Source organism: Apis mellifera, linkage group LG10 (genome assembly GCF_003254395.2).
Source record: "Apis mellifera strain DH4 linkage group LG10, Amel_HAv3.1, whole genome shotgun sequence".
Taxonomy (NCBI): domain Eukaryota; kingdom Metazoa; phylum Arthropoda; class Insecta; order Hymenoptera; family Apidae; genus Apis; species Apis mellifera.
The window spans coordinates 5948069-6075770 of record NC_037647.1 but is presented as its reverse complement, the minus strand read 5'-3'; the positions used below and the strand labels follow the sequence as shown (position 1 = coordinate 6075770).

The following is a 127702-nucleotide window of genomic DNA, read 5'->3' as shown; positions in this document are numbered from 1 at the left end:
TCTCGATTCTAAATATAATCTCACCTCGATTTAGGGGAAACGTGGAATCGAATCGAATCGTTGAGAATCTTCGATATTTTTTTTTTTTTTAATATTTTATTCGATATTATAATATTTCTTTAATTAGAGAACCTTGGAAATTTATAAATCGATTGAAAAAATGGGAGGAAAAGGAAGGAGGAGGAATAAATGATTCAGGAAATTACTTGAAAATCGATTTTTTGGAAATAAAATAAAGATATAATAATTCATAATCCGTATATAGATATTGGTTTTAAATACGAACAAGATATCGCGTTTTAACATTTCTCCAGTGGAAATTGACACGGTTACGGCGTTAACAATCGTGTTACAAGTTGGAAATTGCGTTTAAGTAGAATTCAAAGCCTCATAATTTTGTTGGAAACAGTGAACAGCGCGGTTAATACTTGCTCCCCTAATGAGAGGACGTGCCGCTTTTATTTCCACGTATTTCAACCTTATAGAAATGCACTCCTATGTAACAAGAATTATTTTATATTATATATACAACCTTAGGAATAGGAATTAAAAACTCGACCTCCTAAATTTTCTTTTCAAGTTTCAACAACGCATATTTTCACATTATCTCTTTAACCTCTTCAATCTTCCTCCTCCACCATCCCTTATACTTTCTATTATATTTAGAATTAAAGAAATCTTACATACATTTTTATCGTTAATAATTCTTCGATAAATGTTTCTTTCCTTTCACAGAATCATGCATAAAAATTCGAAAAACCTAGACCCATTTATTCGACCACTACTTTTAACCTCCCTTAATCAGACATACGCTTTTTCAACTATCCAAATTGTCTTCAAAACTCAAATATCGATAAATTCAATATTCCTCTCCTTATTACACTCTCAAATCGAAAGAATCTAAAGACAGAAGACGCGCGTAATTTTTATTCATGGAAGAAAAAAAAAGACAAATCTAAGCAAGAGATCGTGAAACAATCGAAAATACAATGTATATACAATATATATTCGTTGGATCGCGAAATAATATAACGAGATAGGGAACAGACTGATCCGACAACGCGAAAACAGCCGCACCGATAACCGCAATCGATCCTATTGCATTTATAATTGTTCCAACGATAGGCAGACATAATAGGGCGGGGAGGGATCGAGAACGTATCGATGGAAAATCTCGGCCTCAGGATGACGTCGTTTCAAATCAAACTAATTGTGGTGGCCGATACCGCCGATAGAGAGGCAGAGGATTGTAATTGCGAGCAAAATTAAATATGCAACGTGAACGATGCCAAATGGCCCGGATACGCACCGAACATTTATTGACTCGCCGATATTAATAGCTGATGAGGGGGATACACTGGCCTAAGTGAGATCGAACGAGATATCGTTCGTGACAAAGGATCTTCGTCTGTATTCACGAAAGAGGGGAAATTGATTCGAGGAAGAAATTTCTCAAAAATTCGAGGAAATTTGACGATTAGAAGACGAGGATATTTATAGAATAAAATGGCCGAGAGAAATTGTACTTGAACGAGGCGATAGTATTCAGTTAGCTTCGGATATTTAATCGCAAATCTAACGTAACAAATAATTCAATTCGAAAAATTGGAGGGAAAAATCAACCTCCGTTTATAAAAGCCCCTCTTTCAATTTTATTTTTAAAAATTCCCACTATCCAAATCCCAAAGATTCCAAGATCCCTCTCTCCTTCGAAATTCGACTTAACAAAGAGTCGACTTATAATATCGGTTACACGCCCATCGTTTCGTATCACGAGCGGATGGATGGGCGAAAGAAACATCTGGACGAATATCACACACTGCCCTCGTAAATCCCACGGCTTAACCGTCCACTTCTAAGACCATAAAACACCAGCTATGCAGAGTAAAAAGCGGAGAGAGTGGCTGGTACGATAAACCGTCGAGACGTTTTCACCGCCTTCGTGCCACGCGCCTTCCATTCCATACTTTTGATAAATCTCTATTTTTTCCCCTCTCCTTCCTTTCTCTCCTTCTCCTTCTTCTTTTTTTTTTTTTTAATAAAAACGACACTTCCCCGAGAACCCTTTAGGGTCACGAAACATCCCCTTCCCCGCGATATTTATGCCCCTACGTCACGAGAGAAATATCGTACGACGAGAATCTTTGCCAGTCCGCTCGAGTGCACACCTAACCAGAGTCCATGGTCCCTCAGACTTTGTGCGCGACGCGCTTATACATGTATATGTATACGCATGTACGTGTAAGGAAGGGAGCGAGACAAAGAGGCGTAGAGGTGTACAAGAATATACACAGGTTGCACAGAATGTTTTTGTCCGCGCGTTAATTAAACTCTAACTCGAGCGACCGACTGCACGGGGCTCAGATGTAATTTTCCACCGTGTGCCCATTCCTCTTTGACTCCCCTCCTCTCCCCCGTCAAGTGTATTTCGGTCAGTGTATTTTCGAAAATTCCGAAAATGATTTCAAAATTTGAGAAACTCAGAAGGGGAAAAAGATCGTCGACTCGTGTCAGATATCTTTGATAATTTCTTCGTAATATTGGATTGTTGGAAAAATTTTTTTCATTCGCAAAGCTCGTAGAGATTCTTTTTTTTTTTGATGATTAATGGAAAATTTGGGAAAGAAGATAGTTGAAAGAAGGTTGACTCGTATCAGATATATCTTTGGAAATTTTTTCGTAATATTGAATTGTTGGAAAAATTTTTTTCATTTGCAACGCTCGTAGCGATTTTTTTTTTTTTTTTTTTACGATTAATGGAAAATTTGGGAAAGAAAATGGTTGAAAGAAGGTTGACTCGTATCAGATATATCTTTGGAAATTTTTTCGTAATATTGGATTGTTGGAAAAATTTTTTTCATTCGCAAAGCTCGTAGAGATTCTTTTTTTTTTTGACGATTAATGGAAAATTTGGAAAAGAAGATGGTTGAAAGAAGGTTGACTCGTATCAGATATATCTTTGGAAATTTTTTTGTAATATTGGATTGCTGGAAAAATTTTTTTCATTCGCAACGCTCGTAGCAATTCTTTTTTTTTTTTGACGATTAATGGAAAATTTGGGAAAGAAGATGGTTGAAAGAAGGTTGACTCGTATCAGATATATATTTGGAAATTTCTTTGTAATATTGAATTGTTGGAAAAATTTTTTTCATTCGCAACGCTCGTAGAGATTCTTTCTTTTTGATGATTAACGTTTTCTAAAATGTACTATATCCGTATTATATGATCGTATTGATAAAAGTTGGGCAAATTACAGATTGAATATCCTTTGCAAACGGATCAAAATCGTTTTGGAAAAATTTGGAACCAAGATCGGACAAAATCGATTCTATTATACCGAAAAATGGAGCGATAAAAAATTGTCGAAAGATCTACGCGAGAGGGGGTGGGGGGAGGAAATGAAAAGAATTTTTGGAAAACGATCTGACACGTATCCGACACGGCAGCACAGTGGAACAATGTCACGAGCGGAATCAAATAGGAACAAAAACCGAGATCGCTGAATGGGTGGAACGAAACGAATCGTGGAGGAAGCGAAATTGATGTCGGTTTTCTCGGAAACGCGGGACGTTTTGTAGAAAATGGCGGCCCGTTTCGCGCGGAAAACGGTTTAAAACAACAACGGTGTTGATGATGACGAAACGGTGCACTTTGTTCGAGGCAAACGAGCGGGTCGCGGCTTTATTGCGGCGAATAAAGGGAGGCCATAATCGATCAGTCGGATGTTGAAAAGCGGCCCCGAACAATTTCGTCCCTCCTCTTCTCTCCCCCCCTCCCTCTCTCTCTCTTTGAGTGGAGTGAACGGAGAGGGCAAGTCGCAGAAGGGGTCAAATGCAAAGAAGCGATTGCAACACCGCCGCTTGCATCTCGGCCAACTTTCCAATTTCTCGATGCGACTGCCTTCCAAAAAAATATCGTCGATCCTTTTATTAACCTCAGAGAAATATCTCTTAAAAAATTGGGATTAAAATTTTATTTCGCTACTGTCCAACGATTTCTTGTTACCTTAAGACGGTTCTAGTCTGATCGCGCAAATACCTAACCCAAATACCGAAGCATTACCGAAGCAATTCCAGGAATTGGCGGGGATCACCGATACCAACCTCGTTAAGAGAATTCCCAACGAAATAAAATTTTACTTTCCGTGTTAATTAATCTGAAATAATTCGAAACAAGAATTATTACACTCTGCCATCTCCCATAATACCGATTTCAAAATCCAAGATAACATCCCTGGCAAATAAATCCAACTTTCCTTGTATCGATCACGAAAAGAACAAATTCGTGGAGAGCATCGATAAAGAGGAAGAAGAAGAAGAAAAAGAAGAAGAAGAACCTTCGAAATCAGCACGACACGTGAGCAGAGTTAACGGACAACGTTTCCCACAATCAATCCGTTGAAAAGAGTTATCTCGATCCCCATCTCGCAAATGTCCAAGCTTTTATACACCGATTTCCGCGAAGAAGGGATCGTGATTCGCCTCGTTCGTGGACACGTAAAATTAAAAAAAAAGAAAAAAAAAACACGATCGCGCATTTTTATTACACGGCGGGCTGTCGAACGTTTATTACAACGGCGTATCCCGTATATTTTTACGATACGATACGATAAAAATAGTCCGGTTCGTATTTATCCACAGAGATTGTACAAATAGATCGATCATCCGCGATTTCTATCGCATGTTTGTACACACTGCGTCTGCGTTGCAACGGATGCAAATACAAAGATGGATATTCGATATTCACGGTCACTTCACGGAATATACGAAGAATGATCGATCCAGCAAATCCTGGTGAGAGCGAAACAGAAGAAAGAAGATAAAAGAATTATTCTATTACCGAAAAAAGTTGATCAAATCAAATCGATTCGAGAGAAGAAAAAAAAAGGAAAAGAGACACTGCACGCGCGTACAAAGGCGAGGAGATGAGAAGGCGAGAAGCCATAATCGATCCGGCGCGCGTTAAAAGAAAGGAGGCGCGAGGTATCTCGCGAGCGGGGAGCGGAGTCCAAGGGATGGTGGCCTGTCTCGCAGCGGGAAGTCCGCAGAGATTCGTGCGCTGCAAGGACTGTACGTTCGGCGTCGTTTTCTCGGTTAACTAGATGCCAGCCGAGATTCCACGGGCTGAAGGGTTGGACGGACGGAGTTGGTGGAGTTGGTAATCATAAAGCTACGAGAGAAGAGGAGGAGGAGGATGTGGAAGAGTGCGAGAAAGACATGGAGGAGGGGGGAAGGGGTCGAGAAAATGGCTGCAGGGCTGGCGATGCGGCCTGGAAGCGTGTCAGTAAATTTAACCTAACCGAATGCCAGGGTATAAAGCGCTTCCTTTTTTTCTCTCTCTCTCCTCCTTCTTTCGTACATTGCTCCTTTCTCGTTTCGTCGAACGTCACGTCGAACGTCACTGGATTTTGAGAAATTTTCCCGTAAACACGAAGATATTCGAACGATGCTCCGTGAAAAACTTGCGGATCGAATAATTTTGCACAATCGTTTCGAATGAAATATTCCATCAATATTTCCCAAGAAACGAACTTGGATAGCTTTATATAGTCTCACGACTATATTATATATATGGGAGAATGTGTCTGTGATGGAGAATCGCGATTCAAGAAAACAGGAAGAAAATGATACGAGTGACGTTCCACGCTCGAAGAAGATTTATAGATTAAACAAATTTAACAAAGGTCCATTGTTGATTCATTCCCCTCGCTGTCTCTCTCCACGATTCTCCTTCCCTCCCTGGTCGAAGGATAATTTATTCGGGTAATCGGAATTCAAACGAAACAGAAGAAGAATCTACGCACACTGTGTAGTAGCGGAGGCTACATACCACCTTCGTCTCCTTTTAACCGCTTCCCTTCCCTATAACTTTTAGTAGCCATCCTTCGACCGTCTCTCTCCCCCCCTGATGTTCGGCATCTCGAGATACCTCGTATATAGCAGCGCGAACGACAACGACGACGACGACGACGAGGCTCCAAGCGACCCGAATTACACGGCAGGAGAGACGATTCGCTCCCTCGATCTCGCTTCGTGGAGATCGTTATCGGTCGAGCCTGGATACTTCATCGACGACGAAGGAGGAGCGCGTCGAGGGTCGGAGGTTGAACGTTGCTCGATCGACAGCTGCCACCAAGTCACTGCCTCCTCCTCCTCTGCGTGGGTGAGATTCCTTCGTTGCGAGCAACGTTCGTTTCGATTTCGCCGGCCGAGCAGTAGAAAAACATATCCACCACGTATATACTCCTCGACGAGGTATGCGAGGTATATCGAGATTCCCTCCTCCTTGGCTTGGAAAATTTTCTCACGCGAGAGAAACAACGCTTTGAATTCTTTCCTCCTTCGTAAATCACAAAATTATAAAAGTCTACGAGTCTTTTTTTTTTTCCCTCCTCTTTTTCTTTTTTTTAGAACAGCATTGATTCGAACGAATAAGGGGATGAAGAGGGTATTTGTACAAAAGATGCGTTTCATGCGTTAAAAAAAAATAATAAAACGAAAGTCCAGATGAATTTGGAATCAAGTTTCGCAGCGATCGAAACGAAGATGAAGAAGCGCGACGACGTAACAAACGAGTCCACGAGTTTTAATGAAGAGGGAGGCGCAAGGATTGGTCTTGCTTCTTCGACGACAGACCGGAAATAATTATATCGAACGGCCCGACCCGTAGTCACGGATAATCCGTGTATCATCCAGAAGAGGATGTCTAGTGGACGCGTATTAAAAAGAAAGAGAGGGGGAAAAAAGATTTCAATCGGTATCGATAAATATCAACAATGAGAAGATGGACGGGGATGGGAGGAAGAGTGAAAAGAAACGTGGCCACAAATTTCGCGCGTTTTTAATTACTTCCCGTCACAGCTCGAAAGCCCTATCGATTTCCGTCCTGACCGGTAATTGAGCCTCCCTCCATCTTTCTCACCTCTCCCCCTCCTCCTCCTTTCTTTCTTTCTTTCTTTCCTCCTAACCTTCGTTGCCCGTCCCTCCCTCCCTCTCCTCCCTCGCCGCCCGCCCGTTTTTTAATCCCTTTAAACCGGGCGAAGAAATAGGGTTTGCGGTTTGCCGTGTTTGCCAAATAAACGGGACGCTCCCGCCTCTTTTGATGGTCCCCGCGGGGAGGCAGCGTACGTTCCTGGCCCGTACATCGCGGTCCATTAAGCGGCTAATAAGTGGACAGAGCCGAGGAGTTCACCGGTTACACGCGCTCGACCTTCCCTTTTGTCCCTTTCTCCCCCTCCCTCTTTCTCTCACTCTCTCCCTTTTACCGAGAGTGCGTATCCTTTCTTTCTTTCTTTCTTTTTTTTTTTTACACAATTTCTTCCATTCTACCCTTCCACCTCGTGTATGTTTCCAAGACGATATATACCCTTCCTTTTTTCTTTCTTTCTTTCTTCCTTTTTTTGCTACACGCGTGCACGTATCCCCTCGACTCTCTCTCTTCTCTTTCGGGTCAACCCCTCTTCGAACCCTCTCCTCTCTTCGTCGAGTTACACTCCAGCGAGCTCTCTCTTTCTCTTTCCTTACACCCATACCCCTTCAACTTCTTCTTCCTCTTCGAGTAAATCCGAGGAGGTCCGACTCTCTCCTCTCTTTCTTTTCTCGTTTAACCCTTCTCGTCGATTATTACCACCCTTCCTTCCTCGTCGGGCCGATTGTTTACCAATGCTCTCCGTCTTCTTCCCCCACGATCCAAGTCGATCCTCTTCGAACGAGCAAACACAACGCGCCTTCCTTCCCCTCTTCTCTCTCTCTCTCGCGCGCCCATGCAAACCCGCGTTATTTGTACACGATACCTCCGTCGCCACGGAGGATTAGGGTGAACGTAAAAGGGGAGAGAGAGAGAGAGAGAGAGAAAGGGAGAAACAGGTCGAACGAAAGCGAGACTGTAAACAGAGGGGGAAGGGAGGAATGAGAGACGGGGGGGATTTTCATGAGATCGTGTTTTGTTCGAGGACCCCCTTTCGGATCCCCTTCCAGAACTTTGTAACTCCTTTTGCATCCAATTAAGTCTCGCGCAATAACTTAGCCTACACCAGCCGATACGGACACCAGCTTCGGGGGCTCGGTGTATATATATTCCGATTTCGAATTTTCGCCCGTGCAATTGGAACCTTTATAATTCGAGAGGCGAGAAATTCCGATGAGGCCGTGTTGATACTTCGCGGAGTAATCGTGACGGATTCACGGTGCGGAGATCGTTTTTTTTTCTTTTTTTGGAAGGGAAGGGGATGGGGAATGAATTTTTAAATTTAAAATAATAATTACGTATTCGTCGGTCGCGGGTGATTTTAATCGAAACTTTGTTCATTTCGTAAACGTTTCCCCGAGGTCGAGTTATTATTTTCCGGGATGGGAACCGAAGTCAAAAGGGACAACGGCCAATATCAGGGGAGCCCGCATTTCGTACACCCGGATAACAGATTTCAGTTGCAAAAGCCGATACGGAATATTCGCAAGGAAGTTAGTAGGGCAGTTATCGACACTGCCCATTATTATCGCCGACCGATCGAAAATTCATGAATTTTCGATGCGCTCGGATCCAAGGTCCCGTGAAATTTCCCTCCAACTTTCCGACAAGCTTCCAAGATCCGCTTATCCACGATATCTCTTTTTTTTTCTATTCTTTTTTTTTTTTTCCTCCCCGATATTTCTATGACGTTTCAATCGTCCACGCGACGAAATTATTCCAGCCTGGATTGAATACGTTTTGATCTCGATGTCGATCAATATTTCGAATAATCCGCACGATCTCCACACCAAACTGTTCGTCTAGATATTTTTTTATATTCGATTCCAAAGATTCCCGCGAAATTTAAATTTTTGATAGATTTTTAACAAAATCCGCTTCTTTTTTTCGCTAGATTTCAATTAATCCACGCGTGAAAAAAATTGGCGTCAAAGCTTCTTCAAAATTCACAAATACGAATACATTCGTCTAAATGATAAATCGCAAACTTTCACTCAAAATTCGATTCTAAAGATTCCTATGAAGTCTAATTTTTCGATAGATTTTTTCCAAAATCCTTCTTCTTTTTTTCGTAACTACGCTAGATTTCAATTAATCCACGCGCGAAAAAAATTGGCATGAAATCTTCGTTTCTTCAAAATTCACAAATATGTCGAACATACATTCGTCTAAATTTGGTGTATAGATTTCACTTAAAATTCATGAATATACTCCAAAAATTCTTAGTTTAAATTTTCGATAGATTTTTCCAAAATTTCCTTCTTTTTTTCGCAACTATACTAAATTTCAATCAATCCATGCACGACGAAAATTGGCGTCAAACCTTCATCTCTTCAAAATTCACATACGAATTTGATGTCTAAATTTAATGTATGCAAGCTTTCACTCAAAATTCGATTCCAAAGATTCACATGAAATTTAATTTTTCGACAGATTTTTCCAAAATCCGCTTCTTTTTTTCGCTAGATTTAATTTACGCGCGAGGAAAATTGGCGTGAAACTTTCATCTCTTCAAAATTCACAAATATATTCGTCTAAATGGTGTATCGCAAGCTTTCATTCGATTCCTAAAATTCGATTCCTACGAAGTTTAAATTTTCGATAGATTTTTCCAAAATCCGCTTCTTTTTTTCGCAACTACACTAGATTTCAATCAATCCATGCACGACGAAAATTGGCATCAAACCTTCGTCTCTTCAAAATTCATAAATACATTCGTCTAAATTTGCAAGCTTTCACTCAAAATTCGATTCCAAAGATTCCTACGAAGTTTAAATTTTCGATAGATTTTTCCAAAATCCTTCTTCTTTTTTTCGCAACTACGCTGGATCCACGCGGGAGGGAAATTGGCGTGAAACTTGATGCTCGTCTCTTCAAAATCCACCGAATACATTCGATCTCAAAGTTGAGGGGGAGAGAAGGGCAAGGCTTCAAAGCCCGTTTCATCAATCTCGGATGAAAATTCGCTTTTCGACGTCTCCTTCGGTATTTCAATAATCCACGCAACGGAGGCGGGGCCCCAACTATTCGGCCGGGCCCCGGCCGCATCCTCTCAAGATCGAGGCATTTCTAAGTTGATCGCGTCGGATCGGAAGTGGAGGATAGTAGGTCAATTATCGGCACCTCTGGACCGCTGTTACTACAAGCTACGGGCATAGTTGCGAGAACCTGCCGTGCTCCAGTCAAGTCTCGTGCAATAATTTAGGATACGCCGGATACCGATACTAAGGAGGGACTAACTCATTCCCTCTCCCTTCCCTTCTCTCTTCTCCTAAGGCTCCAAGAACAATATACGCTAACCGCCTCGAATCTTATCCTTAATACCGCGGCTTAAATGTACGCCGGTGTACATATATCGATCTTGCGGATCGGCCAGTACTGGTTGGTATGCGCCAGCAATCTCGTAAATTCGTGAGAAAGTTAATTAAACGACCCTCTGGCCACCGGGGCTACCGTAAACGGTACGGAGTCATTCGGTTGTGTGAAAGATTAATGACGTGTAAAGCATTTCTCTAAACCAATCCGTGGAGGGGAGGAGGTTGCTTGGAATCGAACCGTTTTAGAATAAAAATGAACTTCTAATGAGCAGGGAATTATAAATTCTCTCTTTATATATTCTTTTTATATTTGTGGATGTATAGGCGAGATTTGTGACGTGGTTTTTGATAATATCGGAATACTCCAAAATTCTTTTGATTATGCAGTATTTATAGATTTGGTTACAGATCGTTTCAACGCATTCTGAGCGGCGTAATATTTCGTTAATCGATCCTTCAACGAGAGATATTCGATGAAGTTCAATATAATTTAACTTTTGGCTATTACAAGATTAAATATATTGCTCCGGCAAGAACCCAAAAGAGTTAAATTCTCAAACGAATTAATAATAGAAAAACGAGCTATCTATTCAAATGTTTAACACACGCTCGTTCTAATTTTTAAATAATTTTTGTTGAACTATAAGATTCTTCATAAGATATGAAACTTATCCTTCCCAAAAATAGAAAATTTTACGACGTAACAATTTTGAAATAAAAAAAAAAATCCACTTTGTAGGATCCAAAAATATTAGAACGCAAAAATCGTATTATTTACATTGATAAAACAACGCGACAAACAAATTCCTCGACCAACGAAAGAAATCGAAAAGAATTAAACGTTGGACGCGAGAAACATTCGTTCCAATTACTCCACCCCCATATATATATATATGCACGTATACGTTTTAATCCCAGCTCCTCCGCGCCCAGATTGGCGCATAATCGCCGCGCTTTTAATTATCGTCGCACACGGGCTAAATATAGCGCGAGTGGTGGAGGCGCAACAATGGTGGCCGCGTCGCGAGCCGAGGGTATGAATTCGTACGGGCAATAGGAATACTCTATTAAAGCTGATGAACGGACAACGGCTTAGCCCCGATTCTTTTTTGCTGTCAATAAAGTTGGCCGGCTGACAATGAGAGGCAACGAACCCATATAGCTGCTAACTGACCGCGAAATTAACCTCACTTTAGAAGAAGTATGCGTGCCCTGCCCGCCACCGCCGCTCCGTGTTATTTATTAACTGCAACAGCGTCCATGAAACTTGTTTAAATTGGGACAGATTAGCGTGACGTTCCTTGGAAATAACAAATAAACGATTCGTGATAACGTCCTGATCCATGCGACACGCCTTCTCTCTCTCTCTCTCGTTTTTCTTCTTTTAAAGATCGCCACGAATCACACGATCATTGAATCAGAGATTGTGATCAAGATATATTACGACGAGATTCAATTTTGTTCAAACATCGTTACTTGGATAAATTTGTTCGAAATTTTCCGAATTCTAGTTTTAATAGATAGAAATAATAATAGTAAAGAATTTTGTAGGAAGTAATTTCAAAAAGAGAATATTATTGAAATGACATTACTTCGGAACGATTGAAAAAATTAACGGATATTGAAAAGAAATACAAATTACTTTTCATCTCGCGAAAAATTCTAAAGATTCAACGTACAGCGTATCTGCTCTTCCTTTGAAAATTAAAGGGGAAGAGAAGAAACGCAGAAGAATTAAATTGAAACGGGTCCTTTTTCACGGAAATTAAACCTCTCGTTTGGTCGCGACGAAAATCGGGACGCGTATAACTCATTACGTTACGTCGAACAGTATATAAATTGACAAGGAAAATTAATGCAGTCAGGCCCAATTTATTTGCCACTTACTCGTGGCAAAGCTCCTGCTGACATTGGCCGGTTCCATTTCGTTATTTAGAGGTGAGCAATACGATAATGATTAATGCGAAAACCGGTTCCACGGGGCTCACCTTCGGCCTAGGAAAAAGCGGCCGAATATGGCCACTTTAATACACACCGGCAAAGTAATTCGAATTATACACCGCGCCCCATGGGAGGCGCCCGCCTTCCGTATCATCTTCTTTTAAGGATGAATTTTGCAGCTCGGTTAATTACTTACTACAGAGACGGATCAGAACCGGGTTGCACGTAACCGGATTTACGATCAAATTCTCTGCCCGCGAGTCGCGGTTTGCCCGGTTATTTTAATACCACAGAGGGAACGATTTAAATCAACGCATTCCTCTCCACGACGCTACGAATTGCCTACGTAGCATGTTAAAAATTTCCAGAAATTACGGGATAATCGAGTGAATAACGCGATACGAAGTGAAATTCGAACAACATTTTCGACGATTCGTTTAAAAAAATCAGAAATAGATTCGTCCGTCCGTGAATATTTTTGAAGATAATCCTTTCGTTTCAACGTTTCGTAAATTGATTGTAATTTCGAATTTTCGTAATTATATTTATGTAACCTCAAAGAAAAAAAAGAAAAGAAGGAGGAGGAGAAGAATTGAAGTGATTCATCGCAACGCCACGTCATCCTCCCACATTAGGACAAGAGCATAATCCTGTATAATTTAATAATCGCGTCTAAGACGAAGAACAGACGATTTCTGCGTTAATTAGAAAGGCCATTTCTCCGCGAGTTTCCATCTCGACGATCGTAACGTATGGGTAGATCAGAGATGGAAACGTCAGATGGTGGACGACGTCCAATCTATCAACCGGCCATTTACCGCAACAATCCGCACGATTGGTCGTGAATCGTGAAAATTCGCGGGGAAAAAAGATAGAAGGGATCGGTTCTCTCCGTTCTCTCTGCTTGTTGTAATTGAAGAGGGTGTTACGAGAGAGAGAGAGAGAGGGAGCTATTTTCCCGGTTCATATGCATAACGAGGTCATTTGGTTAAATACAGACAAAACAACCCGAATGGCCGCTTTTCCTTACGAACCGCTTAACAAGAAACCACCCACTGCTTTGCATCGAAATTGTCTCCACCGTCCGTGCTTTTGCTTCCTATTGGCCCGAGGAAATCGCGCAAAATAATTCCCTCCCTTTTTTCCCTATATTTTCCTCCCCTTTTCCTTTCTTTCCCTTTCTTTCTTTTCGTTAATCCTAAACGTTAACCATCGAGGCGCGATAAGATGGTTAATGCCTAATTATTTATAATTCAAAATTGGAATAGAACGCGTTTCAATCAGATCCTAATTATTCTAGCTCGATAATCGATCGAATCTCGTTTCGACAAGAAAATAAAATCGAGTAATTATTAATTTCAAAATCGAGAGAAGAAAGATTCCAGCATTCTCAACGCGAGAATTCGGTTTTTCGTACGTCTCGACTCCATCCCGTGGCAAAGTGCGCCATAAACGGATTAAGAAGAAGAAGAAGTTTTGCCGCGTAAACAAGGAGATTTCATTTCACCTAACCACTCCGCGACACTCGTACATACGCACATATAATATATATATAAGAACTCGATCTCCACCCCTACGATCGAGAACTCGTGGCTGTTCACAAATTTCCTTGTCAGCCCTCGTCGTCGGCCGATGGTCGGGTAAAGGTCGGGTTTCCTTTCGCCAAACAGCAATGCATTTTGATAGGCCATTGTTAAAGGAACGGCGGGGGAGAGGGAGAGAGGAGCAGCATCGAAAAGTTTCGTGAGAGGGCGTTTCGAAATGGAGACATAACGGCGGAGTTTGCCTTATTCATGAGGCTCGAACCATGGGGTATCCAAGCATCGTGGTTATAACTGATGGAAGACACGGGGTTGTAAGGCCACGGGATGGCCGTGTACCAAAGTTGTATCAACTGAACGGCCTCAGTCCTCACCGCGTAACGATGATAATATGCTACGTGCCTCGTGTCTGAAACGACGACTACCCGAACTGAATACACCGCGCTCTCCTGTAATCATATAGCCCTCCCCTCTCCCCCTCCTCTCTCCTCGTCCGGCCACGCAGCCACCCAGTAGATATCTCGACACCCACTTCACCGTACGAATCTTCTTCCGTGGCCCACGACCTTTCACGAGGTCTTCCACCATCCTCCCTCCTCCCTCTTTTTCCATCGCATCCTGGCCACAACCAGGCCAAGATGACCAAGAAAGATGTGTGTGTGTGTGTGTGTATGTGCATGTACTCGAAGGGCGATGGAACCAAGAAACTCGTTCGGTGATCCGTTCGTTCGTTAGCAGGTCGAGAGGGAACGGTATATTACCACGGTGCAGTTGGGCCGATCGATCGACGCCGATTAGACCGAGAAATTGCTCTCGTCGTTATGCGATTCTTCTCACTCCCCGATTCGTCCACGATCCACGTCCGCCTCTCTCGCCTCTGTATCGATGCAATTACACGCGCGTGATTTTTAATGAATTGAATCCCTTGCCAACGTAACGACCAAGCTTTCGAATCGAACGTTTCGATCGATCGTCGTGCCGATCTTCAGAGGCGTGTGTATATACGTATGTGTGTAAGTATTCGTGGTCTGAAATTAACGTAGAATTCAATGAATTTTTTTTCATATATGGATTCGGCGATTTAGCTCGTTTAAGGGGATAGAGTTACGCTTAAACTATGCGCAGACTAAGCGCGGGTTAGATTAGATTGGATCCGAATTAGGACTGGGTTACTCCTTCAGCGAGATTGCACGTGTCTTAGACGTGGGGAGGAGGGCTTTTGACTTACAAATTAGATTAGACTCGATTTAAATCAAGCGTGAGATAGTGTCTTTTATCTGCATTCTCTTTCCTTCTTTCTTTTTTTTTTAAATTGTTTCGTGACTATTCTCTATACGATACATATATTTCTTCTACTATCCTTCCATTTTTCCAATACCAGTGATGAGCAAAATTTAATAGTTTTGAAATTACTTCGACTAATTTATCGTTCGTTTTCGAAAGACAAAACGATAGCAAATAACTGTAAGTGTTGTACGAAAAGCGGATCAATTGAGTTACTTTTCCAATCTTGCACACCATCGATATACAATCATATATTTTCATCTCATTAAAATCCATCCTCTTCCTTTTCCCGAAAAATTTGTAAATTTGCCCGAAACAGAAACGGCGAGCGATAAACGCGATAAAACTGGATTTGTCGGACGCGGATGCGCGTTGCCCTCGTTCGAATATTCCCAACGTACCGTATCGGCTTCCTTTGATCGCATAAAATTTTCCTCGACCTCCACCCGAGAAAAATCGTCCCGGCCACCTCTCTCTCACGACGAGAGGCGAAGGGCCAACTCACAGGGAATAACAGCGTTTAGTGATTCGTATTCCAGGGCCATCTCTAAGGATTTTTAGGACGGCTCTCGGAGGTGGCTCGTTCTTAGTCACACGTCGGTAAGGGAATCGGTACGTGACATTAAGCAGTAATGCCACACGTGGCAGGACGGCCGTCCACAGACGGAACACGGAAACTTGAAATAGTATTACGGTGGTTGGTGGCCCCCTCCCCTTCTCTCCCGCCCGCGTCACGCCACTACCGCTTTTCCTCCTCCTCCTCTTCTCTTATCCTGTCCACCTTCGAATACACGGCGGCCTCATCCCGAATGTACAGTGTAATATGTCACGGGCCGCGTGACAAAGAGCCGAGGGGAGGGGAAGGGTTGCAGAACAGAAGAAAGGGAATATAAAAGAAAAGAAAGAATGAATTTTTCCTTCGAATTTTAATCATTCGATTTGGAGAGAATGAGTTTAGATGTGTATGTGAGATGATGGAAAAATAAATGAAATAATAGAAGGAAAAGAAAGAAAAAAAAAAATGTATGGCGACAAACTGTCGATACCGAGCGCGATATCCCCCGCAATATTTTTTATCTCCCTCTTTTTTTTCCCCTCTCCCTCCTTTTTTTTACGTTTGTTTTCATTTCACAGTTTAATTTATAGAGTGGATAACTGGTGCCTCTCGGACATACAATGACAAGTCCGAAACGTTGCAGAGGAGAGAGAGAGGAAAGAGAGGAGAGAGAGACAGACGGAGCGGAAGTTGTTTACTATGAAACGGGTTGACCAACCTGTGTTTACTTTCGACTACCAAGGGAGGAGGGAGAGGAGGAGGAGTGGGTGGAGGAAAAAGAGTGAAAAATGGTTTTTCCAATATCGTTGAATGATCGCGTGTACAGGGAGCATCGCGTGAAATTTATCTCGTCCGCGGTGCGTCCGCAGCCTCGATAAATAGATCTCTCGATATTTCGCTCGATTTTATACGTAAATAGACCAAAAATCACGAACGCTTCTCCCTTTGGCCGAGGAAACGCACACACGCACACACACATATATATATATATATATATATATACACACGTGGGTGGAAAATAGACGCGTAGCAGCTCGCGACCTAAATAGAGGTGTACACACTCTACCGGCCTCGTGTACCTTGCCTAATTCCCTAGCGACAGACAAATATGTACTTCTAATTACCATCGATATTAATTACGTGTTTGCGAACGTGAATCATTTTATTAGCGTTTCGGCAACTCAAGTTTGAATTTTCGAAAACAAGGGTGGATCAGGCGTAAAAGAAAAGGGGATTTCAAACGATCGCCTCTTTCAATCGCGCTCGGATAGATATATGTATCGATAAACGTTGCGAATAAATATTAGATCGTGCGTTTAAGTATCGCGACTCTTTAATTCGTCGATCGAAATTCTGAATTTCAAAGGGGCACAACATGGAGAAATAAACTTGAATGGATGTGTATGAATTGTATCGCGAAATTTATTAAAAAAAATGTTTCACGAATGTCGAAGGAAATACCTAATAAATATGCCAACCGAATCTGGTTTTTTTTTTCCTTTCCTCCGAAAATGAAAAATGGAGAGGAGGGAGGGGAAATGAAAAAAAAAAAAAAAAAAAAATGAAAATCCGCGGTCGGCTGACGTTTTTGCAATTTGTCAGGAATTCATTCCAATTTTCGTTCTCAAAGAGACACACGGAGAAAAGATTAAAGTTTTTTAGAGAAAGAGAAAGAGAGAGAGATTGTGAATACATATATGGATCGTGAATATTGCGTGTGCATTGATAGGGGAGCAAAAAGGAAACGGCCGAATGTTGCCATCCTTTGTGAAGACAAATTCAAAAGATGCGGTTTCGAGGTTTCGCACACTTCATGAACCACGTGAGCAACGTGAAATCTCTGCCTTTTTTACGCATTCGCATTGTAAATGATAATCTTCTTTTCCAATGGATAATACGAATCGCGATAAATTTGCGTTAAGAACGTTTTATTTGAAAATTGTTGTGTTTAACGTGGATTGAAATTGCCTCCATTCTGCCGAATAATTTTAAATTTCATTCGATTATTATTAACATTATTAGAATTATTAGCTCGTATAACTTTGTATCTAAATATTATTGCACGTGATCGATTTCACAAATATGGAAAATTATTCGGAATTTAGTAATTAAATGTATCGTTAAATAATATTTGTCGCGCATCATATTCGAGTTTCGCCCTTGATTAAATATATACACGATAAAAGAGTTCGATTTCATTTGCGTTTAATGATACACGACACTATATGTACCAAATATATAAAAATAATTTTCAATTAAAAACAAATTTTCGCGTTTCTTCGATCTTCCAAACATTTGTCTTAAAATATTATCCTTCTCTCTTTCTCTCTCGTCCATCGATATTCGAACGTTCTCCGCGCAATTATTATCCGTTGAATTGAATTTGTCGCGCATCATATTCGAGTTTCGCCCTTGATTAAATATATACACGATAAAAGAGTTCGATTTCATTTGCGTTTGATAATTATACGCGATACTAAATATATAAAAATAATTTTCAATTAATCAAAAACAAATCTTTCTTCGATCTTCCAAACATTTGTCTTAAAATATTATCCCTCTCTCTTTCTCTCGTCCATCGATATTCGAACGTTCTCCGCGCAATTATTATCCGTTGAATTGAATTTTCGTTCAACAGGCAGTCAAACTGCACGAGAGAAATTGTGTACAAGCGACAACAGGTTTCCTCTGAATCTGATTCGAGATCACCGGTTTAAGACCGATTCCATTGTGTTTTCTCGTGGTTTTGACCAAAGGTTTATTGCATGTGCCAACTTTGACAGAGGTCTTTATCCAACGAGCACGCGGGGCATTTATCGCGCTCGCCCTCCGACAGTGAACAGTCTCTCCTTTTTAACAATGTCCCGGCCGACTTACGGCCCGGCCAGCTTTAACTTACAATCAGTATTCGCTTTGAAGTAGCCCGCATACTTATCGCTTTGATTGACGTCCCCCTTTTCGTGGTGCTACTAAGCGAGAAGCATATTTACATGAAAATAAATGCACCTTGCCTGGCCGGGCCTCGGCGTTAGGCCGAGGTAACGACGGGGGTAAGAAAGGGGGAGGGAATCGAATCCGTCTCGAAAATTAAAGACAAACAACGAGAACGAAATATCGTTTCTTGGATCGACCATCTGGCGAGAATTTTCTCTCGAGATGCGATCATTTTTTTATTATTATTAAATTGTTATCTCAGATGAAAATACAAAGAATTTCTAAAAAAAAAAAATTTATTCGAAAAAGGTAACGTTTCACGAATTTTTATATATTATCGTTATATATCACGATGTTGCATTGTAACGATGAATAATGTTTTCATCACCGTGTATTATTATATGAATATCTTGTATTACATTATTCTGGCACGCGAATAAAATAATGTTAAGCCGTTTTTCCAAAATTTCGTTCGTTTTATTTGCGGAGTGTGATTTATTTTTCACTGTTGTTAAGATATATAGAACTCAACGAAATCTCGAAGACACGATACGAACGTCTGAAATAGATCATCGCGATGACTAATCAACTTTTCACCAAGAATCGATTTTCGATTCGAGTCCCGAATGAATAATACGATCTTATCTTTCCATCCGATCCCGTTGGCCCGACAAATTATGGATCGAAAGAAATGGATTTTCGAATTCTCTATTCTATCCACGATTACCGATTCGAGCATGCATCTGTTGATTTGAATTGTTAATTCCAATTCCGTGTTTAATTTAATCCACATCGGGTTTTAGATCACCGATGAACTACATTGCGGTTATATAGGTGACTACACGGCTCGACGAACGAAGACGTTCCAGAACCCGTTATGCGGTCAGCACTTTTATCTGGCGTGCAGAATCACGCGACGAATCGATTAAACGCGTTTATAAAGTGAAATCTACGTTTCGAAAGAAAAAATAAAAAAGACGTCGACACGCTTTAAAAAAAAAAAAATGACACAACGTGTTATCCGTTGAATTACATGGAATATAAGAGAAATAATAAATACAGATAAGGTAAATTACGAATTCTTTTTAACGAATGATAATTTTGAACATCGTCGTAGAACGTAGACTTAAAATATTTTGTTTCGAATATAAAAAAAAAAAGAATTTTAAATTTATTACATTAAAAAAAATATATATAAAGATTATTTTGACTTATAAAAATAAACTTGCGTAATAAAAAAAAAAAACAAAAAGAATTTTTTAGAAAACGATATAAAATTAATCCATTACCCTCCTGTTACCTAACCATTACCAACAAATCCTCCAATCGTTCCATCTTCCTCCAAGAAAAAGAAACCATCGTCCGATCTAAAAACCCTGGAACCTGGAAAAGAAGAGATGTTAACCGTTGAATAAACGTGTTGTCCTATCGCGAAATGAAGAACAAACATCACGGTTATTACGATAGCCGCGGTGGTTCGATCCGAGTAAATAACCGGCAAACAAACTTATCGTGAAATCGTGATTCGCGATCGCGTTTTGCACATAATAGCGAGTCATACGGTACGACACTGAAAATAACGCGGAAAACCGCATCGTAACACCGTAGCGACCGGCTGTATTGTCCTACAAATATAGCCGGCCACGGTGCAACTTATACATATATATATATATATACATATACATATATTTACATATCATTCTTCGTCGATCGCATCGGCCGATACGCGAGCCACGTGGTGTTCGATCGTTAATTTACGAGCGTTGATTTTACGATCGGCGCGCGGCAGAAAGAACATCTAATCCAAGCAACGATGCGTGCCGCGACGGATATTTATTTCGATTGAAACGTTGGCCCGGATAACGGGACACAGGATTTACTCGAAACGGCGCCCTCCATATATCGCGGAGGGTTGTACAACTATTATAGCCGAGCGCCGTCGTTCGTTACGCGAATCGAGTTCCGCGAAATTTTAATTATCGCGGAGCATCGATCGAGCTGGCGTGAACAAAAAAAGAAAAAATTAGAGATACGTGCTTTACGCGTAAAACGTAAAATGACACGTAGAATTTTCGTTGTCCGGATATTCGATTAATCGAAATTTTCTCGATTGTGTATACATAAATATATTTCGCAACGATGCGAATAGACGTTATGTATTAGTGTACGTATAGGATGCGTTAATTATCGAAAATGAGATTGGAAATGTTTAAGAAAGTGTTAAGAAGGGTGTTAAAATGGAAATTTTAATTACAACGGAGTATCGATCGATGTTAAAAAATTAAAAGATACGTGCTTTGCGCGTAAAACGTAAAATGACACGTAGAATTTTCGTTATCCGGATATTCGATTAACCGAACTTCCCCGTTATCTCGAATTGTACACTATCTGTGGAATAGATACCTTTACTTGCCGCGGTGGAAATAAAATTTAATTTGAAATTGATATTGGATATGTCAATGTAGTATATATGCAGATATATAACTATTGGAATGAAATTGGAAATATTTATATTAAAAAAATAAAAAAAAAGAAAGAAAGAAAGGAGATTGGGTAAACGTATGATGTTCGATGGAATTAAAGGGGGCTCGATACACACTGGTGACACGCGTATAGCGGCGTTTATCAATCGAAAAATCAAATGGATGCATCGAATTAAAAAAAACGCGGATCGAAAGCTCGTGAAATCCGATGACACAGCCATTAGTCACGGCCCTTCCGAGAGGCATTAGCCACGGGCCTTGCACCACCACGAGATGCGAATTTCGGAAAGGTTCGACCGGTTTCGAGAGAGCGAAACATAAGCTCATACGTCGTGACAGAAACGCATAAGTATACCGCGTATGTGGGTGTGACTAGCGATGGGATCAAGTATATCACAAGTAGATAAGATTCGAATATTTCGTAAATATCGTCGGAAAAAGAAGCTTTAAAAAAGATTCGAATCAATTCGAAACTCGAGGATCGAACTAAAAAATTTATTTATCTAATTTATTTCAATAAATTAATTAATGCTGCAACATAGAATCTAATCATATAATAAAAATATTATTTTCCAACAATTATATAAATAGAAAAAGATGGAAGAAGGAAATTAAAATTGTATAATATTCGTTGTAATCTACGAATATTTCGCAAATAAACATCTTCTCTATCTAAAGATAATATTCAATCCTTAAAAAAAACGAGTGTTTCGATTTCACTTGGATAATATAAATACATATTGTACTTGATCCCATCGCTAGATATAACACGTGCTGACACATGCGTGCACACGAATTGCGCGCACACACACACACACATACACACACACATACACTAAAAGATAGAACACGAACGCGAAGCTATCTAGGCTGAACCTTTCGAGGTTGACTTCTTGAGACACTGGAGCGGAAACACGAGACGTATAGCATGGGTTCCACGAGGCGAGTTAATCCCTTGAGACAACTGGGAGCTACGGTATGGAATGGGAATGCCGAGGGAAACCTGGTGGTGTATTCTCACTCGCTACTCGACAATGTTATTATTACGCTTCCCCGTCCGCATTACGCGGATAATTTATGTCGGTCTTTACGTATAGCGTAACGCGCCCAACTTGTCCTTTTCACGTGTATATGCGCATCCGTGCGCGCGTAATAAATGCATATAATACTCACCCATCGTTGTAATCATTCACTCGACGTGATAAACACTCGGATGTTTGAGCAACGCTCTTTCCCCTCCCCCTCACTCTCTCTTTCTCTCTCTGTCTCTCCTTACGTGCTATGTTTTCGTCCGTTTCCATCGGTAGCGCCACGAGGCCTCTTTCTTCCATGAGCATCGTGGAATAATTCGCATTAGAACCATATTTCTCTCGCTAATTCGATGCAGAGGTTTACACGTGTTGTTTGCATCCACTGGATTTTGAACGAACTCACCACGCTGTGCAACGCTGGTGTCTGAAATTTAATAAGAGAAGAAAAGAAAGAGGTTAATAATTTTATAGAATATGCGTAGTAATAATATCTTACGATCGGTGATGTAAACACGTCTGCCTCGCCCGACGGTCCGCGTCGAAAGAAAGAGAATTTCGAATTACGACGCCTAGCGGTCACGGCACGGATAATAATAACGGATAATAACAATAGGTGTCGTAGTAAGTTTCGTGCGTACTTTAAATTTTGGAATATATTTCACGCATGGATAAACACGCCTCTATTGTTCGATAGTTAGCATATAAGAAGAAGGAAGAATACATTACACTGTCCAATGGTCACAGTATAATAAATATTAAATTTTTTTCATAGGTCTTCTTTTTAAAAAAGTATAATTTCCATGGAAAAATAATAATACTTATTTATATACATATATATTTTTATATCGATTAATTCATTCTTATTTGCGAGAATAATTTTTTTATAATTCGAATTTTTAATTCTTTTTCAAAGAAATTTCTTTTTTTAATGGAAAAGACAAGAATGTTTATTTTTTGACTTGTATTCACACAAAAATTTTCTATATTTAAATATTTAAATATTTAAAAATATCGATTAATTATTATTATTTGAATAATTTTATAATTCGAACAAATTTTTAATTCCTTTCCAAAGAAATTTCTTTTTTCAATCGAAAAGGCAAGAATATTTGTTTTTTGATCTGTATTCACACAAAAATTTTCTATATTTAAATATTTGAAAAATTTTATAGCAAAATAAATAAATGATGGCTTTTTGATACTGGATTAAAAAAAATATACTAATATCAATTATATTAATACTAATTACATTGTTTGATTTTTGCTATGTATTTCTTTGCAATTTTTCATATATATTTATTTCATTCTCTTCAATTTTATCTTAAAAACTTCCATAATAAATAACTCTTTGTAATTACAAACTTTTTTTCTCAAAACACTCCCTCATTTCAAATATCAAGTGCATTATTTAAAATTTCCATAAATGCACGAAATAAAAAAAAAAAAAAAAAAGAAAAAGACAATAGATGTCGCGATTAAACACACTCGACCAACGGAAGAAACGAAAAACGGTCAAATTTCTGAGAAAAAGAGAGATATTCAGCGGAAAGGGGGCAGCGTGGAAGAAATTCATTGTTATTCGAGGCCGTATTCCTAGTTTACCTATCATTACCCCGAATCATGCACGTACCACGACCACGAGGCACGGATAATTAAAATTCCTCCACCGTGGCAGACTCGTGGAACTCGCATTTTCTCCATCTTTCCGTTTATTTCCTTCCTCCCTTTGATCCACCCCGCGCTGGCGAATTCATTCTACCATTCCACCACCACGTATAATAAGTACACTCATACATACGGGTCTATTTGCGGCCGCCATAATAATTCTTATCCGAGGAGCAGCCGCCGGCTGGCACCACGCGATATTATTTCATGTGCTCAGGCGTCAACAGGATCGTAAATAGCAACGTCAGACGTACGACAACCCGCCCTCGTCGTTTTCATCGACGATGTGCCACTCGCACAAGCGAAGCCGGGGAATCAACCCGATGGCGAATCGACTGTTTCCCCATTTCCATTCACAACTCTATGAAAAATTCGTTTTATTTCAATCTCGCGTTACACGCGGCTACAAAATTTAAGAGAGATTAATCTTCTTTATGTCACGCGAACGAGGAATTTCGTGACAATAGGGTGAGAATTTTTTTTTTTCTTTTTTTTTGCAATTTAATCTTCCAGTTGATATACCAACTTATAATATATACGTAATTCAGAAGCAAAGTAGATGTTTAATTTTTTAAGATACTTTGAGGATAATTTATATTCTCTAATTTATGTACTACGTTTCATTTGACCAAGATTGCGTTAGTAGATCGTTAATTGAATATTCCAAGTCGAGGGAGATCGAGCTTAATCGTGTGTTTTAACGAGGAAAAATTTACAAGATTTGAAATTATTCGAGTTAGGAAACAACATCGTTCGATATTTAATATATCGTTATTATCTTTGCAAATATCTCCACTCTGAAATAACAATCATCCGTTTAACAATTTAATCATCCAAATCAAAGAAGAAGAGGAGGAGGAGGAAGAAGAGGAAGAAGCGACAGCGGATGACAGCGTATCAAACGATTTATCCCCTGCTGAAGAAGAATCGTTAAGAAAGTTAAACCGGCCTCTTTTCTTTGGCCGGTATAATTCGCCCGTGTTGAATGCAAATTTATCCACCCCCAGGGGTTACGGTGTCTACGGCACTGCGCTCGCGTGACTATGGCCACGGCCACGAGCGAATTTATACCGAAACCACCAAAACGTGACAACGAGCGGGAAACGTTGCTGACGACCGGCCGAACGAGAAGGAACGAGTCTTAAATTCACATTAAACATTCATCGGGATAGAGCTCGCTGACAGGAGGCCGATGGAACGGAGATAGGGGCATTCCTGATCGAGCTAATGCGATACTGAAAACTGGTCGAGGTCTTTTCGAGCCTGCCTATCTTTTTCTATTCTTTTGTCCGGCTTCCCTGACGGCGTTTTCACGTGGCTCGATTAAAAAATTCGTATATTCGTGGAACATCTTTGAAGCGACATCGAAAGATTGAGTGTAAAGGATATACACTTTCAGAAGTGTAAGAAAATTATAATCAAATATTTATGAAATGTTCAGAATGGGGAATTTGACGATTGAATAAAAAAAAGTATTGCTTCAGGGAAAGAGAATTACTCTTTCGCGAATTTATATCCATATACTACATGCGGGATGAATTTCGCGGTCTGTAATTAATGCTCATTGTGGTTTCATCGAAAATGGCATATTGCTGGCAAATCTCTTTGGATACTCGCATATTCGAAGCCATTGAACGTTGATTCGATACTGCTTTCCACCTCTAAAATCACTCGAAACGCGATTCGCATCGATATTCGAGGCTACAAATATTTCCTCGAAATCAACCAAACGTTACTGTATCATGTGCACACTCAATGATTCCTCATTGTCTATAATAAAATTTAACTGCACATCTACTAACAGCAAAAAGAAAGATTGAAAATAATATTTCTACAAATTTCGAAAATTTTTCCAGCCAAATTCGCACTCGAAAGCTTCTTGATTTTCATCATTCTTTTACAGGTCAAATTGAAAGAAATCGATAGATCAAAAAACGACACATAAACCATTAATTCTACGCATACAAAATTCGATTGCATCGAGCCAAGAACGACTCGAGAATCGTAAATGGATGCTCTCTCTTTTCCTCGCCGTGAAAAAAAAAAAATCTCGTTCGTCGAATCGTTTCATTCACACGTTTCATTCGCGAAAACGATACACGCGGGTAAGTCGCGATAAAAACGTTCTCATGGCAACCATCTCGAAATTAAAACCCGCGAGATAGCTTCAAAGCGATTACGCTTGGTCGCAATAAAGGAGTGAGGCGGATCTTGAGAGAAAGTAATTCTTTCGAATGTAACCGAACAGGATTTGAAGGAACGCGATTCACATGCACTCTTTGTATGTGTGTATATATATATATAAATGTATACGCGAGTATTGTAAACTCGGAAACGATGTTTGCAACGGCTCGCGACGATCGAGACGTGTAATGACGAGAAGGAATCGCAAGAGCGGTATATACAGAGGCGACAAATATCAGAGAGGAGAGAGAGAGAGAGAGAGCGAAAAAAAGAGGGGCGAAACGGGCCGGTTTTCAAGCGGATAAACTCGTTGCACAGATCGTTTAGCCATCGCCCGCGGCTTTTTCTGATTGCTTCTCTCTGCCTTCTTCACCCGTGATATTATACCGAGCAATTGAATTTCTTACACCCCACTAAGTACTCCACGCTTCCATTCTTCTCTGTCCTCTCTCCTCCTCCCTTCGATATATCTCTCTTATATCCTTGTAATTTCTCTCTCCTCTCTCTCTCCAGTTTCTTTTCCTTTTCGTTGAATGAATTCGAGAAATCGAAAATTTCCTCGATCGAGCCGCATATCGAGCGCAAACGAGAATTGGATGTAATTTGGGAAAAAGGAGAAAGGGAATAAAAATCACGCTTTTGCTCTTCGATCTTATTACTCCCTCTCTCTTAAGCATTGATCCACTTGTGCAACTCGGTTACGAAAGTAGTTTGTTCCTTTTGTTTTTTGAATCGTTTATTACGAGCCTGCTTTTTAAGAGAATCTCGTAATAAACGAGAAATATTTCCTATTCGGTACGTTTAAGTAAAAGATTGGAAAGAATCTTTTTCCATTACATTTGAAAAAAAAAAAAAAAAGGATTGAAAATATACTCGTTAAATTCTTCGTTCAAGCGAACGAATGAATTTTCCTTTTTTCCTTGTAAGAAAAATTAAAACTACTTTCCACTTGTGTAAATCCTCGCGTATAAACGCGTACAAATTACTCGAGTGTATATAACGAAGATTCTAATAATCTCTCCATCTATTTTCCACTCATTAAATCCTTGCTCATTCCCGTCGATGCAACGACTTGTAACCTTTCCTTTAGCTTTAACCTATAAGGAGAGGGGGGGAAAAAAAAAAAAAAAGAAAAAGGCTGTTGAAATAAGTGTCCGTGCAACCAAATTTCCAATTACACAATTAAAACCGCACCAAATCGTTTGCCGTTCAAACCGAGGTAAAGGAACAACTGTGCGCGCTTGACACGTACAGCATAATACCTCCGTTGTAAAATTCATCCCTCGAAGCGTACATGAGCGAGCCGGTGTGGCCTTCCCTTCCTCTGGAAGCGTTAATCGCGGCGAGAGGATCGTATCCCACGGAAGAACGCACAAAAATAGTAACGGCCGTTCTCTTCGGGGGACCATGGCGATGTTTCTTCGCGCTGGAACGCCGACAAATCGCTCGCAACGTGTTGTTAATCGCGCGAGCAGAGGAGCTTCTCGTACGAGATTTAGGGCCGATCCGAAAATATTCCCAAGATTTCTCTGCTTTCGTCTTTTCGTTACGTAGCAATTTGATTGATCGATATGTATATATAAAGAAAATCGAATTGATTTTACACGTGTGAGGGATATGAGAGCTTGTAAAAAGAAAAAACAATTTCGAAGAGTTGAAAAAGTTATGTTAAAATAAATTCATAATGAAGACAATTAAATGTTAAGAGAAAAATTTGTTCTAAAGTATACATTCAATGGTATAATTCAATTCTTTGCGGATAGAAGGAAGGAAGGAAGGAAGATTTAAATTTGGAAAAATAAAATATTAGAGACATTAAAAGTACAAAAGTAAGAAATAAGAGTTTAAGATTAATATGATTTCTATAATTTGCATTTAATGTTTCGAGAAGGAAGAAAAGGAACGCGAATTAGCGCTAGAAAAATCCGAAAAAAATATTAACCTCGCCAATAAATTTTCATCCACGCCGTTCCGAGAATCCGATGCCAAGGATCGTTTTCGAAAAGGGATTCGAAAGAAGGATCAGCACGTGTGTCACATCCTTTACGGCTTTTTAATTAGCTTTTTCCTCGAAGCTAACGACCGTACCTATAAGCCCATCAGGTCCCTGGATACACGTCCAAAGTGTGTCCGTGGAATCGTCCTGTGACTATTTTTAAATACGTTCCCTTGCACAACATGGCGCCTATTTATTTTCCCGCTAAAAGTAGTCGCCTTTCTCCCGGCCCCGAGCACGTCCGTCATTTCGATCCTCTTTCCCCCTCCTCCTCCGTCCTCCCCTTAAGTTCAAGGTAATCGAGCCTAAACTCGTACTCCACGCCTCGCCTTATAATTTATCCGTATTTTGCCAGTATTCGATCAAACGGGTGAATCCCTCTCGAATCGAACCAACCCATGGTTCGAGAGAAACCGCGAGACTTATTTCTTTCTTTCTATTTCAATACTCGCTTTGATGTCGCGCATCAAGCAGGGAGACAAGTCGCACGGGTTTATGCGGGCATTGCTATTTTACTAACCGCGACGTTGTGATAACAAACTGTGACGGGCGAATGGTTTACCGCTCCCTTCGTTATTTGGCGCCATTCCCCTTGCCAGGGATATTTGGAGATGTTTCAAAGGAAACAATATCGCGGAAAAATAGCCGTTTGGAATTGTAATGATGCACGAGGCGATCTGCAGATGAAATGTGAAGTAGTTTTTTCTCGTGGCACTTCTATATTCATAGTTTAAATTTTATGTATCTTATAACGCGTTCGATGACGGTTTTAATCGACGAGATTGAGAATAATAATAAAACTATTATGAAAACGTTAATAAATTTTCCCTTCAGAGATTCACTTGTACAAATAATTTTCTAATATTTATCTCGACTAAATTAGATTAAATTCGTGTTATCATTCAACCCAGAAACAATCAGACCACCGTCAATTTCTAACTATTGTTCCAATCATCCAGTTAATTTTCTCTTCTTAATATATATATATATATATATATTCAATGCCACTCACTGTCTCCAAAATAATTAAATTCAATCGTATTCATGAGTCATTTTTAACATCGCCTCTTCATCTAATGATGTTGCTATTAAAGTTTCAACGCCGTCGAAGAAGAAGCCCCCGCGTGCTCCCGTTTCTGATCGGCTTACCTCGTCACAAGGTCGCCTCTCGTCGCAATAATCGAAGGAGAGAAAGTTTTACGTGCAATATGGCTTTCATCAGAGCGAAGGGGAGGAGGGGGAAGAGGTTAGGCAACCGCCGGCTGACAAATGAGAAACGTGGAGAGCGACGTAGCCGCGCATTTCGAGCCACCTGCTAATTGGACGCGGTATTATCAACAAGATGCCAAACGAAAACGAGACGGACACGCCACCCCCTAATTACACCCCCTACCTCCCTTCACCTTCACCTACACCTACGTAGAGGAGAGACCGCCTGTTAAACCGAATCCATTCGCGATAAATCACGCCACTTCACCGCCGCTCGATAACAATCGGAGACGAACGTTTCACGATGTTGCACGAATTTATTGTGATCGCGATAGGGGACGACACACACCTGTACAACTTTTGGGACCGAGGGGGAGAGGAGGAGTGGGTTTTTAAAATCCTATAAAGAATTCTAACGAGCGTGTAAATAAAACCGTACGAACTAATTTCTTTCTGGGAAAGGAAGAGGCAAAATCGATAATAAAAGGGAAATTAATATTGGCAAGATCGATGGACAGATTTGTTTTCGGAAAATTTTGTGTGCTCCGACAAATCGTCTTCGAGAGACAAGATTTGCTTCTTATCCTCCCTTATTAGATCTTTTTCACAAATATGCGAAGAGAATTTTTAGAAGAGGATCGTAGAAGCAAAAGGAAAATCCTTTTGGTCATCCGTGCTTATAATAAACGTTCGACTATCGTGTATTCCTGACATTTCTTCCCTCGACGAGATCGTGGAAAAAGTTAGATGGAGAGACGACACGAGAAGAGAGAAAAATCAATTTTTTCGTGTGACGATATCACGAATGTTTATGTATATTTTCAACCATTTCGATTAAAACATCCTTTAACGAATAATTTCAACTTTTACAAAAATATATGTACTTAAATAAACGAAGGTTGTTGAAATTCGTGAGAAAGATCGGTATATAATATTCATCGAGTGGAACAGGAAGATGAAGGGGAGATTTCTTAAAGCGCGCCGACCGGGGATCGTCTCGAGAGGAGGCTGATTCGTGTCGGTCATTCAGGGTGTGAAAGTAAAGATAAGGCCCTGGCTTCGGACCTGGACCGTAAATTTTTACGACGGCCGCTCCATGTGTCAATGTTTCACGAAATTCCTGAACCCGCCGGGCAAAAAGAAAAGAAAAAAAAAAAAAAAGAATCAAACGAGCCATCTTGAGAGATTTCCAAAAAACCTCTCCTCGAGACCCCTTTACCCTCGATGCTTATCGCGAGGGTATTCCGCGATTATCTCGTTTATTAAGCAAACCGTACGTTTAATTTCGTTTAAACTCGAATCGACGGACGAAGGGGAACTCGAGGCGAGGGGAGATCGAGCCAGTGGATCCTCAGTGGACGACCGATTAAAAACTCGTGGCCGATCGATAAACCGATAATGTGTGTATACAATTTTACGTATATTGGATGGTAATTACCAGAGATGAGATCGACATTCAATATGTACAAATTTCCAGTCAATTTCAATATCCATAATATCCAATAATATTCCAACTAATATTTCAACGATTACATATTTACGAAGTATATATAAACTACATATCGAATCTTGAAAAACTTAAATATTAAAGATTGGTATTTTAATTGTCAAACATTCCCAGAGTAAAAGTTCAAATTCTACTCGCGAGACACTCGATCCCATCCCTAACCCTGACGTAATTAAACGTATTCAAAAATAAAATTAGTACGATTCGAGGAAAATTCGAGTAATATATTAGATGGATAGATACGAAAACGAAGTATATACAAACTACATATCGAATCTTGAAAAACTTAAATATTAAAGATTGGTATTTTAATTGTCAAACATTCCCAGGGTAAAAGTTCAAATTCTACTCGCGAGACACTCGATCCCATCCCTAACTCTGACGTAATTAAACGTATTCAAAAATAAAATTGGTACGATTCGAGGAAAATTCGAGCAATATACCAAGTAGATTGATATGAAAACGAAGTATATACAAACTACATATCGAATCTTGAAAAACTTAAATATTAAAGATTGGTATTTTAATTGTCAAACATTCCCAGAGTAAAAGTTCAAATTCTACTCGCGAGACACTCGATCCCATCCCTAACCCTGACGTAATTAAACGTATTCAGAAATAAAATTGGTACGATTCGAGGAAAATTCGAGCAATATACCAGGTGGATAGATATGAAAACGAAGTATATATAAATTACATATCGAATCTTGAAAAACTAAAATATTAAAGATTGGTATTTTAATTGTCAAACATTCTCAGGCTAAAAGTTCAAATTCTACTCGCGAGACACTCGATCCCATCCCTAACCTTGACGTAATTAAACGTATTCAGAAATAAAATTGGTACGATTCGAGGAAAATTCGAGCAATATACCAGGTGGATAGATATGAAAACGAAGTATATACAAACTACATATCGAATCTTGAAAAACTTAAATATTAAAGATTGGTATTTTAATTGTCAAACATTCCCAGACTAAAAGTTCAAATTCTACTCGCGAGACACTCGATCCCATCCCTAACCTTGACGTAATTAAACGTATTCAGAAATAAAATTGGTACGATTCGAGCAATATACCAGGTGGATAGATATGAAAACGAAGTATATACAAACTACATATCGAATCTTGAAAAACTTAAATATTAAAGATTGGTATTTTAATTGTCAAACATTCCCAGGCTAAAAGTTCAAATTCTACTCGCGAGACACTCGATCCCATCCCTAACCCTGACGTAATTAAACGAGTTATTCAGAAATAAAATTGGTACGATTCGAGGAAAATTCGAGCAATATACCAGGTGGATAGATATGAAAACGAAGTATATATAAATTACATATCGAATCTTGAAAAACTAAAATATTAAAGATTGGTATTTTAATTGTCAAACATTCTCAGGCTAAAAGTTCAAATTCTACTCGCGAGACACTCGATCCCATCCCTAACCTTGACGTAATTAAACGTATTCAGAAATAAAATTGGTACGATTCGAGGAAAATTCGAGCAATATACCAGGTGGATAGATATGAAAACGAAGTATATACAAACTACATATCGAATCTTGAAAAACTTAAATATTAAAGATTGGTATTTTAATTGTCAAACATTCCCAGAGTAAAAGTTCAAATTCTACTCGCGAGACACTCGATCCCATCCCTAACCTTGACGTAATTAAACGTATTCAGAAATAAAATTGGTACGATTCGAGCAATATACCAGGTGGATAGATATGAAAACGAAGTATATACAAACTACATATCGAATCTTGAAAAACTTAAATATTAAAGATTGGTATTTTAATTGTCAAACATTCCCAGGCTAAAAGTTCAAATTCTACTCGCGAGACACTCGATCCCATCCCTAACCCTGACGTAATTAAACGAATTATTCAGAAATAAAATTGGTACGATTCGAGGAAAATTCGAGCAATATACCAGGTGGATAGATATGAAAACGGAAGCGTCGATTATCCTTAATATTCGAACCCGATGAAAATCTCATTTTCGATCTTGTGTACCTTTTTCTAGCGGTCCCCGGTAGATTTTCGGTCGGAGGGATTGCGCCATCTCGATGCTGGAAATATCAGGAGCGGCCAGTATTATTGGGCAAGATGAAGTTATTTGGGTTAGGTCGGGTTGGGTTGCGTTATTGTCTGTCCGGCTCGAACTAGCTCACGTAATCATAGAGCAAAGCTTCTGATCCTCCTACTATATATATATATATATATACACACGTAAGACGCAAAATGGTACGTTTCCTTGCTCGAGGTGGCTTTTCCTTCCACGAGGCCGGATGAAATTGAAAAATGAAATTGATTCCGGCAGAGCCTTTGCAATGCCCCGTACACCGTCTTATTAGATCTATTTTCCAGACTGTATATAGTCGTAAAGTTAAAGCGATTAAGGGGCGCGCGGTGATAGGACGCGTTTAACTTCTAATTTCAACAATTTTTCGACGAACAGAGAGAGAGATCGATGTAGGAACGAAAATGTACCGGTACATTGTCATTGAAATTCTTGCATATAAAATTATTATCTGAAACTTGAAATTGCAATAAGAATAATTTTTAGAATCTTAATCCTAACTTAATGCCAATTTGATATTATAAATAAGGTAAAAGATTAATCGAAAGATTGCTTAAAAATCGAGCATTAGATTACAAGTGTGAAATTAAAATAAAGATAACTCTTAAATAGATACATTTTATGTATTTTGATCGACATTTTTGTGCAGAAACTTTTCCATTTATTTGCGTTCGATCTCGAAAAGATAATCCACGAATATATCAACACCCTGTATAGTACGCGCACACAAACATTTAACGATTATTCAATATTCGAGGCCATATAAATACCTTCCTTCGTAACTGAAAGCTTAAACGGTTTAACTCGCGGTAAGTGGATACTTACCGCTAACTTACGATCGACTGAGAGAGAGAGAGAGAGAGAAAAAAAAGAATTCAAGGCACTCGAGAAACACCGTTGATACTCGATCAATCCATCCGAAAAGTCGAAGTTAATAAGGGTCGATCAAGAGCGAGGGAGACGAGGAGGACTCGTGGTCAGGTGTAAAAAATAAAGGGAAAGGGGGACATCGTCGTGGGGACCCCGCGTAAAAAAAGCGAGAACACCGACGCGGACGTACAAAACAATACCCACCAAAAGTCGAAACGTCGCGACCACCGTCGTTCAAAAAAAAAAAAAAAAGAAAAAGAAAAGAAGGAGGAAAGGAAAAAATAAGAAAAGAAAGGAAGGAAGACGCTGGCTGGCGAACATGGCAACAATTTATTAAGGTATCCTTTTCCACCGGAGCTGACATGTCTTGGACAAATTGACCGTGCGTTAACTCGATGGATGAATACATCCCTGTTGATGCGCCCCGAAGAAGAACTTCAGTGACTCTCAGCCCTGCATTAATATGCCGGCTATCTACTCGAAACGTGACTATCGAAACGATGGGATAATGATGAATTAGCGAAACGTAACACGATCGTGCTCTCGCGTTAGACACCTGTAATTGATGAGAGAGTTTCGAAACGATGAAACGACCCAAATTATGTCGGATCACCGTGTTATAATTGTCGAGGAATGAAGATGGAGAGAGTTAATTACGCGCGAATCCATACTTTGCCAATTTCGATAATCAAAACATAATCTATTATCAGAGGAGAAAACCTCTGGAATTGAATTTCGCGTATAACGAATACATTATTACGATACGCGTGTAAAATTTTAAAACAATTATTCCAATAATTTTGAATACGTGTTACACCACGTTCAAACTATCTCTTCTTCCAAATATATAACATTACATTTATGCTGGAAATAAACGTTGAATAAATAAATCGTCTTTCCATCTTCGTTCGAGATAATCGGACGCGATCGAATCGAGTCATTTAATCCTCCTTAACACCGGCGAGCGACTTTCTCGATTGGAGAAACTTAGAACACGGCTACGTCGTAAATCTCGCATCGTTTAGAGACAAGGGGAGACGGTCGGTGATGGAAAAATGGTACGATACAAGGCGGCAGAGAAGTCGATCCTTCGAACGACATGTGCACCGTTCAACGGACCGACCAATTCGAGCACCGATTCCCGGTGCCGTGCAACAACCATCTGTCCTCCCCCCGCCCGGAGAGAAATCCAAAGATCGCGAACACCCGATATTTATTTCGGCGATTCCCTTTCGACGGGAAGCCCCTTCAAAATTGAATGCCTTTATAAATCATCCCCGATAAGGGAACGAGTTCTTAATGCGAGGACATCACCGGCTACCAAGACGCAACCCGAGCATCCACCGTACCCCCCCCTCCTCTTTCCAACAACCCCTTTCCCGGCCCTTTATTTCACCTTTTCCCTCCCTTCACCCCCGTTTAACCGACTCTATCGGTACGCAGGATCTCTACCACCTCTCCTTATGCCAGAGCCGTCCGACTCGCCGGCCTCGCGCGTTTCTTCTGTGTATCCTTCGCCGCGAGATCAGATAAAAAAAAGGGGTGGAAAGGGTGGGAAACGGGAGGAGGGGGTTTAGTTTGTCACCATCGTTTAAAGGGGAAGGGAAGGAGGGAGGGAAGGATTTATTGGACTTGTCTGGGAGAAGAATCAAGACTCGTTGCGCTTGCCACGAGACGCGGTCCTCCGCCAAGAAAGCCAATTAAATCGGTCGACAGTCCCCAAAAGATTCTGAGCTCCCTCGAGCTCTTTCCACGGCCTCCGCCGTTTTACCACCACCTCTTCCTTCTTTCCTCCTCCTCCTCTTCTTCTTCCTCTTCTTCTTCTTCTTCTTCTTCTTCTGACCTTTAATCCTCCTCGCGCGCTTCCTTTCTCGCGAACTTAAATCGGACGTCTTATCTCCCGACCCGATACGACATGCCTCGCGACTAATGTCCAGCCAGCCGGCACCGAAGAGGATTTCGTACAGGCGAAAGACGTCGAGAAAGGCTGGATAACTGTCCGTATTTTCGAGAGATTGATCGGTACCACGGCAAAAAAGACGAGATCCCCCGTTTCTTTTCTCTCTTTCCGTCGTTTCTCTTCTCTCTCTCTCTCTCTCTCTCTCTCTCTCTCTCTCTCTCTCTCTCTCTCCCTCGAACTTTCTGGTTCCCGTTTGGGCAAGAAGGCGGAGTTCCCATGGAACGAGTGCATTTCGAATGCTCGCCGCTCGAAAGAAAATGATGGGGTTCGCTCCTAATATCTCGAGAAATATATCTTTATTTTTTAGCGACCCGTCGATGGGGGGTAAATTACTCGAGGAAACGGTTGTTTCTCCTCTGAAAGAGGAGGAGGAGGAGGAGGAGAAGGAACGCCGAGACTTCGATCGACGATACCGTTTCGCGTTATAAGTGCGCTAGGAAGCGGGATACGTGATAATGATTATTCGTTGCTATAAATCGCTCCTCATGGATTAAATTTACATTAAACGAAATTTAGTACTTTTTACAATTTTTACAACATCATTATCCATAACCACAAAATATTGTTGCCTAACGATTTTCAGAAAATATACCATTTAAAAAATTATTATTTGCATGTAACGTAAAATCAGAATTGATAAAACCCTTTCATCCATCGATCCAGCTATATCTTCTCCACTACGTGTAACAATAATAATAATAATAATAATAACCAATCCTGCGTATATATGAGGAGAAGAATTTTCAGAAAATTTTCCAAAACGATAAATTCTCGTTTCCCGAAATCCGAGTAAAACGGAGGAGTTTTTCTCCTCCGGCGCTGCTATCCTCCTCCAGTATCCTACGCCATTAGTACGATGGGGAGGGGGAGGGTTACCTTTCGAAATCCGTTCCAGGGACAAGTTTCTCAATTTTTCATCATCGTGGAACGGTGGCTCAAAGAGGAAGCCTCTTTTCACGGAACGGTAGACACTTTGCAGAAAAGGTGCGTAGATTTTTTTTCGCGAGGTCGTTTTGGCGCATTCCTTTGCGTAGGCGAGAGAGAGAGAGAGGGGAGGGGGAGGGCGTAGGGAGGAGGGCAGCAGAGAGGAGGTCTTTGAATGCGAGACCGCGGAATAATTTATATGGAAAGTGAGAGAGAGACGCTTCTTGAGGAAGCATTGTGCTTGGACTTGAATTAAACATCACCCTCCCCTACCCCCTTGACTGGTGAGGTTCTGGCTGTGCCTCTTGGCGATGTCGTGACTAGCGAGCACCGGGATAAAGGGGGATCAATAGGGGCGGCAGGAAGTAGGGCTCTGCTACTATACAAACCAGCCAAGGTATTCCTATACCTACCAACTACGTATCCCGTGGGACGTACCTGCGTAACGAGACAGAAACTACGACTTGGTTCGCTATCAGAGACCGATTTATTGATATTAGCCTCGTGGCCGTTTCCAGCCACCCTCTGGAAACATGTGAAGAAATGTATATATATATGTATATCGTGGGGAGAGCCTCGTGTGTCGCTCCTGCGTTATCCATAGAAAAAGATTCTCGTGTAAAATTGTGCAAGATGGAAAAGGTATAAGAGAAAATACGAATCGTTTCTTCTCTCTCTTCAAATTTTTCTAATTTTAGGAATCGAAAATTCGAGAGTTGCTCGAATTTTAAAAAAGGAAAGAGGTTTTTTACATTGAAGCGATAGATCGTCCAAATCAAAATTTTCTAAATTATACATTATCTTGAAATTTTTCTCTCGTTTCGCAAATTTTTCTAACTTTAGGAATCGAAAATTCGAATTGCTCGAATTTTAGAAAAGGAAAGAGGTTTTTTACATCGACTTATGTCGAAGCGATAGATCGTCCACATCGAAATTTTCTAAATTACACATTATCTTGAAATTTTTCTCTCGTTTCGCAAATCCAAGAGTTCAACGTACAACAGGCGTAATTCTTCGAATCCATGTAATATCAGAACAGATTTAAATAATTTCCCTCCACTTATCAAGCGATCCATCAAGCAAACATTATATTCAAAGCGGTAGACCGATTCTCGTTTCCTCAAGAGTCAAAGTCGGTCGTCCATTCCTTGTGAAGCATAATTGCATCGTTGAAAGCGTCGGTTTTATTGAAATAAAATCAACGGCGAATTAAAAATCGTCCCAAAGGGATTTACATTTTTCCTTATTATTATTATTGCTTGGTGAACGTGGAGGACAGGATGTGTGGTAAACGCGATAAAACGCGAGAAAATTTCTCTCAATTCTCTCTCTCTCTTGTAATTCATTGTCGGTGAATAAAATAAATGCGCTTGATGAACCGAGGCTCGCGCGAGAAACGCATTTTTCACGTTAATAAGAGATAACTCGGGAGTAGCGCACGTGTTTGATTTGCATTCCGCGCACTTTCTTCGCTCGAAATGCTCTTATCAAAATGTATAAAACACGAAGCCAGTAACCGGTTGGATACTTATCGTTGACCCGAATAACAATGGATTTACGTCGCACGCTTGGCCGCAATAATGGCGCGCCAGGTTCGGACACGACCTCCCTCGAGCGGAAGTTGAAGTCTCCTCCACGATTCAACAAATTCAAAAGTTCAAGATGTCGCGACATTTTTATTCGTTACGACCCGTATTCTGTATACAACATTTTCTACAAGCACATGTATTCCTTCAAGAAGTTCAATTTATTTATTTTTCTTTTTCTTGATCGAAAACGTTGAAATTATCTTTTTTCAACTTCTTCCACTTTAACGTCTCCCCAAGATGATCTCGCACGCGAGATGCGTTAAGATTAAATTCTTAGGGGAAACGTAATGGAAATAATAAGAAGAATACGGCGAAGAATTTCAATATCGTCAGAAAGAGAGAGAGAGAGAGTGTCGAAGGCACGTGGCAATCTGTAACTGAAGTGTCCTCGTCATATGGCGACCGATAGGCCATAGCAAAATATAATGGCGGCGCGCAACATGCCTCGAAATCGACGAGTGCTCGAAAACATCGTAAATTCCTTGACCGATCGAACAGCCATCTGCCTTCGTACCATGAAAGTCAAACGAAAAAAAAAAAGAAAAAAGGAAAAAAACAAGACACAGATTGCCTCTTAAATTTCATTCTCGTTCCAGTACCGGTGAAAAAAAAAAAAGGGGGGGGAAAATAAATTTAACGTGCTCACTCGTGTCGTTGGATCTGATCTTTTTTCGCGTGCTTCGAAAGCGACACTCCTCGGCCAAAACCTCTCTCCTCCTCTATAATGATGGAAGTACGAGTGCTTCGACGCTTGACCAGACGTTTCATAAAAAAAAAAAAAAGGAAGAAAAAATATGACGCTTGAGACGAAATGAACCGTGTCTCTCCAACAGAAGTTTGGAATCGTGTATCGATGAACGTGTACCGCTTTATAAATCGTTCGATAGGGGTTCCTCCAGATTTACGAGACTCGAAGATTGCATTTTTTATGGAAGAAACAACCAATTCCGTTTTTATTACCATTTTTTCTTCTTTTCCCCCTCCAAACTCAATAACGCTCCTGCTCCCCCATTATATGCGATCTTCAACTTTTTAACGAGCAGACAGTCTCCATTTTATTTTTCCACGGGATCATTTTGACACAGATCTATAATAAGTCTAACGAAATACCAACGTACAGCCTTCCGTTCCGTTTCTCGAACCCTAAAGATTTTTCGTGAGAGCGGTGTGAAAGCGGTGTTCATCCCCCCTTTTCCCTTCCTGTGACCGCGGGCGGGATTCTCTCTCTCCTTTACCGGTTGTTGTCGTCGGCAACCTGTTCAAATATATACTCGGCCGAGGGAAAGTTGACGCGGGGTATGACGTGGTACCACGAGGAGACTAATCCATTATCCCGTGAGAGGCGAAAAAAGGCGCCAAGATTGTTGTGTATCCCCATTGAAACGTGGAACAAGAGCGAGCTTCCGTTGAGAACGAAAGAAACGTCCTGAAATAATATTTGAGACGCGCGCTTCTTTCTTAGGGAATAACTTGGACACCGCGTCTAGGAACAAATGACCGACAAATATGTACACACAATATACTAGGACGCGTTCTGGAAAGAAAGATCGGCAGATGTTTCCGTATCCTCGCGATTTGCATCCAGCCTCGCTATCCGGTTTCGTGTCGTTTCGTTCTCGAAGGAATCGATCGGACCCGATCGAGTGGAAATAATAAAGAGCAGGTGGCCGTTTAATTAAACTTGGCCCGCTCAACACCCACCCAATCTGGAAATTTTTTCCACCGTTCGCGTCTTGGCACGTGATATTTTTTCGTTCAAGGCATTCCGTCACCATTTCACCAACCCATGATGGATCGAAGCAAAAGCTCTTCTTTTAATTCTCATTCAAATGAAATATTATTATTTCTATTCGATATAAATTATAGTTAGAAAATTTTTAGAAATAACGAATTTCCAAGGAATCGTCCCGATTGATATTATTTTTTTTATATATTCGCTCCTCGCGATTGCATTTGGCGAACGACTCGGAAAGAGCAACACGCAGAGCGCACACGAGAGCACCCCACCACCAGTCGAGGGGTTAAATCGTTCGAACAACACGAGGGGATGGAAGAATCGCGAAGTCGGTATCCAGCCACGGAACACGGTGGAATATAAATTTATGGAAGATAAAGTTTGACGAGGGCGATGGGAAGGGCGGGGGAGGGGCGATGGTTTCAATGCGCCTCCAAGGCGTTTTACTTTTCCAAGAACTTTGTTTTCTCACCGAAATTCCGGCTGGCAGCTGCAACAACAGCAACCAGGGCTATGCCTATCCTTTCACTCCAACTTTACCTTTATAAACCTCGGCTGCCGAACTTCGAGGACAAAGTCCGCCGCGGAGGAATAACAGGAGGAGGATGCAGTTTCCCGCTCCTATATGGACGATTCCTTTTTTTCTCCTCGCTCTTTTTCTCCTCTCTTTCCCTTTTCGGATATAAAATCGCACGACCAATCTAGGATCGCGATGAAATTTCGAAAGTTTACTTTCGAATGAACGATATCGAAACGAGAGAATCGTTGGTTAACGTAGGTGGAACGAAGGAGGAGGATAAATGGATCGAGAATTCCCTCCTAAGATGCTCTTTTATTTATTTTTTTATTTCTTTTTCGAAGCGCAACTCGATCGATCGTATAACGATCGTAACGAATAAACGGTTTGCAAAAGCGTGAAATTTCGTTAACGTTTATTATAACGTGGTCCTCCCCCTCCCCGTCTCGTTCGGTCGATACATGGTATTATTATTTGAAAAGCTCTTCTCGTAATGTCGAGAACATTTGCTTTCCCGACTAAATATTTGCCGCGAGCCTCGGGACGATTTTAACATCTCAAAAGCACACACTCGCCGCCGCGCTATGACGAGGAACTGTCTCTTTCCCTCCTTTTTTACAATTTTTCTTCTCCCTTTCTCTCGCTCTTCCTTTTTCCCTCCCCCTTCCTTTTCTTTCTTTCTTTCTTTCTTTCTTTCTTCTTTTTTTTATTCGGGAAACCTTATAGCCATTGTGTGGCCAAGAATGGGTCTCTCCACCACGCACACGACCGGTGCTGTACAATGCACAGGACCAACGAGCATCCATTGTTTCTATTGTTTGTCTATACGCCGCTCCGCGTTGTCTACGGATCTTTAATTTAAAACACGAATTTCCATACGGTTTCGTGGTTCCCGAACTACGCGTTCTATCCTCTCATACGAAGAGAAAACGAAACTGTTTATCTCGATTTTTCCTCACTCCACGGTTCACCTCGTCCCTTCCTCCCTCAATACCATCCCCTACGACGAATCGTCCCATACAACCGTGAACGAATTCCACCATTTACCGTATCGTTAAACACCTATTCTCCCCGCGTCTACGATCGAGTTCGGGGGAATATCCGTCGTCGACGGATACCCACGTGGCGACAAAGCCGTGGCCAGACGAATCGGTGGTGGCGGCGAACAATCGCCACAATCAACCACCGACCGAAACCCCTGCTGGCCACGCCGATCCTCTCCCTTCGACGCGATTCTCGCTCTCGTGGGCGAGAGAGGCGCGAAAACTTCCACCCGGCCGAGAATCCGACAATTATCGCCGCGGGGATCACGCCCGCGATGCGAGGAAGGAAGGAAAATAAAGGAGGGGAGAAGGGAAGGGGTGGCGGATCGTAAATTACGGAGCGGCAACAATGGGAGGAATCCCCCTCTACGCGTGGCCGGCAAGGGGGCCAAATATTTACCCCGGCCCGTGTCGCAAAACTCGAGGGTAATAGATTCGAGATGACTTTTCATTTAACCGGGCACAAAAGGTGGAGGCGCGTTCAGGGCCGGAAAACTCGCAGCCACCCGCTGCGGGGACAATGTGCCCCGACGATTTCCATTCAAAGGAAAAGGGAAACGTGGCTTCGTGGGTAGCCGTTTATCAACCGTTTCGGTTAGCTAATTGTTATTGCCCGCTAATTTCCCTGGATACTGAGAGCATCTGAGAATGCATCCCCTATCTGCAACGTGTGTACGATGTACCATTGTGCCATTTTACACGATTATGGTTTCTTTGAATCCTCGATCCTTCGTGTCGATTCATATAAATTTGTTGCGTTCTTTTTCTCTCTGTATATCTCTTCGATCCGCTATACTTTGATGAAATTCTTGCTTTAAAATAATCCTTGTTGAGAATAATCGTTGGGCAAATTGATAGTTTTTCAATAGTTTTCCAAACGTGGGCCTATTTATATTGTCTCGATAACGTTAATAAAGTTAATCGTCGAGAGGAAGGGGGTTGTTCAAAGTGATAACAAGTGTACACCCGTAAGGCGGTCTCTTCGTCTACAAACACGGGGATCAAAGGGCCCGGAGCAAAGGACGACAGAACGCGTACGATAACCTCTCGTAGCCACGATCCAACGCTACCAAAGACGACGCTTTGTGAACTCCGTGGTCGTTTGTGCGAAAGAGAAACGTTAATTATTATCTCTCGCTAATTTCCCAGATGTCGTGGACATTGAGAGACCAATTATCAAAGGCCACGCCGCAAGAATCGACGGCGAAGAAACGCGTTCAACCCTAGAAATAAATGGTCCGTGGTGTTCTTTTCTCAAAAGGGAGCAACATCTCTTTCTCTTTCCGTCTCGCTTTAATTGCTGGACCAACGCCAACTTCTCGATACGTGTTACCGTGTTTGATGTAGCAAAATCATCCTAGATATTCGATCTACTAATATTTAATGGAAAGAGACGTCGAAACTTCTTCCCCGTTAACAACTTCCTTTTTCAATTATCCAGATATTGGTGATTTCGCGATAAAGGAAAAAAAAAGAAAAAAGAAAAGGCGAAGGATAATGGTGAAACGAAACTTTGTCATTTATCTGTCCCGTTTCGATGAAAAGTTTCGCGATGAAAGTTCCATAGCGAAACGAGTCCAACGGGAGATGACAAGACACCTCGTTTTCTGACCGATTTCGCATCATTTAATTTAATTTTCTTCTCGTTTCGTCAAAATTCTGCCTTTGAAACTTCGTGACATCGTACACGTTTCATTTCGTTCGAGATTATTATTATTTATCGTCGTTAAAGCGAGAAAAGGTGTCAAAGGTTACGTATTTTAATATTTTTGTGGATGGAGAATTTGTTAAGCGATGCTTTTTTTTTATTTCGTACAACAATTTTTACTCTTCAGCATCATTTATCTATTCTGATGTAGATCTAGCATCTAAAAACTTCCATCCAAGCTCAAATTTTCTCTACAAATAATAAGAAAAAAATCGAGATGATAATCTCAACTATAAAACACGCTGTACAGACACACGAGACACAGCAAATGGCACCCGTTAATCGTTCAGAATCGCTCTTTTCCGTTCGAATCCCCCGTTCGAAGGTGCACGCCACTCGTGATACATTACGACTTCCTCGAAAACCGATCGAGACCCTGACACGTGACACACGACGTGCACGAGTACAGTGCACGAAGAACAGAACAGAAGAGAGAGAGAGAGAGAGGGAGAGAAATGAAGGAAATCGGTTTCGTGGTGGAACAGCTGTCCTTGACATTGAACACACTGCGGTATGCGCGTCCACTTCCGGTCGAGATCGAGCGCCACGCGGAGGTGCCGTGGACAGCTGTGAACTTTTAAAGCTCGAAAAAAGCGTGGAAAGCGTCGGTGTCGATACTTTTTGCACGCGCAGCGGGGGGGGAAACATCGTCGACGACAACATCCTGACATTTGCCAGCCCACCGGCTTTATAGATTCTCTCTCTCTCTCTCGTTTCGATTTCTTTTCAGACGCTTGACCGGCTTCCCTATCGTTGTCGCTCGATATCGTTATTGCGATTCCCTCGACGCATCAACGCCGGTCTAAATTCTTAAGCCAATTACGGGAAGCTCTATCCCACTTCGCCAAGTTGTACAAGGAGAGAGAAATTTTTATTAACAGAGATGATCGATGTCCCTTTCTCTCCAAGAACATTTGCGTTTCGAAACAGACAGATTTTCCACAATTCGAATAATAAAAAATTTCCAATTTATGCATCTTCCTTTTATTCCATGAAAAATAAGGCCATTTTCATGGGAGGATATCAGGATAAAAAATATTGGCTGATCCGTCTCACCTTGTGTAACCCTTTCCCCTCTCGTTGCTAATGTGCGCACACCAGATCCAGAACACGCGGTTATGCCCGCCGCACATAGCGAGAGACAGACCCTTAGACCGGTCCCCCACCGGTATTAATGCGATAACTAACAATAACAAGGTGAACCCTAGGTGGAAAAAGCTATGCGCCGAGAGACGACCGACCAGTCTATGTATTTTCGTGATTTCCTCGCGATGCCTCCGGCGCGGTGGATCCCTTTATAGGTAGGGAACAACGACGCAACGAGAACTTTGATCGTCGTGTTACATTGTGGCAAACCGCCGATACGAACGCCGGGCCTGGATAATCCCTTTTCGAGTAGGGGCCGAAGGGTACTTTACCTCCAGCCAGGTTTGCCCTCGTTCAACAATCCCTTCTCGACGTTCTTTCTCGCCTTAGGACAGTTAGGGATACGGTGTTTTACTCGGGGATTTCGGTTCTCGTTACGGTAATAGACCACGGCTCTTCTTGCTCCACGACGACCAGAGCGTGGGTGGATAGGTAACGTTGGGTGAATTCGTGGATTTTTTGTTTGGTTGACTTGATTGGTAACGAATTTTAATTATAAAGTATGTAACAATACTTCGTCTCCTTTATACGTCGATGGAATCGATGCTTCAAAAGTGAGATTAAAGAACGAAGCTTTCGAACTAATTGGCCGATATTCGAATATCTCGTCGTATCCGGAATTTCAATTCTGGCTTCTGTCGTAAACGGACGAAAATAATTTCCGTGATTCCATTCAGAAAATAAAACCTCTGGGCGAGTTTCGAATTCTCGTGAAAAAGAAAACTTATCGTCCGCATTAATCGACGGCGGGAAACTTTCCAATTATGCATAAAAATTCCTCCGCGCGGAAGAATATCGCGTGCCTGTCTCGCACGCACGCGATTTTAATAAACCCAGATGGGGGGAAGAAAAAAATTCGAGGAAGGGGAGAGAAGAAACGTTTGATCATCCTGTTACAGTTTGGCTAACCACGAAAAAGAGAGAACAGAAGAAGAAGGATAATCCTTCTTTCACGACGAGAGATCTCGAGAGAGGGAATAATCTTGACTAAGTCTCACCTCGAGGCAGGCAGGTGCTGCACGGAACGCACCCTTTTTCGGCATTCTTCGATTCACTCAACGGGGAAGATGTTCTCTTCTCCGTGACATTGTTGACCCTCTGCCACATGGCGTATTTCGCATATGGCGCACGTTCGGTTATTTTTATACGCTTCTCGTTACGTTATGAAATTCAGCACGCGGTGGAGGTGGATAACACACGATGACAGATTGAAGGCTGGCCCGTTCAGAGAGAAGATTACAGCTGCGCGTTCAACCCCCGATCGGTTCGTTAAAAATGCGGAAGGAATCGTGGTGAAAAAAAAGGAGACGAGACGCGTGCACGTCTCCTCCTAGAATATCGTGTATCCATTATTATCAAGATGATGAAAAGCGAAGATATTATTTTTTGGGATCGAAGAGGAAAGAAATATACCTCCTTTCAATTAGTCAATTAGAGGATAATTTATCTTGATTGAAGAAGAGAATTAAAACTGCCTCGAACTGTATCCTTGAAGAGATGATAAATAAATTTCCCTCGGTTACTGCTCATCGTCCGAAACTGCATCCATTAAGAGATTAAAACGAATTCGTTGTACACCGAAAATTCCATTACGTATCCCGCGATGCATCCACGCCGTTCCTTGCATTGTTCGGAAACTGCGGGTGGAAAGGATTAATATAGGCGATGAAGAGCGTAAAGTCAATCGTGTGAAGTCTCGCGTAAAGCGCGCTGCTTCGTTCATGGAAATCGAGGTAGTTTAATCAGAAAACTGCAGGGAGCGGGGCCAGTAGTGGTAAGTACCCTCCATCGGTGGAATGTAGGGGCGTTTAAGTAGATGGAGGGTATAGACCCCTGTCTACTCCATTTGCTTCCAGCCCGAGGTACTTCCCCGATATATATCCCAATATTCCTGGTAACAATGATGAATCACTGCAGAGCACCTCTTGCGCAAGAAGTTGCACATCCAATACGCTCTGCAACGTCTCTTCGTCTCTTCCTCTCCCTCTATCTCTGTCTCTTTCCGTCCATCCTTCCCGTCTCTCGCTTTTTCTCGCCGCGATACTTTCAAATAACCCGGTTTAACCGTAATAATACCGTGTATCTCCAGTATCCAGCGGCGGTTATGTAAAAAAGGCTGATGTAACAGCCGGATAAATATATTAAATGCATTAATGCTTACTTTGAAAACTTTTCGAGATGCATTAGCTTTCGAAAGTAAGGAAAAAGAATGATTCCGAATAATATCGAGAGATGATTACGAACGATACGATTTTCAAATATGTATTATTTGAATAACGTTGCCACAGATTTAAAAGATTTGTACATTATTTCAATAATTCTGAATAATTTCAATCTATCGAAATCTGAATATCGTTCTCGTGATGATACTCGAAAGACGCGCGTGTAACATTTGACGAGTTAATTTATAGTTTCGATAACCGTGTGTACAAACGGGATTGGTATTGGCGGGAGAGGCGACGATCATCCGTAATAAGCGAAACAAAATAACATCTTAATCTATTCGACTCGTAAACAGTGTGGATACACCGTATATAACGCATGACAAATCGTCCCTCCCTTGTTCGCTGCACCATGTAATCATGCACACGTATGCAATCGTTAGTGCACCTAATTTCTCCCGTTTATTCCGTTCTTTTTATCAGCATTCCGTTAAATTTTCGTTTAATGGCAGCAAACAGTTGATCCGAGTGGAGGACGCGGGAGGAACAAGGAGAAAAAGCGAAAGAGGAGCGCGGCTATTTATCGGGATGATAAATCAACAGTTGAAACGCGTTCACGGCGACCAATTAGCGTTGGATGTTATAAGATGGTTGGGTCAGAACCCATGTAATAATGACGAATCAGTTCGGAGCCGGTCTGATGGCATGGCTGACTGCCTCTTATTAATAAATTCGCTTCCCATGCGACGTCCTATGAATCATTCGATAGGCAACAGGGGAGATTCTATTAAACTGATTGGTTTATGCCTCTACAGTTCAACTCGTATCTATTCGTCTTCGTTCTTAGGACCGATAAACGCATTTATACCAAATCCAACTATATTCCTGTTATCGATCGAATATCCAAGTAGGCAGCCGGATATTTGTTTAAAATATGAGATATCGATTTATAATTTATTAGGAAAACAATTTATGTATACGCTTGCCTCTCTTTTTTGGTAACGGAAGAAAAAAGATAAACGTAAGAATGTATTTTTTATGGCTCAATAAAAATTGACAATAATATATAAACGCTTTTTGCCTTTTCTTTTTTTCTCCCTTTGGTAAGATTTAATTGAATTATTATTACGATACGTGTTTATAACTGTATGTATATATATATATATATATATATATATATATATAAAACGATCGTTTGGAAATTGATTTAAAAATTATTGAACAAATCTATCGAAAAGATACAAAATTTTACGACACTATTTAATCGGCCTAATTTAAAATTCGAGCAAATTAATTCCGAAAATATTCGCTATCGATAGAACTTTAAGACAAGAAGAGAAAGAAGATAGGGAAAGGGAATTAGGAATTCCACGAGTTTATTTAACGCTTGTAATATAATTAAAAACGTACGTGATGTATGGAAATAAATATTCACGTTTGTGATGTATGGAAATAAATAAGGTGCATTACGTTAAATCAAACATTCTGGATAGGATTAACTCCCCTAATTTATTAACTTCGTTTCTAACTAGGGTGGCTCAAATCCTCATGACTTGGAGTTAACGTTGTTTTGCAGGACAAATCTTATATGGGGGGATACTACGCTAAATCATTTTGTGGTTAAAATACAAGTAATATACATATTTACAATTATTGGTGATAAGATATTTTATGTATATTTTATATGTATTACATGTCACAGGAAGAATAATAAATAATTGCTGTATCGATGAGAGATAATTGAAAATATGTATATCTTACGACATCTTATATCAATGAATAATATAACATCGAATATATATATATATATATATATATATATATATATATACTACGAATATAATACGAATTGAATAGTACGAATAACCTATGATATGTTCAATAAATATATTATAACATAATTACATATATGTGCAACTTACATACAATGCTGTCCTGTACCGAAGATAGGATATCAAGGTTGAAAAGTCAGATCCATTGTGTAGACAACAAACAATTTACGTATGAATCTCTTCCTTTTGATAGTACTTTCTTTATTGAGAATTTTCCATGAAAGTTACCTGTCGAAAATAAATTACATAAATTAATGCTTTAAGAAAGGAAACTGAAATAATTTGATACAACTTAAACTTATCTCTAATAATATCGATTATTACAATTATAGGTTATAATTTAAACTCATAAGACGCGGTGTAATGAAATTGAAATGACGCATTGCAATATATAAATGTTTAAATGCAAATATATATTATAAATATCAATCAGAAAATTATTATTTATATCATATTCGAACACTTACATGAAAAAGCAGTTAATAGGCGATTCTTTTTGAATTAACTATCATTTATTAACAGAAACACAATAAAAATTAAAAACCGAACACTACCAGCAAAATATCCGTGCACAATGGCGACTGATTCGCGCGACCGTACAGTACAACTGTTGCCATCTATTAGATAATTTAGAAAACTTTTCGATTCGCATTCTTTTCAAATTGGCGATACTAATTTTTAAAATTGATAATACGTACAACAAGATAAATATTCCATTAAAATATTATAAAACATTAAAGATCTATTAATTACAAAATATATAAAAAAAGTTAGACCTATTATTTAATGTAAATTTGTAAATTTGTAAATTTTTGAAAATTTTCTTAGTATAATTAGTAGATTCTCAAGTTAATATATAAATTTAATAAAAAATATTATTCATGAGAAATTGAATAAAGTTTTTTTGAATAATGAAATTGAAATGACGCAATGCAATACATAAATGTTTAAATACAAATTTATATTATAAATATCAATCAGAAAATTATTATTTATATCATATTCGAACACTTACATGAAAAAGCAGTTAATAAGCGATTCTTTTTTAATTAACTATCATTTATTAATCACAATTTATTAAAACACAATAAAAAATAAAAAACTGAACACTACCAACAAATATCCGTGCACAATGGCGACTGATTCGTGCGACCGTATAGTACAACTGCTGCCATCTATTAGATAATTTAGAAAACTTTTCGATTCGCATTCTTTTCAAATTGGCGATACTAATTTTTAAAATTGATAATACGTACAACAAGATAAATATTCCATTAAAATATTATAAAACATTAAAGATCTATTAATTACAAAATATATAAAAAAAGTTAGACCTATTATTTAATGTAAATTTGTAAATTTGTAAATTTTTGAAAATTTTCTTAGTATATTTAGTAGATTCTCAAGTTAATATATAAATTTAATAAAAAATATTATTCATGAGAAATTGAATAAAGTTTTTTTGAATAATGAAATTGAAATGACGCAATGCAATACATAAATGTTTAAATACAAATTTATATTATAAATATCAATCAGAAAATTATTATTTATATCATATTCGAACACTTACGTGAAAAAGCAGTTAATAAGCGATTCTTTTTTAATTAACTATCATTTATTAATCACAATTTATTAAAACACAATAAAAATTAAAAACTGAACACTACCAACAAATATCCGTGCACAATGGCGACTGATTCGTGCGACCGTACAGTACAACTGCTGCCATCTATTAGATAATTTAAAAAACTTTTCGATTCGTATTCTTTTCAAATTGGCGGTACTAATTTTTAAAATTAATAATACGTGCAACAAGATAAATATTTCATTAAAATATCATAAAACATTAAAGATCTATTAATTACAAAATATATAAAAAAAGTTAGACCTATTATTTAATGCAAATTTGTAAATTTGTAAATTTTTCAAAATTTTCTTAGTATAATTAGTAGATTCTCAAGTTAATATATAAATTTAATAAAAAATATTATTCATGAGATATTGAATAAAGTTTTTTTGAATAATGAAATTGAAATGACGCAATGCAATACATAAATGTTTAAATACAAATTTATATTATAAATATCAATCAGAAAATTGTTATTTATATCATATTCGAACACTTATATGAAAAAGCAGTTAATAAGCGATTCTTTTTTAATTAACTATCATTTATTAACCACAATTTATTAAAACACAATAAAAATTAAAAAATGAACACTACCAGCAAATATCCGTGCACAATGGCGACTGATTCGCGCGACCGTACAGTACAACTGCTGCCATCTATTAGATAATTTAAAAAACTTTTCGATTCGCATTCTTTTCAAATTGGCGATACTAATTTTTAAAATTAATAATACATGCAACAAGATAAATATTTCATTAAAATATCATAAAACATTAAAGATCTATTAATTACAAAATATATAAAAAAAAGTTAGACCTATTATTTAATACAAATTTGTAAATTTTTGAAAATTTTTTTAGTATATTTAATAGATTCTCAAGTTAATATTCAAATTTAATAAAAAAAAAAATATTCATGAGATATTGAATAAAGTTTTTTTGAATAATGAAATTTGTAATGACGCATTGCAATACATAAATGTTTAAATACAAATTTATATTATAAATATCAATCAGAAAATTGTTATTTATATCATATTCGAACACTTACATGAAAAAGCAGTTAATAAGCGATTCTTTTTTAATTAACTATCATTTATTAACCACAATTTATTAAAACACAATAAAAATTAAAAACTGAACACTACCAACAAATATCCGTGCACAATGGCGACTGATTCGTGCGACCGTACAGTACAACTGCTGCCATCTATTAGATAATTTAAAAAACTTTTCGATTCGCATTCTTTTCAAATTGGCGGTACTAATTTTTAAAATTAATAATACGTGCAACAAGATAAATATTTCATTAAAATATCATAAAACATTAAAGATCTATTAATTACAAAATATATAAAAAAAGTTAGACCTATTATTTAATGCAAATTTGTAAATTTGTAAATTTTTGAAAATTTTCTTAGTATATTTACTAGATTCTCAAGTTAATATATAAATCTAATAAAAAATATTATTCATGAGATATTGAATAAAGTTTTTTTGAACAATGAAATTGAAATGACGCAATGCAATACATAAATGTTTAAATACAAATTTATATTATAAATATCAATCAGAAAATTCTTATTTATATCATATTCGAACACTTACATGAAAAAGCAGTTAATAAGCGATTCTTTTTTAATTAACTATCATTTATTAATCACAATTTATTAAAACACAATAAAAATTAAAAACTGAACACTACCAACAAATATCCGTGCACAATGGCGACTGATTCGTGCGACCGTACCGTACAACTATTGCCATCTATTAGATAATTTAGAAAACTTTTCGATTCGCATTCTTTTCAAATTGGCGGTACTAATTTTTAAAATTGATAATACGTATAACAAGATAAATATTTCATTAAAATATCATAAAACATTAAAGATCTATTAATTACAAAATATATAAAAAAAGTTAGACCTATTATTTAATACAAATTTCTGTCGTTCTGTATTTTTGAAAATTTTTTTATTATATTTAATAGATTCTCAACATTAACAAAAAAAAAGAATTATTAGCATTAAAATTAAATGAGATTAAAAATATAATAGAAAATATAAAATTCTGAATTACATTTAGTTAATATAAAATGAAAAATATTATTGATAAGATATTGAATAAAGTTTTTTTTAAATGTTTTGTTCGTCGAAATTATAATTTTCTTATAATTTTATATTATATAAAATATTGCCAATATTAAAATAATATCTACAAAGATAGCAAAATCTCTATTCATCAATAAATTTATAATCATGAATAATATACATATTATGATAAAAAAGAATAAAGAAATGATAAATGATGAATTGTAAAATTGTATTTTAAAATGTAATTTTATTCGTATGCAAACAAAAATGATCCATATGTCGCTGGTATCATTTAGAGTATAATAACATACACGCACATTTATATAATTTCACATGTTGTCCATTATAAAAATTGTTGTTACATCATTGCAATAAATAGAATTAAGTTTTATTTCTTATTTTTAAGTTTCAAAGCAAGCACGCTCTTATATACAAAATATTTTTCGTAATATTAATACTAGATATATTCGAAGAGATATGAGTATGAAAATTCAAGGAAAATTTGAAAATATGTAATTTGTTCATTTTTGGGAATATTAAATTCCCACAAAAGTTTCGCTATGCGCACTTCTGAGTAAAAATTTCATGACAGTTCTTTAATATGTTGATACCACTAATTATAATTATAATTTTATATCATTATTGATGTGCACAATTCACAAAATAAATACTGAGTTCAATTTTTTACAAAATATATATTAGGATATCGCACTTAAGGTAAAGGTACACGATAAAATGCGTAAAAAATATACAATGAGTTCCTCTATCGAGAGGCACTAACGACAAGGAACACAGAATTGTCGCATATAGATCATACATAATTATTCGTTCATTCGCATATCAAATTTTGCACTCAGAAAATTCTTCTTTATCATTTATCACTTATTAGGCATTTTAATATTAATTTTTGTTAAATAATGAAATCGAGAGCATAAGATATGTTAAGTATAAGGATATTCTCTTTCGTATAAATATAATAATCATATGTCGATTTTTAATATATTTCAACATTTATCTAATTTAACAAAATTTAATTATATAATATCAGAGACATAATTTTTTTAAATATTCGATAAAACATCGAATCATTTATTTCGTTGAATTATTTTTAATACTGATATATTATACTAAAATTGCACACAAATGATACTTTCTAATAATTTCATTTTTAATGTTATTAAGATAAATATAATATGTGACACATTAAAGATTTTATGATTCTTCATAAAAGTTTATGATATTACATAACAAAGTTATGATATTTACATAACATTTGTAGATTTCCTTACATTATCTCAATATAATTCATACAAGCTTACAACACATTTATATACAATACACATATAACCAATTTTTTTAAGCTAATTTAATTATTTCATTCTATAATTATAGAACATGTGATTAAGAAATATAATATAAAGAAATAAAATTCTAAAAAAAGATTCTATAGCTTGATAATTATGATCATAATAATTAAAAAAAAGTATAGATTATAATACAACATATACATATTCTTTTGTTCTTTATTAATACAACCACTAAATGGTTGGCACATCATTAAATGTTTTTATAGAAATAGAAATACGCACTTATATGTTGTATTATATGTTAATTTATGAATAAGAAAAAAAAATGTAAGACAAGATTGTGAAAAATTACAAATACATTAATATATATAGAATATATTCTACATATATTTAACATATATTATAAAATTAATATTAATAATAGATTTTAAAGTATTAATATATGGCATTGATGTCAGAAAAAATAAAATTTGAGTAAAATCAATATTAAATCATAATTTCTAATAAAAAATAATTAAAATTAAATATTTCTTACTATAGTGTCCTATATATTTTAATAATAATGTTATTTTTTTTGTTATTATATTTCAATAATAAAATTTATCAATTATATGAACGTAAATATGCGAACATATTTCTATACATAGAGATAAAAAGCAAATATAAATATTTTCATCTATAATTTCATACATTTCATACATTTATTATATAATTTCATAAGTATTAATTTCATATTATTCTTGAAGAATAATTTATATTTATTTACAATTGTATTTATTAATGTAAATATCTATTAGGAAAAAGGCTAAATTGTTGAGTAATCAATTAATTCGAATAGTGGATGGAATAAGAGTATTGTCAATTAAAAATTAGATTATCACGTTTTTCTAAGAGATTCCGAGTTCGTATATTTAATTCTCCACTATTCTTTATATTGTTTATTAAAATTTTCTTAAAAAAAAAAAAAAAAAAAAAAGAATATCAAATTCAAATATAATTTTATATTTTATATTATTATTAACTATTATATATTTTATATGTATATTTATTTAAATTTATTATGTATATTAGATAAGATAATTAGAGCATATATTAAAGCATTAAGCCATGTTATAAGCAAAATTATTGCAATGTGCTTGTATTTGAAAATATTTTTATGTATAATATTCAACACTGATATTAACTATATAATATTTTGTATATTGTTTTCAAATTATTATTAGTTTATAAAGATTATAACAAATATGAAAATTATTTTTTGAATATTTAATGAAATAAATATTATACAACAAGCACATACAATAAGCTTACAATATCTAAATTGTAAAAAAATATGTTTATAATAAAGCTTAATAATTAGAAAAATTATAATTTCTTAAATTTGAATATATTCCTTTTATGGTTAAAAACCATTCAAAGGACATTTATTTTATATATATTTTTATATAAGAATTTAACAAATAAAACAAATAAAATACACCAATTAATGGCAAAAGAAATTTATGAATATTCATATCATTTGATAATAATCGATATTAATATTGTAATTTTTAAATATTTTTTGTAATTTATCATTCTTAAATATTCTATTTTTTGTGCATATATATAAAATAATCTTTAAAATATTGTTATATTATTAATTTTTACAGATATATAAATAGATAAAATATAATTTGTTATAATGACAAATAATAAAAAAATATTGCAAATAAAATAATATAGTAAATAGATATTATTTATCTTCATAATTAATTTTTGAAATATTATTTATAAGTATTTATAAGTAAATAACATAATAATAAAGCTTTAACATAATTTTATATTATTTAATTCATTAGTAAATTAGATATTTCTAGAGATTTAATATTATTTACTTTTAGAGATTTTTGAATTCATCACATAATTTATATCATAAAAAAATTAAATTTCTTCAAAATCATAATCATTTAAGTAATTATTATTAATTAAATTGAAATTATTTCACATATAATAAAAAATAAATGTTTTATATTGAAAATACATAAATATTGTTAAATGTTTATTAATATAATTATAAATGAAATCATATATTTTTCAAAAAATATTTTAATTATTTTTTTTTTAATGATTCTATTTGCACTAATCATTTTTTAAATCAAAGATGTTGAAATTAACTGTATTTTTTTTGAATATATATGCTATAATGTGGCACATGATATTATTTATTTTATATATTTTATGTCATATTTTCTTTAATGTATTTATTATTAATCTAATAAATATTTGGATATTTTCAAATAAAATTTTACTTATTTATAATAATATGAGAATTTGACTGATAAATATATTTAAGCATATAGAGCATTTTTATTCAGAGTATTTTTTTTTTTTAGATACATTGCAGTTAAGATAGTAAAAAGATATCTCAAAATATGTTAAAATATATTACAACAACAAATTATAATATATTTTCATGAATGTCTATTTGTAAATCACTATTTGTAAAGTATATTCAATAATGAAATTACGACAATATTTTTAGATTGCAATTATTTTAAAAAAATCAAAAATATATAAATTTAATTTTTGAATGAAATAAAAATTTTATAAATATAAAAAAATGAGTTAAATTTAATAATATACATATTAATAATTTTATTCTTTATTAACTTTTATAAAAAGTACTTCAAAAATTACATATCTTAATTTTTAAATATAAAATATAATAAATATATATATTATATTTAAAAATTATATATATATATATATATATATTTGTTTATCAAATTTTATCCAATTATATCTTTCTTTTATTTCTTCATTCTCATTAAAGATAAAATGTAGCAGAATATATGCCTTGTTTGTTACATAAATTATTAAAATATGTCCATAATTTTATGGGAAGCTCTTGCTTTTTTTGTTTTAAATATACAGAACAATACATCTTTCATTTGTCAAATTAACAGCATTATGTAATTTATATAGTAAAATTTAATACAAATTAATTTTTTTTAATATTCTTTTCTATATACAGATGAAAAAATAAAATTATCTCAAAAATTTCAATTATTTATTGAGTTTTTTTTTTAGGCAGATTTTTAATATTCATTTAAAAAAACAAAATGTTTATTTTAAAAAGCAGAATAAGTTGTAAAATTATTATGAATTTATATAAATCTTCAATCTTTAAAATTTATATAAATAATATTTAAATTTTTTTTTTAAATTGTATGAGAAAATATCTTTTATAAATGATAATAACAAAAATAGTACTTGAGATTCGTTCTTTTCTTTTTACTTTTTTGCATTATTTTTCTACATTCTTCATCATAATTCACAAAATTATAATGAAGAAAATTGAACTAACATTTGTTGGAACGTTGTTGTTCCAACAGTTGTAGACATTTGACTAATACTGTTGAATAAAGCTTCTGCTTGTAAAGTTTCTGGCAACCTTGTAAGAAATTGTGCTCCATGCACAAAATCCATTTTTAATAATTCTTCTTGATATAGATGTAATACACCAAGTGCTGTTCTAAAAAGAAACTCATCTCCATCTCTAAGAAAAACATCCCAGATTCTACATGCCACATCCAGAGGCATTGCCTTAGCATATATAGTATACAACCAATCTAATAAATATAAATCTGGACTAAGACCAGCTACTGTAAAATGAGAAAAAATTTTTGGTAATTTATGTGCAAGTGCACTAGAATATACTTTATAATAAATATCCATTTGTTTCTGGTTTAATGTAAAAGCAGCTCTATGACAAGGATGATTCAATAAATTAGCAAAGCAAGTAAAGGCATCTGGAGCTTCCATATTTAATGATAATACTGCTCCCACAAAACTCATACCTTGTACATAACCTACATCAGGTCTATAAACAGCATACGCTGCTAAAATACCTTGAAGACTATTAGATAGTGGTCCACCTTCTTGAAAGACACATAAAGTAGGAAAAGTACGAAATACATCTAATTTAATTGCAGCTAATGTTTCACTTATAGGACTTGATATTGCTCTTTCCAAACATATATTATAAAGATGTGTTGTTATATTTAAATTATTTGGAATTGCTAATTTCCACACTTTACCACGGACACTAGGTGGAAGACCACGCCACCACAATTCACGTACTTTTTTTGTATTTTTAACATTTTCAAATTTAGAAAGAATATGTACATTCCAAGTATGAGAATCTTCTGCTAATCTTTCTTCTTCTTTAAGTTGCAATTCTCTTTGATGCTTACGTTCTTTTTCTTCTCGTAATTCGCGTTTTCTTGCTGCTTCTAAAATAGCACTATATTGTTTACGATGACGTTCCTCTTCAATTGCATTTTTAGCTGGTAGATTAGCAGGTCTTGGTTGTTGAATTAAAGCTAAACTTCCGCCTATTTTATCTATGTTTCTTGATGGACTACTAGTAGGTGTAGATTGTTGAGAATCTTTATTTTTCCATGAAAATACATTTTTTGAAAAAAGAGTATTTAATCCCCAACGCTTAGATTTCTCAGTCCTTTCTATAACTTGTTGATCATCAGAACCTAAAAAACTTCCAGAAGGAGAAACTTCACTAAGGGAAGACACTGTACTACTACAAGAACGTGGCAAACTATTTCTTGGACTACTGTTTGCACTACCACTTTCCAATCTTATGTATTTATCTTCATCAACTTTAAAGTTATCATTTAAAGAATCTTCTTTATAATCACAAGAAGAATCTAAATATTGAGATTTATAATCCAATTGTGATTCATTAGATTCTTCCAAAGAATATATTTGTTTTGTAGTGGGATTATAAGCTAAAGACATACTTTCCAATGCATGATTTAAACTAGTTCCAGCAACACCTACAGATACTACATTGCCAGCATCATACCATTTATTTTCTCGAATATGGACACATAATGCTTTAGTTTTTACAGCAGGTATTGAAGCTACATCACATGCCAAAGCTTCATTGATATTCACACTATTGCAGGATATAGAACTTCCATTCAATGATACTAATTGTTGTTTACCAATTTTTGGAACAATGTTATTTGCAATATAGCAATTAGAATCTCGTCCAGCAACTTTTAATACTTGATAATTATTAGACATATTTCCATAACGAGACACAATACATGGAGATACATTTTGCGATGAAATAGAATGATGATTATTTCCATTTAAATGGTTAGATATAGGATTCTTCATGATTGATATCTGTTTTCTAACCTTATCAATATATTAAATATTTCTTTAATAAGAAACCAACAAATATTCAATTTCTTATGTATATTTATGGATTTGAATTTATACATATTTTCTCATTAATTTTTAATAATATTATATATATACATCATCAATATTCGTAAAATTAACGATTTTATGATGAAACAATATCCATGTACAAAATCTCATTATTTTAGTATAATTTTTTTATAACATAGGAATTTTTGTGGATAGATGTCAATTAATTTGTCGATTAATTCTATCCTGTTATAATATTAATAAACAAATAAATTCCACTCATATATTTTCATCAAATAAATTGATTATAATGAAAAAAATATCTTCAATTTTTACATTCATAACTTTTTTGATTGTCTCACAAAAAATTACAGAAGATCAGATTTGATTTTCACACAATAATATGTATAAGTAACATATATAATTATAAAATGATGTAATTCAATTAATAAGTATTTATAATTAATATCGTGATGTTGTATGAGTAATTTATATACACTGCCTAAAATTAACAATTATGTATATCTACGTTCAATAATATACGTTCATGGAATTTTATGTTTTTATTCTTAGTTATTTATGCAATAAAAATAATTAATATTTTCAATTGATGTTTTAGAACAAAAATATTTTTTTAATAACTTTAATTAATTAATTAATAATTTAATTTTAATAATTTTACAAATTACGAAGAAAATTTATCCCGTACACGATCACTGATCTTTACTACTATAACTAACGAATCACGTGATTACATTACTTCCCATTGTTAAATTAATAGTAATTTTTTATTTTTATTCTTAAACTTATTAATGTATAATATTATATCATTATTGCATTTATAATTTAATTCTATTTATTCTATTATTTAATATAAAATAAATAAAAAAAAATATTACATATATCTAATATATTTAGTACTCAAAATATTTTTTACTAATCAAATATATTACAAACAGTAATATAAAAATAGAGTATAAAATAAAAATATATTTCTTTTAAAAATATGAAATATTTAAAAAGATGCAATTTTAATCAAATTTCGATAATCAAATCATTTTAACTATTATTAAATATTTATTATTTTTAAATAGTGTGTATCTATATTCAATATTTTTCCATTTCACATTTAAACAATCAAAATCAATTTTAGATATTTATAATTAGCTACATTATAAAGTATATAATAAAGATCATATAAAATAAAAACATTATATATGATTTTCGTAATTGAAAATTGTACTTTAATTTGAAATAAAAATCCCTAGAACATTATGTCAAAACAGCTGATTACAGAAACTGATGAAAACGAAAATTCGTATTAATTGAAAAGCGACTGAAAAGTAGGTTAAAAAAGGTCAAATATCAGTCGTGTCATTGTCAAGTTTCAATATAATTATTTCAGTGAACACACAATTGTCAAGCGTGAATTTTTTAACTTAACAGATGTTTATTGTAAGAAATGTCACAAATTGATATTCAGGATTTATTTGATAAAAGCAGGTAAAGTAATCATTTGTAAACAATAAATTTAAATATTGTTTTATGAATAATTATAGCATTTCATAATTTTTTTTAACAATAAATATAATTTAATTTTTAATAATAATATTGAAATTTAAAAATTTTTGAATAATTTATTTTTTATAATTAACATATGGTTCCTCTTTAAAAATTTTAAATATTTTATTTTAAATATTATTTTAAACTTAATATCTTGAAATTGAAAAATACAATTTCCATGTAATATCTTAATTAATATCATAATTAATACAAAAATATAATGTTATCTTATAAACTATATCATAAATTGATTTATACATAACATTATGTTGCATAAGAATATAATTATATATTATTTCATAATAACATAGATATTAAAAGATATTTAAAATTGATATTTATAAATTATATTTATAATAAATTAATGTATTATAATAATAATTATATAATACAAATAATAATTATTATTAATTGAAATATTTTTTATGTATACTTATAAATTTTGTTTTTTTCAAATATAATTAAATATTATCATTAATAATAATATTAATTTAAATATCATTATAATATTAAAATTAAATGTATTATTTAGATTTCCCAGTGGTTGGCGGCTAATATTTATATTTTTATATACTCCAGTGGGTATTTTACTTGTATTACTACGGTTATTAATTGCTTTACAACTTTGGCTTGTTGCAATATTATTACCTGATTGCAATATTCTTCGAACATTCTTAAGTCATGGATTTAGTTTTGCCTTTGGTATCTTGGTGAAGATTCCTGAAGGTGAAGTAAAAGATAAACAATCAAGAATTATAATTAGTAATAATGTTTCTGTCTTGGATCATTTTGCTTTGTATAAAGCTACACAAGCATTAACTCCTACTATGTGGGAGATACCTACTGCCATGAATAATGCACTAGGTTTACAAGTGATGGATATGAGTAGCAAAGAAGCTCTAATTGCCAATATGAAACAATTTCTTTCTATATCAAATTGCAGCATTGCAATTCAACCTGAATTTGGTATAACCAATAGTCGTGTAGCTTTGTTAAAATTTAATTCTTGGCCATTTACTATAAAAGCATCTGTTCAACCAGTTGCAATTAAAGCATGGAGACCAGAATTTACATCCATCCATCTTACTTCATTAACATCTAGATGGTGGATAGATGTATTTTGGTTTATGTTTGTTCCTTATACAGTCTTCACATTTAAGTACCTGAAAATCAAGCAAAATCCAGATTGTGAAGTATTAGTACGAGAAGTAGAAAAAGATATAGCAACTAGTCTTGGACTTCAAACAAGTTCTCATACTGTATCAGATAAAATAGAATTTGAAAAGCGCTATATTCTGGAAAGAACACAAAGTAGAAGATTTGATAGAAATTCTCCAAATTCACAAGTTATACATAGTATTGAAATACAAAGAATGGTTCGACAAGTCAGTGAAGTGCTTCCATTAGTCCCTCATAATGTGATTTTAAAAGATCTTTGTATGTAAATAATTATTCATTCATATATTATATTGATAACATTTAATCTTCAATATTTTAATTTATTAATATTTATTTTAGTGAAAACACGCAATGTTGATATTACAATTGCCAATATATTGGATGGCATAGTTACTTATACTCCAGATTCATCTCAAACTATTATGCGATCAGCACCATTAAATCAATTGCAAAAAAGCACAGTTAAAGATAACAGTAATTTAGGATCTTCTTCCTTTCAGGAAAGAAAAGCTAAAATGATAAGAGAAGCTAGGGAAAGGTATATTCAAAAACATGGACTTAAAAATTGCTGACATTCTCATTACATTTTATTCTGGTTATTATATCTTGATTATAAATATCTAACATTTTGCCGTATGTATATTTACTATTACATACTGTGAATATAATTTTATTTCAAAAATATACTTGTATATCTTTACAATTTCCTATCCTTTGTATGTATTATAAAATCTAAATTTTGGAAGATAATATTTTCAATCAGTAATATATTTCATAAATTATTAATAATATAAAAAATAATTTTTATATAAATTCTTATATAAGTAAAATAAAATTTATTTATATATTAGTTATATATCAGAATGAAAATATATAATATATCATCATAATATATCATTTTATGAATTTAAAAAAACTTTATTTAATCTTTTCTTGATATATGACTTGATATATGAAAAATTAATAAATTAAAAAAAATTTACAAAAAATATGTAGAAAAATATACTATATTTATATATCATTACTTACAATTATTTGTATATAATATAATATTATAACTTACAAACTACTGGAAGACATTCAATTTTATAAAAAAAAAATTACTATGTTTAATTATTCTAAATTATTGTATAACATAAAAAATATTCAAAATTTTTATCTACTTTAATATTCATAAAAATAAATTGAACTAATATTTGGTATGTAATATTCTTTAAGATATTATTATACTAAATAAAACAAATTGTTCTATGAAATATATATTATATAATATATATAAAATTGTATATGTATATCTTCATTAATATTTAAGATTTCCAATACATACATATTTTATCTCAAGAAAATCTTCAATACCATGTTTAGAACCTTCTCTTCCTAAACCTGATTCTTTTATACCTCCAAAAGCAGCTTCTGCAGTAGAAATTAATCCTTCATTTACACCAATCATTCCAACTTCTAATTGTTTTGCTACCCTAAATATTTGTGATAGATCTTGAGAATAGAAATATCCAGCTAAACCAACAGATACATTATTGGATTTTTGTATAACTTCATCTTCAGTATCAAACTTATATATAACAGCTACTGGACCAAAAATTTCTCGATTATATATTTCCATTTCCTTAGTAACTCCTGTTATAAGTGTAGGAGCATAAAATAATGGTCCTAATTCAGGCAATGGTGTACCACCACAATGTAATTTTGCTCCTTTTTTTACAGCATCAGTAACTAATGCATGTATTAGATCTAATTGACTTTTTTTAGTCAGAGGACCATGTGTAGTGTCTTTCTTGCTACCATCACCCATTCTAATTTCAGTTTTAATTTTTGATAGCAACATTTCTACAAATTGATCAAATTTGCTATTCTGTACAAAAAATCTGTTTGCAGATACACATGTCTGACCACAATTACGAAATTTACTTGCCATAGCACCTTTTATAGCTAAATCTATATCTGCAGAATCAAAAACAATAAATGACGCATTACCTCCTAATTCAAGGCAAAGCCGCTTTACATTTGAAGCACATTGTTGATATAAAATTTTTCCAACATTTGTTGAACCAGTAAATGATAAAACTCTTGTATTAGAATTTTCACATAATTCTTTACCAACAATAGGAGAATTTTTTTGACTTGTTGTAATTACATTTATTGTTCCTTGAGGAAAACCTGCTTTTTCTGCAAGCTCAACTAATGCTAAAGCAATAAGAGGTGTATCTTCTGATGGTTTAATTATACAGGTACATCCAACAGCAAGAGCAGCAGCTGCTTTACGTGTAATCATAGCAAATGGAAAATTCCATGGTGTAATTAAAGCAGCAACGCCAATTGGTTCTTTCCACAATAAAAGATTTCTATTAGATATTGGTGCTTGCAATATTTCTCCTTCAATTCTTCTAGCTTCTTCTGAAAACCATTCAATATATGAATTTCCATATCTGATTTCATCTTTAGATTCAGCAATAGACTTCCCATTTTCTTTGGTTAAAATTTTTGCTAAATCTTCTGAATGTTTCACAATTAGATTGTACCAATTTCTAAGTAAATTACTTCGTTCCTTTGCTGTTGTTTTCTTAAATGATTTAAAAGCTTCAAATGCTGAATTAATTGCTAACTTTGTATCTTCAACATCCATATCAGGAACATTTTTAATAATAGATTTATCAATTGGATTATAAACAGGAAATGTTTGTTGTTTTATTGCTGATACCCATTTTCCATTTATATATGCTAAATCTTTTAAAAGATGCATTGATCGATTTAATGAAGGAATATAATGTAAAATATTTCTTTGTAATATATGCATACTTGAAAATTGGAATAATAATCTGTAATTAAATTATTTTTAAAAGTTTAAAAAAAATACATTATCTATTAATAAAAAAACATATGTTATCTTATTAATTAAGATATAACATTATTATAATATATATATTTTTTTTAACTAAATATAACATTATATTATTTATCTAAAAGTAATTAATGATTTATAATTTATATATTAAAATGTTGTAGTATACTATAAATATTCAGAAAATAATTACCTTTGAATAAAATGGATATAAGATATAATTTATATATATAATCTAATATCTTTAATGTAGCGTTCTTTTACAAATAACTAAACTTTTAAATAATGATACCAATTTGTTCTATCAATTTTGTCTCTACTGATTTACTTATATAACTCACCACTACTTTATTCCGATAAAGCTAGTATGTAGTATACATAAGTACTTGCTTATATATTCAGTTTATTCTTTAGCATATAGTAGTATGTGTACCCGGCGCGTCGGCGTCCTTCAGTCAATAAAATTGTTATCGGATTTAATTGTTTATTATAATAAACACATTCAGCAAAGCAAAAAATATATAAGCATTTTATACATTATGAGTACAAATACAAAAAGAACAATTTACGTCGGTAAGTAAAAAACTAATATTGTTAATTTTAATTTTAAATAAGATAACCTAACTTTAACAATATTTTTTTATTATTATTATTTAGGAGGTTTAGCTGAAGAAGTCGATGAAAAAGTATTACATGCAGCATTTATACCTTTTGGAGAAATTGTTGATGTACAAATACCATTAGATTATGAATCAGAAAAACATAGAGGATTTGCTTTTATTGAATTTGAAAGTGCAGAAGATGCAGCAGCAGCAATTGATAACATGGTACATGTATAAAACAACATTATCTGTGTGAGTTATTTAATATAGTTTTATAATAATGAATTGTTATTCATTCTTTTTATTTAAATATATTATTTATATTTCATATATAATATTTTATTTTTATAAAATTTAAAATATTTTCTTTGCAATAACAATTATAAAAAAAATATATATTATATAATTTTTTATTTTTATAAAATAAAAAAATTATTATAAAATATATATGAATATAAATTGAAATAAAGTTAATTTTATTTATCTAATCATTTAAATATTTATTAATTATTTTCATACAATTTTCATACAATCTATTTTTAAATTTATTAAACTTTATCTTGGATAAATAGAATGATTCTGAGTTGTTTGGACGAACAATCAGAGTAAATATTGCAAAACCACAGAAAATAAAAGAAGGTTCATCGAAACCTGTTTGGGCTGATGATGTATGGTTACAAGAACATGCAGGTGAAACACTTAAAAATGATGATAATACAAAATCAAATGATATGGTACAACCTAAAAAAGGAAAACAAAATCCTCAAGTATATTTTGATATTAGTATTGGAAAACAAGAATTAGGTAGGATTATTATGATGCTAAGAGCCGATATTGTACCAAAAACTGCTGAAAATTTTCGTGCTCTTTGTACTCATGAAAAAGGATATGGTTATCAAGGAAGTACTTTTCATAGAATTATCCCAGAATTTGTATCCTTTTTTTAAGAAACATATAAGATTATAATTATTTTATGTACTTTTTGTATGATATTATATAAAATACATATATATTATAATAACAGATAAATAAGTTCCTTATAAAAATATATAGATGTGCCAAGGAGGAGATTTTACAAATCATAATGGCACAGGAGGAAAATCAATTTATGGAAATAAATTTGATGATGAAAATTTTGAATTGAAACATACAGGACCTGGTACATTATCAATGGCAAATTCTGGTCCAAATACAAATGGATCACAATTTTTCATATGTACAGCACGTACAGATTGGTTAGATGGAAAACATGTAGTATTTGGTCATGTTCTTAGTGGTTTAGATGTTTTAAAAAAAATAGAAAAATGTGGAACAAAATCAGGCATCCCTATTCAAAAAGTTATTGTAACAGCTTGTGGAGAATTAACTTAAATAATTTCAAAAAAATTATAAATTTTTAATAAATAAAATTATAAAAAAAATGTATTATATCATTAACATTATCGTATTAAATAAATTTTTTTAAAAAATAAAATAATTTTAATGAAATATTAAGGAAAAAGTTAAAAATAACTAAGATCATAATGAAATGTGAAAAATCTATAATTATTTATTTTATAATAACATATTTTTTTATTTATCAGTTTTAAAAGTAAAAAATTTTCTAAAAAACTAATCATTTCATTATATTTAAAAATTCATTATAATTGATCTATTTTAAATATACAAATATTTTTGTTGTTAACTGTGATAAATATTTTATAAAAAATATTATTTTGTGCATTTCTGGATAATAAGATTAAATAAATTAATAAATAAAATTTTACCGAATCAAATACGAATGATATATTTTTTTATTTTCTGATAATATTTAACGAATAAAATATAAATATAATTTCGATTTTACTAATCTATAGAATCAAAAAATTATATTTCATAGGTTACTTTAATTGCTATAATGAGTCCATTTACGATTCATTCTATTAATCCAAAAAAAGAACTATTACGTTTATGACTCATATTTTCTTTTAAATTGTATTTTGACCATATTTGCATTACCATTATCATCATAAAAAAACATAAAACATAAATAGAATTCTGATTATATACATAATAAATAATTTCAATAATATATATATATATTATATGCATGCGCGCGCGCGTGTGTACACATATATATTATAATAACTTTTATATTATAAATAACATATTATATATAACTTTTAAATAAAATATATTTTTTAATTATATTCAGATTTAAATAAATTATAATTTAAAATCAATATTTTTTATTGCATAATTTCTTTATTATTAAAAAAAAAATAATATTTTCATATTTCAATTGCAAAATTTTCAAAAATATTTGTAATATTTATATATTAAAAAATAATATAATTTTAATAACATGTAAATAATGTGTAAAAGTTTCATAAAATATATTTAAAGTCTACTTCGCATTCCACCAGCAACAACAATAGTTTCACCAGTAATATATGAAGCATCATCACTTGCTAAAAATGCAGCAACACTTCCTATATTATCTGATTTTCCAAATTTATTCATTGGTATTTTTGATAACATCATTTCCCCTGTTTCATTTTCATAAAGCTATGAAATACATATATTATATTAATATTATTAAATAATAAACTATTTAGAAAAAAATTATAAATATACATACTATTTGTGAAAATTTAGTTTTTATAATACCAGGTGCTATGCAATTAACACGAATTCCTTCAGGTGCAAGAATATTAGCAGCTACTTGATTAATTCCTAATATTGTTGTTTTGCTAATAGAATATACACCTAACATCTTTAATATTCATTTTCATATTTAAAAAAAAAAAATAATAAATGAGTAAATTATTTGTGAAATTACATATAGAGATTATTTTACATTATGCAAAATAAGAAAAATTTTTTTAAATATAACTACTTACATCAAATGGTGAATATCCGACTATTGAAGATAAAAGTATTACTGATGCTGATTTGCTCTTTCTTAAAAATGGTAAGGAATCTCTTAATAGAAGAAATGTACTTTTAACATTAATCTCAAAAATTTTATCCCATACTGATTCTGAAGTTTCAAAAAAAGTGGAAGCACTTGGATTTATACCTGCATTCAATACTAGAATATCCAAACCATGAAATTCTTGTATGGTCTACATTATTAAATTATTTACATTATTAAATTGTTTTTATAAAAAAATATATTATAAATTCATTATTTATAAAATAAAATAAATAAAAAATTTACTTTTTCAAGTAGAGATTTTCTATCTTCATTTTTGCCAACATGACATGTCATACCACAGACATTTAAATTTTTAGACTTAAGTTCCTTTAAAGCATTTTGTACATTTTCTTCCTTACGACTACTAATCATTACTTTAGCACCTTCTTCAGCTAAACGTTTTGCTATTGCAAAACCAATGCTATAACAAATTACATTTTATTAAATAATATAATTATTAATATAATTATGGAATAAATTTTATTCTATATAACGAAAAAAATTGAATGTATAATTTCTATAAGAAAATTACCCTTGTGTTGATGCTGTAACAATTGCTACTTTTCCTTCTAGCCGTTTATATTTTATTTCTGATAAATTGCGATTAATTTGTTGCATAGATCGATTTATCGAAGAACGTAACATTATAATAAATTATTTCAAAAATATAAATAAAAATATTATATAAAATCTACTTTGATTTCTTACATTTATTTGACGATATCAATATAGCTATATATTGATATGTATTAATATTATATAATGTAATATATTCATATCATTATCATTATCATTTTCTTGTATGCTTCATGTTCTAAAAACAATAAAATAAAAAGATAGAAAAATAAAAAAAGAATATATTTTTTCAAAGAATTATCTTTAAAAGTATTCGAGAGATGGCGTAGATCTTTAATTCTTATTCTATTTTATTTTACATTCTTTATATGAGAAATGTTCTTTATATTCAAAAAATAATACTAAATCATCTTTTATTTTTTTTCTTTTATTTGCTTTTTTTATTTAATTTCATTTGTAATATTTTAAAGATGATTCTTCAATTTTTATTTTATTTCTTTCTTTAATTATTAGTTTTATCTATATTTATTCTTGGCGCGTAATCAACATAACAAATGAATAGTTTTCATTATTTGTCTTTCAAAATTACAATAAATTTTAATTTTTAATATAACATATAAACATCATTGGTTTTACAGTGTATTTTTAAGAAAATTATTTTGTAAAATATAATATACTGATATATGACGCAAATGGTTTAATGCAAAATCATTCCAAAACAGCGGTAAAATTTAAACAAATAAAAGCAACAAGAGCATAAGAATAAATTTTGAAATATTCTATAGAACTTTCTAGAAAACAATGCTTTCGCTATATTTGTTGAATCTATTTTTTGCTATTTGTAATTTTCAAAATAGTTAACCATTATAAATAAAACTATTACTTATAAAAACTATTACTAATAAAACTATTATTAATAAAAACTGTTATCAAATATGAATATAATTTTAATAAAAAATTATAAACAAAATATTACTTTACAAATTATTTTATAGTTTAAAATTTAACATGTATGCAAAATATACTTATTTTGCAATTTTGTTATTTCGTATATATTTTTTAAACATTTGAAAAAAATTTATTATTTATATAAATATTATTTTAGAAAACATTAAATTCAGATATTTTAAAAAAAAATATGATTTTATTTTTGAAAAATATAATCTTCAATATTTTAATTTTTATCACAAAACTAATTTATGAAATAATATCATTAATCGATAAATTGATGAAATGAGGATTTTTGATTTTTAAAAATAAAATATTTAAAATAAAAACAAAATAATTAGAGTTTGTATTATTTTAAATTTTCTAATATTGCAATCTTATTCTGAGCCAAATTAATATTATTATTGAGAATAATACTAAAATAATAAAAAAATCCTAATCCTCTCCTTTTAGATCTTTTATATTTTCGAGGTTATTTTTGAGAAACAAAAAAAAATACATTGGATATTAATAACATTGTTTAAATAAGGTTTGCTCTAATAACATTTAATTAAATTTATTTAAAATCTATTCTTAAATTTATACGATGCATTTTCATTTTTCTCTTACCATTTAGAGTTTTGAGTCTTAAGCTTCTTTCACATGGCAATATAAATATCAATATTATATGATAATAAAATATGATATAAATACTAATCGTATAAAAATTCAATGAAACGATCGCTAACTAAACAGTTCTATTGAATTTATAATTAAATACAAATTATCAATATCCATAAATGAATACGATAATATTTATATTGTTATGTGAAAGAAGTTTAATTGTAGACTTAATGGAGCAATATTGTAGATTTTTGATGATAGTATAAGTGAAAGGCTATTGGATGACAGAGCAAGTCGATGTAATCAAAGCATACAGTGTATGTAATACTATTTACAATAACGGGTATTATCTTATATTTATTGATAATATCTAAATTTGTGCATACAAGAGTTTCAGCTGCATGTAGAAACGGATACAAACAGCTAAAAGTTAACCTTCATTGTGTAAAAGGAATTAATTTACCATGCAGCAATATAACGTAACTTTTAAATATTAATACGTACGTATGATAACCCCCAAATTGATAATACGATGGCTACAGGAAAACGAAGAGGCATGCATTCATCATCCGGTAGCTCCGCGATGTTCGGATCATCGGCTAGTAATTTAAGGTCGAGTCGTCTAAATTTTCGTCCAAATTCAAGCCAAGAAGACAGAGGCGGAACTCGACCAACAGCTGCTCCAAGCTCCATAGGTCTCATACTTGTAACGATGTTTTTACATGTTTGTAAAAAATCTCTACTCTTTGATACAAGACTCAAAGTTACTATATATTGTGGTGCGATATTTGTAGTATCACTAATAGCAGATTTTATCGCTATGCCAAGAACTTATTTTTCACGTTCAGATAACGCTCTTAATCAATATTTTGTGAAATGGGGATGGGGATGGTTATTGAGTGTAACTGTTCCATGGGTTGCATTAACTGCACATACAATTGGCTGTGGTCGTAGATCAATTCTATTAAAACATCTTGCTAGATTGGGATTAGCTACAATTGCGTGGATATTATGGATAAAATTATTTAATTATATTGAAACCAATTATGGTCGATGTCTTAGTACAAAAGATATACAATTACAGACAAAAGCAAAATGTCTTCAATCTGGTAAATTTTGGAGTGGTTTTGATATATCTGGACATACATTTATTCTTATGTATTCAAGCTTAATTCTAGCAGAAGAAGGTTCTTCATTGGTTGGATGGGAAGGTATAAAGGATTTAATTATGCGCGAAGAACATTCGCGAATTACCCCAAATGAACCTAATACTGGACCGCTTCGAAATCTTTCGAATTCTGATTTGGAATTTTTAAAAAAAGCACATAAAGCACTTACGCCCTATTTAAGAGGTCTTTTTGTTGCAATGACATTGCAACAATTACTTTGGGATACTATGTTAATATCTACAATGCTCTATTATCATATTATGATAGAAAAATTTCTTGGAGGTGTAGCCGCCGTTTTAACATGGTACATTACGTATCAATGGTGGTATAAATCTTCAAAAAGCACATTGCCTGCACCTGGCGATGGTTTATTCAAATATAATGAGGTAAAAACCCATGACAATAATTTAATTAGATCGAGACGTAGTACATTAAATGGTACTAATAGATTTATGGGACTTCCTATTCGTACGAGTCAGGAAAATATCGATAGCGGTATTAATAGGCAATCAGATTCCGAAATAACTGTTCTGAGAACATAACAAAAATTCTAGTTTTCACATTTGATAATAGGATTGATCAATAATTCTAATACTTATGTAATTTTTTTACATGTATATATATTAAATATAAAAATGTAATATCCTGAGATAATTATATTTATTTAAAATTATTTAAATAATTTAAATTAATTAAATTTAAATTATTTAAAATAATTCTATAATTATTCTTTTAATTCATGCAGCAATTTAAAAATCAATAAAAATGAAATGCAGTGCTAATAAAATAATATTTTATATATCATATATGCAACATTTTAATATAAATACTTTGAACTTTAGATAAATTGTATTTATTATTGAATAATTTTATTGAATGAAAGCTATATTTTTTTTCTCTTAATTGAAATCTAAATAAGTATGTATTATTCATTGTATAATTTATTGTTAATTTATATATAAAATATCAAACAAAATAATTGTTCTATCTCTTTATGGACTGTTCAATTAATTAGTATGTATGTGTATATAATTATCATTATGCACATTTTGTAATCTTGTTTTGTAATTTATAACTTAATAAATTATTGTTAACAAAATGTTTGTTCCATTAGTCGATAAAATATTTGTAATAAAAATTTTTTTCTTTATTATTTTTTCCAAATTTTATTTTATTACTGTTATGTATATATATATATATATATATATATATATATATATATATATAGATATATATATATATATATATATACTACTACTACTACTACTACTACTATATAATTTGCAGAAAGTTTTATCCTATTAGAACTTATATGAAATAAAATATTTTTTTAACAAACTTCTCTAAATTTATCCACTAAATTTATTTATGTGTAATAAAATTATTTAACCATATTATATATTTCACTTTTTATAATGAAAAATTTTTGTGATTTTTATAATTACACATGTAACATAAAAATAGTTATATAAAATATACACACTCTTTAATAATATATTTTTTTTCCTTAGATAAAAATATTAAAATTAATGAATTATTTTTCTTAACGATCTGAATAAACTAATAATGCTAATGTTATAATAATGAATTTAATTTGTTCAAGATAAATTGTCCAAGATAAAAAAAAAAAGATAATGTAAAATACTTATATTGGCGCGACATTTTATTGTCGTTGAATATTATCAAACTTGTTTGTATCTATTTAAAAATGTTAAGTTTATTATGATTGTAGATATATTGTATATTTCAACAGAATTTTTTTTCATATATAAATAAATTACACGTTTTATTTACGTGTATTTGGCAGTTTTAAGACGTCGTTTTGTAGTTTATTTTTATCTTATTTCTACAAATTACTATGACCATTTAACTTTTAAAGAAAATGTATGATTCGAAGTTTTTACATTCACATACAGATGTATGTGTACATACGTAACGAAACACGAATAGTTTTCAATCTTCAATAATGAAGAAACTATAGTAATATAATATTATATTTGTTCGATTTATGTTTACATGTTAGCGAAAAAAAGAAGTTCAAAAGTTAAATATTAACATTGTGATTAGAAAAATTTGTGAAATTAGAAATGTTTTTATCCTAATATGAAATATCTCTTTTTTATCTCATGCTACTTTATAGCAGCTAATTATATATAGGAAATATTTGTGTTTGCGTTTGTGTATACATACATATTTCTAAAATAATTAATATATGTTGTATTATTAAACTTTTGATCGCTTACGCGCAATTGCATCTTCTACTGCTTTAAGTTGTTTTAATAATTCTTCTCGTCGTGAACTTGCTTTTTTTGCAGCTTTGGCTGCAGCTGCAGCAACGCTCGCTTTACTGTCAATTAATGGTGGTGATTCTAAGCCTCTTTTTTTTCCAGCCATTAAAGCAGATCGATCAACTTTTTTCACAGTTGTAGTATTGCTTGTTGGTTTTAATGTAAGTTTGATTTGTTGTTTAGTACCACTAAGCTTCAAAGCATCAATACCCTTGGAATCTTTTCGTGTTACCGGTGGAGTGGAACCTTTTCTACGACGTGTTTCACTGGAAGAAGACGAATAACTCGACTCACTAGAATCACTACTGCTACCGCTGCTTTCTGAACCTGAACTACTATGCGATGACCTAAAAACATATTTTTTTTACATATATATATTAAATATGTATATATGTACATATACATTATTACATATATATAAAAATATTGTGTTTTGCCAGTTTTATTTAATTTAATATCTATATATTTAAAATATCTATATATTTTATTTAGTTGATTTTTACATATTTTACCTCGATCTTGATCGACTTTTAATAACTTTTGCTACTGCAGCTGCTGCTATCGCAGCTTTATCTCTTGCTTTTTCGTGATGACGTTGATGAGAAGAAAGTGGACTCGGTGCAGGTGGATTAAGACCAGCACGTCGATGAAGTGTACCAGTTGTAGGAGAAATGGAACCTTTAGGTGGACGAGGAGAAGGAGCAGGTGGATTCATTAACATGGCACCTCGTTGAGGTGCAGTAGCTGCAATCGTTGGAGGATTAGAAGGTGGCGACGTCACTACTGCTTTCCCTTTGCCAGCACCACGGGTTCTAGAGGGAGGGGATGGTGAGCGGGACCTGGATAGGGAGTCGTAAGAACTGTAGCTAGAGCGGCTCGAGCTACGGCTAGAACTAAAAACAGCATACAGTACACTTGTACGTTTTTCACATATAAATATTAAAAAAAAAAATTAAAAAATTCGATTACAATTTAAATAATCTCTCAATTAACGATGTAAAATATTTAGTAATATTATTAATTAAAATTAAAAATAAAAATTACCTTGTTGACGAATATGAAGAGCCTGAAGAGTATGATTGTCTTCGTGATCGTCGAGATGATGTATTTCGACGTACTGTACTTGGAGACTTCCGGCGCATCCAGGGATCTGCCCATTCATCTCCTCTACTCCTTTCTTCTGGTGGTGGTTCTTCTTCTCGCCAAGGTTTTGTTGGCGGAATACGTTCTACAATAACCTCTCTTGATGGACGTTTATGTTTCTTCTCATATTTTTCATAATATTCTCGTTCTCTATCACGTTCGCGCTCTCTTTCTCTTTCTCTTTCTCTGGTATGTGGTGGTGGAGAAACGGAGTGAGGTGTTCCACGAGGTATTGCATGATAATCTATACGTTCTCTATATTCAGTAGTAACTCGAGAATCTGTTTTATAATGTACTCTCCTTAAAAGAAAAAAGATATTTAAATATTTGTTTTAGAATATTATGAAATATTATTATGAATGATAAATATTTAAATGAAAATAGCAAATTTCTATTTGTCTTAAATGTCTCATTCGAAATAATAAATACTTTCAAATTATTTTATGAATTTGATGAATAGTAAATATTGTAATTATTACCTGTAATATTCTGGAGGAGCTGCAGGTGGTGCATAATAAGGATCAGGATCGTCGATATATCTTTCTGGTGTAAGTCTTGGTGGTGGTATTCTTCTAGGTGCCTCTCTAGGTGGCCATCTTTCAACAGGTGGTTCTGGACTAGCTGCTCTTACATAATATCCTGCTTCTCTATCTAATTCATCTTGTCCTAAGCTTAAATTCATTTTCTTTTCCTCAAAGTCCATATCTGATTCTTTACGCTTATTTGCTTTACGCATCATCTATAAAAATAGATAAATATAATTTAAAATAATATAAAAAAAATATTTCTTATAAAAATGTCTTATAAAAATTATGTTATAATTATTTTAAAAAGTGTTTTGCTTAAAAATATTTTTATTAATTATGATAATATGAAAAACATATTAATATTAACATATTAAAAAATATATCCATTGTGAAAAAAGTATTTTCTAATATTTATAATTTTCTTATATTATAATTTTTCTAATATCATTTTCTTTTGAACTTTCAATATTTTTTTTAAAGTCCAAAATTATTTCAAAATTAAATTATTATAATAATAGAAAAAAAATTATAATCAAATAAAATAAAATTATATAAGAAATATATTTGATGAAAACTCAAAAAGAAAAGAAAGAAAATATCTTGTATAAATAATTTTTATTATAATATATTCATTTTTTAAAATTGTTCAAGTTATATATAAAATATTTTTTATACAATTATATGTAATAATTCATATTGAAAAAAAACAATAAATGGTTTCTTTAAAATAAAGCAAATCTCAAGAGAAAATTAAAGATAAGCAAAATGTAAACTTACTTCTTTAGCATGTCGTAATCCACGTTCCCATGCAGATTCTGTAGGAAGATCTTCTATTTTTGGTGTATGTGGTGGTGCTCCATATCCAGGTAATGGTCTTACTATATTTGGTCTATCAATATGTGGTCTAAATTCATGTGGAGCAGCCACTGTATGTGGTGGATATGCCATTGGCCTTACCATATCAAACATGGTATAATTACCCTTATCAGTTACACCTGGATGTAAAAATCTACAACTAACTCCCCATGTACATTGACCTCGGTTATAAAAACGGCAAACAGGTCTTGGTTCTGTTTCTTCTGGTCGAGCATCATCGCCATCGCTAAGTTCCCCTTCTTCTAATTCAGATTCTACTTTTTCCCCATCTTCTTCTCCTTCTTCTTTATCATTTACATCATTATCTTTTAATTTCATTTTATCCTTATCTTTATCTTTTCCATCTTTTTCATCTTTGTCTTTATTTTCTTTAATAATAGGTCCTTCTGCTTCACCTAAACACAAATACAATTTTTTAAATTATATTTTATTTCAATTTAAGTAATTTATAAATTATTTACCTTCATCTCGTTCGTCTTTCCATTGGCCATCAGCTTCAAAATCTAACTGTTCACTTTCTTCTGTTAATCCAACAGGTGCATGTTTATCTTCTTTTTCTATTTTCTCAATAATTAAGTGTTTTTCTTCATTTTGTTGGTTTTCTTTGAGTATTGATTCATGTTCAGTACCATCAACTCCATCTATACTTTCTAAATCAGAAACATCTGATAAATCTTCACCATGTGTAATTGGCGTAGGTTTTGATTTAGTTATTGATTCAGGTTCATCTTCAATATCTCCATCAGAAATTTGTTCTCCATCCAATTCATTAAATGAAGTTTTTGTTGGTGGGGAATGAGGTGGTGAATGTTTTTCTGATTCTTGATCATCCATAGGAGATGCTGGACCTGATTTTGGAGAACTTCTTCCAGATAATATTAATGATTTTGCTGAACTACGTCCAGATCTTGGAGATTTTGGTGAACTTTGTCTTGATTCACTATTTTTATAAGAATATGATTTAAGAGAATTATCTCCAGATCTTTGAGCATCTACTTCTAGTTCAAATTGTTTAGGTTCTGTATCATCAAGATGTAGAGATTTAGAATCAAGAGGAGTAGATGGGCATGATCTTTCATCTTGTATAGGAGAATGAGATAAACTCTGATCACTTCTTGGTGAATCCAAAGAATTATTTCCTGAATGATATGATTTTGGTGAAGTAGGTGGCGATTTTGATAAACTACGAGTTGATCTTGGAGAACCCACTTCACTAGGAGATACTAATCCAGATCTTTGAGATTTTGGAGATATTGGTGTATATCTTGGAGATTTTGAATCTCTTTCTGATAAAACAGATTCAGGTGACTTTTCTCTTGAAGAAATGGAACTTGCTCTAGATTTATGTCCAGATACAGATGAATGATGTGAAAAGTTTGGTGATGCCACATTGTCAGCAGATGTAACACGATCTCTCCTTCCATCATAACCCTCCGAAGAGGAACTTTCTGAACCAGAGTCTGACATGATGACTTATTCTAACCTGTAAATAAGTTATTCTTTTACAATATGTACAATAATGATTTGACAAAGAATGGGACCACTGTTTAAACAAATTGTTAATTTCCCTTACTTGAGAAGTGAATTTTTTAGCCGAACCGACCAAATGTAGCACTGAAAAATCTGCATCTGTAGCATCGCAGGGCTTACCTGTATCAATAAGAGCCTGTGCAGTACTTGCTCTTGAAGGCACAACGCGAGCAATCCATACCGTGTCGAACATACTTTTTATATCACGTTGATAACTTTTTTACTAATAACTTTTGTACTTTATACTCAAACTGAACTTTTTTCACATTTACAAGACATACTGTTAATTTTCAAGATTTCTTGCCCCGAACTTTTTGTTTTACGTTTTAAACTTTCAACTCGAACACAACACAAACTAAGAAATACCGGTAAACCGCAAACTGTTATGTACTGCACTAGAAACTATAACGAACGGACTTTCAACCTGTAAGAATGTCTTTTGGGCATGGAAAAAGAAAGAACAAAAGGAAAAGGAAAAATTTAGGAAAAGAAAAACTAAAGCATTGTACTTATCATCATATATAAATGAAACCATATAAAACAAAAATCATTTAACTTAATATTATAAACAAATTATATAAAAAATAATATAAACCAAATAACAGTAGTCAATAATAAGAAAATTAACGTAATTTTTAAATTTGATATTGTAAATATATATGAAATAATGCAAAAAAAATATTTATTATAAATTAAACAATATTTATTTATAATACAAATTTCTTAACTAGGAAGTAGTTCTCTGGTAATATTATAAAATAAAAATATTTAATATCTATAAATATACTAATTCAATAGCATATATAAATTACTAATTATATACAGTACAGATTGCAATAATAATATTTAAAAGCTAAATTAAAATTTATTTCATGAGAATTATCAATATTTTATTAATATTTTAAAAATTATAATCAAATTAATCTCAATTAGTGTTAATAAATTTATATGTAATATTCATTTCTAAATTTAATAAAAATTAATATTAGTTTCTAAACAATAAGATTTTAAAATTATATTTAAAAAGAATTTTTTAAAGATTTTAATATTAAATTTAATACTTATTAATTATGAATAATATGATACATTGAAAATGTTAATATTTATATGTATTTATAAATCATAAAAAAATATTTGGAATATAGTCCCACGTAAATGAGTGAATGTATACGCGTATAGACGCGCACGCCTGTGTATGTGTGTATCTATGTATGTACTATGTATATGAGTGAGTGAGTGAGTGAGTGAGTGAGTGACTGAGTGAGTGAGTGAGTGAGTGAGTGAGCGAGCGAGCGAGAATGGGGGGGGAGGGGGAGGGAAGGGAAGGAAGGTAGTAATAGTAATAATAATAGTAGTAGCAATAATAATGGTGGTGGTAATTTTATACTATAAATAGTTTTCACATAATATTCATGAATTATATTTCTTATTTCATAGAATATGCAAGCAATTGCTTATAATCCGTAATAAAATTTCAAATCAACACATTCACATAGGACTATATGTATATTATGCACAAATATAATTTTGAACATTACCAAATACAAAAGTAATGAAGAAAATTAAAATTAATATACAATAAAATAAAAATTTTTAATTATTTTAAGAAGCGGTTATAATCCTATAATACGCATTAGTTATTAAACTAACTCCAAGTTCCTTTAAATATTGTAAATATTTTTGAGGTTAACAATGTAATATTATTAAATATTATTGCAAACCAATCTGTAGAATTTTAAACGAGGAATGTCATAGAATTTCATATATAAATTATAAAAAATATATTGCTGAAAATATCTCGTGGAATTCTTACCTTTGTCGCACGTATGTCTGTGGGCCTTTCGAGACTTTAAGACTCCGAGGCTTAAGGTGGCCGGCGTCACTCAAGTATCACGAAATAAAGTTTTCGTTTTTGTTATTCTTTTATTGTTTTTCTGATTAATTTTATTCCAAAATTAAATGTTTTTACGTCTCAAATCAATTATTTATTGTAGGTTTTTAAACAGGACAATGCACAAACGAAAAATCTCAAAGCGCAAAAACCGAAAGACCTTCTGGATTGTAAACCATTGATTATTCTTAAGATAGATAGTAGTCACACCCTGAAACTATATATCTTTTGTTCTTCTGCTTATTTTTGAGATTTTATTAGTTGGCAACAATGATTTAACAATATAAATTCACATAAGATTTATTTATGATTAAAAATTATTGAGATGTATTGAATAAAATTGAATAAAATTTTATTTACATAAAAAAATAACAATATAAATATAACGAAAAATGATATAATAAATATTTACTATTTTCATTATTCATCTTTCATAACATATAAAATAATTTTACATCACGAATTATTTATAATATTAATACAATCATTTGTCAAAACTTAACCAATTATATTCTAATTTTTAAATTGAATTTTCTAAACTAATTAAAAGAAAAAAGAATATTAATATTTATAAATAATACAATATATAAAAGAGTATAATATATATTTAATTAATATTTCTTTTATTGTATAAATTAAATTATACAAATTTTAAAAAAATAATATTAACAACATTAAATTAGACTTTTGAATATCGCATATTTATTAAACTAGAAGATATAACTAGAAATTGTGTACATAATATGATCATATAATAAAAGACTTAATATAGCCAAGTTATTCTTTCTGAATTAGAACGATCCATCATTGACATAAAATCAGTACGTTCATTCATTAATATTTGTGTTAATTTTATAGCAAAGATTGGATTTGTTTTTATTTGTTGAAGTAACCATTCTATGGGAATTCTGAAATTAAGTCATTTTAGATTAATTATATTAAACAATTCGAATTTATTATTTTTAGTTATATTTATATTTTTTTATTGCTATACAAAAATAATTTGATATAGTTAAATTGATAAAATAATTAAATATATACCCCTGTGGAAAATAACGTAGAAGTATCGATAAAATTCGTTCATTTTTATTAATTTTTGGGATATCAATAATATTTTGTCTTTTTCCAAAACCATATGCTGTAGATATATATTCAGGTTTAAAACCTCGAATTACTCGTGGTCCTGCATGTTTTATGAAATGAGAATAATTATAATTTCTTGATGTAGCTATAACAATCCCAGTAGCAAAAGCCAAAATAATAATAACGCTCGTTCGCATATTTCCTGTATTAAAAAAAAATATATATATATATTTTTTTCTATTATTTATATTTGTAAAAATTATATAATTCTTATTTATTGTTCTTAAATATATAATTTATATATTTTTATTTATATAAAAATTATATATAAAATTTAAAATTATATACAAAATTTTTATATAAAAGAAACAAATGGATTTAATAAAAACATATTTAATATAGAATAATTAATGTGAAAATATAAATAATTGTTATATAAATATGATTTTATTAATTGAATAATAATAAATATTATCCATATGTTTCTTTTTTTTTTATTATAAATATATTGTTAAATTATAGGAACGAAATATTAAATTATATATTAAATTATATAGATTATATATAAGCCAATAATTTTAAATTTGAGATTATAAAATGATTATAAAATTATAATAATATCAAAGAAGAATACAAATTTAATATTAATATAATTTCATTCCTATTCTGTATTTGATATTTGAAGCATAAATTATATCATTATAGATATGATGAACTTCTTATGAAATGTATTAAATTGCAAAATTAAATTGAAATTCAAATTTATACATATTACGATTATAGATGAAACATAAAAATTATAATATAAATATAAATCATACTTATATGCATTTATATTTTTTAATTACTTACATCAAGTATATAATATTATTTCAAATATATATTTATATCTTTTAATAAGATTTTTTTTATTATTATACTTACATTGAAATATATATATACACATATTAAAACAGAAATAATATATTATGCAAAATAATATATATAATATATACACATTAAAATAGAAATAATGTATTATACAAAATTATTAAAAAATAGTATAATATGAAAATACATTATTATTCTCAATATTATTAAAAATAATAATAAAGTATGTATTTTTAATATCACAACATTTATTTAAAGTTTAAAAAATAAAATTTTAATTTTTTAATTATAAATATATTTTAATTATAATAAGATATGTAACTGCACGTATAAGCAAGAAAGACTGAGCTCGAAATTTATTGCAGTCTCTTTTGTAGCAAACCACCAACATCGCCGTTACTGCCGCCGCTAACGGCGTCAACAGCGTTCAAGCCGCCCATGTAACTATCAAACATATTATTATATAATTTCTTCGTTAAAGAATTTAATAAAATTTAAAATAATTTATAATATATTAAAAAAATATTTTAATTTTATAAGCTTTCTAATAATTATATAAATATTTTATTAAATATTTAAAATTTTGTTTTCTTTTAATTTATAAAGAAGAAAAGCGTCAACGCTTCTATTTGTAGCAACGGCCGTTTTAGCCGGCAAAAATCGTTCAGATTATAACCGTTTATGTTATTTATCTTATAAATAAGAAATATAATATAACATAGAATATATTATAAAATAATCATAACATTTAGTTTGAATTTAAATATTTTATTAAATTTTAAAATGAAAATAAAATAAAAATCATTTGATACGCGCTGTAACGCCGCCGCTTGGCGTGTTTAGCCGCCAATGCGTATATAAATTCTTATTGCGGATATGAGTAGTTACAATTTCAGATTTGCATTTATTTGAATTTTGAAGAAATCTATATTATAATTAAGATTATATTAATATTAATAACATGTAATAAATAATATTTCTATAATAAAAATTTTTCATAATTTTTCATTTTATTAATATCATTAATAATTTTTTATCTTTATTTTATTTTTAATAAAATATATGACAAACTATAAACAATTTGTTAATTATTATAATCTACTTAAAATATATAAAATAATCATAAATATTTTAATTGAAAATAATATATAATTTAATTTAAAAATTAAAATAAATATTAAAAAAAAAAATAAAAATTTTAAAGAATTTTTTAATTTTATACCTGTCGTCGATTATGAATAAAAGGATTACTGGAAAAATAATATTTGATTATTAATTTATATAAATATTAATTAAATTAATTTATATATATTCATAAATTAAAAAATAATTATAGATTTTTATAATAATAATAAAATTTTATTTTCCATTTTTAACAAAAATTAGTACAATTATCTATATGTAAAATATATTTACATACAAAATATGAACAATGTCAAATTGTTCAATGTACAAAATATCCACATGTGTATAGAAAATATATATAGAAAATAAATAACATTTATTTTTTTATTCTAATGTAATGCAAATTATTTTTTAAAAAATTATATTACACTTGGTAAAATATATATATAAAATGTAAATACATGTACATATAATTGTACATGTATGTACAAAATATAGATCCACATGTGAATATATGTACAAATTAAATGATATTTATTTTTTTATTCTAACGTAATGTAAATTATTTTTAGCTAAAAAATTATATTATATTTAATTTTTATATTTTATTTAGATGTTTTTGCTTGAAAATGATCCATGATAATAATAGGAATTTCTTTAAATATAAGTGATCGTGATATACCAGAATATTTTGTAAACAGTTCTAAAATATGTAAAATATTAGATATCTCGGATTCTCCATCACTTCCTGCTTTTACACTGTAATATGCAATAATATTAATGATAATGAATATTTTTTATATTTCATATTATATGAAATTTATATACCTATCTGAAGTAACACATGAAAGGATATATATACAAAGATATTTAACATAACGCGTCATTGCAGAAAAAGTACATTGACGTAAAATAGTTAGTATTCCAATAACAAAAATTACAGCATCAAGAGGATCTTGAGGTCTTTTACTCAAAAGAGTTCCTGTGATCATTTTATAATTAGCATATGATTAATTTATGTTCTTTACATATTTATATAAATAAAAATTTTATTAATATTTAAATTTTTTACCTGTGTTTTTACAATAGTAAAGTTTAGGTAATTGTAATATAGTAAGTAAAAACATAATGAGAGCAATATTATTTATATTTGGCGATTTAATATAAATATTATTATGCGGATTACTTATACCAGCCCAATCTAATCTGATATTGAGTTCACGTAGTAATTCTTTTTTTTCAATTTCATTTTGTTCATTATTATTTTGCTTATTAATTTCAAATAATATAGCTCTACAAATTATAAAAATATGAAGAATAAAAAGATTAATATAAGAAGAAAGTACTTTTTTAAGTATTTATGCATACATATTTAATGTTTGTAGTGCTGCTTCCATATGTTTTGCTTCAAATTTACAAGCAGTATTCAATTCATATGCTATTTTTTTTTTAAGAAGTTGATAATGCCCAATTCTTAATATCCATTCAAGTAGTTGAGGACAAAATTTATTTGTTTGAGTAATAATAGAACTGTGAAATTTTGATATATTACCTAAATACAAATATTTAATAAATATTATTATTATTAAATGTTTATTATTATAGATAAATAATGTAAATTATATATATTATAAAATAATAATACCCTTAGGACCATCCACAGAATTCAATATTGTATCAAAATGATCAATTGTAGATGACCACATTTTATTACGAATATTTTTTTCTATATAGTGTATCATACTATTTAATTCAGTTATAATGTAAAATGAAATAAGTTTGTCAAGACCTGTTAAACCGGGTGTACCAATTGCTTCTAATGTTTTTGAAAAAATTTTATAATTTAATACTTCTGTTTGCGTTTTAAGATCATACCAGGCAAGAGAATGTTCAATATAGATAGTTGTTCTAAAAATAACGATTATATATGATTATAATGAATACTATTTAATAATTTATTTGAATTATAATTAAATTATAAACTTATATATTTAAAAAAACGAATAATTTAAAAGATAAATAATAGAAAATATGATATTATATTATATTTGTGATATATTATAATAGAAAAATAGTACTGAATAATATTTATATTGAAAAAAGATTATAATTTAAATATCTTTAAAAAAAATATACCTAGGATCTGTAATTCGAAGTAACTCACGAGCAAGTCTACCGATAAAAGTAGTAATATTATTGTCTGAAATAGAAACATGTTTTTCTTCGTGGAAATATTTCCATGATTTTTCTGAAATCCAAGAAGAACCAATACATTCTTCTTCCACTGCATTATTTATAATATATGTTATCTAGAAGTACAAAAAGGATCGTAAAATAAATCATATATTATATACAAATTTATATTAGCATAAATGTATTAAATAAATATATTATTATATTTAAAAATTTACATACTTCTTCATGCCATATTTTTAAACTATTAATGTTTATATAATCTTGAATATACTGAAACGATTTGCGATAACCATCTATTATTGCTGCTAAATTATGAAGTTTTTGTAACAATGATATCTGGAATGACTTACTCTTAATTAATCACAAATTTTAGTAAAATACTTTAATAATAATTAGATTTAAGTAAAAATTTACTTTTGATTTTGGTTCAAAAATAAGACCACTATCTAAAGCCAATGTTACTTTTTTCACAAGTTCTTGTCGTATACCATCTTCTAAAAGACGATGAGAATCAACTCTTAACACACCTAATGGAACACTTCTTAAAGATAATACTCCCTTTGTAAATACTGATACAGCATATGTTAATTTAGCCATCTAAAATAATTCTTTATTGTTATATGTGAAAATAACAAATTTAAATTTATTTTGAATTTTATTTAATTTATATTTTTAAAAAAAAGAAAATTAAAAAAAATATATATACTTTTAATCTATCATCTAATTGTGCATAATCTTTCAATTTATCTTTTGGCAGTTTAGTAGGAATTTCTTTAAAAGCATTAGTTTCAAGATACACTATTTCAGCGAGTAAACCAAATACAGTTTCAGGTATTATTTGAAGAACGCGTCTTGCATATTTTTCTAATTCTCTGCTATAATATTGTGATACTGAGGATAAATCTGCACTCCGTGCTTGATTTACTCTTAATAAAGGAGTTTCTAAAGCTGAAGCCATCTGAAATAAATTAAACATAAATATTTGAACAAAAAAAAAAAATAAAAATATACTATGATAAATAAAATTTAATTAAAAATTTAAGATAAAATTTACTTTTAAAAAAAGTGCTTTTAATTTTATCACAGTAGGAGGATTTTCTTTTATGCTAGCTTGCATAGTATCAATAAATGATTCCATTATATTCCATGCATAACAACAATCTGTCACTATATTCAAACTTATCATAGTATCTTCTGTTATGTTTCCTGTGCGCAACATATTATGCAATATTTCCCGTGTATCAGCTAAATATTGCGATATATGTAAATTATTTTCTAATTGATGAAATTCTGGAATTATTATATTTAAAATTCAATATAATGTCAACATATTATAATGTATTAATATAAGTTAATATAATTCAAAATAAAAAATTGAATCAATTTACAATTTGCTTTTTATTAAACTTACCTTGTACTTCTTCTAATGCTTGTACCAACTGCACTATTTTTCTTGCATCTTCTTGTTGTAATGAATCAATATGTTTACTTATCTCTAAAAACCAAGCATGCAGATTTTGATTTCTTTCAATACCATCAAGTGATTTATTACCTCCAAATATTTGTGCAAGATCTGTTATACGTTCAACACATGTTTTTTTATCTCTGAGCCACTTAGTTTCTTTACCAAATAATAACTAGAAATTAAAAACAAATTTAATAAAATTTTTCCATATAATAACATAATGCAAAAACTATTAATCATACTTGTTTATATAAATGTTTAACACTTTGTTCAATCTGAGCAGTACTTAATAACAATTGAAGACAATGGGATATATTATATTTGCTTTCAGTTACTATCAATTGTTTAAGCATACGTGAACGTTTTGAATCTTCTAATGATATAGTTGACACTGCTGTATGTAAAAGTATCCAATGTAATGTTACGTTGCATTCCCTTACTAATTTTACCAGAGAACCTATTGTACTCTCATCTAATGTGACTGCTAATTGCACTTCTTCTGTTTCAGATATTAATTTCTAAAATAAATTTTTAATATAATTATTAATACATATAATTATATATATATATATATATATTTAATTATTTATTTATTCATATAATCTAATTACCTTCATTTTTTGACCATAGTTTTGTGCAATTACTTTTACATTTGATGATTCTAAAGTATTATTGAGAGCTGTTCTTGCTGCTTTATATGGTAACCACCAATCACATAAATTTATTACTATTCCCATGTAAATACTGATTACCCAATTATCAGGAAAAAATCTATCTACTATTTCCCTCATTATAGCTGTGTGAGTATGTAACATGATTGGCTTAAATGATAAAATTATAACTAACATTGAAGCTTGATTAGAGAGAGCAGTACTACGATGTTCTGGATGTGGAAAAGCAAGACTTTGATTATATATTTCATCAGAACGTAAACGCCCAATAATATGTTCAATTAAAGAATCATTTAATGATACTCTTCTGTAAAATTTTTGAAAGTAATATTAAAATATATCACTATGAAATGAAAAAATTTTAAAAACTTACTTAAAATAGTCTTCAGGATAATTTGCAGGTCGTTTATTAGAAATTTTAGAAAATCCTGTTGATCGCAATAACATACATACATCATCTACTCTTGTAGAGGATGAACGTTGAGCATTGTATCGATAATAGGATACAAGTAATCTCTCTCTTATACATCCTTCGAAATGATAATCAACCAAAAGTAACATAACTCCATATAAATATACCGCTTCACACTATTAACATAACAATAACTTTTATTTTTTAATTTAATTATAATTATATAATTATAATTTAATCATAATTATATAAATAATATATAAACTTATAACTATAACTCAATCCTTTAATAAATTAATAAACTAATAAAATTTAAAAAATTTTCATGTAAATAATATATAATAATTACAAAATAATTATATTATTAAATTTGTAATATTTTATAACATTAATTATTTATCGTTTTTATTAATATTTTTTAATAGTTTTAAATAAAACAAACTATTATCTATTATTATCAAACTATTAAATAAAAAGATTTAATACTTAATATAAGATTAGTAAAAAAAATAATAAAAGTATAAAGAAAATAATAATAAAAATAAAATTGAAAACTTAACTTAATTGAAAACTTTTAATATTGAAAAAGATTATATATTCTATTTTCAATTACTTATTATTTAATTTAAATTTAATAAATAATAAGAAATAATATAATTTTGTTGATACATTTTTAATTGTAAAAAATATTTATAAATTATAATAATACCATTAATTGTCTTCCTTCTTCATTGAGCATAATAGTATCTATAGATTGATGAATATATATTCCATCTCCTAATTCATCTACATAAAGATTCAAATCTGTTATGTATTTGTGCACACTTTCAAAAGCTAAATAAAATCTTGAAATTATATCAGAAAAATTGTTTCGTAATTCTTCATCTGTTTCTTGAAGTATCTACAAAAAATATTTTTTGTAATTAAAATAATTTTAAATAAAAAGTTTTATTATTATTATATAATAAAATAAAATTGAAATAAAAATAAATTGTATAAAAAAAATAATAATATCTACATATATTAAATTTAATTAAATTTCATTCAAAAATAAAAATAAATCTTAAACTACACATTTATAGTCAATTATATATTTTTAATATTTAATCTGTACTTACTGGATCACTTTCTATTTTTTGTTCATAAGTACTAACAGATTTAAAATATATAAAATCAATTATAATAGATCCATATTTTTGTACAATTGGTTTTGAATCCAAACTATAAAATAAAAAAAAAAACTGTAATATATTTGTATAATATATTTATAATTCATATAATGTCTATATAATGTCTATAATACTATATAAATCATATTTTAAAATTATTAAAATAATTATTATTAATACTTTTGTGAATAATAATATTTATTTTATCAGTAAAATATATGTTATACTTTATAAGGATATAAATAACCTAAATACAGGTGGTACATAGTCCTTTAATCTCATTAATTCTGCTATAATAGCATTTCCACGAGATACCAATCGTAATAAATTTTGCGCACAAATATTATTAGATGTCAAAAAATCACTCATTTTGCATTTATTTATTTTAATAAGAGCAATTGATAATTCATAGACATCGTTCTAGCAATAAACGTCAACAATCTTGTTATGAAAGAATTAAGAGGAACTCAATAAATTAATATAAAATATATTTAAATTTAATACAAATTAATTAAATTATAAATTATTAATAAAAAGAATAATTTCATTAAAATATTTTAAAAACTATATTGATGATATATATTTTATGAATTCGAAAAATATCTAATATCGATAACATAACGTAAAAAATAGTTTAAAATGTATAAAGATAAAAAATATTTTGTTAAATATTAAATATTATTTATTAAGCAAATGAATAAATGTTTTTTATATTTAATATTATACTAAAGAATTATTAGCTTTATCAATATAAAAATATTATATTTTCAAAATATTTTCAAAATGTAAAATATAATTTTTTTTTAAATTCTATTATTTAATCTTTTATAACTATTTTATATTATATTTTTTATGATGAAAAGTACTTTATATTATTGTATTCTATTTTCTATATTATTATAGCAAAACTTTTATATTTTATTTATTATATATATTTAAAATGTATTAATTTTTTAATTCAATATATATTCTAATTTATTATTGAAATGACATAATATTTTGTATTTCAAATAATATTATTGTATAAAGAACAAATATCTATTTTTGTAATTATAAATTATGTTATCATATAAATAGAATGCATAGTTTATGATATTAAGATCAATAATAATATAACCTAGTATAAATAATATATAAAGTATAATATTTTACAAATTAAATTAATTTTATTTCATGAAAATATAATTCAAATATTCAAACAAAGTAAAAGAAATATAAATTGTTAAATATAATTAAAAAGAAAATGTATTAAAATTGTTTTAAAAAATTTAACTCGATTACTATATTTGATCATACGATTATAATGTTTTCAAATATATTTTATAGAAGTGTATCAAATTCTTTTTGTAAGTTACGAAAATTTGTTTATCAATCATTGGTACAAAATTATAAATATGAAAGTCCTATTTTTTGTAAATCTTTTCATTCTTCATCCAAATATCTATTTCAAATAAAAAATACAAGGTATAACTTTATATTTATATAAAATTTATATAAAAAGTACTAGTTTTTAAATTATTTTGTTATAAAATGTTTAAATACTACTTCGATATATTGAAATTATGATATTAAATTTTTAATATTTTTTATATTATATCTATAAAATAAAATATAAAATAATATTATTATGTATGTTGTTTTATGTGTAGACAAAACGAAAAACAAAAAAATATAAATATACGATATATAAATACAAATATCCAAAATAATGTAATATTGTATAAGAATAATTCTAAAAATGAATTTATTTTATTAAAAGTGATGTTTTATGGATGGGGTATTTCTAGTATATTATTCTTATTAAATACTTATAACCCAAAATATATATCAACATTATTTGAAAATATATCTTGGAATGAATATTTCAAAAGAAATGGATTACATATGGTATATTTTATAAATTTTATAATTATTGGTAATTAATATTTATAATAATTCAATTTCTTATATTTATTGAAATTTATGTAATACATTAAAAATTTATTTATGTTATTTATGTTATTTATTTTAATGATTAGGACCTGTTGGTACTATATTATTCTATATAATAAATCATAGATTTATAAAATACATCATTTTACATAAAGGTGGTAATAATGTATCGATTATTACCAATCACCCATTAAAAAATAATTATACTATGACACTTCCCATTAATAAGGTATATATTTTTATTTAAATTTATTATTTATAAAAATAATACTATTTTTATTTTAAATTATTTTTATAATTCATATTTTATATTTTTTATTTTCAAGATAAAAATTAAAATTGCAAGAGATAAAATGAAGAATTATTTACCTATGAAAATTCAAGGTAGAAGATTTTATTATATTATTGATAGCAAAGGAACATTTTTAAATGAAAAATTATTTGATTACACAGTTGGAAAAGCAAAAAATTGGTAAAAGATTGGTATAATTTATATATGTAAAAGTTGTATAATTTATATATGTTACAAATAAATTATTATGAATTAAATATATAATAAATTAATTTATACATTTTTTTATTTTTATTATCTCGTATGGAATAAAAAATTGTTAGGATATGATTTTAAAAATATAGGTTTTAAAATAATGATATAAATCATATAAATTTATAATATGTATATAAAATAAATAATAATTACTATTCTATATATATAATTAAATTTTCAATGTGTTAATATAGTAGATATATATATAAAATATACATTCTTTGTTTTGAAATTCATATGAATTATGTATACAGTATTATATAAACACATTTACATTATTATATATATATTGTTTTCAATATCTTTGTTTATCATAATATTTACATGAATATTTGCTTAAACGATCACTATATTCATCATCATGATATTTATCTTCTGCTTTATAATATACTTCAGGTGTGGATCCTACATGTCCTTGCCAATATTTTGTCCAATAAAAATCTTCTGGGTTAATATCATGTGGATGTTTTGCATTTCGAAATACATGTACACAATATATAAGACTTCCTATTAATGTTAAGAATCCAAATACAAGAAATACTATTCCCAAAATCCTAAAAAAACATCCAACATTTTTTTATATCAAAAAATAATATATATTATTAATTATATAATAAATATAATATAAATATATATAATAAATATAATTAAATATATATATAATAAATATAATTATATAATTAAATATAATTAAATATATATATAATTAAATAATATTCAAATTTATAATACTATTTTACAAAATTGGAGAAATAGTAAGAGAAAGAAATTATATAAACTTATAAACTTATAAACTTTTTTTTGAATATATACTTACCAAACTATCAATGGTTGAAAAAATTGAATGACTATAACAAAACCTAATGTAACAAGAATCAAACCAAGATTAAGAAGTAACATGAGACAGCAAATTCCTTTAGTATTTGGACAAAAAGGATTGGGTGTTGACATAGTTTCTATAATAATACCATCTTTTCTGGATGTATGAGATTTTGTAGAACCATAACTACAATGACTAGGTGCACGATGTCCTAATCTTGAACTTGGTGTTAGACTATGATGCGATATATGGCTATTGATTAAATAATAAATTTTATAATAAATATATACATATAAAACATCACACTTTATGAGTCATATTTATGACCTTATATCTGAAGTTGCTCTATATGCAGCACTTGTAACATAGATATCTGAGCCATTGTCATATATGCTACTATGTGAAGTACTTTTTCTAAGAGGATGAAGACTGTGTCTTGAAGATCCTGATAATATTGAACCACGGCTGTTATGTATATTTTGTGAATGTCTTCCTTCTTCTTTTTCATATTTTTCTGGATGATTCTTTTTCATTGATTTTACCTATAAAATTTAATTATATAATTATTATTTATTTAATTATATCTATTTAATATTATAGTATACATAATAAATAATATGAAATTTATACATATACATATTATATATTTAAAAAAATTATATTTTTATATAACAAAATATTTATATTAATATATTATTAAAAATTAATATATTAATAAAATTATAAATCTACAATTAAAATATAAAAAAATAAAATATATAAATTATATATTGCAAATATTACCATTGTAATATGATCAGCAGATACAACATATTCAGATATTGTATGATCTGATGGAGCATGATGACTATCATTTCCATCTGTTAAATATTCTTTATTTATATTATTATGATATCCTAAACATCTTGAACTATTTGTCATTATGATATTTATATTTGCACAATTTATCTAAAAAAAAAAAATCTTAAAAAATAGTTTAACATATTATTTTATTATTAATAAATAAAAATAAATACAAAATTAATTATATTAATTAAAAAAAAATATAAAAAATTAAAGAATATGTATTAGATAAGCAGTTACACAATGCTTAATAAAAAGTATTAAATATTAAAGAAAATAGAATTTGCAAAATTAAAACTTACTGAATAAATAATGAGTAATATAAAATATAAAATAATATAAATTTCAAAAAATCTTGATTTTATATTCAGATATTACGTGTAACATTACCTGTAAAAATTATTATATGATAAAAAATATTTGTTAGAAACATTTTTCAAAATTATTATATTATCATTTTTTTATTAATGTACATAAAATAATATATTAGAATAATTATTTGATGGCATTGAATGTAAACATTGAATTTTTTAAAAATGATATAATATGATGATAATAGAAGTATTTTTCTTTAAATATATAATATCTAAAATCACTTAATTGTGATAGAATTTTTTAATTGTTTGTTTCAACTCATTTGTTACGGTATTGAAATTCTAATTTAGTAACATGATGTCATTTGACAAGATCATATGCATTTTCAATCAATAATATAATGATTTAAAATGCAATTTTTATTTTTTATTTTTATTTACTCTAAATATTTTTTCATTATTTGATTTACAATTTTTGTTGATTAATATATATTTTTAAAACTTTATATCAAAATGTTCAAATTTTTATGATTCAAGAATAATTTTAATTAAGTAGATAAAATTAAAAAATTAAAATCAAATATATTTTTATTATATTAGAGAAATATATATTTTTCAAAATTTTAATATGTATATTATTTATTAAATATAATGCATTACATTGTGCAATTTTTTTTACATTACGAAAATTTTGGATAACATTAAAATTTACCTGCGCAAGCGTCATAAATCGTGTCATCTTAGAATTAAACACATATTGATAATATTCAATAATTTATTTAACATATTATATATGAAAATAAGAATTATATTTAATTAAAAAATATATATAGAAAAGCAATATATAAATTACTATATAAATTATGTACTTTAATAGATCATTTATTTAGTAAAAGTGATCTTTATAAATATCATACCTGAAGTATTCATAACAAACAAGCTTGTTAAAGATTAAAAATTTTATGTATAGAATTAAAATTTAAATTTTATATAATTATTATTTGTATAATTATAAATTTTTAGTTACATGAAAATTCTTTCGTTTCGTTAAAAAATATTGATCAAATATAATATAATATTGGTACATAGTTATATTTTAGAAATAGTATGATATTAATGATATTGTTTAATATATTATAACAAAACACTTTAATAAAAAATTTCAGTATTAAAATATATATACGAAATGATTTTAAATGATCTAATTTAAAAATCACTGATTTATTCACTTTCGATAAGTATAGATAAAATATAACTGTGCACGTTACTGTAGCTTTCACATTAGTGTGAAGATTCTGAGCGAAAGGTGTATTTATTGCAAATGAAAACACTTCGTGACGTCTTTAAAAGGCAAGGTAAAAAGCCGTCTTGTCTTTCTTCAATATTATTTTTTATTATTACAAAACATATTTTATATTTCAATTAATAAATGATTTTTTTAAGTTTTATTTTTTTTGTAAAAATTAATTATTATAAATGATATTATGGTGATAATATTTTATTATTTTATTTATTAAATAATTAGCACATATACACGTATGCATCTGTATATGCATATTTTTATTATAATTTGAATTTTTACATATTCGATTTATTATATTAAATTATTTTATTAATGATTATTTTATTAAATCATTTTTGTAAATTATAATTATTATTAACTAATATGAATTAATATTTATTAATTTATATAATTTTTTTGCATACATAAATATATATGATTATAATGTTATAAAATGATAATCAATTATTTATTTAAAAAAATATTTATATGAAATATTTATATTTTATAGATTATTAGATATCTATAAATAATATATCAAAATTTTTAGATATTTGATAATATTTTATATAACTTTAGATCTTTTGATGTTAAATTTATCATTACTATTTATAAATAAATTTCAATTATGATTTTTAAATTATAATCAGTTACATATTATATTATTTGCGCATGCGTTGAAAGTAATGTCTTATAAACTCCGCGCCAAAACTAAAATCTTTGTTTGGATTTATATATGTTACTAGATGTATGATTTGGAGTAAATTATTGGCGAATTTTTTAAATAGATAAATAATTTCTTATTAATTATAAAAATATTATAACTCTATTATTTGTACATGGAGGGTTTGAAATGTCCCAACACGGTGCTGCTTTACAAGCATATAATCAAGAACTTGTAAAGTGTAAGAAATATTTATATAACCTAAAATTTATTTATTAATAATTGATATCACTATAAAAGATTTTTATTTATTATTAATAATTTTATAACATATTTAAATATATTTAAATATAAAATTAAATTTTTATTAGTATTTATAAATTTATAGGTTATAAATTTATATATTTGAATATTATTTTGTTAACTATTAATTTTATTTAGGTTTAGAAGAAATGAAATTGAGACGTACAGAATTGCAAGCAGAAATTGAATCTCAAGAAGAAGAAAAAAATTATTTGCAAAGAGAAATAGAAAAATTATCTTATAAATTAACACGCTTAAATGATAGTTTAACTAAAAGAATAGCTGTCAGAAATGAATATGACAGAACTATTGCAGATACAGAAACAGCATATATAAAGGTATATTTTTTTACATTTTAAGGAAAAATTAGATTTATAATTTGTTATATAAATATACATATATATACAAAAATTCATTATTATAAAAATTTACATAAATTTATTACAATTGCAGATTTTGGAAAGTTCACAACTTCTATTAAATATGATCAAGAGAGAAGCTACAAATTTAGATCAAACATTACTTAAAACTAATATGGATAAACAACAAAGTCAGTAATAAATGCAAAATAAAAATTAAAATGGGAAATATTGAATTTATAAATTAAAAAAAAAAAATTTTTAATCATATATTTAAGGTCACATATATCTTATTAAGTTTGTAGCTATAATCAAAAGAAGTTATTATAACAATTTTATAATAATAAATATAAAATTGTAAATATTTTAAACATTTGCAATATAGTTTCTAAAATTTTAAAATTTTTTATTTATATAATACTATGTTTTATTTCTTTATAATCTGTAATTTTATAATTATATTTTCATTTTTCACATAAGGATGGTCTTATCAAATAATTTTTTCTTGTTAATGAAATATATGAGATAATAATTTTTATATATTATTACATATTTGTTTATATTTATATTATATATTACATAAATAATTATTGCAATAATTATTGAATTATTCAAATATTAGTGATAAATTTTATGGTGTTTATATAAAAACATAATTATTTATCACATAATAACTTATTGTATACATAAAGACTGATCTATGTATATCTATTTTCAAAGCTATTTCTAAATATATTTTATAATAAATTAATTTTATAGAAGAATATATATATTAGAGTTTATTTAATTAATTTTCCAATATTTTATAATATAATTTATATTAATATATTAATTCATTATTAATTCATTTTAAAATTTATAATATAGTTTATACATATTTAGTAGCATTAAATATTAAGTATTATTTTCACAAACGTATTTTTATTGATGACTACAATAGTAACTAATGCATAATAATAACAATAACAAGAATAATATTTTAAATCATTAATTAAAGATTATACAAATATTAAATAAATATCATAGAAAATAAAAATAAATAAAATAAGATCTTGATTCCATTATTTAATAATATTTTAAATATCACTTTAAATGTCATTTTATCATTTTAAATATCACTTTGTTACTTATTTTTTATGTATTTAAACATTTAACTCATTATTATATCATATTTAAAACATTTAATAAAAATATTTTGAATACAATTGAAAATCTAAGCATTACCAAGAGCTTTTTGTTCATTCCATACATTCAATAATTCAGTTGAATTACCATATCCATGAGAAGTTATTACATATTTATAATTAAATTTTGTATAATCTTTTTTGTAAAAATGAAATTCTTCACAATGAAAAGGTTCTATATTTGCTTTTTTTGCAACTAAGCCTAAAAAAATATCATCAAATTTGAAATGCTTAGTATAAAAACTAGTATAATACATATCTAAAAGAGCTTCTTTAGACAGTATATATGCACCAGCTGTAACATATGGTGGCCATAAATGGTATGGGTATTCACTAAGAGAAACATACCATTTAGAAGATTTATGACGGTGAGGTGAAGATATAAATACAAATCCTGCATATAATCTAATATCTTCTGGAAGTTCAAAATCAAAAATTTGTTTTTTTATTCTATTCAATATAAATTCATTTTTTAAATTATCTTCCTGAATAAATTTTAATTTTGTATTATTTTCTTTATTATAATTAATTTTTAGAGTTTTATTATAACTATCTTTTAATCCATATATAATATGATCCCTGAAAACTGTTTTTTTTAATTTTTCATAAACAAATAAATCCTTTTTATCAAGAATATGTATATTTTTTTGTGTAATTATATTATTTATTTCTCTTTTTTCATCATTACTTTTAATTTCTCTTTTATGAACATCAAATTTTTTAGGTTCTTTTAAATAATCAGGATAATTAGTCGGATTTCTTATAAATCTCAAAACATTTTTTACAGAAACATATATATCATCATCAACAAACATATAAAATTTTGAATTAGAGCAATATTTTACTAACCATTTAAAACTCATCATAGTTTTGTATGTATTATTGTAATATGATTCTATAAAATCTGCTTGTATGATATCTTTATATTTTGCAGCTTCAATTTTTACCTTTGCTTGAAGTTCATCATTATGTGGATATATACCTAACATAAAAATTGTTCTTGAAGGTACATCAAAAAATCTTTTCTCAAAACCCCAGGAATTTCTAATTGCTGATCTCCTTTCAAAATTTTCTATTGCAGATTTTACTATATACACAACGTGAAAAATTTTATGTGCAGCATCTACACATTTTTGTTGATTATTCAATAAAAATTTATATTTATATTCATTTATAGGTTCAATAGTAGGTTTTTCATTATGTCGTAATGCATTTACAAATTCATGTATATCACCTTCATATGGATAAACAAAATTTGAGTCATATGTAATTTCAAATAAATGTGTGAATGCTCCAAAAAAATCAAGCACTGTAATAAGACCAATACAAATGCAAACATACTTTAATTTGATTTTTGACATCAAACGAAGAACTGTTTCAAAACAAGGACATAATAAATAATACATCTTTATAAAATAATTTTACATAATTTTTGTTTTATAAAAATCTGTAAAATAATATTTATATTATCCTTTTATATCCTTTTTATCTTCATCCTTATATGAAAATAAAAATAAGTACTTACATAATTACATCATTATGTATATAAATTGCAAAAAAATTATTAAAATATAATTTATATATATTTAGTGTGACAAATTTATTAATATTTTAATAAAATCAATATTTTTCTCTTCCAAAATATATATAATTTCAAAGATGTATTTATATAAAATGTTTATTATTCTTTGTTTATAATATTATTCTAATAAATAAAATATTGCAAAATGCAATTTCATTTATTGCTCAAATTAGTAACTTATACACATATAAATATATTGCTTTAAATTCATTGATTTAATTTTTTATTAATGTTTATCAAACATTAGTATATAAATTTTTACATAGAAATATAACATTGTTATATTCTCTAATGTGTTTAAAATTAATATTTTATTTTATATTTTTTTCAGTTAACAGTAAATTTTTTTTTCAAATTTTGATTTGTTACCAACTATGACAAATTATTTAAATTTTCAAAATTTTATGTTTGTTTTATATTATATAATGTCGATAAAAAAAAACATAAGAATAAAGTAAGTATATCAGAATATATAATGAACGTATTTATAATAAATACAAACATTTTTTTTTGATATTAATATTAATAATTTTATAATTTATATCTTAAAAATTTGCATAAATATTTATGTATGTAATAAATGATAAGTGATGAAGACTTTATTATTTTTTTGTGCTTTAATAAAGAAATTTTAAATAATATATTAAATAAACATATGATATTATATTATATAAATATACACTGATAATGAAAATTTAATTTTTTTTTTTGTGATTTTATATAACACATTGAAGAAATGAAACATTATTATATTAAAATTTATATTTATAAAAAAATGAATGTATATTTATGTTGGTAATGAAATTTGGCGGGAAAATGAATATAAATATTAAAAATAAAAATAAATACAATATAATGTATATTATGTATGTATTTATAAATACAATGTATATTATATTCATATATTTTAATGACCGATTAATAAAAAAAATTTTAAAATAAAACGAAATATTTTTTTATATTTAATTAATAGTATTAAAATATAATTATTTTCCTGATATAAAAAATTGAATATACATGTTAATATTATAATATTATAATATAATGTATGATTTAATACATTAATATATTTATTTAAATCCAAAAAAAGTATTCTTTTTTTCCTTCCTAGTTACTAAGTAGTATTTTTTATTCATAAATTTCATGAATTTATTTTAATTATATACTATTTTTATAAGATTAATGCATTATTTTGTCATGGATACATAATATTATAATATTATAATGATTCATATTAAAGTTTTTTAAAAAAAAATTTATTTTTTCTTGTTTAAATAAATTTATTTTCGTTTCAATAAAAAACTTGATACTTTTTTTATTGCATAATTCATATTCGTTTAATAAATTATAGATTTTTTTTTATATTTTTAAAATGTATTTTTTCAATTCTTTTTATCGTAATTTTTATGTTAACTCAAAAATGAAATATCTAATAAATTTCGTTTATATTTATTTGTAGATTATTTTATCTTATTTAAATCATTTATTTTTACATTTTCATTTTTTTTTATAACAATTTCTTCAAATTCATAAACTTTGATGAATTAATCTTTTGTATCAAATTTTTTTCATATTGTTGAAAATTCTATCAAATATTTTCTGAGATTCATTTTATGAGATTTTTTTCAACTTAAATTAATAAATAACAAATAATTATTTGTTTATATTTTTCTTGCAATCAAAAAATCGCGGAATTTACATTTGAATATTATTATTTAGTTTATATCTAATTATTTATCATTTAAAAAATTGTGTATTTATAAAATTTAAAAAATTATGTATAATTTAAAAATTAATTTAATTTTTATGTTAATAAAACAAAGTAAAAATATATATTTTTATTTTATTTATTTTCAGTTACAGTTAATATAATAGTTAATATATATTCAGTTATACAGTTAATATAAATAAATATTTCATTTTAGTTTTAAATTTTAGCTTTAAATCTTTTTCATAATTATGAAATTACATTTTTATTCTTAAATATATATATTCATATTCACTTAAAATTTTTATTACCATAAATACAATTTTGTGATTAATTATATATTATTGATATTGTTTATAATTTTAATATTATTTTTGATTTATGATACTATCAGTTTTTTTTATATTAATTAACTAAAATTATTTTACATTATCAAAGAAGATAATAACTCTTGTATGAATATGTCAACTTTTATGCAATTAGCATCTCTCTAATGTTGGTAAACCTTTATTGTGAAGTCAGGTATTCACTTCAAAAGAATCGGAGCAAAGATGGACTCCTAAGAAATTTTTATACATAGCGGTCATTCGACTTTGGATTTTCTTCATTAAATTTCCTTGAAACGTTTGAGATTATTCTTATATGACCGAGTCTGCCGTGTAAACAATGATTGTACAGGAGCCAGTGCAGGTAAAGTTAACAGAGTTTGAGAAAAAGTTGCCACTGACGTGTAATTTTCTGTTCAAATGTATCCACACTTACTGATACTGACATAAGAAATTAAAATCATTTACACATATATTTATTATACAACGGATAATTGATTTTGAATTTTATATATTATTTTATAATATATTATTAATTCTGTGCAGTCATAATATTTATCAGGTTATCACAGTTCCTATTCATTTTGTATTAAATATATTTTTCTCCAAGGATTGTGTCTTTAGGATTGTTTGCTTTTACAAAATGAACATAAATAAGTGGGAATATGATTATAAATAAGTATAAGCCTTCAGAACATTTATGAATTTTTTATATTTTGGATTTAAGTTAATTAATTTTTATGAATATTAATATGTAACTTTGTATATCAATTATTAACAATAACAAATATGAGTTACACACTTTTCTGTTTGTCAAGATATGATTAAATATTTTAATTAAATATGTATATATATTATATCAATATATTGTAACATATATAATTACAGGCGGCCATATGGCATTGTTTAAATCATTATGCTTATCCAGATGCAATATTTTTAGCGGAAAGATTGTGTGCAGAAGGTAAATTTTTTAATTATTTCTTATAATATTTAATTTTTTTTTTATTTAATTTTTATACTTAATCACAATATTATATTATTATTTAAAATATTTTATAGTTGACACAGAAGAAACTTTATTTCTTTTGGCAACATGTTATTATCGATCAGGACGAATTAGACAAGCTTATGCATTACTTTCCAAAAAAGCACCAAATTCTGCACAATGCAGATTTCTTTTAGCTAAATGTTGTTATGACTTAGAGAAGTAAGTATAAAATTGATTCATTTTACCATTTTGATGTAATTATATAATTTTATATTTTAATCTCAGATATGCAGAAGCAGAAGCAGCAATAATTGGAGGATATTATAAGCAGTTAAAAAATTTAGAAGAAATAGCAACTCAGTTTGGAGAACATGCATGTTTCTCACTTCAGATTATAGCGAAGATTTATTATAAGATGATGCGTACAGCAAAAGGAAATGATGCACATAAATTGGCTTTGAAGTTAAATCCATTTCTTTGGCATTCATTTGAAGAATTATGCAATGTTGGTGAAGTAGTAGATCCTACAAAAATTTTTCAGTTAGATAAGCTAGATAATTTTGCAATGTGCCATGGTAGTACACCTCCACCTACTTATACAACTGAATCTGATCTCATTGTACCTACTAATAATTCTAATAGTACACCTACTACAAATGGTACTAATATGTAAGTATATAATTTTTAAAGCATTGTAAAGATATATTTAATATATAATATTTAATATAAATATGTTACATATATTTTATAGCACTCCTGCACAAATGACAGCAGCATCAACTATAATCAATGGTGTGGGACCTGGTATACGATTATATTCTACAGATGAAAGTCCACAAACTTTGTCTACACATTATACTAATTGTTCTTCAATATCACCAAGAGCTAAGCTTCCACGGTATCGTAGTATGTTCAATAATACAATGAGCCCTCTTACTCCAACTTTTGGCATTTTACCATTGGAAAGTAATACACCTGAACCAACAGTTTTACCTTCGCATACTACTCTTACAGAAGCTAATGATCAAAAAAGTTTAGCAAAACGAGTTAGTAGTTTAAGGGCTCATGTAGGGGTAAGATTTAAGAGTAGTAATTGTTAAATTTTTAAAAGCATATCATATAATATATTAAATTATATATAAAATATTTTAATTTATAGCAATTAATGTCAAGAAAAGAAACTCCTTTACAACAAGGAAAACCAGTATTTTCACAATCAGGAAATACGAGTAATAGCGCAAATATAGTAACAGTTACACCTACTACTCCAACACCAGCAGCACCAACATTACAAGGAACCAATGTTAGACGTTCATCAAGACTCTTCAGTCATAGCTATTCAGTCAAGGTAGATTTCTTTATTTTATTTAATTTTTCATTTTTAATTTATATTATATTATAAATGCATTTAAAAGTAATCTTTTTTTTTTTTATTAGGAAAATAATAAATCTCCAAATAGAAATAAATTTGCTACTCCAAAGTCTCCATCTCGTAAAACAAAAGCTAGACTTTCAAAAACTAATTTAAATAAAGCTAATTTTAATGAGTTAAATGAAAGAAATCGAAATGAAAAAGAAAAAACTGAAACAATTACATCAGAAAAAGCTGTATCTAGCGTAAATACATTAAATAATCAAGGTAGTACTAATATCTGTGCAGTAACACTTCAAAAACAATGTGCTGGTATGTTTTTAATATAATTTTGTTTTAGAAAAATTTTTTTTATAAATGTAATTTTTATATATAATGTATATAATATATATGTATTCTTTCAGAGGGTTTAATGTCATTATTACAAGAATTAGGATTGGCATATCAACATTTAAGTCAATTTAATTGTACTCAAGCTGTTGAAATATTAAGCGTTCTTCCAGCACAACATTATAATACAGGATGGGTATTATCTATGTTAGCTCGTGCACATTTTGAAATGATAGATTATAAGAAAGCTGCTAGGTTAGTTTTATTAAAACTATAAAATTAGAAATTAAATTAAATAGAAGATAAGAGATTTTAATTTAATATTTGTTAATAGTTATTTTGCTGAAGTGAGACAATTGGAACCTCAAAGAACTGAGCTTATGGAAATTTATAGCACAGTTTTATGGCATTTGCATGCTGAAGTACAATTGTCTACTCTTGCACAAGAACTTGTCTCTGAAGATCGTAATTCTCCAGCTGCTTGGTGTGCTACTGGAAATTTATTTTCTGCACAAACAGAACATGAAACAGCAATTAAATTCTTTCAAAGAGCAATTCAAGTATGTTTTTTTTTTTTATATTTTAATATAGATATTAATTTTTATCTTATATGTTTCATATAATAATAAATTTATACTTGAAATAAAATTTTGTTTTTCAAATATAGGTAGATCCCAATTTTCCATATGCTTATACACTACTTGGTCATGAATATGTTTTAACAGAAGAACTGGATAAGGCAATTACTGCATTTCGTAATGCTATCAGACTTGATCCTAGGCATTATAATGCATGGTAAATTTTATTAAATTATACATGAATATATATATATATATATATATATATATATATATATATATATATATGATTGTATAAGATTAATTTTAAAAATAATTTTATTGTTTTATTAAAAAAAATTTTCCTTGTTTTACAGGTTCGGTTTAGGAACAATATTTTCTAAACAAGAACAATATAGTCTAGCAGAATTGCATTTTCAACGTGCTTTACAAATTAATCCACAGAATTCGGCAATAATGTGTCACATCGGAGTTGTGCAACATGCATTAAAAAAAACTGACGAAGCTTTAAAAACTCTAAATACTGCAATTTCAAATGATCCCGATAATACATTGTGTAAATTTCACCGTGCAAGTATTAATTTTTCAATTGGTCGCCATATGGAAGCACTTAGAGAATTTGAAGAATTAAAAAATATTGTACCCAAAGAATCTCTAGTCTATTATTCAATAGGAAAAGTAAGCATTATGATTTTTGTATATTATATTATATGTCACATTTTGTATTTTCTTTTTTTATTTTTGTTTTTTTATACAGGTACATAAGAAATTGGGAAATACCGACCTTGCACTAATGTACTTTAGTTGGGCAACAGATTTAGATCCAAAGGGAGTCAACAGTCAAATTAAAGAAGCTATATTAGGTCCAGGTCAAGGAGAAGAAGAATCTCCAGCAACTCAATCAGGTAAATAATCATATTGATAATACATTGTGCAAATAATAAAAAACACAATAAAAAAATTTTTATATAAATGAAATTTTATTATAAAAAAACTTATTAATATTTTTAATATTATTATCATATTATGCCTATATATATATAGACGAGCAACAGATGCAAAATAATTCAATGGAACAAGAGATTGAAAGTAATAGAGAAGCAAATGCCGCAGGACTCGCTGCAAATGTCTCAGTTGAAGCTCATGCCGATGACAGCGACGATAGTTTATGAAGATATCCTATTGTGTGCAAGATTGCTATAAAATGAACATTATTGCGCGTCATTATTTATCTTTTGTGTTGATCGATCCGATCAATTTTTCAACTAATTTAGCTCATTGTGAATTCATATTGCGTGTATTTCGTCTGAACAGTGCTTTATTATTAGACTTTTAATATTTATATTTTTTTCTTAGTTCACTTCTTGATAGTGTTGCATCTTTTTAAGAAGCTAAAAAATAAGGTAAAAACCATTCTTTGGAGCATACTGGTTTATTTTTTCCATCTCTGAAAAAAGGTATTTAAATGATTGATATTCTCTAAGAGAGAAAAATGTACGAATGAGAGAGAAAGAGAATGCATGGAGGAAAGAATAAGTGAGTGAGTGAATGAATGAGTAAAAGAGAGTATATGTGTGTGTGTGTGTGTGTGTATGTGTGTATGTAAGGGAGAGAATCAACAATATCTATTTCATCGATTTTGTACATTACGCGTTCCACTGTATATTTTTTACGATTGCTTGTTTTACTTTTATATATATACATGTGTGTATATATATATATATATATATATATATATATATACACATATATATGTTCGAATGTTTAATCACTTTCGTCAAGGATCTACGGTTGAATATAGACTGTATCGTGTGTATGTGTGTATGCGCGCATATATGGGCGAATGTAAGCATGTCGTAATAGAAAAACGTAAATAGATAGGAAATATAATTAATTAACTGAAGAAGTATAAATGTAAATTATTATAATATTATCAATATTATTATCACCATTAGTGCTACCAATACTACTATTCATATAATTACTATTGCCAATTTAGTGATCACAAAAAAAACAATAAAAAAATATTTTTGGCCATTTTAGTGGCCATTGGACGATTGTGCAATTCTCGTCGTGAAATAATCATCGATGGATCTTCTTGAAACTGATAAAGAAAACTTTGATAAAGAATAGATAGTTTCATACATGTCATCGGGTAATAGATCTAAATTATTTTGATGATCGTAAGCGAGTCAAAATCTATTTGTACTTGCGAGTATTTATTAAAAGTCCTGAAAGTCTATGCCATATCTTTATTGATAAATATTTTATTATTGTTTTGAATAAAGTATACATTCTGATCATAAATTTTTTTCTGTATAGTTGATATATTATGATCACTTTCTGGTATATCTTAAATATACATATAATTTATTTCTCTTTTCTAATAAAACTTTTTGCTATTTTTATTGAATATTTTTATCTTATATTTATACTTTAATATGAAGATTAATATTAGAAACACATAATTAATGTTTTTGTTTATATAAAATTATTTTATTTCAAATTAGATAATTTATTATAAATTTATGTTATAGACTTTCTGGAGGCCTTGTTTAACAACCAGATTATTTAAGCGTATGCGAGAAGAATCTTTTTATCGCGATATGATACGTTCCACGACGGTATCTGGTGTTCATGTTCATAAGAAAATACATGTGCCGTGTATCAAACGCGTTAATGAGGTGTTGTTGTGTTACCAAATTCTATCTAAAAGTATGCAATTTTAATAACGAAAATGATTTATGCATATGTGCTGCATGAATAATTACACGAAAAAATGATAGCATTTTATATTGTATAGATACAAAGAAAAAAAATATTGATAGAGAAGAAAGAGGAAAAGAGAGAAAGAGATAGACAAATAATGAAAAGAATAGATGAATTGCTGACTGAAATCTGTATATATATATATATATATATGTATATATATATATATATATATATATATATATATATATATATATATATATATATATAATATATGTAAGCATACATATATGTGTGATATGACATTTTGTCCCTCTTAATTTTTGAATTTAAGCGTATCCCAATTTTTAAATCTTGCAGATTATTTATGTATATTCAGTAAGCTAGAAAAAAATCTGTATTATGTTTTTATTTTTTTTATATTTATAATTTCTGTATCAATTTAAAAACTTACAACTTTAAAGTATTATAAATTAATATACAAAGAAATAAGATTTGTTACTATTTTTATCTAAATTCTTTCTCTTTGTATTTAAAATATAGTTTTTGTATATAAAATATAAAAATTACATTCAGATAATTAACAAAATTATTTTATTTTTAATTATATATTTTAAAATTATTTTATATTAAATTAACCAAAGAGAAAATCATCTAATTTTTACAATGAAGCTGACAAATTCTATGAAGAAAATTATTTGATTACTTTCTGAACTTTTGAATTGAGATACGCTTTTTGATTTCGATTTTTATTGTGCTAATATTTTTTTTGTTTTCTTCGTATAATTTTATTTATTTATTCGTTTATTATCTTTTCATGTTTTTTTTTCACATTGGATAAAACAAAAATAACACGATTATATGAACAAATAATCGAAATTTCTTTTTTTGATTTATCCGTGACTGTCTAATATGCCATAAGTATAAATCATAATATAGAAGAGAAATTTCGATAATTTTTCGATTTTATTATGATAAAAAAAATTTTTAAAATAGAAATAAAAAATAATTGAAAAAATGGCAATTAAAGTAGTTGAATAAACTTTACTTTTTCAGTACTTTTAATAAAATAAAAAATTTTTTTTTAAATATGCTATAATTGAAAAATTGTATTATGAAATGATCTATAAATAAAATATGTTAATTCAATTCAAATTAGTTATATATAATATAATTAGTATAATTAAATCTTTCCAAATTAATTTTTTTTATATTATTATCTAATATTATTATTTAATAACTTAGTAAAAGATGATAACTTATAAAATTGATAAAAATTATTAACAATTAACGAGTCAACATTTAATAGGAAGAAAACTATATAATTACAATAAAAATAATTGTTAATGAAGTTCTAGAAAAATATATATTAATTAATAAAATATAATTATATAATAATAATTTATTTTCTTATATCAAAGAAAATTCTAAACAAATTAAAAATTTGATAGATGTGATAAATGTTATTGACAATTTATTCACAATTTATTTGTCTTTTACAATAGAAAAGTTATGGCAAAATAAGAAAGATTTTTAATGAAAAATTTTATATTCGTTATCTATGTCAATGCTCTTAGTTTTATTATATAACTTGCATATCAAGCTACAAAACATCAGTATGTAATGAAGCTGGGATTTATATATATGTCTTCGTAATTTTATAACGAAAAATTATATTGTTTGTGTTTTAATGATCATTTAATTTGTTTAGAATTTTATTATTTATTTTTTTATATATTTTTATGTGTTCATTAATTTTTAAAAATTTAACAATTGTTTTTTGACAATTTTTATGAATTTAAAATATTTTTGTACATTCGATTCTGAATTATGGAGCATGCAACTGATTATGTAGAAACTGGTGAGTATATATTTATTTACAAATTGATATTATAAATATTTTTTTTATTAAAATACGTATAAATTTATTATATATAAATTATTATTATTATTATTATATATAAATTAATGTTTGATAAAAATTAAAATTTCCATAAAATTGTAATTCTTTTCAAGTTTTTGGAAAGAAAAATGCAAATCAACTTGGAAGAATTCTTACGCACGAACATTTATCCATGTCCTTCATTGAGTTCTACGTTCAACCTCCATCTCATTTGAAACAATTTTTCGATGATAAGAAGATCGAACTTCAAACTGTTGGAATTCTAAAACAATATCCGTAAGTATAACAAATAAAATTCTGGTTTTTTTTATTTTTCTTATTTATAAATTATGTATAAATTATAAACCTTTTATTAAACTCTTTATTATTAACCCTTTTATTTCCAAATTATTTAAAAACATGAAAAATTCTTAGATAGAAATTATATTGAATAAAACCATTTCAATTTTGTCTTACAGTTATAGTAGTTCTTATAATTTAATATATAACGATCAATATACGGAAGATGCTGTTTTGGAGGATGTAAAATTATATAAAAAATTTGGTGGTGGTACTATTGTGGAAAATAGTAATTATGGCTTAAAACGCAACATTCCATTCATGAAAAAAGTTAGTGAAGCCACTGGAATTAATGTCATTGCTGGGACCGGTAAAAATTTTTGTAATTGTAATGTGAGAATATTATGTCTATTCAGAAAATTACATTTAAATTAGATTTATTTAGAAGATATTTATTTAGAATTTTGCATAAATGTGCAAAATTCCGATGAAAATAACTTCTTTGAAATTACATAATTTTTTTTTAATTATAAATTATTTTTTAAGACCAAATATTTTCTGAATCGACTTTTTTATATTGCACTCTTTTCATTTTTAATTTGTTCTTTTTTTTTTTCATTTGTGAATAAATAAAAGGTTATTATGTTAGTGCGACTCAAACTAATGAAAATTTATCAAAAGAAGAAATGTATGATGTAATTTTAAAAGAAATGACTATTGGTTGTGAAGAATCTCCTGATGTAAAGGCGGGATTTATTGGAGAAGTTGGAAGCACTTGGCCAATCACGGGTATGTAATTTATGTTAAATATATAATTTAATAAATTTTTAATCTATTTTTATAAAATAATTGATTTTATATTATCATTTACAATCTTCTAATATTTTAAGATATTTAATCCAAAGAATGAGAAGAAGTTAACTAATCGTTGCAAAATATATTTTTTCAATTTAATATTTTTATTCATTAATAATCTTGAGCATATTTAAATTAATCATATTTATCAATTATTTAAATAGCTTTCGAAAAACGGGCTATTCAAGCAACTGCGGAAGTTCAACAGCAATTAAAATGTCCCGTCAGTTTCCATCCTGGAAGAGATTCTGCAGCACCTTCTGAGATAATGAGAATCTATCAAGAAGCTGGTGGAAACGCGAGAAAAGCTATTCTCTCTCATCTCGACCGTAAGTCGTTTAATCTACTATTATTAAAAAAAAAAAAAAAATTGATTGTTATTTTCCTGTACTAACAATCGATTTTTAAATGTCTTATCTATTGAACTAGTTTTTTTATTAATTTTATATTTATAACATATTTCATTAAAAATAGAATTGTTAAAGTGTTTTATGTATTTAGTATTTTAATTTTTTACTATAATATTGAAAATATTAAAAATTTTACGAATACTGATTTATGTAAATTCTTTTATCAATTTCGATATTGCTGGTCATTGATAAACTTATAACTTTTTTTTATCAATTTTATATAAAATATCTCTTTTTCATAAAAAAATATTGATAGAATTTATGGAAAGAATTTATAATTTAATTTAATATATTTACTTTTTGATAGCATGTCCTACTTTATTTTTATTTGAGTATCTGATCTTTATCTTATATCTTATATAATATACACATCGCATATATTATTAACTTCATTTTTATTAATTTGTTTGAGCATTTAATTATTTTATTTTCATTTACATATTTGAAATAGGAACTATACTCGGTCTAGAAGAACTTTTGGAGTTTTCTGATGATGTGAAATGTTACTGCCAATTCGATCTGTTTGGAACCGAATGTTCTTTTTATCAATTAAATCCATCAATTGATATGATGTCTGACGCACAACGGATTGAACGTGTTAAATATTTTCGAGATAATAAAAAATTGGATCGCGTGCTTTTAAGTCATGACATTCATACGAAGCACAAATTGGTACGTACTATCTATATACATATTATATTAATTATTAATATGTTATTATAATAACTTAGAAATAAGTAATTATATTGTTTAAATTAATTTTATCAATTTTTTTTTATAAAAAAAAAAGATAAAATTTGGTGGACATGGATTTTCTCATATTTTAAATAATGTTGTACCAAAAATGATGCTGAAAGGTTTTATTCTTGAAGAAATCGACATGTTAACTATTCATAATCCAAAAACTTGGTTGACATCTTAATTATTTTTAATGAAATATATCATAAAATAAAATTAATTTTTATACTAAGTTAAGGGCAAAAAAAAATATATTTGTATTCATAAAAAATTACAAAATACAGCAAATAAATTTTATATCTATAAATGTTTATAATAAATTTATTGATTTTTGCTATAATACACTAACTCTTATACAATACGCAATAATTTTTTAAATTAATACAAATTGAAATTTTCAATTTCCATGCCTTAACTTTTGTTCAAAAAAATGTTTTTTAAATTGTGATATTTTCAGAAATAGTTTTTTTAATTTTTTATTTAATTTTAATAAAAATTAATAGATTTATCTATTTTATTTTACTGATTTTTTTTTGAATTAATTATTATGTATATTGATAAGGATTGTTAAAAATTAATTTTTTATCATTTTATTTAATATAAATTATGAAAAATAAAAAATACTATCATATTTATCTTTCTTATATCTTTTTAAAATATTATATTATTTTCAGAAATTGCAAAAAAAAATTGTAAAGAAATATTTATAAATATATAATAATTTATAAAAGTGTACATATATAAAATGTTTACATAGATAAAAAAACTAATTTATATGTAAAATGTATGTATGATCTCTATATATAGAGATATATAGAGCGCAATAGACAAAGAGAGTAAATAATGGGAGAAGGACAGAGATAGAATAAAAATTCGGAAATCAGCGCCATCTCTAGAGTGCCGCAAATGAAACATATAAAGAAAGGACAGAAAATAATAAGAGAAAGATAGAGATAAATAAGAATTGATCGCTAGCACCATCTCTTGAGAACGTTTAAAACATCTTTCAAAGATAAAATAGAGTAAGAATTAAAGATGAGCGCCATCTTTTGAAAAATTTTAGAAATATAATATGAAAGATCTTGATATTTCACAGATGACGCTGGCAGTATCTTTTTACTTATTTCTATCTTTCTCTCACTATTTTCTGTCCTTTTTTTTGTGTTTCATTTGCGGCACTCTGAAGATGGCGCTGATTGCTGAATTTTTATTCTATCTCTGTCCTTTTCTTACTGTTTACTCTCTTTATCTATACTTTCTATACGCTCAAGGCATATGTCTTCAATATATTTATATTCTAAAGTGTGGATATTCTCAGAAATTTATAAATTTTGTAACAAATTACTGAAATTAACAGATATTTTTATCAATTATATTTTCTATATAGAAAATAAATATATGTATATCGCTATTCATTCATTATTTCATTCAATTTTGCAACAAGATTGCAATTAAAAGTAAAAAAAAAAAATAAAAATAAGAAATGTTTGCGTTTAAAAGAAAAATTTAAATTAATATTATTTTCTGTGATAAAAAATATGTTTTAATTCCAATAATTCCATTTTTTAATAAGGGAATTAGATATTAATTATTCATGACTTTTTATCATATGATAATAATAACACGTGCAATAGATGATTCGTAATCGATATCACGATATCTTTCTCTCTGATATCTTTAGACACACTTGCGTACGAAAAGCAGATTAAACACTGCATTTAACAGTGTAAGATATAAATTACATCGAATCAAGATTGACACGTTCGTATTATTAGATTGTAGTTTAAATATAAATACATAAGCTTACCTGTGACAGAACACTCCTCGATAATATTTCGATGATTATTATGGCGATGAAATGATGCGTAATCTATTCTTATGGTGGCAACAAAATTATTCACTGGTAAAGTATTGCACTATTGTCTTTCACATGCTGAATAATCAAGAATTAATAGAGTTTGTAATAGTTATTTTTATACGATTATTGTATACGTCACTATTTTCATGTTTTATAACTGATTAACTTCGGAATCACGTAATCAAGCAACCCTCTTATTATTAAAATTGTTCTTTTATTTATCATTTTTATATTCTATATATACTTTCATATAAAATATATATCTATCGTTTTCAATATCTTCAAAAAATATTAATTGCTGTAATATTCCTGATTTTTTTATAGAACACATTCATTATATATTTATTACCTATTCAAAACTTTTATATTATTTTTAAAAATTCTAAAATCTTCAGTTCTGTCGAACAACAATTCTTTTCAATTATATTTTTAAACGTTGAATAAGATAAAAGAAAGAAAGTAGTCAATAAAAATGTGAATTTATCGTGTATTACAATGATTCGACATAAAAATATCAATAGACTCTTTTGTTCATCCTGAGATAATTTTTTGTACATATTAACGCACGGATTCACTCTTATTTTTTTTTTCTTTTTTATTTTTTTTTAATCAAATAACGTTGAAACTTTCATTGACTACCATGAACATTTTTTCGTTTTAAAATTCTGATACGTACTTACTTCAGTCTACGGGATATATACGTGGATAGGTGCTGATATACTGATATCGTATCGATATTGATACGCGACATGTACGACAAACTTAAGGTGAATACTCATTGGAAAACATGTTCGCAAAACATTGTTCACTAATAATGTTCAAAAATATTTTATAATCGATTTTACCATAAAAATTGCTCGATAACAAATTCACCAATATTTTTTGAATTTCATATTTGTCTTTTTCAAATTCCTTCAAATAAATATATTTTGTATTATCGAGTATATTTTGATGCTTAAGGCGCAAATTAATGATTAAGGATATTTATAAAAAGTGGATTTTTTAAATGTATAAAAACGATAGGTGAAGAAAAATATAAATAACATTAGAAATTTCTATAAATGGAACAGAATATTTTAATTATAAAGGATATAATATTATATTATTTGAAATAGCCAATGAGGATTTGTTTTATTAAATAAATTCAAGATTGAACTTTCTCATCTAATTTCTTTGATCGTTTCAAATTTGAAAAAAAAAAACTCTCGACATTAAGATCAAAGATATTTCAAAAATCAATATATTTCTCAAATTTTTCACTCACTTCTTTTGAATTCCCTTTTTCTTGGCGCATCCATAAATCCATTATTCATTTCCTTCACTAAATGCTTTCTTTCAATCTTTGAATAAATATTGCATTATGATGAGTCATAAAAAAGGAAAAGCTCTTCTTTTATATATGCGTCACTATGTTCTCAAAACCATGCGAATCTTGTCAAAAAAATATATTGACATACACGATATCAATTCACGAAACAATATTCACAATAAATATATATATATATATATATACACAATATCCAATTTTAATTTATTAATTGCAAATATTTTGACAAGCATACCAAAAAAGAAATTTCAATAAATATACATATTCTCTTATACAGAAATACACTTACAAACAATCCTTAAACAATTGAACATGAATAAATAGAAAAAGACGAATACCAAATTTTCAATAATCATCTTAAAAAATATGAATAAAAAAAAAAAAGAGAGAGGACCAAGCAATACATAACATGGAAGAACCAAGTGTTTACCACAGTACAGTACAGGAGAAGATGATAACGAGTTCGAAGACTCGATAATCCATGGAAAGGGGAGGGGGGAAAGACGCTGTATGATGACGACCCCTGAGGGTCGAGCATCTCGCCATTCTTCGTTTGTCAGTCGAACTTAATTATCATTGACAGAAGGGGCACGAGAGCTTCGGTGTGCTTGCTTCCGTGGAAATCGCGCGGAATATTGAGGACGAGGAGGAAGGAAGGAAATGAGCTCGAGAAAACCGAGAAGGGACTCGGACGTCCTGTTGTCCAAGTTCGGTCACAAGGAGTTGCTGTTCAAGTTCCTCGTAATCGGTGATTATGGAGTCGGTGCGTCCAGGCCGTTTTAAAAATATTTGAAAAATCTGCCGGGGGAACACGGTTTTCGACTCGTTAGTATCATTATATTCAAATACAAGTATTGAGTGAACAGTTAGGATAGGATTATATTCACCCGGGTTTTTCAAAGTGTCAAAGTGTTTGTTTGATCGTCGTGCTTTATTGTCATTGTGTGGAAATTATTATTGCCAATTGATTCGCTCGAACGCTTGTTATTGTGATTGTTAATGATATATCGTGTGTTGGGGACGATTCTTATATTGTTAGACGTTCGATCGAGACGTTTTGAAGAAAGTTTCTTTGAATAAGATTGTAAGAGAAGTCGGTGTATCCATTGCGCAATTTACTCTTGGTGTAGATTTATACATGTAGACACGAGTCATTTTTTTTTTTTTATTATTATGATAATGATGAAAGATGGGAAGTAAATATTTGGAAATTATCGCTTGTTCATTCATAAAAAAATATCGAAATATATAGGAATCCGTTCTAGTGAATGATGATTTGAGTGAGTTGATTTTAAAAACATATAAAATGAATATAAGAATTGGTAAAATAAAAAAAATGTTGATCGAGATTTATTAATGAAGTTATAAATATTTTTATTTAATATAAGGTGAAGAGAGATAGAACAAGACTTTTTTTTATCAAATAATGCAAAGGCAGACCTAATACTTAATTAGTATATTTTTAATTGATGTATAATAACGTAATAAGACGCATGATTAATGGATTTTGAAAATTGATTATTTTATTATTGTAAATAATAATATAATTTTTATGTTATACGTTTATTGTTATTTGAAATATAATAAAGAATAATAATTTTTTTATTGTTATTGTTTCAGGAAAAACAGCATTGGTTAGGAGATACACAGAAGGTAAGAAAATTATATGTAACGTATTATACTTGTAGAAAAAGTGATAAATAAGAGATATTTCGTTCAAAACATCGTATTAAAGACGAGATTACGTTGCGAGATATCTTAATAATTACGAGTGTAAAGATGAGATAATTAATTTTTTATTCTTGCAATATATTAAAAAATTAACAATTGTTCTACGCTTCACGTAGCTTTTATGTATTATTCGTAATCTTCATAATAATGTAATTTTACTTTATCATTTGTTCTTCTCTCGAAATATTTTGAAGAATACATATTTAAAAAAAAGAAAAGAAAAAGCTACAATTTTAAACATTATAATGCCATCGTGTAAAATTTCATTGAAGAATAAAATGTTATATTTTGAGAATTATGTTTTCTCAATTTAAGCCAGATGATCCCTAATTTTTTATTCATTTATGTAAGCAGCAGCAGCATAAATAATTAATATTACTTACATGAAAGCTGCTACATCTGTAATACTCTTCAATCGATAACCTTTTTCATTTTTACTCTTGACCTAATTTGTTAATTGTTGCTTTAATTAAACACAAAAGAAATACAAAAGAACAATTATACACATTCGATAATATAACGAGGGTTAACGATACTTATTATTTGCTTCTTCTCCGACTCTATAAATAAATGTTTGAGATTGTTATTGAAGTATTTATGGATTTTAAGAGGCATAAAAAGAATCTTTTCATCTTTTTTGCATTTGTTTTTAACCGGTCATATTACAAGTGATTGAATTATCAAATAATAACACAATTCAATTATATTATCCATAATGTGAAAACAACTGACATTCTGCTAAATCTTCTCAGTAATTTTATTGAATCTGATCAATTTTTTTCTCTTCTTGCAGGAAAGTTTACGTCGAATTACAAGATTACCATAGGAGCCGATTTCGCAATAAAAACGCTCGACTGGGACCCTCTTACTAAAATAAATTTACAATTGTGGTACTGTCTTTGTTTATTCTGCATGTTACAATAGAATCGTTGAAATATATCATAAATATAGGATTAAAATATTTAATATCTAATATTTTCATCCATTTTATATTACTAATATCTCTAATAAATAAATCAACATTTTTCGTATTTATTTTAGCTCTTCAAAGGTGTTCCTTAAATATATAATCCATATATAATCCAATAATAGGATTGTATTATATAATTTCTTAATAGTTCTTTTTTTATTCTTTATTTTAGCAGTGGTAATAGTTTTTGATATAATTTTCCTGTACGTTAAATATTAAATAAATCTTGCTTTAATAAGAAAAATGTTCAATATTTTCAAAAATCTTTATTATCGATCTTTCAAACTATTTTTTCTAGATTTTGTGTATAAATATATATATATAATTTCGGGATAAAATTTATAATATAATCAAATTAATTAAATGTAGTTTTATGGCACTATTTTTATACGCATCTTTATCTTTCATTACAATTAATTTTTCGTTTTTTTTCTTTCAGGGATGTCGCCGGTCATGAAAGATTTGGATATATGACCAGAGTTTATTACAAATACGCGTAAGTAATCGCAATCGATCAAGATTAAATTGTGTATTGAATTAAAATGCATTATCGTTTACAAATTGATAGTTTCGACACGTAATTTTCAGAGTTGCCGCAGCTCTGGTTTTCGATATTTCGCGAATAGCTACGTTCCAATCGATCAAGAAATGGCTGTGCGATTTGAGGGAAAAAGTCACACTTCCGGATGGTTCGAATATACCGGTGGTTCTCTTAGCGAACAAATGCGACATTCCTTGCCCCGTGGTACCTACCGAACAAATTGCCAGGTTTTGCAAAGAGAATAACATTGGCGCTTGGTACGTAACTTCTGCGAAAGAAAATACAAATGTTGGTAAGTATGAGTTACATAATCATTGTTGTCTTTGGAGAAAAATTTATCATCAAAGTCGCAAATTAAATACTCTTATAAAAATCGAATAATTTTAATTTATGATATAAATATTCCAAGAATAAAGTATACAATTAAGAATCATTGTTCTCAATTTTTACATTATTTTTATTTATTTATTAATTTTGTTTTTTTTATTTTGCATTTCTGTTCGCAGATGTGGCGATGCGTTATCTTGTGGAGAACGTGCTCAAAACTAAAATCGACGGAGGAATTCGTGATTCTGTCCGACTACGAGACAAACCTACGATCCGAGAAAAGAGCGGATGTTGCAAGTAATAATTTTTTTTTTTCTCTTGCGATTTTTCAATTAAAATTCGTGCCATTTATTGTGCGACAATATATTATCTTCACAAAGATTCGAAAGAACTTACTTTTTAATACGATTTTTTTTTTTTTAATTAATTTAATCTGCGATGCGTATCTTTTATAATATATTTACAATTAGTCGTATAATTTGTATATCTCAATTGTACATGTTTTACAAATACTGTACTGTTATAAATACTGTACAACAATAAGGATATTTTTAATTTGCAAAAGAAATTTAGAATATATTTATTTTTAGAATTATGGAACGGATATTCTTTATGATAACGAGGTTTTTATACATTTAATAATCCTTGTTAAGAAATTCTAAAGACATTTGTCAATACATTGGATTTTACGAATAATTTTTAATAGATATTTTCCAAAGAAAAAGTATTCTTTTATTTTATTTTCGAACGAACAACATAGATAATTATTTTAAATTCATAAATAGGTTTATTTACTTTGTATTTTGTATAATTTTTCATATCATTTCCATATATAAATTAACCAAAGAAAATATCGAATAAATATAAAATAAATTTATAATATTTTAAACTACGAGTCTATTTTTAGAATTTATACTTTTTATACAATGGTAACAAAAATTAATTATGTTATTTCTATGTACACACGTGTAACCTTTGGTAAAAATATAACACTTGTATTCAAGTGTGGTAAAAATTAAATATACACGATTCTCTTAATTATATTTCATAATATCTAATATATCGGTCGGACAAATAACTTATTTTTATCATTTATTATACAATATTAGTCATTTCTTATTAATCCAGATAAATCTAATAACAGCTCAACTGTTTTTTTTTTCTTTAGTTTGTTAATTAATCTGGATTAATTATACTGTTGTCAAGTTTTCCTATTTACATTCACATTTTCTTCTTTTTAATACAATTATTATCTCTTTTTATGGCATTTCTTATATTTTTTAATAAAATATATATTTCATAATGCATCGAATTCACATCAATAGTGAATATAAGGTATCAATTAAAAAAGTTATTAATACAATGAATAATTAAAGAAATAAAATCTAAATAAATGAGTATCTTACTTTAGGTATTTTATATACTTTGCATATTACACGTCCTCTTTCATATTTGTACATTTCTCATAGATGTACAAATATCTAGCAGTATCTGATGATATATATTAATGGACCATCATTCATCAGTTTTATCTCTTCCATTTTGCAAGTTATATAAAACATTCTAAATACTGGCTTTTATCTTCAGGATTAATCTTCAATTAATGTCTTTTATACATATCTCTTCCTCTTCCAAACAGTCTATTAAAATTACGGTTGCTCCTCGAAATGAGAATTTCTTACAGGATTCATTGCGATTGAGACTGTCGATACCATCGTTTTGCTGAAATCTTTCGAATAATCTGAAAAGAGAACAATACATACGGAGATCAATTCGTAATTCTGATTCTCCTTCGAACGCGTACTTTTAACGATTGACGTGTCACACAGCAAGGAAGCAGGAAGCTGTTAATGAAGAAAACCAATGACAGAAAATGATTCATAACTATGATTAACTCGATTGTAGAATTTCTCAATACATTTTTCTCCTGTAAATTTGAAAATGATTCGAAAAATTTTTAAAATTCTATTTCTCTTTTTCATTATAATAATAACGTCATCTTTTTTATTTAATAAAAATAATCTCTCCCTCTCCTCTCCGATCTTCTTTCAAATTAATCAATTAATTTCCCATTTTACCAAAAAAAAAATAACATAAGAAATCTCTGGTACAGTAACGTTATTGATGAGATGCAGATATAAGCAGATACAAGGACGACAAAGAAAAAAAAAAAAAGGCCTGGAACATGCCCGCGGAACCAATCGCATTCTTAGAAAGCAGCGAATTTGTGCCCTTGACTTACGAAGAGAGCGAGGTGTGGTCGCTTAGCTCGCGTTTGGTCAGAGCTTGGTGAGCGTTACCACGCGACGGTGCTCGAAGTTACCTTGGCCGTAGTCCTGCTGGTGATGATGACCCGGTGCGCTGCTTCCGTAGGGTGAAAGGCTCGCCCTTATCCGCGAACATCCTATCACACCCGCGTACGCTTGCCTGTACTGTTTGTTCATGATCACGTAAATGATCGGGTTCACGCAGGAGGCGAAGTAGAGCAGCAGGTAGCCCAAAACGTGAAATTCTGAGAGAGAAAGAGAGATAATATAAATAAACGAACGTATTACAACATTTCTTTCAACTTTCTTCGGATTCTTTCTCTTAGAAATAATAAATGAAAATGAAATTGTACCTGGATATTTAACTTCGACGTCGGCAACTTTGACGATGGTGATTGGCAGGTAACAAGCGACGAAGCTGAGAAAAATGGCTAGGACCATTTTCGTGATTCGCCATTCGCTACGCCTCTGTTTGATCTCCCTGGTATCCCTTCCGGGTGTGTGAGGGGATTTTATCGTTGGAGTCGCGTGTTTTCGCATTCTTATCTCGGATCTGGTCAAATCAAGGAAGGAATACAGTTTTGAAGATATAATTTATTCTCTATACATTTTTGATCGGTTATTCTTAAGTTAAGAAATGTTAAGAATAATATAACGAGACAGAAGATATTATAATATTCACCTGTGGACTACCCAGAATATTTTAGTATAGCATCCGACAATGATCAGGCAGGGTATTACAAAACCTACCACGAAAAGGAACGTTTTCGATGTGTGGCCTCTGCTATCTCTTACGATCGAACAAGTTTCTAAGTTCGAATCGTAATCGAATCTACCTGCAACATGAAACGAAAATAAGGTTTTAGTAAAGAAAGATAAAATTGTTTTTTCTCAAAAAAGAAAAAAATTTTCAATTATCGATGTATATTTTTTAATGAGACAAAAGTTATGTATTTTGGATGCAATCAATTTTGAACTTTTTTACTTTTCTAAATGATAAACATTCTGTCATTTAATTTATAAAAAAAAATCACTTATATTTTATATTATATCTCGTGTGTTGTATCTTACCCCAAATTCCTAACAGGGTGGGTAATTGCATTCCATAAGAGAAAATCCAACAGAATACAATCATGAAAGCAATCCAATATTTTTTGTAAACTTTGCTGTACAAACCATTGTGAGCTATCATAATATACCTAAAATAAGAAAAAGTTTTTGAAATTTGTGTATATAAAATAATCCATAAATAATCAATAGCAAAGATTTAATTTATTCAATCAATTTTAATTTCTCTGTCATTAAAAAATGATTCAATTGAATTAATTTAATAAAATATGATAAAAAATAACAAGGAACACATTGATACTTTAATATAATATTACGTTATAATATTAGATACAAAGAATACAATTTAACTAATAAGACCAGTGTTGTATCACTATTTTAGAACTAATAAAATGTTAAAGAAAGAACCAAGAAGAATAAAGAAGACGATTTATTTGTAGAACCATGATTATTGCTTTTTTGAACGGATGATTGAAGAGGACTTGTATACAGGGTGTGCCAGAACCACGTGATACAACGAAACAGGAGATTACTCTACACTACTCTACACTAAACTAAAAAATTACAAATAAAATTTTTTCGTTTGAAGTTGTTTGAAATTATTCATTTGCACATTTACAAGAACGAGATAAGAACGAGATCTTTGAGATTAATTTTTTACACTGTTGAAAATATATTTCAAAGAAGCACAATTATGAAAAGAATTGCAATGAGAGATATGATCCATACCTGTTGATAGTGATAGCTGCAACGGAGAGAAGGCTTACACCAACGTTTCCATATCTCAAGAAAGGTACAAGGACGCAGAAGAATCGTACGTCTGCCCAACTTGCATCTACGAATCTGATGGAGTCGAAAGGCAATACGAGAAGGCAAAACACGAAGTCTGCTACACAGAGACTGTAATAATAATAAATCAAAATTTTGATTTACTGTGATCGTGTATATAAAAATACTAATATCATGGATACATATACATAAATATAATAGATAAACTATAGACAATAATATTATATTCTAACAAAAATTAAATTTCATATAAAAGAGATTTTACGTAATTAAATAATTTTATGTTATTAATTTTATATTATGTACCTTATAATAAAAGCTGCTGCAACATTGCGAACTTTGGGATATTTGCACAATGCAATGATTGTTAATAAATTACCGGTAAGGCCAGTGATCATAATTAATATTGCAATTACAGCTGCAAATGTTCTCAGCGGTTTGGAGAATCTGTGAATAAATATAGTATCTGGTTTTAATAAAATTGATGATTTGTTGAATTATATTTTATTATTATTATTCATGAATAATAAAAAAAATAAATAAGTCTGTAAATAAAAATTGCATTGCATAAATTGATAAAAAGAAATTGAATAAATTTCATTATTATATATAACTGTTTATTAATTGTTTTTGAGATTTTATTGATAAGAGTTACCTTGATATTTCGACATCGATTATTGTGCTTTCTGTTCTATTTTCAAGACGTAACAACGCGAAATTATCCATTTTCACTTTGTTTCAAGTGAAAGATTTATTCGATTTTGACCACGTCCGAGGACTAAAACAAATAATAATAAAAAATGAGATCTTCTTATGAGAAAGAAATCTAATTTAAATTAATTTTATGAAAATAATTTTACTTATCTCAGAATTACTATTTTTACGAAATGAAAGATATATATGTTCTTTAATAAATTTGTTGTATAATAATATAATGGAAAAAATAAAATTGTTTCTCGAATAACGAAAGAAATATATTCGTTCCAATATAATTTTTGCTTTATGATTTTTTTCACGCGCGCTATTATAAACGAGAAACGTGAATTCCCACGAAGAGGAAACCGCGACCTAAACTTTTGACATGATCTGCAATGCATGACGTAAAGCGGAAGTCACGACGCTGCTTTGAATTTCCTGAATCGAATCAGAATCAAAATCTGTTCGATAAAACGATTTAATTCGATTTCGACCTATTTACACAACTATTGCGCAGGAAATTTGATCAACCAGTTCGTGGAAAATTATGAAGAAATCATCAATTTTGAAGGATTAAAATTTACCACTAAATAATTTTATTTTTTAAATATATACATTGATGCATCTACAAAGTGTTATAAATGTAATATTTCTCCAAGATAAAATTTTGGATTTTTTTAATGATATGATTCATCGATAAATTTAAAGATCTCCTTCTCTCTCTCTCTCTCTCTTTCTCTCTAAAATTAACACATAAAACATACACTGTATTTGTCAAGATACACCTTGTGTACATCTAGAATGACTGGCACAATATTTAGATGTGGTAGGTCATGCGATATCGATGAAGAAACCATGGACTGGTTCAGACTTCGCTGGATTTAGTAAACTAGGGTCAAGCTGCGGTGCATTAACCTCGATTGAGCTTAATTAAGAGAAATTAACGGACACTCGGTACTAGGCGCCCTTCGTAACAAAAAAACTCGTCAAAATTGATGGCAGACATGGGAACCAACAACGGATAATGTCGCCTCGTTGTTCTATCTTGTCTTTTCACTCTTTTTTTTTTTATCATATAAATAATTTTCTCAACAGCGTGCCTGTTTCGAAATAAATAAAATTGTTTTATTTCATTTTTTTTATGCTGTGTATAAAATATATTTTTACAAGAAAACTGCAATCTTCTCTGACGTTATAAGAAACTTGTGTTAGTTCCAAAAATTATTTATTTGAAGGTGTAATAAAATTATTAATTGTCACGCAAAAATATCGAAATATGTTTATTAAATCAAGCATATTTATCCAACACAAAACATCGACATTTTTATATTTTTCTATTCGTTTCCGTCCTTTAGAATCAACCCTCGAAATATCATAGAATACATTAACGCTCTATTACATCGATAACATATTATAATTCAAAGAACAAAGGAATAAATTTGTATTCGTTAAACTCGTATGCACGAACCATCGCATATTCGATCGTGTCGCAACGAGGAAATTGCTCGAGCTTCTTTTCCAGCTCCCATCTATTTCTATCTCACCGATGCGTTCATCAACTCCGGGCAACACCGGCGTAGAGTAAGGTGGTGTACACGTATTTCTCGTATTTCACTTGGTATATACCTTGACGCGTGACAAAACCGCGGCAAAGACGTCACGTTGTCTTCCATGGAATCGGCGGTGAACCGGCTGACGTCACCAAATGATTTCCAAGTTAATCACGCGGCGAATGGCAATGAATGAGTCAACTTGACTCACGGTGAAAGTGTCTAAGGACCCGACGAGTCGCGGGACGATCGGCACGCGTGCTGCGCTCATGCAGATCGGCTGATTATCTTGTTTATTGCCGATGTACTTTTACTCCGGGGCGATGACTGCTTCCATTCATGGCAAGACTGGATTTCGGGATGAATAATGCGTCTGGTGTGAATAAGATACGATGTATGATTTGCTAAATGATTGTTTTCGAACGCATCTCGAGCGCGAACCGATCGGTAACCGATAAGAAAATTTATTCCTCATGATGAAGCTATATCGTTCCTTAATCAAGATTGGAACTAAAATTTGTCTCGAAATGTTGTATACACAGATTAAAATTAAAATATTATTATGGAGGAATGTATGTTTCCATCTAGATAAAAAGTTTAATAGTAACTTTAATAAAAGTCAATAAATAAAATCTTGTGTTAAGAGGTTAAAAAAATTGGACGAGTTTTCAGAATTATTATTTTTTTTTGACATGGTTAGATATCGTTTGATGAATTGGAAAGAAAGAGAGTAAGAGATATAAGATTAGGGATAAAAATAGGGACAGAGGAATAGTTAAATTCAAAGATTTTAGAAAAAACATACAGACTGACTCGGGGTTGGTAGGGCAAAGAACGCGTTTCGCTTGTTTTAGAGAAGAAAAAATATTCACAGCGTGTTATGATATGAAAATAAAAAGACACGGAAAAGAACCGCAAGAATTGCGAAAGAGGAAAAATAATCAACAAGATCTAAGAAATAAGTTCAAAGTCAGGGATGAACATTTGGTTTGTGGTAAAAGAAATCGGAGAAGGAAACAATTGTGACACGTTATTGAGACAGTGATCGTATTCTTAGCTATGTATTAATATTGTTAAAGCACTGGTACAGAATGCAAATTGAAATTTACGGGCGCTCGTATTTCGAGAGCAACACGTGGTGAATGTTCTCGTGCGTGTGCATCGAGTTCAGGGAAAGCTCACCCACGCGAAAGAAACCAGGTAAACAATACGTTTAATATCAAGACAAGTTTTTAATGTCGATATCTTAATCTTTTACAATTACAAAATGAGCGAATTGTAATTTTTCAAATGAACCATTTATACCATATTTCAATAATATTTAAATAATTAATCTGAAGCTTTCGAAAAGAATACGTGTGATTATTTTGAAATTCAATTTATCAATTTATAGTTTTATCTTCGTGCTTTATCAAAAGTAAAGAAAAGAATTGAATTATATTTGAAAAGTTCAAACTGAGATAAGTTACATGTAACAAGAATGTTACGTAACGCGCTATGTAGACCAATTATTATAGATACATGCTAATTATCTTGTACCTTAGAAATCTTAGAGAGAAAAATAATTGAATTAAAAATATAAACATCTAAATGTTTCATTTATGAATGTAACTTAATCAATTTATATCATATTTTTTATATATATATATATAAAGTAAAATTTTAATGCATATCTATACGCTATCAGTTTATAATTTATTATTTCACCAAACTTGATGGCGATGACGTAAAAGTGCAAGGGGTTAATATATCGAGACAATAAGAACAAGGTTAGAAAATGGAACAGATGCTCATTGCAATTGAGGATTCATGCTAGTTTCCAAGAATTCTAGATTGCCTTTAATTGAATACTATCGCTGTTAAGTGGCGGTGTTGGTTAAAATTTTTCGCGTCTACACGTCGATAATTACTACGAGCGAAATGCTTTCTAAACGAGAGATGCAAATGTGTCCAATGCCTCTTCGAAACCATTCTAAATATTCCATGGTTGGATTTGCTGAACGCAAGCAAAACAGACTTATGCAAATCAACGGATGGATAATAAATTTGAAGAAAGAAGTTGAACGTAATTTCTCTCTCGTTTCGAATAACAATGAAAATAACGATTGGTAAAAGTTAAACAAGAGTTAAAAATCTTCATATTCTTTTTAAAATCTAAATTTTCAAAGTTGAATAACATGATCTGATTAATTCTTAGAAAAATGACGAAACAATGATGGAAAGGAAAGAGTATTGAAAAGAATCCTGAACAATTTCATAACTGCAATTATTAAATCACAATGCAACAATGGGTATCGATTGAATAGTAATAACAAAACAAATATCGTGTCAACGCACGTTACACCTCAATGGGATAAGTTCGAAGCTACGATCGAGTCGTGACACATTCAACGAAACCCGCCCACAGTACACCACGTGCTATACCACGTCGTCTGTAGCCACAGAGAGCCACGATTAGGGAGACAGTGACAAAGAAATGGGCACGAAAAAGGGGGAGAAAGATACACTGGCAACATGCGTATCGCGTATTGTAGTGGCCTTTTTTTCATTTCAAAAAAGGTTGGTAAGGAAACCCATGCGTCCGTTTTTTTTTTTTTTTTTTTTGCCTCGATCTTGGCATTGGTCCTCAAAATGACGCACATGTCTCGGGATCTCGATTGCCGTTCGCTTCGTCAACAACTCTCTTCGCCAACTATCTATTTCTCACGTCAACCGAACGACACTTGAACGACACTTGAAAATTGCACTCGACCGTCATTCTCATATTTTTCTCGATAAAAATACGAGGGGGGGAGTTATGGGATCGACGAGGACGCAAAAACGGGAAAAAAGAAAAAAAGAGAGAGAAAAACACGCGAGTTTCGATCCTGACTCACCGCATTAATTCCTTTTACGAATCATCCGTCATGGCTAATGATTGATGTCCGAAAAATACATTGGGAAAATCGTTGATCCCTCTTGCATCTCGAGCAATACAATGTCGAAAGGAAAGTACGTAAATTTCACGCAGTTTTATCCAGAGAAATTCACCAATCAATAACGTAATCGATGTAGAGATCAATCACTTGTAAATCAAGATATTATGCTTGTTTCTTTGCTCACTTTTTTTACGATTTATCAAATTAACACGATGGCTAATAAGAAGCGTTACTTGGAGGAATAGTGTGCGATTTCTAGGAATGTGTGACACATCTCTATCGATAGAGATCCAGAGAACGGAAATCGATTGTCACTCGAATGCGACGGAGCGACGTACAATCGGCCTGTTCGTCACCGTCACCGCGGATAGACTGCTTGCCATGGTAGATACGGGCCCAAAGAAGTTGAGAGAAGTGAGAGAGAGAGAGAGAGAGAGAGAAGGAGGGAGGGAGGATCGGACTTAGGCGAATGACGACAAGCATAAATGCAGGCTGCGTGTTGACATGTAATGTAATCATATATGAGGAAAGAGAAAAATCCAGTGTTTATTATTATTTTCTTTTTTTTTTTTTTAAAAAACATCTCTAATATATTTTTAAGTATTTTTATTTCTAATGGGGAAAAGTATAATTTTCTTTTTTTTAAGAAAGAAACTTTGCCCATAAACTTTTATTACAGAATAAAATTGAACTTTCAAAAGATTATCGATAGATGATTTTTCGCAATTTCATTAATATAAATTATTTTTGTTAGATGACTTAAGTCAAAAATAGATATTTGAAAAAAACCAATGATGCAACTATTAAAATAAAATTTCCTTCCTGAGGTTTATTATAAAATAAGCGCTTTCTTCGTATCAATTTTAGAATTAAATCAAAAACGTAATCAACTTTTTGTTGTAAAAGCGTTTGTTAATTTAAAAATATTCGACGATATTCCTTTTACTTTCTTCCAACAAACGAGTTTTCCTCTAAAACCCGCATCCGGGTACCAGGAACCAAAGTCACGTTAATTCGTCGAGATATCGAAAAGATGGATCGATAATCTACGAATTTTCATCGATTAAAATTTTCGCGGCCGTGTGCATCGATTATTTGAATTTGTCACGGTTTAACGTGGTCGACACACGGAAAATTAAACCGATTTAGGTCGAAGTTTTTATAGAAAGGGGCGACCGAGCGAGCGGGGTCCCTTGACAATAAATCGTCAAACGTTTGCTTTTTATTAGAGATGGGGGTGTAACTCTAAGGCTTAATCTGGGGCAATATGTACTCGCTCCCAACGAGTAATAATACGAATACGACAACACTTTAACGATGATAGCATCTACTTCAATCCGATCGCACTCTAAACGATCGTCGATCTGAATCACAGTTTCTGCGAACGTCATATTCGAGGAAACGCGTCGTTTAACGGGAAAGTAGTATCTGCTTTCTAATTTGTACAATGAATCGTAAATTCTTTACGAGATATTTGCTTTAACGGCATAATTAA

The 127702-nt window shown here is 30.0% G+C and overlaps 15 protein-coding genes, 2 long non-coding RNA genes and 1 pseudogene across 31 annotated transcripts; 8 read left to right on the top strand and 10 right to left on the bottom strand.

Annotated features, from left to right (window-relative positions):
- Nucleotides 1-18717: 18717 nt before the first annotated feature.
- Nucleotides 18718-49339, bottom strand: LOC100578455. 2 transcript variants are annotated; one of them, XR_003305464.1, is made up of 4 exons: nucleotides 49198-49339; nucleotides 48273-48410; nucleotides 22196-22477; nucleotides 18718-19922 (listed from the first exon to the last, which is right to left on the bottom strand). It is a non-coding gene; the product is annotated as an uncharacterized LOC100578455 (long non-coding RNA). The 2 variants fall into 2 exon arrangements; XR_120098.4 differs by lacking the exon at nucleotides 49198-49339 and adding an exon at nucleotides 48650-48784.
- Nucleotides 49340-56448: 7109 nt separating this feature from the next.
- On the bottom strand, nucleotides 56449-59178 carry LOC412306 (TBC1 domain family member 14). The gene has a single exon (XM_395767.6). The coding sequence runs from the start codon at nucleotides 58396-58398 to the stop codon at nucleotides 56536-56538; it is 1863 nt and encodes a 620-aa protein (XP_395767.4). The 5' UTR covers nucleotides 58399-59178; the 3' UTR covers nucleotides 56449-56535.
- A 520-nt stretch (nucleotides 59179-59698) lies between these two features.
- Nucleotides 59699-66056, top strand: LOC409427 (peptidyl-prolyl cis-trans isomerase E). 3 transcript variants are annotated; one of them, XM_003250121.4, is made up of 5 exons: nucleotides 59699-59937; nucleotides 64448-64606; nucleotides 64691-64860; nucleotides 65208-65567; nucleotides 65689-66056. In XM_003250121.4, exons 2-5 carry the CDS (start codon nucleotides 64459-64461, stop codon nucleotides 66004-66006), a joined length of 996 nt encoding a protein of 331 aa, XP_003250169.1. In that variant the 5' UTR covers nucleotides 59699-59937; nucleotides 64448-64458; the 3' UTR covers nucleotides 66007-66056. The 3 variants fall into 3 exon arrangements, with proteins under 3 accessions (XP_003250169.1, XP_016770024.1, XP_006562918.1); XM_016914535.1 differs by having other exon boundaries at nucleotides 59702-59937; nucleotides 64691-64887; XM_006562855.3 differs by lacking the exons at nucleotides 64448-64606; nucleotides 64691-64860; nucleotides 65208-65567; nucleotides 65689-66056 and adding exons at nucleotides 60530-61434; nucleotides 61516-61862 and having other exon boundaries at nucleotides 59709-59937.
- Nucleotides 62429-64413, bottom strand: LOC412305 (succinate-semialdehyde dehydrogenase, mitochondrial). The gene is made up of 2 exons (XM_395766.7): nucleotides 64227-64413; nucleotides 62429-64010 (listed from the first exon to the last, which is right to left on the bottom strand). The coding sequence occupies exon 2, from the start codon at nucleotides 63986-63988 to the stop codon at nucleotides 62477-62479; it is 1512 nt and encodes a 503-aa protein (XP_395766.4). The 5' UTR covers nucleotides 63989-64010; nucleotides 64227-64413; the 3' UTR covers nucleotides 62429-62476.
- Nucleotides 66057-66695: 639 nt separating the features above from the next.
- On the bottom strand, nucleotides 66696-70349 carry DHRS4 (dehydrogenase/reductase (SDR family) member 4). Of its 2 annotated transcripts, NM_001276427.1 has the most exon segments (6): nucleotides 66696-67182; nucleotides 67256-67390; nucleotides 67518-67742; nucleotides 67838-68015; nucleotides 68127-68408; nucleotides 70226-70349. In NM_001276427.1, coding segments are annotated over 5 exon segments (819 nt in total). In that variant the 5' UTR covers nucleotides 68240-68408; nucleotides 70226-70349; the 3' UTR covers nucleotides 66696-67014.
- On the top strand, nucleotides 69924-71539 carry LOC551499 (FIT family protein CG10671). Its single transcript, XM_006562854.3, has one exon. The coding sequence runs from the start codon at nucleotides 70254-70256 to the stop codon at nucleotides 71430-71432; it is 1179 nt and encodes a 392-aa protein (XP_006562917.1). The 5' UTR covers nucleotides 69924-70253; the 3' UTR covers nucleotides 71433-71539.
- A 1473-nt stretch (nucleotides 71540-73012) lies between these two features.
- LOC409497 (zinc finger CCCH domain-containing protein 18) lies at nucleotides 73013-79344 on the bottom strand. 4 transcript variants are annotated; one of them, XM_006562856.3, is made up of 8 exons: nucleotides 79068-79334; nucleotides 77375-77678; nucleotides 76186-77207; nucleotides 75626-76119; nucleotides 74801-75060; nucleotides 74223-74621; nucleotides 73691-74071; nucleotides 73013-73525 (listed from the first exon to the last, which is right to left on the bottom strand). In XM_006562856.3, exons 3-8 carry the CDS (start codon nucleotides 77189-77191, stop codon nucleotides 73114-73116), a joined length of 2952 nt encoding a protein of 983 aa, XP_006562919.1. In that variant the 5' UTR covers nucleotides 77192-77207; nucleotides 77375-77678; nucleotides 79068-79334; the 3' UTR covers nucleotides 73013-73113. The 4 variants fall into 4 exon arrangements, with proteins under 4 accessions (XP_006562919.1, XP_006562920.1, XP_393004.3 ...); XM_006562857.3 differs by having other exon boundaries at nucleotides 77375-77656; XM_393004.7 differs by lacking the exon at nucleotides 77375-77678 and having other exon boundaries at nucleotides 79068-79344.
- Nucleotides 79345-79824: 480 nt separating this feature from the next.
- On the bottom strand, nucleotides 79825-81243 carry LOC102656116 (allatotropin-like). Its single transcript, XM_006562859.1, has 3 exons — nucleotides 81153-81243; nucleotides 80187-80430; nucleotides 79825-80053 (listed from the first exon to the last, which is right to left on the bottom strand). Exons 2-3 carry the CDS (start codon nucleotides 80423-80425, stop codon nucleotides 79909-79911), a joined length of 384 nt encoding a protein of 127 aa, XP_006562922.1. The 5' UTR covers nucleotides 80426-80430; nucleotides 81153-81243; the 3' UTR covers nucleotides 79825-79908.
- Nucleotides 81244-82435: 1192 nt separating this feature from the next.
- Nucleotides 82436-88616, bottom strand: LOC725612 (WASH complex subunit 5). 2 transcript variants are annotated; one of them, XM_006562860.3, is made up of 17 exons: nucleotides 88384-88616; nucleotides 88086-88188; nucleotides 87677-87868; nucleotides 86929-87143; nucleotides 86496-86862; nucleotides 86127-86402; nucleotides 85831-86056; nucleotides 85474-85709; nucleotides 85126-85377; nucleotides 84834-85016; nucleotides 84639-84764; nucleotides 84360-84532; nucleotides 83869-84131; nucleotides 83592-83775; nucleotides 83296-83516; nucleotides 83052-83205; nucleotides 82436-82982 (listed from the first exon to the last, which is right to left on the bottom strand). In XM_006562860.3, exons 1-17 carry the CDS (start codon nucleotides 88503-88505, stop codon nucleotides 82829-82831), a joined length of 3447 nt encoding a protein of 1148 aa, XP_006562923.1. In that variant the 5' UTR covers nucleotides 88506-88616; the 3' UTR covers nucleotides 82436-82828. The 2 variants fall into 2 exon arrangements, with proteins under 2 accessions (XP_006562923.1, XP_006562924.1); XM_006562861.3 differs by having other exon boundaries at nucleotides 82829-82982; nucleotides 84639-84755; nucleotides 88384-88505.
- Nucleotides 88617-89798: 1182 nt separating this feature from the next.
- Nucleotides 89799-90617, top strand: LOC100578811 (transmembrane protein 223). Its single transcript, XM_016914239.2, has 3 exons — nucleotides 89799-90051; nucleotides 90155-90297; nucleotides 90395-90617. Exons 1-3 carry the CDS (start codon nucleotides 89898-89900, stop codon nucleotides 90542-90544), a joined length of 447 nt encoding a protein of 148 aa, XP_016769728.1. The 5' UTR covers nucleotides 89799-89897; the 3' UTR covers nucleotides 90545-90617.
- A 267-nt stretch (nucleotides 90618-90884) lies between these two features.
- LOC725577 lies at nucleotides 90885-112262 on the bottom strand. Of its 3 annotated transcripts, XM_016914534.2 has the most exons (6): nucleotides 111973-112060; nucleotides 92581-92668; nucleotides 92219-92383; nucleotides 91763-91977; nucleotides 91433-91687; nucleotides 90885-91169 (listed from the first exon to the last, which is right to left on the bottom strand). In XM_016914534.2, the coding sequence occupies exons 3-6, from the start codon at nucleotides 92354-92356 to the stop codon at nucleotides 90911-90913; spliced, it is 867 nt and encodes a 288-aa protein (XP_016770023.1). In that variant the 5' UTR covers nucleotides 92357-92383; nucleotides 92581-92668; nucleotides 111973-112060; the 3' UTR covers nucleotides 90885-90910. The 3 variants fall into 3 exon arrangements, with proteins under 3 accessions (XP_016770023.1, XP_006562931.1, XP_006562930.1); XM_006562868.3 differs by lacking the exon at nucleotides 92581-92668 and having other exon boundaries at nucleotides 111973-112262; XM_006562867.2 differs by lacking the exons at nucleotides 92581-92668; nucleotides 111973-112060 and adding an exon at nucleotides 93305-93346.
- LOC725536 (Sjoegren syndrome nuclear autoantigen 1 homolog) lies at nucleotides 93714-95539 on the top strand. 2 transcript variants are annotated; one of them, XM_006562866.3, is made up of 3 exons: nucleotides 93714-93947; nucleotides 94980-95179; nucleotides 95295-95539. In XM_006562866.3, the coding sequence occupies exons 1-3, from the start codon at nucleotides 93914-93916 to the stop codon at nucleotides 95397-95399; spliced, it is 339 nt and encodes a 112-aa protein (XP_006562929.1). In that variant the 5' UTR covers nucleotides 93714-93913; the 3' UTR covers nucleotides 95400-95539. The 2 variants fall into 2 exon arrangements, with proteins under 2 accessions (XP_006562929.1, XP_001121369.1); XM_001121369.5 differs by lacking the exon at nucleotides 93714-93947 and adding an exon at nucleotides 94552-94779 and having other exon boundaries at nucleotides 95295-95536.
- On the bottom strand, nucleotides 96306-97964 carry LOC551589 (beta-1,3-galactosyltransferase brn). The gene is made up of 2 exons (XM_026443123.1): nucleotides 97910-97964; nucleotides 96306-97831 (listed from the first exon to the last, which is right to left on the bottom strand). The coding sequence occupies exon 2, from the start codon at nucleotides 97788-97790 to the stop codon at nucleotides 96414-96416; it is 1377 nt and encodes a 458-aa protein (XP_026298908.1). The 5' UTR covers nucleotides 97791-97831; nucleotides 97910-97964; the 3' UTR covers nucleotides 96306-96413.
- On the top strand, nucleotides 100188-106127 carry LOC409522 (cell division cycle protein 27 homolog). Of its 2 annotated transcripts, none has more exons than XM_026443122.1 (14): nucleotides 100188-100364; nucleotides 100889-100964; nucleotides 101063-101210; nucleotides 101277-101660; nucleotides 101743-102064; nucleotides 102151-102339; nucleotides 102429-102675; nucleotides 102768-102948; nucleotides 103028-103253; nucleotides 103361-103488; nucleotides 103628-103949; nucleotides 104029-104176; nucleotides 104316-105426; nucleotides 105809-106127. In XM_026443122.1, the coding sequence occupies exons 1-13, from the start codon at nucleotides 100341-100343 to the stop codon at nucleotides 104441-104443; spliced, it is 2523 nt and encodes an 840-aa protein (XP_026298907.1). In that variant the 5' UTR covers nucleotides 100188-100340; the 3' UTR covers nucleotides 104444-105426; nucleotides 105809-106127. The 2 variants fall into 2 exon arrangements, with proteins under 2 accessions (XP_026298907.1, XP_026298906.1); XM_026443121.1 differs by having other exon boundaries at nucleotides 104316-105617.
- Nucleotides 107561-115970, top strand: LOC411691 (phosphotriesterase-related protein). 2 transcript variants are annotated; one of them, XM_026443124.1, is made up of 8 exons: nucleotides 107561-107841; nucleotides 107997-108159; nucleotides 108342-108532; nucleotides 108799-108951; nucleotides 109182-109346; nucleotides 109879-110099; nucleotides 114971-115003; nucleotides 115875-115970. In XM_026443124.1, exons 1-8 carry the CDS (start codon nucleotides 107811-107813, stop codon nucleotides 115905-115907), a joined length of 990 nt encoding a protein of 329 aa, XP_026298909.1. In that variant the 5' UTR covers nucleotides 107561-107810; the 3' UTR covers nucleotides 115908-115970. The 2 variants fall into 2 exon arrangements, with proteins under 2 accessions (XP_026298909.1, XP_395159.2); XM_395159.5 differs by lacking the exons at nucleotides 114971-115003; nucleotides 115875-115970 and adding an exon at nucleotides 110218-110485 and having other exon boundaries at nucleotides 107811-107841.
- On the top strand, nucleotides 111732-114176 carry LOC107965094. The gene is made up of 2 exons (XR_001704586.2): nucleotides 111732-112068; nucleotides 113628-114176. It is a non-coding gene; the product is annotated as an uncharacterized LOC107965094 (long non-coding RNA).
- A 551-nt stretch (nucleotides 115971-116521) lies between the features above and the next one.
- LOC724839 lies at nucleotides 116522-117220 on the top strand (annotated as a pseudogene).
- An 867-nt stretch (nucleotides 117221-118087) lies between these two features.
- On the bottom strand, nucleotides 118088-126592 carry LOC409159 (G-protein coupled receptor moody). Of its 2 annotated transcripts, none has more exons than XM_006562864.3 (9): nucleotides 126166-126592; nucleotides 121699-121821; nucleotides 121350-121490; nucleotides 120984-121154; nucleotides 120258-120385; nucleotides 119869-120022; nucleotides 119540-119739; nucleotides 119162-119431; nucleotides 118088-118660 (listed from the first exon to the last, which is right to left on the bottom strand). In XM_006562864.3, the coding sequence occupies exons 2-8, from the start codon at nucleotides 121767-121769 to the stop codon at nucleotides 119199-119201; spliced, it is 1098 nt and encodes a 365-aa protein (XP_006562927.1). In that variant the 5' UTR covers nucleotides 121770-121821; nucleotides 126166-126592; the 3' UTR covers nucleotides 118088-118660; nucleotides 119162-119198. The 2 variants fall into 2 exon arrangements, with proteins under 2 accessions (XP_006562927.1, XP_392683.1); XM_392683.6 differs by having other exon boundaries at nucleotides 119243-119431.
- Between the last annotated feature and the right edge of the window lie 1110 nt (nucleotides 126593-127702).

What these genes read in the sequence shown, in the direction of transcription:
- LOC412306 (XM_395767.6), bottom strand. Translation starts at nt 58,398, where the DNA reads ATGAAGAATCCTATATCTAACCATTTAAATGGAAATAATCATCATTCT.
- LOC409427 (XM_006562855.3), top strand. Translation starts at nt 59,897, where the DNA reads ATGTCACAAATTGATATTCAGGATTTATTTGATAAAAGCAG. An exon ending in GATTTATTTGATAAAAGCAG is followed by an intron (nt 59,938 to 60,529) that starts GTAAAGTAATCA and finishes TGTATTATTTAG; the next exon opens with ATTTCCCAGTGGTTGGCGGC. An exon ending in TGTGATTTTAAAAGATCTTT is followed by an intron (nt 61,435 to 61,515) that starts GTATGTAAATAA and finishes TATTTATTTTAG; the next exon opens with TGAAAACACGCAATGTTGAT.
- LOC412305 (XM_395766.7), bottom strand. Translation starts at nt 63,988, where the DNA reads ATGCATATATTACAAAGAAATATTTTACATTATATTCCTTCATTAAAT.
- DHRS4 (XM_016914214.1), bottom strand. Translation starts at nt 68,239, where the DNA reads ATGTTACGTTCTTCGATAAATCGATCTATGCAACAAATTAATCGCAAT. An exon ending in GAAAATCTCTACTTGAAAAA is followed by an intron (nt 67,743 to 67,837) that starts GTAAATTTTTTA and finishes TTAATAATGTAG; the next exon opens with ACCATACAAGAATTTCATGG. An exon ending in AAACTAAATTTTCACAAATA is followed by an intron (nt 67,183 to 67,255) that starts GTATGTATATTT and finishes TGTATTTCATAG; the next exon opens with CTTTATGAAAATGAAACAGG.
- LOC551499 (XM_006562854.3), top strand. Translation starts at nt 70,254, where the DNA reads ATGGCTACAGGAAAACGAAGAGGCATGCATTCATCATCCGGTAGCTCC.
- LOC409497 (XM_393004.7), bottom strand. Translation starts at nt 77,191, where the DNA reads ATGTCAGACTCTGGTTCAGAAAGTTCCTCTTCGGAGGGTTATGATGGA. An exon ending in GAAAGACGAACGAGATGAAG is followed by an intron (nt 76,120 to 76,185) that starts GTAAATAATTTA and finishes ATTTGTGTTTAG; the next exon opens with GTGAAGCAGAAGGACCTATT. An exon ending in GCTCCTCCAGAATATTACAG is followed by an intron (nt 74,622 to 74,800) that starts GTAATAATTACA and finishes TTTTCTTTTAAG; the next exon opens with GAGAGTACATTATAAAACAG.
- LOC102656116 (XM_006562859.1), bottom strand. Translation starts at nt 80,425, where the DNA reads ATGCGAACGAGCGTTATTATTATTTTGGCTTTTGCTACTGGGATTGTT. An exon ending in CTACGTTATTTTCCACAGGG is followed by an intron (nt 80,054 to 80,186) that starts GTATATATTTAA and finishes ACTTAATTTCAG; the next exon opens with AATTCCCATAGAATGGTTAC.
- LOC725612 (XM_006562860.3), bottom strand. Translation starts at nt 88,505, where the DNA reads ATGAGTGATTTTTTGACATCTAATAATATTTGTGCGCAAAATTTATTA. An exon ending in TTTTTGAACCAAAATCAAAA is followed by an intron (nt 84,765 to 84,833) that starts GTAAATTTTTAC and finishes ATTAAGAGTAAG; the next exon opens with TCATTCCAGATATCATTGTT. An exon ending in CTTCGAATTACAGATCCTAG is followed by an intron (nt 84,132 to 84,359) that starts GTATATTTTTTT and finishes CGTTATTTTTAG; the next exon opens with AACAACTATCTATATTGAAC.
- LOC100578811 (XM_016914239.2), top strand. Translation starts at nt 89,898, where the DNA reads ATGTTTTATGGATGGGGTATTTCTAGTATATTATTCTTATTAAATACT. An exon ending in TATAAATTTTATAATTATTG is followed by an intron (nt 90,052 to 90,154) that starts GTAATTAATATT and finishes TTTAATGATTAG; the next exon opens with GACCTGTTGGTACTATATTA. An exon ending in TGACACTTCCCATTAATAAG is followed by an intron (nt 90,298 to 90,394) that starts GTATATATTTTT and finishes TTTATTTTCAAG; the next exon opens with ATAAAAATTAAAATTGCAAG.
- LOC725577 (XM_006562867.2), bottom strand. Translation starts at nt 93,331, where the DNA reads ATGACACGATTTATGACGCTTGCGCAG. An exon ending in GATTTATGACGCTTGCGCAG is followed by an intron (nt 92,384 to 93,304) that starts GTAAATTTTAAT and finishes TTTTTTTTTTAG; the next exon opens with ATAAATTGTGCAAATATAAA. An exon ending in CTGCTGATCATATTACAATG is followed by an intron (nt 91,978 to 92,218) that starts GTAATATTTGCA and finishes TAAATTTTATAG; the next exon opens with GTAAAATCAATGAAAAAGAA.
- LOC725536 (XM_001121369.5), top strand. Translation starts at nt 94,728, where the DNA reads ATGTCCCAACACGGTGCTGCTTTACAAGCATATAATCAAGAACTTGTA. An exon ending in TAATCAAGAACTTGTAAAGT is followed by an intron (nt 94,780 to 94,979) that starts GTAAGAAATATT and finishes AATTTTATTTAG; the next exon opens with GTTTAGAAGAAATGAAATTG. An exon ending in CAGAAACAGCATATATAAAG is followed by an intron (nt 95,180 to 95,294) that starts GTATATTTTTTT and finishes TTACAATTGCAG; the next exon opens with ATTTTGGAAAGTTCACAACT.
- LOC551589 (XM_026443123.1), bottom strand. Translation starts at nt 97,790, where the DNA reads ATGTATTATTTATTATGTCCTTGTTTTGAAACAGTTCTTCGTTTGATG.
- LOC409522 (XM_026443122.1), top strand. Translation starts at nt 100,341, where the DNA reads ATGATTGTACAGGAGCCAGTGCAG. An exon ending in TCTTTCAAAGAGCAATTCAA is followed by an intron (nt 103,254 to 103,360) that starts GTATGTTTTTTT and finishes TTTCAAATATAG; the next exon opens with GTAGATCCCAATTTTCCATA. An exon ending in CCTAGGCATTATAATGCATG is followed by an intron (nt 103,489 to 103,627) that starts GTAAATTTTATT and finishes CTTGTTTTACAG; the next exon opens with GTTCGGTTTAGGAACAATAT.
- LOC411691 (XM_395159.5), top strand. Translation starts at nt 107,811, where the DNA reads ATGGAGCATGCAACTGATTATGTAGAAACTG. An exon ending in AACTGATTATGTAGAAACTG is followed by an intron (nt 107,842 to 107,996) that starts GTGAGTATATAT and finishes ATTCTTTTCAAG; the next exon opens with TTTTTGGAAAGAAAAATGCA. An exon ending in AAGCACTTGGCCAATCACGG is followed by an intron (nt 108,952 to 109,181) that starts GTATGTAATTTA and finishes TTATTTAAATAG; the next exon opens with CTTTCGAAAAACGGGCTATT.
- LOC409159 (XM_392683.6), bottom strand. Translation starts at nt 121,769, where the DNA reads ATGGATAATTTCGCGTTGTTACGTCTTGAAAATAGAACAGAAAGCACA. An exon ending in CGTCGAAGTTAAATATCCAG is followed by an intron (nt 119,432 to 119,539) that starts GTACAATTTCAT and finishes TTTCTCTCTCAG; the next exon opens with AATTTCACGTTTTGGGCTAC. An exon ending in CCAGCAGGACTACGGCCAAG is followed by an intron (nt 118,661 to 119,242) that starts GTAACTTCGAGC and finishes TTCTCTTTTCAG; the next exon opens with ATTATTCGAAAGATTTCAGC.